The sequence below is a fragment of the Xenopus tropicalis genome, chromosome 2, assembly GCF_000004195.4.
Source record: "Xenopus tropicalis strain Nigerian chromosome 2, UCB_Xtro_10.0, whole genome shotgun sequence".
In the NCBI taxonomy this organism is placed as follows: Eukaryota; Metazoa; Chordata; class Amphibia; order Anura; family Pipidae; genus Xenopus; species Xenopus tropicalis.
In genome coordinates, this window is record NC_030678.2 from 63,296,887 (window position 1) to 63,414,411 (window position 117,525).

The window sequence follows — 117,525 nt, forward strand, 5'->3', positions numbered from 1 at the left end:
TAGCACCTTAGCTGACCTTGAAAGTTCTAGCCGCATATTTCATGATAATTCAGTAGTTCGCTCTTTAAAAATAGCGGCAATAAAAATCTTTAGCAAGTGACTACAAAATTTTACAGTGCCACCTACGCGAACTGATAATAGTGCCCCTTGGCACTATGGCTGGATAGGTTTTTTTTTACTTTTTTTGTTGTTGTTTTAACGAAGCTTGCGATAGAAATAAAGACGTCATTGGTGGGAGGCGGTCCAAACATGAGACTGAGGGGTGGAACGCAATTACGTAACGTGTGCTTCCGTGTCTACGTAACTTGCCGCGGGTTGAATCAAAGATGTCTGGAATTCCACACGATACATGGCAGCCACCGCACGTGTTATTAGAGACAAGGTGAGTTGATAAGTCGGTGTGTCCTAGTTTTCTTTGAAAATGCATGTGTTGGTTGGGAGAGGAAGGCTAGTTCCTCCATTTGTTTCTGTGCCGCACAGCATCATCCCGCCTTTCCGGGAGAGCTGTATTCATAAATTGCCAGAGTGCCACAGGTAAGATTAGCACTGTATAACCTTCGTTGTTCTCGTGTTTTCTAGCATGGGTACTATTACTGTGGAGCTATATTGGCTGCACGCTCCTATGACGTGTAAAAACTTCGCAGAGCTTGCTCGGAGAGGGTATTATAATGGAACGAAATTTCACCGAATCATCAAAGACTTCATGGTACAGGGAGGAGACCCAACTGGAACAGGTAATTTGTATCATATGTGGGGGTTTCAGGTTGTTGACGACTTGTATATTATGAAATCATACTAGCCACATCATCACCACAAGGTACTTTGATATCACTGCCAAAGCTACGGTACATTGTCAATAAGAACCTAATATACCGACATTTAAACAAAGCAAGACTGTAATTGGTACGGGGATCCCTTATCCGGAAACCTGTTATCCAGAAAGTTACAATTAAGGAAAGGCCATCTCCCATAGACTCCATTATAAGCAAATAATTTAAATTTTTAAAAATGATTTCCTTTTTCTCTGTAATAATTAAACAATACCTTGTACTTGATTCTAACTAAGGTATCATTGATCCTTATTGGAGAAAAACAAGCCTGTTGGGTTTATTCAATGTTTAAATGATTTTTAGCAGACTTAAATTATGGAAAGATCCCTTATCCGGAAAACCCCAGGTCCCAAGCATTCTGGATAACCGGTCCCATACCTGTATTACTAATTATGCATTTCTCTGGACTGTCGTGTTTCAGATGGTATAAAAGAAGTTTAATATGCTAGCTTAGCAGTTAAACTAACAATGCCCCTGTATCTGGGTACATTATGGGTGGCAAACATGGTTGTTGTTGTTTATAATCTACAGTCAGGGTCAGACAACTCGACAATTGTTAGTGCCTTCTTAGTATTATAGTAAGATTTACTTGGTCCTCTGTTGCTCATCCTAGACCCTAATTGGTTGCCAGGTGTACAGGAGAGGTTTTAGTTAAAGGAGAATTAAACCCTAAAAATGAATATTGCTAGACATGCCATATTTTATATAGTGAATTTACTGGACCAGCCTAAATGTTCAACTTCTCTATAGTAGTAATAATCCAGTCCTTTAAAGTTGTCACAGGGGGTCAGGGAGTGGACATACTGGACACTTTTTTGTTAGATAATTTTTATTGCTTGTTGGTGTCAGTGCTTGTCAGCCTGAAAACCTAGTACTGGCACCAGACCAGCAGAACCTTTGCATATAAAGTACCCCAAAAAGTCTCATGACCCTTTGCCCATAGCAGGGAACCCCACAATATATTGGTAGAGCCAATATATATAACCCCTCCTCTCTCAAATGTGCTATTGTATTGGTGGTACAACTGTAGCATGTACAAATTCCTATTTTATCCTAATTTTCTTGTAATATGCATGTCAAAACGGTTGTTTTGATTTAATTTAAATCACCTTTTTTCATGATTTCTTTTAAGATTTAAAGCTTCTATGTGCACCCTTGAACTGCTTAAATTGATCAATATATCATCCTTATTTTATTTTGGTTGTTAGGAAGGGGAGGAGCCTCTATATATGGGAAACAATTTGAAGATGAAATCCATCCAGACCTAAAATTTACAGGTTTGACATTAAAGCGCTTTTTAAAATCCTCTGTTTCTGTGTATGACTTGCACTATTCTACAGGTCTTGATTTCTGCTCTTTCTTTTCATAGGTGCAGGCATTCTAGCAATGGCAAATGCTGGTCCAGATAGTAATGGGAGCCAATTTTTCTTAACTCTGGCACCTACACAGTGGCTGGATGGGAAACACAGTATTTTTGGACGTGTGAGTCATGGACTAGGGACACTAAACAGACTTGGAATGGTGGAAACAGATTCTCAGGACCGGTCACTTGATGATGTTCGAATATTGCGGGCTTATCCATCTGGCTAAATGGAAGCAGATAAAAGTAGTATTTTCTAATCTGTAGTGACGTGTAAGCCTGCACAACTCTGGCCTGCTATTCCTTTGTAATAGATGATGGGTGTGCTTTATCTGATCTAGAAACTTAAAATGTGCTAATCTTTTAACTGACTGCATCCAGTCAGTTTAGTTACAATACAATTTTTCTATGTATTTAGCTAAAAGCCACTCCCTTTTTTTACCTGTATATTTGATGTATACGTTTCCATCTAGTTAAAGCTTTTTCCAAGTGAAGCCTGCCTAACTTCAAGTTGAGCTAGAGGTAGGCAATCAATTGGAAGATAGGCAGGATTTGCATATTTTGTGTTATTAGCTATGTTGCTTGATATTTTGCATGCACAGGTAGGGGATCTATTATCTGGAAATGCATTATCCAGAAAGTTCTCCGCATAGTAAATCATAATAAACCAAAACATTTTACTTGACAATAAGTAAGACAGCATAAATCTAAGTTGGTGACAATAAAGTAAAGTAAAGCCTAAACGAATGGTGGTCCAAATTAGAGACCTTGTTTTTGGAACTTCATGTCCCAATGTATTGCAGAAAATAATTCCAGTTCCTATAGGTAATGTGTAAATGCAGAGTACTATAGATAAAATCTAGCTGCTGGTGCCAAATAAAAATGGGCAGCCGTATAAGAAATGTGTGTGTTATATAATATGCTGAAGTCTGTTCTATTGGTTAATATGTTCAATGTTGATATGTTTTAAAAATCTATTAGTATTTATGTAGTTTAACGTGTCAAGGCAAGGTTTTTTGCTTTTCTTGTGTTTTTTTTTTTAATTGTAGCAGTCTGTTTTGCTTTGACAAGTTTAGAATTTTAGATATACTTTCATGGTCAGTCCTTAAGGCTCATTAAGAGCTCCAATGTTGCAGTGTCTTAAAAAATGGTTTTGAGTGCATTTAACAGTTTTCCTGCAACAGATTGAGATTTGACATTTTAGTTCAGCATGCTACAATGTGCCACAGTGGCAGAGTGGATTTCTGCAGCAACTTGATTTTAGGGGGCAGTGCTTCCCCTGGGCTGGAGGTCTAATGGATAAATGCTGTCTGAAGCTGACATTTACCCCTCCCCCCTTCCCTCTGTAGGCTTAAATTTGTTTTTTGAGATATTTAACTTTTAGTGCAGCAGCTCTCAGGTTTGGTATTTCAGCAGATATCTGGTTTCTAGGGTCTTTATCCTAGGAAGTGGGTTGTGAACTCTCTTCCCCTTTGATAAATAGTTTACCAAAAGAACTGGAACTGCTAGGGTTTACAAAGGACAAGTTTTGAAAACGATTTATTATCCATTATGGTTTGGGGGATTATTGATCACAGTGAGTCTTCCACCTCATGAGGGCCAGTTAATACAAAAAACTAAAATGACCCAAATGGTTTTTAACATAAGGTGTGTTTTTGCATCATTGCTGGAAAGTGTCACATTATTATATTATACCTGGGCTTTTGGAAAAGGCCACAAATAGTATAATCTATGAATTTTTTCCATACAGTGGACTGTCTTTGCTTAGATTGGGTTTATGAATGAAAAGGTTCGACCTTTTACTACAGGTCTAATCATATATATCATTGATATAGCTGCTATAAGTTACTGGGAAAATTGCTGTTTATTACATATGGGGTTACAAGTTCTAAATCTAGAAGCACTTGCCAGATGTGCCAGAGCCCTTTGATTAATGGTGTACATAGCATTTTTCTTCTGTGCCTCATCATTAAAATGCATGTAAGCCACGTTACTGCTCAAGACAGGCCTATATTATCTGTCTTCTATTTCTCTTTTACAAAAGGCACAAGGGAAGGGGGTGTAGTAATGGGCATTTCTTTTCCACCTTGAATATGCCATTTGACAAGTACAGGTTTACTGGTGTAGTATGAAAAGCGCACTGATGATTTTAAACAATTTATTTTTATTTATTTTTACACTTAATACAGGCTGCTTTCCAGTACCAGCAGCCCTATGCCTCACACACTGGCCCCTTGTATTCACCAGTGTGGCCCTCTTCCAAGGATTAGGTTTTGGCACTATCCACACAGGCATCTTACTTGAATCTGCCATGCAGGGGACCATACAGCAACACTGTAGAGTTGCAATTACATTGTCAAGTCATTTTAAACCATTTAATTGTTTTAATTACTATGTGTTGAAAAAGCAGTATAAGTAGAGATCCCCTTTAATGGCTCACGGCATTCTATTCCTGCATTTGGTAAGGAATCGTTAATTAACATAGGTCAAAGATTGCAAAAGGGGATTTGTACTCACTGGAGATGCAGGAAAAGGTGATGTACCTGGTAAATCCTTTTCTAAGAGTCCAGTCACGCCAATACAGGGCAGCATGTGTTAATGCATACTTTCCTCCAGCAGGCAGGATTGCTTCAAGAACTTAAAAGGTGGTGTGGTCCTTACCCTCAGTCATCCTAATCCCTGCATCAGTTTTTTTTTTTTTTTTGTTTTTTTTTTGAGAAAGCCATGCTAGTGCTAAAACACCTCAGGTTCCTCTCCCAATTTCTTTTTATGTGGAAGCTCCTTGCTAAATTCACATAGCACTGTGACAATTTCTCTCCCGAGGAGGCCATGTATTGAGCGTTACTAGGTGAACGAATGCAGAGTAGTGGGAGCAAGCAGTCCAGTGGAGACTAAGTATACTCATAAATTGTTGTACTACAGATGACTGTTGGAGTTTTTCACTGTCCCCATGTGTAGGGCCTTCTTGTTATTTGATTAAGTGGTTAAATAAAGACCAAAGTTCAACCCTTCCAAATGAACCCCAGTGCAAAAAAAAAAAAAAGGACACACACTCTTACCAACCTATCAATATGCTCGCATATATAGACTATATATATATACCAATATCAATACTACCTGTATATTTTAGTATCATAATAGCCTTGTATGCTCACAGAATCATTCCAGCCCCTCTTAAAGGAACAGTAACACCAAATAATGAAAGAGCTTTAAAGTAATAAAAATATAATGCACTGGTAAAACTGGTGTGTTTGCTACAGTAACACTACTATAATTTATATAATGAGCTGCTGTGTAGCCCTGGGGGCAGCCATTCAAGCTGGAAAAAAGGAGAAAAGGCACAGGTTACATAGCAGATAACAGATAAGTTCTGTAGAATACAATAGTGTTTTATCTGTTATCTGCTATGTGCCTGTGCCTTTTCTCCTTTGAATGGCTGCCCCCATGGCTACACAGCAGCTTATTTATATAAATTATAGCAGACTTTCTGAAGTAAACACACAACTTTTACCAGTGCAGGGCAGCAGCACATATTTTAGTTTCTTTTATACACTTTCATTTTTTGGTGTTACTGTTCCTTTAAAGGCATTAACAGAAACTGCCATCACAACATCACCTGGCAAGGCATTTCACAACCTCACTGCCCTCACCACCCTTACTATGAATAACCACCTACACTGCTTCAAATGAAAGTTGATTCGCAATCTGTCTATGATGGTTAGAATTATGTGCTGCTTTTTGCCCTCAAACTGTCTTAAAGGTATTGGCAGCCAAGACTAACTGCTTATAAGTGCTATGATAAAAAGGGGGACCACCTGATATGGTAAGATTTTTCAACGATTATGCCACACTTGGGTTGGACGCTAATACGTGTTGCTGGCAATGAGGAGTATCTGTCTTTATTTTTTACATCTCTCCGTTTGGAAAAATCATCACAGCCCCAGAATAAGTATTGGGTACATTTGCACTTGAGTCCTGTATGCTATTTGTTGGGTGCATTTTGCCCGTATTTCAGCACATGCAACAAGATTTGGCAAGTGTTTACATTACAAAGTATGATTCCATGCAACCAGGAGTTACCATTCTACTGTGCTTGAACTTTATAACAACAAAGTGACCCTTGGGTTATATATAAGACTCTTCTAACTAAAATCATAATATTGGGTATGATATACTAAATATGGTTTGGCATGTTTTGTACTCTCTAAGGTCTGAATGCAAGAGAGGGGCCCCTCATACTACCCCACCATTTGATTTTTACCGTGGGGAGTACTTTAATAGGGGGTATAATAAACATGTTGGATTTTAATATTGAGGTAGAGTGTGTTTAGTATTATACTAATTGAAACATTGTCAGTCAATTTTCTGGTGAATAGCATTGTAGGTTACTATTTATAGTAATACTAATAGTTCACAGCAGGTTTTTTATTTTTAAATACAATATTAGTGAATCTATACAATATATACATACACACTAAACTGGCAGTTTAAAAGGAAAAACTCTCTTTTTGCTATAAAAGTTGGGCTTTTGGTTAAAAAAAAAAAAAAAAGATGCCTGAACTGCATGTAGCACAAATGAGGCTAATTATCCAATGCCTTAAAAATAATAAGGCAATATTTATTTATTTTATATGCCACTGAAATAAATACTGTTGCAGGTTTTTAACAATCTCCATATACAAGAAGCGCGTTACAACTGCACATCGAGCCTAGCAGGATCCAGTTGCTAGGCCAGAAGGTAACTTGTTGCTGCCCATGTGGCTACACAATGCCTATAGACCAGCAGACCAGGGGCAGGGGCCAAGCATTTATAAACTTACAAACTATTTTTCACTTGTTTTTTCTGTGTGGCCTATTTTTTTTGGCCTAGTTACAGAAAACCTGTGACAGTGAATAAGGGGAACTTTATTAGCTGCGTCACGTTGAGCAAGTTGTTATGATAGGGAGAATGTTTATTTTTACGGAAAGGTCAGGCGCTTGTTTTGATGGACTAAATTATTTAGAGTCATTATTTGATTCACTGGTGATAAATGTAGCAGTCACATGGGTGTATCCAGGGGCCACTCACACAAGAACTAGTTGTTGATTATGGTGAATGTTCTAGGTGTTATATAGTTCTATGGCTAAAATAACAAAAGGCTAATGGGAAGTGTCCTAGGCAGAGCCCCATTGGGTCATCCTCTAGTAGGCCAGTCTTGCTGTGATCAGTGGTTGGAACATGGAGGGTTAATCCACTCCTGGGTAGTCTTTTACACACTGCAATGCTTGTGTATGGGGAAATGAGGGCAGCAACTATAAAACTAAAGCTGTAAATATTTTTAACCTGTCTGTTTGCTCTTTACAATACAGACTCCTGGGCAGTACAAAACAGACCAGAACGGGCCAGTTCACCTTAAAATTAAAACTTTAAGTATGGTGTAACAGTGGTATTTTAAAACTAATTGCTGCTCCATGCTGACTCTGGCGCAATGTGCAGATGTAACGCACTTCTTACGCACTTCCCCCCCCCCCCCGTGGGCGGACTATGACACAATTGCCAATTTATTTAATTACAAAAAAACAGTACTAATGATAGGGTGGGTTAAATGCCTACAGTGTATCTGCACAATGAGCCAGAATCAGTAAGTAGTCAAATAACTTGTTATTTAAAAAAATTTAATTTGTACTAAGTCCAGCATCAAGAATTATTTTGCCCTAGTAACTACTATTGTAGTACTGTGGTGGGACTTGTACACTGGGGTCCACTGAGGACACCCCCCTCACGTGAACTGATACTGGTACTTGATAATTAGTATGGCAGCTTCCTTAGCCTTCCCAAACTTACTTTTGTCTGCTGCTGTAGCATTTTTCTTTCCCTAAAGTTATCTATTATTTATTTATCTGTTATTTATTTGAGTATTGAAACTTAGCAGTAGCGGCTGCTTTTCCCACCCTAGGCTTATACTCGAGTCAATAAGTTTTTCCAGTTCCAGTAAAATTAGGCTTATACTCGAGTATATACAGTAAATGAAAATATTTTTAGCCAAGCATATCTTTAACATGTCTAGCAGGAGGTACAGACAAAAATGAAATTAGATTAAAATAAATACAACAGAACCCTGAATTCACACTAACTTTTTAGATGGCCTACTTATAAGCACTTGTTATAACAGAATTGGTAACATGAAATTATTGACTACACCTTTTTGGAAGACAAGCCGTTCTTGATGGACATAGTAATTGAGGTTAAAAAAAAAAAAACATGTGACCATCAAGTCCAACCCTTTGCCCAATTAAATTCTCCCTACATGCTGGTAAGAACACTACAGAAATTATAGATTTAAAGCATGAACTCACATACACGTGCACAGGCAAAATAACACAAACTTTTTTGCCAGTGCTTCCATGCTGCTTGTTTCTATCTCTCTCTTCTTGGTGGAAACTCCTGTAAAAAAATCAAAGATGGCTGTCCAATTCACAGCTCAACACCTGTCTGTGAAGGCCTAGAGGTCAGCAACCCTGTCTATGCACTCCCTGGATTGATTTAACCCTAAGACAGAATCAGTTGAACCAAAAGCCTGGTATTAGAAACTTAATCATGCAATTATTTCAGAATCTACTAAAAATGGTATCAGTACTGAGATTAACTGGCATTGTGCATTGTTCACGCCTCAGATTCAGGCTGTAAATCCCTGTATTGTTTACACCTGTAAGCCCCACATTGTTCACACCTCAGATTGTAAGGCCCCAAATTGTTCACAATTTGGCACATACACGCAGCATAGAGCAGGCAGAGTATGGCACATACAGGCAGCATAGTGCAGGCAGAGTACTGTCTGAGTCTAAAGCAGAAGAGGGCACTTAGGAGTGCTTTATTGAACTGTATTTGACCTGGGACACGAGGTATCTGAAGTGAGGAGCATACACTGAAAATTGCACCTATTTATATTTGTAATACTGTCTGTGTGTGTCATACTCTGTCTGCCCTATTCTGCTTGTGTATGCCATACAGTGCCTGCCCTACCCTGCCTGTGTGTGCCATACTCTGCCTGCCCTATGCTGCCTGTGTTTGCCATACTCTTTGTAGCATTTGGAAATAGTCATTATATGGTCCCTAAGGTGTGTAATTATATGCTAGGGGTTGCTGTGCTGCCCACAGAGGAGGAGGCATGTGTATTTAAGGGTATGTCTTAATATGACATAATATAATATAATTCTTTCACATATGAATGAAGGGTGATATCCATACCTTGAGTCTACTAAAAATAATTTAAACATTAAATAAACCTAATAGGATTGGTTTTCCTCCAATAAGGATTAATTATAACTTAGTTGGGAGGGTCAAGTACAAAGTACTGTTCTATTACTACAGAGAAAAAGGGATTTTTTAAAAAAATGTGAGTTATTTGCATATAATGGGGTCAATGGGAGATGGCCTTTCTGTTATTTGGAGCTTTCTGCATAACGGGTTTCCGAATAACGCGTCCTTAACCTGTAGTTATTATATTTATTTAGCTCCGACATATTGTTCAGCTAATTATTAATACAGTATGGAGCTGTTTGCCCATACATTTTTTGTGATTAAAACAAAAAGCAAAAAGTATGTTTAGTGCAAGTCATGTTCGCTGAACTCATTATCAGCATGGACAAATATGTTCAAGGTCAAGATAAAACAAACTTTAATTCCAAAGGATGACACAAGTAATTAGAAACTAAATTTTTTGTCATCAGCATATGATGTAAGGGCAGTCAAGTTATCGTATAAAGTTAATTGTTTACCAACAAAGTGGTGAAACATGCAAGAAGGCATTCAACCACCATTGTGAAATAAGAAGGGATTTATTAGGGTTCATTTGTTTTCCCTGGAGTGCACCCCTTAGTGCTAATAAGCACTTGTGCCCTGGGGAAGGCTGCCCTGTGCTCCTCATGCCAGAGGCTGAATTCCACTTAAGGAGTCTGTACTCCGTGTACGAAGCAGAGCACAGAGCTTATTCAGATACATAAGTGTATACAGTACATACACATTTATAGTTCGATGTAAATTATATAGGGCAGGCAGTGAGAACAGGGCCTGGAGGGATCCGCTTCCCCAGGGGAAGAGGACTTGCCTGACTAACTAACACGCCAGTTAAGGGATATGTAGGGGGCATATATGTGTCTTCCCCCTCCATTCCCTCTTGGAGAGGGTGCTGCCTGTAAAAAGGCAGTGTAGGTTTTGTGTATGTATATTTATTGAAGCCATGTAAACATTTTAAATGCAAACTCACCACAGGTGTTGGTGGGTTCAGGTGCACATGCCCTGACTAGCTTAGGGAGTAATCATTGAGCCTCCAGAAATGACAGGCTGCTACAAACTGGACCACAGTCAAAACAATGCTGCTCAAAACTTCTATTCTAAATTGTTCACATCCTTACACAGTGTAGAAAAAAATCTTGTGTATTGTGCCACTAGGGGGAATTTAAAAAAGGATTAATTAGGCTAATAAAACATATAACACAAACTATTTCAATTAATCTTGTCCAGTCACATATACATGTAAAGATATTTATAACTGTTACAATACATGCATATCTTATAATGATGTGCAACAAGATGCATTCAATTCCAAATGTTTACCAAATCAATTCCAAATGTCCCTGCTAAGGCCTCACCTTGAGTATGCAGTGCAGTTTTGGGCTCCAGTCCTTAAGAAGGATATTAATGAGCTGGAGAGAGTGCAGAGACGTGCAACTAAACTGGTAAAGGGGATAGAAGATTTAAGATATGAGGTTAGACTGTCGAGGTTGGGGTTGTTTTATCTGGAAAAGAGGCGCTTGCGAGGGGACATGATTACTCTGTACAAGTACATTAGAGGGGATTATAGGCAGATAGGGGATGTTCTTTTTTCCCATAAAAACAATCAACGCACCAGAGGCCACCCCTTTAGATTATAGGAATGGAGTTTCCATTTGAAGCAGCGTAGGTGGTTTTTCACAGTGAGGGCAGTGAGGCTGTGGAATGCCCTTCCTAGTGATGTTACTATGGCAGATTCTGTTAATGCCTTTAAGAGGGGCCTGGATGAGTTCTTAAACAAGCATAGTATCCAAGGCTACTGTGATACTAATATCTACAGTTAGTATTAATGTTTGTATATATCATTTATGTATGTGAGTGTATAGATTGGTAAGTATAGGTTGTGTGTGCTGGGTTTACTTGGAAGGGTGGTACTTGATGTTCTGTTTCCATCCCTATGTAACTATATATACCAGGGGTGGCCAATACGTCGATCACGGTTCACCAGTCGATCCCCAGTGTATTTCTGGTGGACCGCGATCAAGCTGGGGATGCGGAAGTGCTGCATGTTTACGTACATAGGCTGCATCAAGTAGGTACACATTCATGCCGCACTTCCGCATCGGTCTGGTCGATCGCGAGCAAAAAAAGTCTGGCCACCCCTGATATATACCATTAGGTTGTCTAGTACATAAGTAAAAAAAAAAAAAATCCCTTCATTTCCCTTCTTAGTAATTAAGAAGCTATTTCGTCCTGTATGGGGCTTGGGACTAACTTTTCTTATACCGATAGTAAAGATCTATTTACACTGCAAAGTGCCTTGCAACTGCTGTTTGTTTTTTATGTATGAATCATTTGTCCACTATATTGTGAACACTTCAGAATAAATAAATGTTTAAAGTAGTATCTTTTCCACTCTGGTCCAGTAGGTGCCAGCCTGTTCAGAGAAACATATTTTCCTTTCATGTCAAAACTCAAGGGGCATGGCTCCTTCCTCTCTTTAATCATAAACCCACCCACTAAATAAAAAAATTAGCAGGTACCACATTTCCCAGGCTTCTAGTAACAAGTTCTTACTCCCAACACTCCTGGGTGGGAACCCTGACATGGAGAGGACCAGGAAAAGTCACAAGCATGACTCAATGTTCTCTTTTTCTGGCTGTCTCCATGTCAAAACTCATTGGGACTCAGTAATCTCTCTGTCCCTGTGGGTGGGCAATAATCACAACACAATTTTATGCCAAGATAACTTCTTTAATGACCTCAGTAAGCCTTAGAGCAGTGATCCCCAACCAGTGGCTCATGAGCAACATGGTGCTCTCAGTGCCTCCAAACCAGGTAGTTATTCCTGACTTGGTGGCAAGTTTTGGATAAAAACAAGATTTACTACCAAATAAAGCCTCATGTGAGCTGATAGTGTGCATAAAGGCTATCTAATAGCCAATCTTAGCCCTTATTTGGCACCTCCAACTTTTATGATGCTTGTGTTGCTCTCCAAGTCATTTTACATTTGACCGGGGGGTCACAAGTAAGAAAGGTTGGGGACCCCTGCCTTAGAGGCTGACTTTAAAACCTTAGAACCAAACTGAGAACACTTGCAGATCTTACATCTAGTTTATAATGCGAGATGAATATTAGGCTGAGACCAAGAAGCTCCCCTGCAGATGACTTCAGTTGTACGTCCGATTTAGCTGCTCATGATGCCGCTTGACTTCTGGTTGAGCACACTTTAGCTGATGTTCTGGAACCTGAAAAGCTAAAATAGCAGGTTTTGAGGGTGCTGACAGACCCCTATCGAGGGCTGTCTGTAAAAAATCCAGTACTCTTGAAATAAAAATAGCAGACTATGGTTCTGTGCCCCATGGTATTCCTGTGTCTACTGAAATAGAGTTTCCACCTCCCAGAGAATAGAGCTGCTTCTTGTCCTTCCTTGTCTTCTGATATAGGATACTGCTGTGATGTTGTCAGATCTGATCTTTAACCTCACTCCTTTCAACTGATTCTGAAAAAGTGGCACGTCTGAACTGCCCTTAGCCCTCCAAGACATTTGACAGTATGTCTGATTAGACACAAATTCACAAACCTTGAGCTATTTGCTAGCCTAGCTCTGCTCCCAATGAGCCCAAGGCAACAACCCAATTGCCAAAAGTCATCTTTACAATCATTCTCAGAAAAAGCCTGACTGGACCACTGGTGGCCACAGACACTTACCTTGCAACACTCGACAGGGCCTCCTGCCCTCTCCTGGACAAATCAATCTTCCCTGCTTGGGGATCTATAAGGGCTTCCAAATACTTTATCTTCTGGGATGAAACACATTGACTTCTGAAAATTCATCACTCAGACATGAGACTGGAGGAAGTTTAATGTCAAATGCCTGTGTTCAATGGCCTGAGTCAGTATTTAAAAACAAAAACTTGGTGCTGTAGACAGGCTGAATGGCACACACCTGAACTAAAAAAGAAACTTTTGATCCTAAAGAAACACTGGGATATGATCTTTGATGTCTAATGAACACATCCAGTCTCCCGGCCTATTGCTGACTTTATTGCTTCCAGCAATTCCATCCTGAAATGACAAACCTGAGGGAACTTGGAAAAACACCAATTAAATCTCCATTTTTTGTCTTGAATGGATGATTCTCAGATGGTTCAAAACAGAAGCAATCTTCATCCTGTTGCAGGCCCTTGGGGACTAACAACTTCACAACTGTTTTCATGAACTGTCAAAGATCTTCCCTTGGACTGGCATAAAATAACCTGACTGATCTCCTTTCCAACTATCAGATCTGTCTGATTCATCTCTGCCTCTTGCCATCTGATGCCTTCAATACTAACTCCACCAGCTTTTTGCCAAAAAGAACATGACCTTGAAAAGGCAGGGAGCAGAGGGCAAACTTGTATGCTGAGTGACAAAGACCTAAAGGCCAATTGTATTTGACCCACTGCAGAGTTGACCAGAAAGGCTAACCCAAGCTTCAACTCTTTCAGGCCTTCTAAGATATCAACCCTATCACTGTCATTTCTCGGAGCTAAATCCACTTTAGACAACTTTATCCACTGACAATGATTCATGAAAGCTTTCTTGAGATCAGAATCAAGTCTTCTGTCAATCAGCTGCTTTAATGTTGCCTGGTCCTCAATCAGAAGCAAGGTGCTCTTAGATAAATTCAACACCAGTGCATCCACCTTGGGGAGATTCCCCTTTCTCTTCCTTAAAAGCATATAATCTGTTAAATCATGACTGCATGGAATTAAGCTTGGAAACAACCTCCCATTCCAACTTAACAAGATCTGCTACATTCTGGTGAAGAGGAAAAAAGGATGTGTTGGACTTGAAAAGGAATGAAGAAGACGTGGATGGACTGGCCTCCTTCTGCAACACTAAAGAGGGTCTCATTGCCTTAATTAAAGTCAGGACCAAGGCAAAATCAAAGGAAGAATGAAGATCTTCCTCTCCCTCCTCTGAATCTGAAGAAGCCAAATCCGAATATCCTATACCTGAAACATCTTCGTCTGGAGGCCTGCACTGCCCCTTTAATCCAGGCTTAGATGCCTGAGTTTGAGCATGCAGGTGAACCAACCACAGCTGAAAGGCAGGACTGGCACCATTTTTTATCTGGCCGGGGTGAATCCAAACAACCCATGCATACAACCCCTTTAGATGGGGTAGACTCCCTAGACTCAGGAACATCCTCTTCTTTGATCTAGAAAATCTCATGACACTAGAAAAGAAGACTTAAAAGAATCCCTGAACCAGCAGGAAGCAGCTCAAATGGATCCATTTTTCCCAACGGACAGACTTCTAGGACCCACAGGCAGGGCCGCCATCAGAAATGCTGGGCCCCGCACAGGTTATTTATATGGGGCCCCCCCATTAACACAAGCGCATTTTGGCCTTGCCCCTTTGTGTGCAATATAAACAGCTGATGTTACTCTATAACAGTGGTTCTCAACCTTCCTAATGCCATGACCCTTTAATACAGTTCCTCATGATGTGGTGACCCCCAACCATAAAATTTTTCCTAAGACCATCGGAAATATGTATTTTCTGATGGTCTTAGGCGGCCCCTGTGAAAGGGTTGTTTGACCCCCCCAAGAATACGCTCCATACGCTTAAAACTCCCCCCTACCTGTGCCTGCATAGACGATATCCGGCTAAAAACGTGAGACTCTGCATTTTCTTGCTTTTTTAGGTGGATATCAGCTACATGTACCTGCACCTGAGCATATTCAATTCATTCAGGTGCAGGCACAGGTAGGGGGAGTTTTAAGCGTGTGGAGCGTATTCTTGGCAAGCATTTTTCGGCTTGCCGAAAATATGCACTATACGCTACGTGTGGCATTAGCCTAAAGAGTTCCATTAATTAATGTGCCAATAAGTCATTCAGTTTATTGGGGTTCAGTGGAGTTTGCCCTAAGTTTAACCCCTTCCCACCTACCTGCCCCTGCTCTGTGCTGTCATTGCTTGATATGGAGGTTACGTTTTCGCATAAGTTGCGTAAACTGCGTAAGTTTAGGGGCCCAATGATCTTGCTGTGGGGCCCAATAACTAGTCAGTAGTAGTTAATAAAAACAGTAATAATAATGAACGTGCTAATAAGTCAGTATTTTAATTGGGGGGGGGGGGTCAGAGATTAGTTGCCTAGGGTGCCCGGTCGGCTTGGCCTGCCCCTGATCTTTTCTATATACATGTCTGTCCCTTTCTGTTTCTCTTCACTCTCCCCATTCACACTATTATTCTCCCCAACACTTTTTCTTACCTGTGCCTTGTTTTTTCATCCTGTTCTCTATTAGGGAGCTGGGCCAATCCAGGTTGGGGGCAGGCTGGGCCAATCCAGACTGGAGGAAGCATGCAGGCCAATCTGGGCTAGGGACAATCTAGACCAGTGCTGTCCAACTTCTGTGGTACAGAGGGCCGGAATTTTTCCGACCTACATGGTGGAGGGCCGATAATGGAAGCCAGTTTTGACCACTCCCCTTTTTGAAACTGCACCCACTTGAAACCTCACCCGTGTTATCACATGACCATACCCATATTAATGGTTGTAGTCCAGCAAAAACCTGCCATACTCTGCCTTCCCTACCCTGCCTGTGTGTGCCATACTCTGCCTTCCCTACCCTGCCTGTGTGTGCCATACTCTGCCTGCCCTACCCTGCCTGTGTGTGCCATACTCTGCCTTCCCTACCCTGCCTGCGTGTGCCATACTTTGACTGTGTGTGCAATTCTTGGCTGGTTTGTGCCATACTTGGCTTGTGTGTGCCATACTCTGCCTGCCCTACCCTGTCTGTGTGTGCCATACTCTGCCTGCCCTACCCTGTCTGTGTGTGCCATACTCTGCCTGCCCTACCCTGCCTGTGTGTGCCATACTCTGCCTGCCCTACCCTGCCTGTGTGTGCCATACTCTGCTTGCCCTACCCTGCCTGTGTGTGCCATATTTTGCTTGCCCTATGCTGTATGGCACACACAGGCAAGCATACAGTGACACAATGCTGGCATTGCTCCTACAGTCTGCACATTAACTATATATTAAAAAAACTTTTTAATTGCAGTACCACCTAAGTATATCTTCTTTTTGTAGGGTGAAGGGATTATTTGTGGGTTTCTACTGCTCCTGAGGTGTGAACAGGGGAACAGTGTGGGTGATTACAGCCTGAGCCTGAGGTGTGAACACTGCAGGGGGGGAACAATGCAGAGATTAAAAGGTGTGAACAGTACAGGGGGATTACATTTTTAAACAATACAGAGGGTTTACAGCCTGAATCTGAGGCGAGAACCATGCAGGGGGCAGTTAATCACAGTACTGATACCATTTAAAGCTTACACAAGAGTAAGCCATCAAAGCAGCCAGACAGGTGGGGGGCAACACAGAGGGGGGTTGCGGGCCGCCAGTTGGACAGCACTGATCTAGACCAATCAGGTTTGGGGAAGGCTGGGCCAATCCGGGTGGGGGAAGCATGCAGGCCAATCTGGCCTGGGGCTGGGCCAATCAGGTTGGGGGAGGACTGGACCAATCCAGGCTGGGGGTGGGCTGGCCATTTCAGGCTGGGCCAATCTGGGCTGGCTGGGCCAATCGGGTTGGAGGTGGGCTGGGCCACTCGGGAATGGGGCAGCAGCACAGAGTGAGTAATGTTAAAGCGCTCCGCTTTAGGCGCTGACAGTAGGGACAAAAATCACCGGGCCCGGGACAATTGTCCCCCCTGTAACCCCTGATGGCGGCCCTGCCCACAGGACTGCCCCATGACTGCCCCATGGCCGCAAATGTAATCCGATCGTTTGGCCCCAGGGCCCCGTAGGTGGGGATATTGGGTGAAGATCCGCTCGCTTGGCGACATCGCCAAGCGAGCGGATCTGCCCGTGTATGGCCAGCTTTAGATCTCACTATTTGACAGACAGCCAAGAAGATTCATCCTAATCCACAGCTAAGCAGGAACTTTCTATATCGTGATCCCCACGTTGGTAATGCTGTGCTAGATGGCCCCACAAAGATGGTGCTGATTCACATTTGTCCACTGCAGAGTGACGCAAAGCAACACTCCCCCTCTGACCTATGTATGCACCCGAACTGCATTCCATCTGCAACTTTGCTACCACTATCCCCGCCTGTCCCCAAAAAAATGGAGGAAACTCCCTCAGAAGCTCAGATCGCTGGATCAGGGGACAGGGTGACCACGGGCAGATTTCACATATCTAAAAATATGATGTAGGCCACGGTACACCCTCTGCAAGCCTCTGTTATTATCCTAGTCAACAACAAAACCAGCTCCTACAAAGAAACTGGAGAAAGAAAAGATCCCAAAAAATATGCCTGGGGAAGGTGGTACCTGCTAATTTATTGACTTAGTGGGTGGGCTCTTGATTGGAGAGAGGGGGGAGCCATACCCAATGCATTTTGGCATGGAGAGGGCGGGGGGAAATTGTTACTTTTTCAACATTTGATCTACAGGTTAATTTGGACACATCTAAAACATTTAAACTAAAAACTAATGCACTAGAAATAATATATTAAGTGGAACTAAAAATCTGAGAGGGTGAGATTCACCAACAAACTTCCTGAATGTCGGGTTGACCTGTAATTACATCAGGGGGCCGTGCTTGAAAAAGTACACTGCTTTCAATCCAATAAACAAATAAAACATAATGGGCAGCTATCTAACCACATAACTGTTCAGTTAGTTTGTAATCAAGCTGGTCAAAAGCAAACTAACTGAACAGTTATTTCAAATATGCCCTCCCTCAAGTCACTGATTGGTTACTGACTGCTAACAGCATAGAGAGCTGTAAAGGAGGAAGTATTGTTCTGGCAATTATGTTAGACATCTGCTCACTCCAGCCTTTATAGAATAAATTTTTGGCTAATTATTTTTAAAACATTTATTATTATTATAATTTTGCTCAGTCTATCTATTTTACCCAATTTATTTTTTTACACTGAACTATTCCTTTAAGGGGAGCTCTTTAGAGCTAGCCATATATATGTCTATAAGGCTGATGCCACACGTGGCGTTTTTACGCTGCGTATTTTCTAATTCTCTCGGCGGCTGAAAAACGCCTGATATCATCATCCATAGAAATAACTTGAAAAGACGCGAAGCAAACCACACAAAGCGTAAATACGCTAGAAAACGCCTTAGCACGGATTTTTCAAGCGTAGGCTGAAATACGCCAGTACTTGCAAAGCAAGCTATTCCTATGTATACGCAAAGGCAGCTGCCAGACCTAGCAGAAATACGCAGCGTTTTTTGCTATTTCACACAATTAGCACCATGGCAACGGGATTTGCTTACGTCACCAGTTCTAGGCTGAAAAACGCCATGTGTGGCTTGTGCGGCGTTTTTAGGCTGAGAAAAAACGCAGCGTAAAAACGCCACGTGTGGCATCAGCCTAAGGGAGGACACTGAAACAGATTTACTGGGTACATAAAAATTATTTGATTGTCTTCCATTTACTGTTTACATCTCTTGACATTCTCTTTAATAAAACAACTAAAAGTTGCAAATATAAAAACATATGGTACATGTTTTCCATAAGCAGTTCATAAAACAGAGAAAAATTGGTTGCAATGTAACTTACAAGTACTGTGTTTTATAGTGCATTTCTTACTGTAGTGTAGTCAGGTTTAATGCTGAGGTCCCATTATGGCTATAGACAGTTTAGTCATGGTTTAAAAAGAAACAGGCAAAATCATTTTAATAAAAACACAAAAAATACATTTTTATTGTATTTCCATACAAACACCTTCATATTTACAACTTGGTGCAAAAACTATGTAGAATGAGCTTTTTCTCTTCTACAGTCACATATGTCCAGCAGTAATAAAAAATAAAGTCATTAACAACATGGCTTCAAATCTGACATTCAGTAATTCTTTCATTGCTTAGTTCAGATGGATGTCTCGTCGCTCCTAAAATAAAGGGATTTGGGAAAAGTGATGGAGAGAGGTAAAAAGATAATAAGCAATATGATTCAGATATTTAATACATTCTCAATTCTTCTCTGCATGCCCTTCAACTCAACTCACCTAATATATCTACTACCCACATCACATTACACATAATATTCAATCAGTTTATTTCAGTTGTTTTTTCAGTATTTCACTTCTTATCTTTTTTTTATAGGGGCAGTTTAGCTTTACAAAATTTAATACAATTAAAATAGCATATCACAATGCATTTTATTTTTTTGTGTGCAGATTTTCTAATATTTAAACATATACATGAATTACTTTCCTGGCCAACACCCTTGTAGCATCTAAACACTTGGGTAGCATTCCACCCAGCGATACTTACAAAAGGAAGTTCTGCCCGTCCCTCCGATAAAGGTCTGCTCCACCCCTCACCTGTGTCTTTTTTAACTTCTGTCAGTGATTGGATTACTGGGCGGGGAGTTCGTCTCTCTCTCTCTCTCCCTCCCCGCTCGATGCCGCGCTGCTCAGCCTCCAGAGGACTGTCTCGCTACAGGTCCCTTGTGTGGCAGGGAAGGTAGAGCTGATGCGCCCAGGGACGGTTAGCGTTTTTTCCGCCCTTTTGCATGTTCCTAGGGCAAACTGTATTTTGCGGCGCTTAGTGTGACGTCACTCCCTATGTTTTAAGGAGGCGTCTGTGGTTGTGTCAGTGCCACGCTGAGTTGCAGGAGCCGCGTTCCGCTTGTGCCGGAGTGTTGTAAGCCCCTTCCTCAGGTAAATAATGAAAAGAGAGAGGGAGAGAGAGAGACAGAAGGATATGTGGTGATACTTACTTGCCTTTGTACTTCCATTTAGAATGTCTCAAAGTATGGAGGATTCTGAATCCAGTTCGTTAAGAGCCTGTCTGACCTGCTTTGAGCCAGCTATTCAAGATAAGAAATTTTGCAAGGACTGTATTTTAAGCCTGATTCTCCTTGTCCTGAGATCATACCCAGTAAAGCTCCTTCCATTGCATCTGAGGCTGGGGACTCGACTAAGGGAGAAACCGCATCTAAAGAGGTCCTCCTGTGGATCAAAGAGGCAGTCGCAGAGGGTATTAAGCAGGCTTCTACCTCTAAAAGAGTGAGACCATCAACTAGCAAGGAGGAGGAGGATTATAGTTCTGCCTCATCCACGAAGGATGAATTTGAACCCATTTAATTATCTGAGGATGAGAATTCTTATGGGTTTGACTACAAGCTAGTCTCCCCTCTTATTAAAGCTGTCAGGCAGACCTTATATTTGCATTATACTAAGGATTCTGAGACTTCTTCCGCTCTCTTCAACAAAAAGAAGAAATCATGTTTTCCTGTTCATAAAGAGATTGAGTCTATGATAGAGGCGGAGTGGCAAAAGACTACTAAAAAAGCACCTACTGAAAGTAAATTTGCCAAGTTGTATCCCTTTTCCAAAGAGGATTCGAGTAAGTGGGAAGGTCTTCCTGTTGTAGATGCTCCAGTAGCGTGTCTTTCAGGGAAGACGGCCTTGCCCATTGACGACGCGTCAGCTTTGAAGCATCCCATGGATAGGAGCATGGAGACTGACCTCAGAAGGTTGTTTTGGCATCTGGGGCTTTGTACAGGTCTTCAGTGGCTTTGGTATCTGTATCCAAGGCAATGTCTATCTGGATAGAGAATATGGAACAGGCCTTAGATTCACATGCGTCACGCCAGACTTTGAGGGATACTCTAGCTGATCTTAAGCTTGCAGCTGGATTCTCTTTGGAGGCAGCAGTGGATGCTACTAAGTTGGTCGTCCGCTCCACAGCCCTATCTATTTCTACCAGACATGCATTGTGGCTTAAAAATTAGTACGCTGATAATGCGTTGAAGAATACCTTATGCAGACTGCCATATGAAGGTGGTAGGCTATTTGGTAAATGGTTAGATGATATCATCTCCAAGTCCACAGGGGGTAAATCTTCCTTTTTGCCTCAAAATAAGCGGTTTAAGGAAACGTATAGAAGGTCTTAATCGGAGAGATTCTTCAGCAGACAGAGAGAAGAAAGTAGACCGTCTGGACAAAGAAAGGACACCTTTTGTTACTCAAATTGGAGATCGGGCCAGTCATGTCTGTTTAGAGGCCGGAAGATTAAGGGAGGTAGATCTCCCAAGTCCCAGCCTAAGTCAGCATGAGATGCAGCCTGTCCAGGCTCTCAAAGTGGGAGCAAGACTTTCTCAATTCCGGGAGGCCTGGGCAGGTATAACGCAAGCTGCTTGGGTTTTGGAGGTTATCCCCAGGGGCTACAAGATAGAGTTTTTCACAAAGTCCCTCCATCATGTATTTGTGCAAAAAGCTGTTCCTCAGTCCCTGGAGGGTCAACAAGTTATGGAGGAGTATGTTCACTAGCTCCTAGTGAAGAGGGCAGTCATGCCTGTGCCTAGGCAGCAGAGATATCAAGCTTTTATTCTCCACTATTATTAGTCACCAAAAGTTCAAGGGAGTTATGCCCCATCTTGGATCTGAGACGCTTAAACAAGCATATAAAAGTTCAACCTTTCAAGATGGAATCACTGAGCACCATCAAATCAGTTGTCAATCATGGCGACTGGTTAGTCGACAGTCAACCTGAAAGACGCATACCTGCATGTCCCGGTAGCTCCAGAACATCAGCGGTTTCTAAGGTTCGCTTGGAGAGATCAGCACCTTCAGTTTACCTGCCTCCCCTTTGGCCTCTCAACCTCTCCGAGAACATTCTCCAAGGTTCTGGTCATAGTTATAGCATTGCTGAGGCAGGAGGGGCTGGAGATTTCACACTATCTAGACGATTTACTCATAGTTACACGTTCTCAGACCCAGAGCTGTGCGTACCGGGATCTAGCTTTAACCAAGCTTGCAGAAGTAGGTTGGATAATAAATTATTCCAAGAGCCAGCTCAATCCAACACAAGCCTTGGCCTACCTGGGGGCTTGGATAGATACCAGGAACAACAAGATCTCCTTGACTCAGGACAGAGTAGTAAAGATCAGGAGGGAAATGTTTCGGGTGTCTCACCAAAAGGAGGTGACAGGGAGGGTCATGATGAGGTTGTTGGGTCTGATGACCTCTTACATAGGCCTGGTCAAATGGGCCAGGTGGAGGATAAGAGCTGCCCAACACCATTTTCTATGTCATTGGGACAAGAGCAGGGGTCTGGACTCTAAGAGAATTTTCCTGCCAAAAGCCATAAGGGAAAGCCTGAACTGGTGGCAAGAAGAAGAAAAGTTACCAAATGGGTTTTCTTTGCCACACTGGGAAGAAATTCATACCAATGCTTCAGCCTTAGGATGGGGAACTCACTGTTCAGGGTTCTCAGTACAAGGTCATTGGGGTTTTTCTCCAGGAGATATACCCTCAAATGTCTTGGAGATAAGGGCAGTCATCGAAACCCTAAGGGCTTTTTCAGATATTATAGACTCATCTTATGTCAAAATAAGATCCGACAACGTTTCTTCTGTGGCCTACATAAGAAAGCAAGGTGGGACCAGAAGTAGAGCCAATTATGGAATTTGCAGAAGCACATCTGGCAGAACTTTACCACAGTGCATATACCTGGAAAAGACAATGTTACAGCCGATTTCCTGTCTCGGAGACCCCTGGATTACACAGAATGGGAGCTGGAGCAGGAAGTGTTTTATCGGATAATTTAGATTTGGGGGGTTCCCAAGATAGATCTTAAGGCCACCTCAAGAAACCAGAAAGTCTCATGATTTTATTCCAGGAATCCGTCTCCTCAGGTGGAAGCAGTGGACGCCTTATCCCAAGATTGGGGGGAAGACCTGACCTATGTATTTCTCCAACTTCCGCTTATCTTCCTGGTCCTACGGAAAATACAGAAATCCAGAGCGAATGTGATTGCGATTCTTTCCGACTGGCCTTACCGACCATGGTAACCTCTCCTCAGGAGAATGGCTCTGGAAGTACCCCTAGTCCTGCCTGTGAGGGAGAATTTGTTGAAGCAGGGTCCAGTAGTCTACCCTTACCCTCAAGGCCTGAACCTCAAGGCCTGGAGGTTGAGAGGCGAAGACTTCTAGCTCTAGGGGTTTCAGATGAGGTACTCCTGAGATGTAGGAAGGCGACCACTTCAAACCAGTATTATAAGATCTGGGATCGTTTTCAAGAATATGCTAAAGTCTCTAAGTTTGATCCATCTGCTCCTTCGACAGTCCAGGTCTTGGATTTCTTACAGTTGGGGTTAAATAAGGGTCTTTCTCTGAGTTCCCTCAAGGGGTAGATTTCAGCCTTGTCTGTGGTCCTTAGTAGAAGATGGGCAGAAGAGCCTCTCATAATACGCTTTCTAGCAGCAGTGAAGAGAATACGTCCTCCTATTAAATCACGGGCCCCACATTGGGACCTTCCTCTAGTTCTCAGAGCCCTGTCCAAAAGACCCTTCAGTCCGGTGGAGGAGATATCTCTGTGGTATCTGACCCTCAAGGTGGTTCTGTTGGTGGCACTTACATCAGCTAGAAGAGTTAGCGAGTTAGATTAAGGCGCATTCAACGAGAGGAATATCGGCTTCCTGGGCAGTGGAGGCGCAAGCGGCTCCGGATTCGATTTGTAAGGCGGCAACCTGGTCTTCCATTAATACCTTTGTGAAACATTATAAAATGGACATTGCAGCTTATTAAGATGCTAGTTTTGGCCTCAAGGTTCTGCATGCCACAAACAGCTAGTTATTAATGTTCAGTTAAGCATTATTTTGTGTGGTCCTCCTTTACTATTGCTCGGGTACAGACCCAAGTGTTTAAATGCTACAAGGGCAATGGCCAGGAAATAAGAAAATTGTTGCCATACTTACCGTAATTTTCTTTTCCTGGCCATCACCCGTAGTAGCATCTCCCACCCTACTCATTGTTGTGATCTATGTTGCAGAAGATATTTACGTAGACACAGGTGAGGGGTGGAGCAGACCTTTATCGGAGGGACAGGCAGAACTTCCTTTTGTAAGTATCGCTGGGGGGAATGCTACCTAAGTGTTTAGATGCTAATACGGGTGATGGCCAGGAAAAGAAAATTACTGTAAGTATGGCAACAATTTTGCTTCCCACACCATCATCTAGACTAAACAATATTGTAAACTGTCTTTCTAACCTATCAGGTTTTTGACATCCCACCCAATCTAAACTCCTGTTACAAACAGGTTGCTGGAAAAGAGATTTTATTTACCTAGATATTTGATGCAGTTGCAGTGCTGCTTAAAGATATAATAGAAGCTTCAAAATCATAAGATTTTTTAATCTACTGCCCATTTAGAAATTGTGAAGTATTGAAAGTAGTGATCACTAAATACAATAGTTCCCATAATATTATCACATTGAATTTATGTTACAAAAATGCAGCAAACACATTGTCAACAAAAATGTGTAAAAAAAATGTATCAGAGTTTAGAGCTTAATACATAAATACTTACCCTAGGGGCCGATTTATCAAAATGTGAGTTTAGAGCTTAATACATAAAAACTTATCCAGGTTCTATTCATTCCTATGGGATTTTTCTATAAAATCCACTAGGCATGAATAGAACATGGGTAAGTATTTATGTATTAAGCTCTAAACTCGCAATCTGATGCATCTGCCCTTAAGCTACAAGACACCAAAGGGGGGATTTATTAGCCTTCAGATTTTCGTGATTTATCAAAAAATCCGAAATGAAAGCGCATGAACCAAAAAAAAGTTGCAGGGAGAAAACACCGTGACGTGGCGTATTGTCACACAAAAGCCAGCATCAAAAGAACTCGAGAACCTTGAAAACCATGAAGCAAAGAAAGATCATCCAATCCAACAAAAATAGTTTTTCAAAATATTAAGTAATTACTGTTCAAATTTGTTCCCTTAAGAAATGTAAAACCACTAGCACAACCTATGTACCTAGGTAACTGAGTGTAAGGAAATTAATGTAAAGGAAGAAAATCTTTTAAATCAAATGAAATTATTATTATTATTATTATTTTTTTTTTTTAAAGTACTTAACTTTAAGTAACAAATGTGTGTAGGTACATCAACAATAAGGGTATGTGTGGGTTCATTAAAATAAATATTATGTATTTATTCTAGTATTAAAGTTATGGTTTTAGCCTGGTAATTTAAAGCCTATAAGATTGGCATATATACTGCCCTTCTGAAGTCAGAATAGAACCCACCCCCTAGTGACAATGTAAAAATCTGATGGGTTCCTTTATAGCCTTCATATAAAATCTATATCAATGCCTTTTCTGAGAAAAAATGGATTTGAGCAGAATTAGTGACTAATTTATAAATTAGAATCTGAATTCCAGTCTGGGTTCACTTTCCCAGGGCTTACATTTAATATGAAAATAAGGCAATGAAAGGATTATAATGATAACTCACTCAGATTCGGTGGATTCTTTGTCTGCAGTTCCTGTTTTGATGTTCATAGGAGCAGTCCCATTATGCTGATCCTGAAGGCTGGGTGCGGTCCTGACAGGGGAGCACTGTGGTAATGTGATGGGCCCTAGCTCATTATAGATCCGATTTATAGCAGCCTGCTGCTTCCTTTTTAAGATCCCTGTGGTAAAGAAATACATACAATTAGGCATCTGATGTACTCATTCCAGTATGACCATTTCTGCTCTCTGCAGTCTACTGTTGAAAACCACAGAGATCAAAGCACACTTCCCTGCTAAAAGCAACTTAATAATCTAATGAATGGAAAATGAGTTAACACATTGCCTTGTATTGCTTGGGAACACTGATCTTTGCAATCTTAAGCAATGGAATGTACCACATGCCATGCTTCCCCCATTCAGCAGGAAAAGAAGCAGATGTTGACAGGGAAGGGTGTTTGATAGTGTTTGATAGTAGATTACTAGTATGAAAAACACCAGCGAGCCACAATCACAATTTAGCAGTCTAGTGGAGAAGTTACATAAGAAAACTCCATTATTAAAATAAAATGGCAAATACATCTGTACGTATATACAGTACACTTTCCCAAGTGAAAAAAAAAATTTTGAATGTGAACTGGCTAATATTTGTAGGAAAGTATGTTAGTGGTTTTCAGCCTCCTTACAGTATGTAGTTATTAGACAGTTGATGAGAGCATTTCGGTTTGGTACGGATTAGGTCTGTTTCGAGGAAATTCATTTAGGGAATTGCAAATATGTCAACAGCAAAGATACACCAAGATAAAAGACTTTAGTATCACAATTATCTTGGATATTATGCTTGTTCAAGAACTCATCCAAGGCATTCCTAAAGGAAAACTATACCCCCAGAATGAATACTTAACCAACAGATAGTTTTAAAGTATTAAAGAATCTCGCTAAACTGGAATATATATATATATCAGTAAATATTGTCCTTTTACATCCTTTCCCTTGATCCAAAATGTAGTGATGGGGTGTGTGCTCCCTAAGATATCGCATGACCAGAAATAATGCAGCTCCAGCTATGAGAAATGTGGAAGGAAAATGCAGAACTCTGTCCATGAATTGCTAATGTGACCTAGCATGTATGTGTGCCTTGGCTTGTTTGTGAGCACTGTGAATCCTATGATCCCAGGAGGTAGCCCTCCTTAAAATGACAAGTTTCTATTTACAAAAAATATGAAGCAGGGCTTTACATTCAAGCTTGTTTATGCAATATATTTTTATGGAGACCTACATTGTTTGGGAGTATAGTTTTTCTTTAAAGGCATTAACAGAATCTGCTATCACAACATTAGTCGGAAGGGCATTCAACAAGCTCAGTGCCATCACCGTAAAAAAACACCTACGCTGCTTCAAATAAAAGTTCTGTTACTCTAATTTAAAGGGACTCTGGTGCACTGATCATTTTTATGGGAAAAATGAACACCCCTATCTTTCTATAATCCCCTCTAATGTACTTGTACAGAATAATCATGGCTTTTTGCAAGTGCCTTTCTTACAGAGAAAACAACCCCAACCATGACAGTCTAACCTCATAGTTTAAATCTTCTATCCCCTTTACCATGACCAGAACTAGGGGTAGGCAGCAGAGGCACTTGCCTAGGGCGCAGCAGTAGGGGACTTTTTCTACTTCGTGCCCTTGTCTCCCCAATGCCTGGAGCGCATCACGCTCCCCCCCTCTCACTACCACCACACATGCACACCCACAGCAGCGAAGGCATGTATGTGTGCTGACAGTAAGAGGGGAGTGTGATGGGAGCGTATGGCGTAAATTTTCGAAGTCTCGTGGTTTTTAGCGGATATTGGCTACATGTGCCTGCAGCCGAGCGTATTTCATTCAGTCGGGTGCAGGCACAAGTTAGGGTAAATCTAGCACAGCAGGGCGTATTCTCAGGAAGCATTTTTCAACTTGCTGAGAATACGCCTGTGTGGCGTTCCATTTACTACAAGTCTCTAATCTATCCTTCAGCCATTTCTCTATTCAATTACAAATACTATGTTCAAGGCCAAAATCCCTCTATTTTATGATTAACTTTTTGTGCCATACTTTATCAAATGCATTAGCAAAGTCCAAATAGATGACATCCATTGCCATCCCAGAGTCAAGGTTCCTGCTCACCTCCTCATAAAAGGCAATTAAATTAGTGTTGCTATTTTCTGTCAGGTATAATTGTGCATCCAATTAAACTATTATGAAAAAATTATGAAAAAACTACCGCCATCATTCAGCAGGAAGGGGATGACTCTTTTATCTTTATTTCATGGGCTGGGATGATTTCTTGCCAGTTGACCTAGACAGTTTATCCACATTTAATGCATAATTCCATGACTCCATTATAAGCAAATAATTCTAATTTTTAAAAATGATTTCCTTTTACTCTGTAATAATAAAACAGTACCTTGTATTTGATCCCAACTAAGATATAATTAATCATTATTGGAAGCAAAACACTATTGGGTTTATTTAATGTTTAAAAAATCTTTTAGTAGACTTAAGGTGTGGAGATCCAAATTATAGAGAGAAGGGTACTTCCTTCCTGTTTTTACACAGATTTAGTTTAGAGATGATTGCTTAGCAACTTATTTCTTGACTTATATTATAAAAGTATTATGTCTATGTAACAATCACATACAAACATTTTAAAAAACATCCCTAATAAAAAAATACAACACACATTGTTGTGTGAACTGTATTCAATGAAATGTGAATATACAGTTGCTCATAGTCAATATTTACACATAAAGATATAAGAATGCATAAATAGGACATGTAACATGCCATGTGTCAACTGCTGACAACTTCTTTAGGTTAAGTCTATTCTGCTAGACTGTATATCCTCAAACACTGTCTCCTTTATTGTTTATAATAAGGAAAAGAAATTAGTAAGTGCATTAGTCTTTTACAAAGTCCCCTGTAAACCAAATATTGAGGCACTCGTGACTCCTCACATACTGAGTTTGACAAGTCCACGCTCTTTGTGAAGGTACTGTCCCACCATTCTTTCCTCAGTAAAAATGCTTTCAATCTTGCTCTTTGCCTAACCTCCACATCTACATAATTACACGATTGCTATCTTAATTTATTATTAATTTTTAGGCCAATGGGACATACTGGTACTGTCAGATGAGCAATGCCAGAGAACACTAAAGGAAAAAGAATGCAGGAAGGAAATTAGATTTTTAGTACTCAGTGTGCCATAAGCCTCTTTAATATATAGTCTGTTACCTTTTTGTGGATTTGGATTTGGATCATTTGTTGATGTTACTGCTGTATCCACAGGATGTGCCACTCCATTCATTAGGCTCCCTTAAGGCAAATAAAAAATGTCTTTAAAAGACAAAAACCAGAAAAAAAATTCAGCATTCAGCACAGAAATAAATAATACCTTTTGGGGAGGTTTTCATTTTCGTATTATTTAGACTGGTTAGCACTTCCCAACATGGAAGTTCAGGGCCTTCAAATTCTTCCTCACTATCTGAAGAATTGGTGGAAGCAAAAGAGCAGCTCTGATCATCATCCATGGATATGTCACTTTCTGAATCCGAGTCTGTGACAAAAGCAAGTAAAAGTGTGTATGAATTCAAATTGTACAGAATTTATTGTTGAAAGGTGTGTGTTTTCATAGGTGTCTGATCCTGTGCAGTTGCCTTGAACTGACTGCATTTCAAAGTGCAGAACTTCCCAGCACCACATGGGTTGGTAGTTCTGTTTGGTAGCATGGATCTGTACCCACTGATATAAACATATTTTTTCTGCATTTAATATAGACCTTTATTGCTTTATGGAGCATAGAATTAATTACCATAAAATAGCATGTGCAGGTTGCACTGCATCAGTTTTAAACTGAAATATGATGTGTCATGATTTATGTTTTGCCATGTCTCACTTATGCACAGAAGAATCATTTTGCAGATTTTACTCTACTTAAAAAGATGTGAGTCTGTACTAGTGATGCTGTAAAAAAATAAGAAACACTGCAGTGTGGCACTACTTTTTTTTCCAGGACCTGTGACACTTTTTCTAAAAGAGGCACAAGCCAGGAGGGAAAAAGAGCAATTTAATTCACAGCGGGTGCCTAGAATAATGGCACTGCCAGTGAATTGGGCTTTCCTTGTCCTTTAAATATATACTGTGGGTGTGTTTATAACAATGACATGTCCTTTTTAAGGCTGATGGCCCATGGAGCGAGTTGGTTATGCACAAAGGTCTCTGCTACTGCAGGCGACTAACCGTTCTGAAATGCCTTTACACCAGCAACAATAGGAGTTGCAGTGGAAAGGCCTAAGCATCCTCCTGCAGGCAACTTTGCGCGACTTTGAGAAGCTGAAGCGATGTGTAGGCCTTTTCACTGAAGACTCCTATGGTGGCATTTTGAAGTGGTTAGTCACACGTGGTAGTGAGATCTATCATGGGCGACTAAAGGTGGCCATACACGAGCAGATCCGCTCGCTTGGCGATGTCGCCAAGCAAGCGGATCTTCCCCCGATATCCCCACCTACGGGTGGGCGATATCGGGGAGCATTTAGGTAAAAAAAAAAATAATCCGATCGTTTGGCCCTGGGGCCAAACGATCGGATTATGTGGGCGGCAATGGGGCAGTCGGACCGGGGACCGCATCAACGAGCTGATGCGGTCCCCGATCCGACCAGATTTTCTAACCTGGCCGATCGAGATCTGGCCAATTTCAGGCCAGATATCGGTCGGCCAGGCCGCTCTGCTCTCCCCATACACGGGCCGATTAGCTGCCGAATCGGTCCAAGGGACCGATATCGCCAGCTATAGTCGGCCCGTGTATGGGGACCTTAACTCACTCCAGGGGCCATCAGCCAAAAACCATGAATTTTTAAGTGTTTGTTTTAACAGGCGGTGACCGAAACATTGGACTTTGAATAGAAGTTTTTTTGCTATATCTACAAATCCTGCTGAATGCTATACCTAAGTATACAGTATATTATACAGTATATACAGACACACACAAGTATAATAACTTGATTGGTTCCTGTGTGCATTTTGTGAAAGACTGTACAGGTACTCCTGTTATCCAAAAATCTGCAATTTACAGGAAGCCAATATTCCAGAGAGTCCTTTTAAAGCAAATAACTCTAATCTTTAAAAATTATTTCCTTTTTCTCTGTAATAATAAAACAGGACATTGTACCTGAGGTACAATTAAGCTAACTAAGCTGCATGTATCCATACTGGTGACAAAACAATTCTACTGGTTTTATTTAATGTTTAAAATAAGTTATGGTATGGTGATCCAAACTACCCAAGGATCCCTTATTTGGAACACATCCCAAGATTTCCAGATAATAAATCCAATACTACCCAGTACCAAGAAAGAATATGAAAAGATGGTAACTCATAAGATTTAACAACTATGAAGAGGATAAAGGTGAGGATGGATATGAGCCTTTGGTGGAAGTTATAGTAAGTAAATATGGGGCAGGGTATAATGAGTGTGTGAGAGTTATCAGATTGAGTCAGGAATAAAACAGTGAGGTATGAACCTGTGTGCATTAAGGTGTATAAAGTAGAAAAAAAATTACAAGATATCTGTAGATTTGCATTGTGTGGGATTTGTGATTTTATAACACCTATATACGTTTCATTTAAAGTATAAATGAATTATCACCTTCACTCTGTTCTTTTGGCCCTAGGAATACTCCATCTAGATCATGGAGTTCAGCAAGAGACTGGCAGTTAGTTTGCCCGGCTTCATCTCTAAAAACACAAAACATTGAAAACATAAATAACATAACATAACCTATGTAACCAAGAAGATTGCAAAGGATACACTTTTCTGTATCTTAAAAAAACATGCATTAAGTACGTTCAATTCCTTAGTGGTGTTACCTTCAATTTGTTACTGGTGCTTCTAAGTTTAATAAACCTGATCTGTGTTCTGATTGTGTTTGAAACACAAGCCAGACAGTGTTGTCAATTTAGAGCAACTAGTCAAAAGTCAAAAATCTGCTGGTATATTTAGATTTAAATGTAAAAACATTCTGATTGGATAAAAAGGTTAATCCATTCTGCCAATGATTGTGTTGACATGTGTACAATCATAAGCCAAACAGAGAACAGAATCTGTCTTCCTGAGCTGATTTTACAGATGACTTAGAAATACCTGAATCAGGAACTGTATTGACCAAATTGGTACATCATTGGGTTCATCTAACAACACTAGGCTATAACCCATAGCTACAATCGTTGAAATATTATAGTTATCTTTTCATTCTGAGGTCTCTCTTTCAATAAGGTTTGTCACAGAATGTCTATATGAAATAATAAAATATAAATAAAGGAATAAACATTTTTGGCAAAAGAGCAAAACATGACAGTTAATTATAAAATATGGATCACAAACTACTACAGTTTCAATTATTTGCTGCACTCCTTATCCGCTTACAGCCCAATATTCCTTTTACAAAAATTGTACCATTCCTTTAATTATCTTTACAACTACTCTCTAAGTATTTTCATGGGACAATTTGATAGTAGTAGAATTTATTTTGTTCTGGTACACTACATTTGATCTCCTGCACTGTTGTGATATTGTTTATTCCTTCTGCTAATTTTCTAAATTAAAATCTCTTGGTTTGTACTCTTTACTGTAGTAATGTGCAGAGTCCTAGTCACTCTGCTGTGTTTGGTGTTGCATTTCCACCTTTGAACTCATTACCGAGAAGCCCAAAATCATTTGTGTTTCTGCCATTCACAGCAATGGCTTATCTATAAAATCTCCTATTGAATTAAAAATCTATATATTATAGTCTTTGATCTGTTTTATTTCTAGCTACAAATAAAGCCTTGAATGAAAGGAAAGACACATGTAATATAATTAAAACAATAAGATTTTTTAAAAATGAAAATGTAATTTTAAAGTGGCAGTATATCTCATTAAAAATATGGCTTGTGCTAAATATGATTTTTGCCTATTGTTTTAGATCTAATAAGAATTAGATTACCAGTATGCAGGTAACCTCCTGTATGATAAACATTTCAAAGTTTTTGAAAATAACATACCAGAATGGTTAACGTATTTACTACATTGTTACGGTAATCATGTAAGGGGTTGAAGTGTATTTTTTCATAGTGAACAGTTATGTGTCATTTCTAGTTAGTTGCTGGGTGGCAGCAACCTTTAAGGTTGGGCCTTTTTAAGGAATTTTCCCAGGAAACATCTAGAAAGGCTAAGAGCCTGTATAAGGAGCACTGCACAGAGAAAGACATTCTTTAGACTATGTACCACTCCATGATATACTGTATTTCTGCAGGGCTATGCAGTGAAAGTATAGAATGAAGCATAACTCACTCTAGGAGTAAGAGTCAGTAGACTAGGCCCCAACAAGGAATTTAGTGGAGTTAGAGACGCCATGGCAAAGACAGTTATCATTATTATTAACATCTTATAAAACAACCTCTTAAGACACTGATATATTGCTCAGTCAAATTTTATTTTTTGAATGATCTGAAGGATGTGCTTGTAGGAACCAAAAGGTGTAATAAATATCTTACCTGAGCACAAAGGGAAGGTAGCTGTGACTTCTTCCTGAATTGTGCAAAGAGCCATGAGAGGAGCCAAATGGCATGTGATAGAGTTGGTTATCAAGACAATTGGTCCCAGGATGTGACTGCAAGGTAGACATTTTATTACAAGATATTTTTGTACAATCAAAGATATTCAATATACAGTAATATTAATACTTGATAAAAAATTAAAATGTCAAAAACACACTGGCTTTTACATTCATCTGCTAAGAAAAAATAAATAAATAAATATATATATATATATATATATATATATATATATATATATATATATGTATCTATCCATATATGCAGATAAATATATATATTGTAAATACACAAACGCAACAGAGAGGTTGGAAAATAGAATCATAAGGAAAAAATAAGACACACACAAGAATTACACAATTAAAAATTAACAAAATGAAATGCTTACTGAAGTAAATGTAGATTTTGTTGTGACACTGGAGTCACGTTTTTTGCTCAAACTCATCTTCAGTGCCCTATGTACATCTCTGTTCAGTGCAACACTTATCAGGAAAACCAGAGGTCCCTAACAAAATACATGTGTTACTTAAAAAAACAGTAAAATTCATGGTAGATTAATTTCGGATGAATCATGTTTAATAACTTTTACCTGTGCACAGATGACTCCTGCATACAAATAGTGGAGGAGAAGCAGATCACTGTTAACTGAAAGAAGAGCAAGAAGCCAGGATATGCTGACTATCAGAAGCAAGGTCACGCTGCAATGAAGCCCTGAGCTAGGAAAGGGTATGAGATTGAAGAAATTTAGGTATTGAATGAGGACAGAAGGTAAAGAAATGTTTATCTAAATGTACAGTACACACAGCCTTTTTAATCAAAAACCATTTAACTTGTGTTTGAAGATCACAACTCTTACCATATTTTTAATATAAAATGTGTGCTTTTTATCACAAGCCCCAAAAACTTGCATTTATTTTTTTCTTTTTCGTTTATATCTTTTGTAGTGTCTTTCTTATTCTCTTCAGTCACAGTCAGGTGTGCATAAGCAGTATTATGAAAAGATAACGGTAAGAACCAAAATCCAGATTTCCACTGTATTGCACATGCACACTAGCCCAAGGCCGAAGAGAAGAACATTATACATCAATATAAAGTGTATAAGGTACAAAGATGGAAAGTCCACCCAAATATGCCTTTGAAGGAAGTGAATATAAGTGATACTGATATAACTAGTTATACAAATATAACTGTAAAACAATTCCAACTACCAAAAAAAAAATGGGAACAATTTTTTAGACAAAGATTTAAAAGGACCCTACAACCTTGAACATTGGAGGTTGCTATAAAAATATATTTAAAACACCCTTTTAATAAAGAGCATTTAATCTATTTTACACTGAGTTATCTCAAAATGAAGAAAAAAAAAAGTTTTTAGCTCAACAATCATTTTGATGGATGAACCATTATGCTGACAAACCAATGGTTTCAGGCATCATGGGCCCTTTCTTAAGTGTGTACATGTACAATTGTGACCAAACATTTAAGGAACGCCACACAGAAAATCCCTCCCACTGACTGCCCAGTGCAACCTATTAACCCCTACAGCTATAATTACAACAATTATATTTTATATAATATAGTCAATTTAAACCATCCAAAATGGTTTCAAGTTAATTTCTGAAAACAATCTAATTATAAACCATGATTCGTGTGATTGATAGCCAGAGGCCATAGTCTATCCTTAGTATGAAATGTAAGTCCAGGTATAAACAATTTAGATGGACTGTTTTGTTTTATACACAAGATGGACAATTGCTATAATATACCTGCAAGAGTTAATGGGTTTTGCTGGGCAGTTGATGCAGAGTGGGAGGGGCCTCCTGTGTGATGTTCCTCAGGAACATGTATGTATGTATACCTTTATTTATAAAGCGCTACTTATGTACGCAGCGCTGTACAGTAGAATACATTAATACAAACAGGGGGTATTAAAATAGATAAATACAAAGTATTACAATAAGCACAAATAAATAAAAGATACAATTGTAATAAGATAAGAGTCAAAGACACAAGAGGATGGAGGTCCCTGCCCAGTAGAGCTTACAATCTATATGGGAGGGTAACTTACAGACACAAATAGGCAAATATAAGTGCTGTAAGATACAGTGGGTGACATTACAATATAAGTGCCAGTTCCCAGATCAGGTGCTGGGTGAGTGCTCCAAAAGGTAGTCTTTTAGTTTGGTTTTAAAAAGACTGAGGGAGGATTCTCTCCGGAGGAAATCACACAGAAAGCCCCTCCTGGCCAAGTTTAGGAGATGATAATTAAAAGTTCACTTTAAGTTAACCTTTAGGGACACATATATGATTGTTTGAGCCCATGTGGGGTTTCACTCACGTGGTGTTTCAGGCAAATATACCTTAGTTAAGGATTTTTCCCTGAGCAGGCTTTCTTAAATAAAGAAAAAAGTTTGGCACCTAAAAGCTGGCTCAAGCATTCATAAATGTGCCCCTTAGTATGTTTTAGATTAATCTATCCTAAGCAACATTTCAGTTGCTCTTAATTATTCTTCACTATTATTGTTTTTTTTTTTTCAAACCAGTAACATTTTTATTATGTGACATAATCTAATTCGGAGGAGGGGGTGTAGCTATGCAATACACTGAACGGCACCCAGGCCTATTTAATAAACTTGAGTGCTTATCATGAAGTAGGTCATATATACATAAATAAAAGTTTTATATATTTATATATTCCACCAAGCTTTACAAAAATAGTTTTAAAAGTGATAATGAGATGACAAGTCAATACACTTACACCGTCCCTTTCTTATGGAATCCCTCCCTCTGTGCTGTACAGGATACTCGGCCTAAGAGGACGCACAAGAATAAGCCGGCCTAAGACAAACAAAAGAATTAAAAGTGGCAATGTAAACTGATAAGTGCTAGCCCTACCCCCTTACACCTGAGAACACTACAGAGATAAGCCAAAAGCACATAAATCAGCATCAAGTTAATGTTTGTATTTGTTTTCTACTTCCACCCACCACTATTACAGACACTCAATATCTGAAACTAATGCACAAGAGCTGATTGGTCAAACATTTTAAATCTGTTTTGCTGATGAGCCTCATTGGTGTTTACATTGGTTCATGCATGTGTGACTGAATACCATTAAGGCCAGGACATACCATTAAGGCCTTTCCCCCTTCCCCAGCTCTGTTGACCTGCACTTAAAAGTACAGCTTTCACACACACAGGGAAGCAGAGGTCAGCCCAAAAATGCAAAAGCAGGCATTATCAGGCTGACCTCCACTCTGCGTGCCCTCAGCCTTACAACAAGAACATAAAATTAAGAAATCCAAGACCTCATTTACTAACACAAATGATAAACCACACAAGTACAGTTGTCTGCACTCTGTTTGATCTACTGCCAGTTAGAAAATGAAAGCAAAGATTTGCCTGGTTTCTACAGGCATCTCCACTGATACATATTAGCCATTATATGGTATTTTTCTATTAGCATTTTAATTTACTGTATAGGGTGGAATTGTATTTATTCGGCTTCAATGCTTTTTTCAGTGCTTGCTGTATTGGTTAATTCTTGTTCTCTTAGTCTATGGCCTGTAACACCTTTATGCACTGTAATGGCTGAGGTGTCACAAAGGGACCTTTAAAGCCCATCTGTCATCTGAGTAAATATGCGTACTTGGGAGATTTGTTGTTGAAGTAGCAATAAGGACGAACAATAATACAATTTTTCCCATGTTAAGATGAGCTTTTTTCCTAGTTGCATTTGATGCCTAGACTTTGATTTATTTTTCTGAGAGGCAATAGCTATAAGCTAAGCACTCCTTAGTGAGCCTCCCAGGCCTTAGCAATATTGTCAGCTGTACACTTATTGTTAGTATTAGGATCAGCTAAGGGTTCTGAATGTTTATTGTTTTTTCACCTTCTAAGCAGTGGCGTAACTTCCTATACAGCAGACCCTGTTCTGGCTCGATGACAGGGGGGGCATAGCACGGTCTTCTGTATCAGTGTACCCCATCCCCAGCCCTTCTCCTACCTTTAACGCAACAGCTTGGTGTGGGCCAGGAGGTGCGGCAAGAAAAGGCTGGGAGAGGGGCTTGGAGGAGGGACTGTTCAAGTTACCAGAAAAATAGAACATTCTGTTTCTAAATAGAGTTTAACATTGCCGAGTTTGCTGCCAGTTCTGTTTATACCATGAGGCAAGGTGAGAACTTTTCTTGCCAGGGGTGATGAACATTTTAATAAATTATTTTAATTAAATTATAAAATTAATTTTAATTTAACCAGCATTTTAACAATTTTAGGCACAAAACACTCATGTCACTCCTCAGGACAAGTAAAAAAAAAAATAAAACAAAAACATATTTACACACACACATATTTCATGCAACATTATTGAAGTTCTCTACCAAAAATTTTTTTTTTGTTTGATTTTCTTTTGCTAGCAACATTTTGTTTGCAACTTTCCAATATACGGTTACCAAAAATTTTCATTGGTTGTAAAGTTATATGTAAATGTAAGAACAGATGAAAGCAGTTATTAATCCATTTCTGGTCTCTGGATCTCACTTTTAAACAAAGCAACAGCAGACAGGCCTTCAGATCTGGAAATCAGCTGGACTCCTGGGGGCTGATTTACTTACCCACGAACGGGTCGAAATGAGTCCGATTGCGTTTTTTTTCGTAATGATCGGTATTTTGCGATTTTTTCGGATTCTTTACGAATTTTTCGTTACCAATACGATTTTTGCGTAAAAACGCGAGTTTTTCGTAGCCATTACGAAAGTTGCGTAAAATCTGGCGATTTTTCGTAGCGTTAAAACTTGCGCAAAAAGTTGCGCTTTTTTTCGTAGCGTTAAAACTTACGCAAAACTTTGCACCTTTTAAGTTTTAACGCTACGAAAAATGCGCAACTTTTCGCGTAAGTTTTAACGCTACGAAAAATGCGCAACTTTTTACGCAACTTTCGTAATGGATACGAAAAACTCGCGTTTTTACGCAAAAATCGTATTGGTAACGAAAAATTCGTAAAGAATCCGAAAAAATCGCAAAACATACGAAAAAATCGCAAAATACCGATCAAAACATACGAAAAAGTCGCAAAATGTTCGTTTTCAAGGATTCGTGGGTTAGTAAATCAGCCCCCTGGACACTGTTTCAGGAGTTAGAGCCAGATGGGCAAGACATGTAAGCAACCAGACAGATACTGAATGTACGCAACCAGACAGATACTTCAGTGTCCTGGACATTGTTTTAGGAGTTAGAGCCAGACAGCAAGGAATGTAAGCAACCAGACACATACTGCTTTTAATCACAGTTACATTTACAAATAACTTTAAAACCTCTGAAAATATTTATTTAATATATAATGGAAAGTTGTTTAGAATTACATTTTCTTACACAATGTAATAAATGGTGGAGTGGAGGACACCTTTAAACACAAAATTAAAAAGAACAATTTGTAGATTGTGATCCAGTCTTTATTAAAAATTATTTGAATTGATTGGTGGGCCTGGTCTTCTCCCCCAATAAGTATTTTTTGAGTAACACTTGACTCACTTGCTTGAGAAAGCACAGTCGACTTTGTGTAAAGCAGAAAGCCGGCTGTAATTTTTGTTTTTTAAAGTAAACCTACATGCCACTGCTATAGATAAGTGGGACCAAGTGTTACTGTCAGTCTATAAAAATGAAAAACCCTTTTCAAAATAAATAAACAAAAGTATTTACATTAGTTACTTACAGAAACAACAAAAGCAACTGGTCCAGCAAAACTCCAAATCAGAGTATCAGACACCGAGAGCCAGCAGAAATCTGGGTTTCCATAACCTTCCGGATCCAGTCCTACAGCTAGCCCTGTTAAGAGTATAGAAAAATAAATAGTTGTTCTATAAATTAATCAGAATAATTCCAGCATTGTTCCTGCCTTTTTGCCAATAGGGGCAAAAGTGAAAGCCTGCATTAACAAAAGTATGTACATTTAGCACTTTCTTTTCCCAGTGTAGCAGATTTATCATTAATAGAGTGAGATCTGTAAAGCAAGATATACTCATCACTGTCCTGTAAAACTATATATACTATATATAGAGATAGATATCCAGGAGGCATTATTTCATGTTTAAATATTTTTTCAGTAGACAAAGCATGAAGATCCAAATTAAGGAAAGACTCCTTATATGGAAAACATAGGTCCCAAACATTCTTTATAACAGGTCCCATGCCTGTATTAGTGTGATTGAGGTACAATAAAGCCCTGTTATCACACCAGGAACTCACCAGGCTTCAAGTACAACGCTCAATTATACTAGGATTTTAGGCTAAAAATATTAGTATTACATTAGTAAATTTAGTATTTACATTTTGAAGCCTGCACTTATACAAGCATTATGCATTATACAAATATATGATTATTACTGCTGATTTATTGGGCATTCATAAGTATAAGAAACAGAGCAAGCACACATACCAGTTATGAAGGCTGGGACCCCCCATCCAAGTGCATAGTAGAATCTCATTGGCCCAGAGTTAACATCACGAACTTCAGTAAGTCTTCTGTAAAGGTGCAAAACCTCGAGGAAAACCCAAGAGAAGCAACAGAGAGAAAGAAAATGCAGTAGGATAGCAATGAAAGTACAGGCAAACTGAAAGGTACACACACCAGTAGGGATAAGTGTGGGAAAACAAAAAATAACATATGAAGTAAAAGAATAATAGAAGAAAAAAGTGAGAAGATTGGAGAGAAAAGGTAATTTAGAAAGTTAGATAAAACTGTGCAGGGTATTAAATTGCTTTGTAAACAAAAAATAAAGTAGAACATTTCAAACTGCAGAAAATATGAAACTATGCTTGACTGATAACATTTTTACACACCCTTGATCTTTTTAAACAAACGCTCAGTTAAATGACCATATTTTAAAATGGTATTTGTCAGAGAGGTTATAATTATTTCTAATTAATATTTCTATTGTCTTTTTCCCTCTAGCTGCAATGAAAGCATTAATGATTTAACTTTAGCTTACGCTACCTCTGCTACCGCGGGTGAATACTCTACCTTTTAAAATGTAAGCTCTTGCGAGCAGGGCCCTCCCCCTAGTGTCTCCGATCCTCATCCAATGTAACTGCAAACCATTTTTGTGAATTGTTCATATGTACATGTTAACTGTCTTTTGTACCCCTCTCTTCTGGAAAGCGTTGCGTAAACTGATGGCGCTATATAAATAATAATAATAATAAATGGCTTTCCACCGACTATCTTTTGTTTTTCTGAAGTTCCTGCAAGGAACTTCCTATTTTTACCCCCCTTCTAACCCCTCAAATAGGGTAATTTGTTCAAATGAAGATAAAAAACAAACCCTTCCCTTCACCAAGCTAGAGCATTTGTAATAAGGAGTGTCTCATTTTATAGAGGATTCATCTGTAGACTGCTAATTAGTTTTATAAGCTTCTACTTATATAACTAAGTGCTAAAGTGAAACTAGTTTCTTATTTAGTGAAAAAATAACAAAAAACAGCAGCATTTCTTCACTAAACCCCTGTGCTTCCTTAATTAATGTCTCCTTTTAATTAACTTTTGCCTCTGTGTGTGCACGTAAAGTTTCATTTTCATTTGCATTTCATGTTAAATTCTCAGTTTTCTCACAGTAGAGTTTAGGCTGCAAGTCATATATATTATTGGCTAAAGTATTGTGTAAGCTATGTACTTTTTAACTTTGAAGCAGGTTCCTTACATATGTCCTAAAACATATGAATAAAAAAAAGAAACCTTGGTGGAAAATCTAAAGCATGGATGGACTGGAAGAAAGTTTCCATTGGAGTGTATTTATATACATGTAGCTTACATAATACTTTAGCCAATAATATATATGACTTGCAGCCTAAATTTTAAGTTTAATTCTAGAAATGACTGTGAAACATGTTATGCAAGCCTCTTTAAAGGAACTTTAAAAATAATCACATATTTCCTATATAAAGAGAATAAAATTCATTCATTCAGATTTAAATCATTACACATCTTTGTGTCTCTTTAATCAATCACTTAACAATATTGGTTAAATAACTACAGAGAAGGAAAGAGAGGCTGAGAATATCTGTGTACTTATAACTAACTTTCTGTAAATAAAAACACAAATGACCAGAAAACACCATATTCAGTAATGCACTATAAACTCACAAAGAAAAAAAGTTAAGGTATTCCTGGAAGTTTTAGTCAGAACTGTATCTGTGAGTTGCAGGTTTGTCTTTGGAATCTGCATCTCTGCTCTAAATTGCATCCCATGAAATAAACTATGCACGCTTTTATTTCCTGTAAACTACAGATAAAATTCTGATTTTGTGCCTTAGGAAACCCTGTAAATACCAAAGAAGTTGTATGGGCAAATACAACTTTTACCTGCATATCAGCCTGGTTGACACCCAGCATAAAACTCAGCTGAGAAAGGAGTAGTGCAAGTATTAGATTGCGGTGGATACTGTGTTTGTTGCAGTGTAGAGAACTCAGAATAAACAGGAAGAGCAGGGACAGAAGCAGAAATCCCAAAGTCAGCCCTAGGCACGGGTATGTGATAGCACGCAAAGGAAGAACTTCACCATTCTGAGCAGTCATGGAATAAAGAGACAAAAAAAACCAATTGTGACAATTGCATACAATTAAAAGCAAGATATGATAACATAAATAATGCTCATTTGCTCACCTGCAAGTGTTTGTATTTTTCCAACTGTACCATTTATTTGCACCAATGCAATAATTTACATCTATGGAGAAGGATCTACTAAGTATATGACTATTGAAACTAGTGCTCTGCAAGAGTGATCCCTAGGGAGATGGAGAGGGGGCAGGGAATGAGGTGGCCTCTGGGGGCTTTTGCAAGAAATATGGTGCTGGTGGGACCCTTATTATCACAGGGGGGTCAGTTGGTTGATGAGAACAGGGAAAAAGCAGCAATTCTGATTTTTCATCTGTCTACACAAATGAGGAGCCAGTTAATCAAGGTTTTCATTTTAATAGACCCAATTCTAGTAATATAACTACTGATGCATGGGTCATTCAGGAGGAAATTCAGAAGAGACTTGTACACGTAAAGGTTAACAGTACTGCATGGGCTTCATCTCAGGGTATTAAATAAGCTTAGCTCTGTTGTTGCCAAATCTTTTTCACTTAGTTTTTCAGGATTTAATGAGGTCTGACATGGTGCCAAGGGACTGGCAAATTGCTAATGTGGTTCTGTTATTCAAAAAGGGATCCCATTCTCAGCTTGAAAACTATAGGCCTGTTAGTCTGACATCAGTGACGGGGAAGATTTTGAAAGGGGTAACAAGGTTTGCAATGAATACATTGCAAATCACAATACTATAGGTTTGTGCTAACAGATCTTGCCAGACTAATTTAATTGCCTTCTATGAGGAGGTGAGCAGGAAACTCAATGCTGGAATGGCAGTGAATGTCATCTACTTGGACTTTGCTAAAGCATTTCATACAGTACCACAGTACCACAGTGTTGATAAATGGAACATTTTCTAATTGGGCCAGTGTGGTTAGTGGAGTACTGCATGTGTTTGTCCTTGGTCCTTTGCTTTTTAACTTGTTTATTAATGACCTTGACCGGAAGGCAAAGACAGAAAATGAGCAGGGCATTGCGGCAGAGGCTAAAGCTAACCCCCAAAAGTTTTTTAAGTATATTAATATTAAAAAGATGCAGGTTGAGAGTGTGGCCCCATTGAATTATGGTAACAATATGGTTACAGCAGATACAAAAAGGCAAATGTGCTAAACCAATTATTTTCTTTAGTGTATACAGTAGAGGAGCCAGAGTGTCAACACCCACCCAATAGCTGCAATGTTCGCTCAGCTCATTCTAGTCAGTGGTTGACGCAGGATATGGTGCATAAAGGTTTACTCAAACTTAATGTGAACAAGGTACCAGGGCCAGATGGAATACACCCTCGGGTACTGAGAGAGCTAGGTTCAGTTTTACAATGGCCTCTGTTTCTGATATTCTCAGACTCACTTTCATTTAGTATGGTACCTAGGGATTGGAGAAAAGCTAATGTGATCCTAAGGGATCACATACAAAGTTATGTTCTGAAGAATGGCATTATGAGCAGTAATCAGCATGGCTTTATGAAGGACAGGTCATGTCAGGCAACTTTAATTGCTTATTATGATGAGGTTAGTAATAAACTGGACAGTGGGGTTGCAGTAGATATAATCTATTTGGATTTTGCCAAAGCATTTGATACCATGTCCCACAAATGACTGCTTTCTAAATTAAGTTCTATTGGTCTTAGTAAAGTCATTTGCACATGGATAGGAAACTTGCTACAGGATTGGGTGGTTGTTAATGGTACATTCTCTACTTGGAGTCAGGTTCTCAGTGGGGCCCTGTATTTGCTCCAATTTTGTCAGTTATTGCAGCTTTGTGGCAGTGTCTGTTACAGATTTCTGAAGAGGAATACTGAAGAGTAACTTGATTACCTAAGAAATGGTATATCACTTTTAACTGATAAGTTTCTTATTTGGTAATATGGAGGTCCAAATTACAGGAAGGCCATTTCCATAAAGCAGTACTTTCTACTTGACATGAATCTATATTGATAAAAAAAAACCTGCTACCTGGTTCATTTAATGTTTAGATGATTTTTAACAGACAGAGTTAATAGTATAATAGTATAACAGATCCTTTACTTGTATTATTATATTATAATAAAAAGTCATAAATAAAGAAATCTTTGTTTAAATAGGACGTGAATAAAAAATGAATTGCCCTTATGTCATAGACAATGGCTTTCTAACGGATTAACAAAAAAACCCTTCAGCCACCTACACCGCCCCCCCCCTCCCACCCATCCCTTGTCCTCCCTACCTAAAATGCTGATTATATCACACTGCTTTATTCCTGTTGGTCCCATGGAAGGACAGGCTCTGGTGCAGTGGAGTTCACTTTTTCTAAATTTAAATCTTGCAATTATACAAAAATAATTGAACATATGTATTTGCTTTTGTGCTGTTTAATTTGTTGCCTGTTAGACTGTTTCCCCAGTGCTTTTAAAAAAAATAGATATTCCAGGAAGTTATTTCCTTTACCTCTCGGTGGGACATATCCATTAAGACTGCAAAACTTGTCATATGATGGCACTGGCAGCTGATATGCGTTTCATTGCGAAAAACAAGCTCACAGCCACGAGCTGACCATCCACCACCAGGGAGCTGTATTCTTTATGGTTAGAAAGAGAAAAGTGTGAGAAGCAGAACAATTGTTTTAAAATTAAAACTGATACCAATATTCTCTGCAGAGAAAACTTAATCATTCAAACCAATTCCCGCTCCATCTTGCAAACTCATGTATATGCACTGCAATCAATAAATAACTTAAAAGAGTGATTTATCAAAAACTTTTTTCAGTTTGTTTTCAAAGAGTACATCAGAAATTTCTTTTTTCAACTGATTATTTTTTATTAAAGTTTTCATTCCTATAGCTTATATTTACTAAAATCAGCTCAGTTTAAAAAGGGATCATAACAGTTAAAATTTGATACATTACATGTTCCATTAATGCTGCCTGAACTTTATTGAAGTCAACTGTTACAATTTATACATGAATTGCTGGCATTTCTCTTGTTTGCTGAGAAATGTATCAGCTAATGTAACAAATTGTAACATTGTAGAGCAGCAGTTGTCAGATATTTTTGGTTCAAGTCCCCCTTGGAGGACCATTTGATCAGGGCCCTAGTAAGCTCATAACAAGTTTTCAAGTACACAAAACATTAGTGTATTAGCCATTTAACCATAGTTCTCATAATTTTAACTGGGCTATAAAGTATAGCTGGAAACCATATAAGCACTGCTCCTAAATCTCGACCTAACCGGCCTTCAGACTGAGACCCCTTACCAAGACTTTATGCCCCCAGGTGGGGCCAGTCCCCACTGTACCCCTCAGTTTGAGAATCACTGGTAGTGGGTAGCCCACCTTACTAAGAAAAACCAGAGTAGAAACAAATCCATCTTTAATTTAAAAAAAAAAAAAAAAAAAAAATAGAGAAATATGAAAATCAATATTTTGGTACACTCTTTGAAAGCAATTTAATGGAAAGTGAGTAGGGGCTATGGGTAAAAAAAATAATGCAAAAGTGAAAAAGTTAAAATGGGAAAAGCACAGAACATGAAGCAAAAGAAGATCATAGAAAAGAAATATACAGGAAAATAATCAAAATTTACACAGCAGGGCTAGAGAGAGGAAAAAGTTACTCACGGAAGCGAGTGGTTCCAGTGAACACATATTGGTTTGGAACGGTCCTGAGTATCAAGCAACCGAAACTGCACTGTTATTGGTTGATCGAAAGCTCCACCTTCAGCTTCATGGATATTAATACTGACCACAGGGGAATTTATTACAGGACGTTTAGGGACCCTAACAGCAAAACATATTATGAAAGTGGTTAGGCTCACACAAAAAATGCTAGCAAGATGGGAATTGAAAAACATAAAAAAAAAAGGGGGCAATGAAAAACAAGGGCTAATGAGACAGACAATATAAACTTTCTGTGGTTACCTGAGGCTCCTTTTGTCAGGATCAAATCTTTGGGGTATAAGTAAACCAAGACTATGGTATATTATGACAGTAACCACTGCCTGGTTGTCTCCTGGTATCACCTTTTCCCAGTGCTGCCTATCTCGCTTTTTTCTGCTATTATTTTTGTCTTCATGGTCTTTACTAGCAAATGGTGCTGCAAGAATGATACTGCAGTTTAGCATACAAAGTACAGAAACTTTAGATTTTAAAAAAAATATCATAAAAATCAGTTGTAAGACCCAGGTACACTCTGGTACACAAATATTTATATGTACATATAGTCTGAAGTTTCAAGGCAACATTTTACTAGTGCAACATTATATAACTTACATTTTCAAAACGTTTTAATCAGCTGTGTACTTGGCTGTGTGGCTGTTGCCTCAAGTGGTTCCCCACAAACAGTATTTTGATGGCTGTTTTTTTTTATTTCTAACTCAGACTCCAGAAACAATGCAAAAGACATTGTTTCTGGGGGGGGGTTGGTGTTCATGGTGCGATGACTCATTGACCCCACTGCATAATGACAAGCGGCAGGGGTAATGACTAAAGAGAGCAGACTAGGGGTTGGCAGGAGAGGCTCCTGCCTGGCGCCCCCCAATCGTTGCGCCCTAGGCAGTTGCCTCTTCTGCCTACCCCTAGTTCCGGCCCTGCTGTTTAGAACAATAAAGGCATACTTTTCCTGTACATAAAAGGGCCAGGGCCCTGATATAGATGTGGCTAGATCTTTAATACTAAGTAAAAATAATACATACCATAAGTAGTATGTGGTAAGAAATTTGCCCGTGGTAAGATCACTGTAGTTTCTTGATCACTTGGCTTTATTCCACGCAGGGTCTCATATCGTGGCAAAACAGTTCCAGCAAAGTTCAGTTTATCCAATTGTGTCACAGAGACAACTGAGATATATATAAAAAGATGGATAACAGCAGATGAGAGCAATAAAAGGGATACTATTGCAACAAAGGACTTATAAAACCTCAAAACATCTATAGGCAGAGAGCATGGTTCATATTTATATATGATTACATTTATATATGATACTTATATTAGATTACACTTAAGATATACTTGTATGATGTTGTATTTGAAAATGCAATGCTCTTTACCCATCTTGACCAGGCTAGTGTTGGGGCCCACCTGTCCCAGCTCTGAATTACACACCCATGCTTAAGCCAGAGAGGGATACTAGAGAGTGATCTAGACAGTAGCAGCCATTATACCATCTAAGCCCTAAGATCTCCAGAACAAAAGTTCTATTCTAGAAGGGCATACATTATCTATAAATCCCCTATATCCAATATGTAACATAGAAATGAACCTCATACCTGACTAAAAAGTTGCAGTAACTTTTGTGCTTGCAAAGGAAAATGTATGTTCATTTAATCAATTTATACCCCCTTTAACTGCTTAGCACTAATCTGAAGGCCATAAAAAAATAAATTTATTAAAATAAAAACAGAAATTTTTGGGTGATGGTATGAAGCACTTTTTACACTCACCAATATTTGGAGTATTGATTATGAATGGACTGAGGTAGGTTTGCTTCATATTTTGCGCAACTGTGCTTGCATAGGTTTCGAAATTCCTGAGCAATAGAGCTGTGCCAGCCTCAGATACCTGAATGTTATCCCACTGCTTTTTAGTGCCAAGATTAAGAAGCATGCTGCCAGCTTTTACCACATTCTGCAAAACCAAGTTGTACAGAAACTTAAAAAAGAATTTAGCATTAGAAATACCTCGGTTAAACTGAATTCATTATTACGTTATATAAACGTTTACAGCCCAATTGTGAACAATAGGCAACATGCATTATCTGGAAACTGTTGTTACCTCGGTGAAATGAACATCCTGAGTTGCTGCAAGACTGAAACCACTTTCTTGGCTCTGCTGTTGAAGAATGGCACTTAGCAGATGGTAAGATATGCGCACATCACTATCCAAAAGAGTTTTCACTGCTTGCATAGCACTCAAAAGATCCTGTGCTCCCTTTTGTGCATGGGCAGATCCCAGTAACGAGAGGTTCTTATTGACTGTGTCAAGCTATAATAATATTTAAAAGAGTAGTAACTTAATGGTTTATATTAACATAAGAAAACACAACAAAATTGTTTTGTTGCACATTTAGCAAGCAGTATAAAAGGGAATAAAAAGAACAGTGACATTAAAAAATAAAATTTAGCATAACTAAAAATCCCTTCAATCTTGTAGGCAATAATAAATAATATTTGGTGATGGTTTCACATTGGAATAAAAATTAATATTGTCATTAGAAATGGCCCCTTTATTTGAGCCCCTATAGATCTGCTATAGTTCCTGTCCATGTCCAATGAGGATTGGGTGTGTCCTAACGGTCCCTGCCAGAAGCACAGTAGGATGGAGGTAGCCTATCACAGCTGTACTTTAAAATTAGTGGTGCAACGATCCGAGCCATCTTTAGCAGAATTCATCAAAATCGAGTCATTTTTAGCAGGATTCAGCGATTCCAAGAGTCTGGCCAAACTGAATCCAAAACCTTTACAAAAAAAATGCCAAAATTCTGCATCTTTAGGAACATCCACTTCTGGGTTCCCTTAAGGGTTCAGGGGTTCGCCCGAATACCAAATTACCAGGTATTGGTGCATCCCTATTTAAAATACTTAAAATAAATACTAAAATATTTAAAATATTTCTTGTTATTACTACTCCTTTAGGGCAAGGGTACACAGGGCGGATTGTCACCCTGCGGATAAGTACAGACTTACAATCTACCCCTTTGCTTTAAAATCTTCTAGTTGTGCCTGAACCCACAAGCATTGAATCCAGGCACCCGCAGCTGATATCTGCCAACAAATGCCAAGTCTTGTGTTTGTTGGCAGATATCGTCTGTGTGTGCCTGCAGAAGGTTTTTTCTTAAGAGCTGAGTGAAAAGAGAAAAATGATTAGGTTTCCAGACCGTAGCAAAATAATTACAAAGAGTATAAGGAAAAGTACTGTCTCTGTCAAAGCAAAAAAAAAAAAAAAAATCCAGGTATCAGATCTATTTTCCAAAACAGCACCAGGCCTAGAAAAGGGTATGCCCAAAGCCATTGCTCCACCTTTTCACCCTGTGCATGCATATGCAAGGAAGGGTGATGGCGAGGGCAGGTGCAATTGCTGAAGTGCAGACCAATCGTCCAGGACCTAGGGTTAGGCAGACAAAAGAGGTATGTCCCTAGAAGCCCTTAAAAATTGAGCTTTCGGCACGTGTATCTTCTGCCTGCCCCCTAATTCCAGCCCTGACCCAAAATGTGTGGAAGATTTTCTGAAAATGTGTTTTTTCCATAATTTAGATCACCATACATTGGGTCTACTATATAACATATGTAGGGATCTCCAAGATTTGGGGCCCCTAGGATGGGTTCTCCTTTGACAGGCACTAGAGGGTGGCCTTAGGGAATTGGACACCTAAAGGTGGTCCTAGTTGTTTTTGTGTTAAGAAAGGGAGTATCCCTGCAGTTCAAGGTTATGTGCAGCCATGTGCTGACAGGTCTTCCTGCCTGGGACCCCTCTTGGTATAGAGGTTAATAACAGGCCAGGGTATAGTTAGAGAGCTAACTGGTTATAGACCACTCTAGGAGTGGTAGATAGGTTATTTAGCTGGGCAGCTTGGTCCCTACAGGAGATTATATGAGATTTAGATCTCCCAGCACTCATTGCTGGAGTCAGGGAACTAAGTGGAAGGAATAGGAGGTTTGCCTAATCCAAGGGATAGCCGGTGGATATTACCGGGGTGAGGTCTCAAGGGGGTGTCCGCTTGGCGGGAGTACCGGGAAGTGCCCTAGAGAGGGGCTTCTGGCGAGAAGTACCGGAGGGAACCCCAAGGAGGGTCGCCTGGCAGGGGTATTGCTGGTATCTCAAGGAGAGAGGGCCTCTTAAGGAAAGAAAGTTTTCCCTGATTGTACTGTGACTTCTGCAAAGCCTGTCTGTCAAGCTACAATAAAAGATATCACTTGGTTCATCATAACATCTGAGTGCAGTGTCTTGCTATCAGGAGGATCCACTCTGCCTGGTAAGAATCTACCCCAGGGAGGGGGCAAGGTGCCAGGAGAGCTGGGAGTCCCCAAACAGAAGTATAATATCAAGTTCTCAGGAGGGGAGTTACAGTTCAGTCTGTCCCTATCCTGGGTGGAGGCACGCCAAATAACACAGCAACATCTGTTCCCCAAAGTAAGCGGGGCTCAGGATCCTGTTAGCGCCATTAGATCTCAGCAGGTAGCAGCACATTCTCTAAAGTGGGCTACCCATATATTATGCATTTATGAAGCCTAGCTATCCTCTAGTACAAGGATTTTATAACTGCAAAGAAAATAATTACAATTTATCATTAAAATCATTTAAAAAAAAATGAAAATTATTGCAAAGAACATCGCGTCTTCATTATGACACCTGTCCTTTTTTGCGAATCGTGCGTTAAGTTTAAAAAAATAAGAAGCGATAAAATTTTTAACGCATGCTATAAATAGCGCTCGTTTTATCGACCTTTAGTGAATCGGCCCCATAGAGTTAAAGGCAGAGGTAAAAAAAGATGCATTACAGCATGTTACGTACCAGTCCCTTAAGAGTTATAAATGCACTGGAGGTGCAGTTGGAGAGATCTGCAGGTAACCATCCCCGGTGCTCATCACAGTGACGAACTGCAGTTCCTATACAGAAGCGACAAAGTAGAGGGAGAGAGAAAATAAATTAGACATAACTCTTGCCTATAAAACTATGACAAAAGGCAGTAGAAAACATAAATACAATAAAAAGAGATGGTTACCTACAGAGCCTCTAGGGCATGATACTGCAGCTGGTAGCCCAAAGCGTGTTCTTGGCCACCAAATTTCAGATTCCACAGCTCGAGGGCAACTGTCATAGTTAACTAATAGAACAAGGAACAGTAAATACCAAATATAACTGAAAATGTTCAACTCTACTTAGCTGCCTAATATTCAGTCCCTACATAAGACAACCAGCATTTTAGATTCCCTCACCTTCACAACCACTCATTGTAACTTCAGCAAAGGGGTTGTCACAGAGATCACAATGCTGCCCAATAACTCCAGGTTTACAAGGACACTGCCCGGTAACAGGATGACAAGTTCTACTTATTGATCCAATGGCATAGCAATCACAAAGTAAACAAAATGAAGCCCCGACGGGACGGTAATGATTATCCTAAAGAGAAAAAAACATAGCATAAAGCAAACAGGTCTTTAAAACATGGTAACATAAAATAGTGTTATAAAAAGGCAAAATCCAAAGCAATGATTTTTATAATTCATTCTAGTTTTGCTATATATGTGATATACTTTGTCTTTCTATGTTCCAACAGGATTTGCAATTGTGTAATTTTCCTTCTTCTTTGATCTAAGCTCCATGTTTGCAGGCAGTTTTTTTCCATTTTTTAAACAATGGTCTCACCTTACAACGGCACTCGCCTGTTGTCTTATTACAGTCTGTGTCAAAGCCACTGTTAACATCACAGTTACATGGGCCACACACAGGATGACCCCACCAGCCACGTGCACAAGGTTGATCAAGCCTGTATTAAAACACAGGAACAAAGCTAATAAGACAGTGTATTAAGATATCCTGTAGCAAACAATATATTTTCCAGTTTTAGGTATTAAAATAAAATTAAAGAATTAAGCCATTTAAGTAATAACAGTTGTTATTAGGGGGGTGTCACAGTGGAGTCCTTATTTATAACAGGCATGTTAAGCATTACAAAGATCATTTGCATCAGTCCCTCCCTCACACAATAAACGTTCAATAAGGTTACTTTAATCAGAATCCAATTAACCTGCCCAATTCTTACAAAGAGTGGGAGGGAATCTGACCCAGAGGAAGCCCATACACACAATATGAAATTAATTTAATTAGTAAGCACGCTGTTTCTGCTTACCGATTTTCACAGTATGTTCCATAATAACCTGAGGCACAATCACACATGTAGCCATGTGGGTAACTCGTACGTTTGACACATGTAGACTGGTGCTGGCAAGGATTTAACTCACAGGCATCTGTACAGTTATCTCCATAGAATCCTGTCAAAGAGAATGAAAGGAGGCACGAAAATGTCATTCAAATTCCCCTGCACTAACTTATACTACTTTCAAATTTGGCATTACCACTTTTAAACTAACAACTTCACACTTTAACGTACCCTACTATGCCCACCTGTATAGTATTACAGATCTGTAATAACACTGTCACCTGCGCTTATACCCAACTCTGCTCTGTGTGTCTGCACCCAAGCCAACACAGTGACGCTGAGTGCAGACACAACACAGAGCAGAGGTCTATTTTCTTAGCCTGCTGGCAGAGAAACTGCTCCATGTGGCAGCAGCCTTATACTTTCTCTCCTTGCTGCACAGAAAATTTTAATAAATGAACAATGCTAATAAACAAGCATAAAAGACAGCTTTGGTGCATGGGCTATGAAAATATTTTTTTTTTATTTTTGGTCTTGTATTTAATGTCATCTATCATGTCTAGTATTTAGAAAATTCAAGATGAAGATGTTTAATTACCATGGCGGCAAGCACATGAGTAGCTGTCCCAATCATCCCTGCAGTAGCTGTGTTTAGGGCATGGGCTTGAGTCACAAGGGTCAGGAAAACTGCAGCCTTTTTCTGCATTCAAACTTTCTGCATTAAGTAGAGACAGTAGAGAGCCTCCTACTCGCACTCCCTAATAGATGTGTTTACAAAAAAGGACAAAGAGAAAATATTGATGTATTATAAGAGGGCTCAAATACAGTAGATAGCATTAGTCTATATACTATAGCACAATACTGAGAGATAGAAAACACAACATGCAACTAACCATTCTAGCCATTACACATATTTGGCATCCTCACCTGTATACATCCACGAAATCCCAGTTGAACACCGCTACCATCACTGATTACACCTCCAATATTGAGACTGGAGACAGTTGTCTCTAAGAGGTCATTTGGAAAATAACTTTTCACCTTTAGGAAATATACTGGGTTATTTGCCTTGTAAACATGGCATCAGGTCATTTTATTCTTTAGTATAGGTGAAAGCTATTATAACTTTAAGCTAAGTAAAAAAAGCTATAGTATACCTGTTCTTGTCCATAGTCAGCATCAAGAATGACTAGCTGAGTGCCAGGCATTGCAGGGTCATTCTTAGCCTCTACTGTAATATGGTGCCAAATTCCATCATTCAGCTTTACATGATGAAGAGATAATGAAAAAAGGGAACCCGCAGAGCCATGCAGAGATAAGAGGAGCCCCCCCTTGCTCAACTAGAAAAGATTGATAAAGATATATATGATTCAAAACATGAGCATAGTCTGGAAAACAAGAGGACTTTATGTTAGCTGAGGCACCAAAGAGCAGTCTAACGTAAAAACATGAATTTACTGAGATTTTAGTTAAACTACAGAAGAAATCTAGATGATAGAAATATTTGGAATAGAAATTATTGTACAATTAAACCAGCCAGCAGCACATATATTTAACAAGAAATATTTATTCCACCCTTCCCACACTATAATAGGGCACCCCGATGTTCCACATGCTGTATCTGGCTGGCAGGTACATCTTCTGTGGTCTTCAGTAATATGCACCTGCCCAACTCTACAACTCCCAACGCTAGTTGTAGCCATAACCACTATTGTAGCAAGTACCTAAAGCACTGTTGATGGACAGCAAACAAGGGAGCTGTACAAGAGACTGACACAGTTGTCAGTTGTAACCATTTCCCAAGTGGCTCCTTAGTGTGCTGTTAAATAACTTAATTTTAAAATCTGCCTGTATTAGAGGGCCTGGCCAATAAAAGGAAACAGGAATAAACAGATATGTGATGAAAATCTACAGCTAAAGCATGAGCACTGGACAATGGCTTTCAGTAGTAATGCTCTTAGTAACTGTTCACCACCTTGGAACCTGGTAATAGAACTTATTCAGTTGCACATGACAGCAGGCAAACCCACCCACAGGTCTGCAGTTTGGGCACAAGTATGTGAAATAAGTTCACTTCATGGCAGTGAGGACAGTGCACTGCGGGTGACAATTAAAAATTAATAAGGTTAGTTCTCCTTTGATGCAACTATAAATAATGCAGTATAATATGAGGTGAGGTGATACTGACCAGCGAAACCACCAAGTAAGGACTTATACACAAGAGGATGTGTGTGTATCAAAATAAATGTATTCTAATTCCAGCATTTATAGCAATACCCTATACAGGCCACACAATGCCTTTTCTCCACCAGCTGAGGATACACAGATGCCACCCCCATTTATGTAGTCAGTCTTTGTGACACTCAAGATTGTCACCTGCTTAGCTTTAGAGGTAAGAGTCCCGTATACAACCCCTCACACAATTGCAGAAAAAGAGACATCAGTCAGTGTGGATATTTATTTAGCTATTGATTCCCTTTCCATTTAAAAGCAAAAAAGTGGTCCTAGTTGGGGACTCAGGTAGTATTTATTTTTGTACGAACTCCTCCACCCCACTAACAAAAGAGTGAAAGGTGTAGCAAGCTTGACTGCACCAACAAGCTGATCTTGCTAGGTTGAATATTGCAAATTCAATTCAGCAGATATTCATAGTCAAAAGTATCTTAAGGTGGCCATACACGTGGCGATCCGACGATGTTTCGTACGACCATCGGTCGCACGAAACATCGTAAGATCCGCCACACACCATTCAGGGCTGAATCGGCAGGTAAGGAGGTAGAAACAATAGGATTTCTACCTCCTTCTGCCGATTCAGCTCTGAAGGGAGAATTTTGGTCAGGCGCCTTCTATGGCGCCCGATCAAAATTTTCAAACTTGTCCGATCGGCGAGTCGTCCGATATCGGCAGCTTCCTGCGATATCGGTCGACTCGCCGACATGCCATACACGCACCAATTATCGTACGAAACGAGGTTTCGTACGATAATATCGGTGCGTGTATGGCCACCTTTAACTGTAAGTTCTTGTTAGTACTCTGATTGCAACTCTTTGGGGAAACCAATGGGCTGCAATTGTAATCCTATGATTTTTTTTTTATTGGAAGCAAATCAGACTTTTGACAGTAACAGCCAACAACTGAAAATGTAATAATGGGACTTGTAGGAGTAGGTGACCTTCATAAAACCAAATGTTGGCAAACTAAGTTTAGCACAACCTGACAGACTAGGGATTGAAACCCCTTCAGTAACTATTTCCACATCATTCTTACAAAAAATAAATAAACCTGAAGTCAGGTTTGTAGTACAGTACAAGCATTTCCCTCCCAACTAACCAGGATATCAGGATGTGCAGTAATAAGTAATATCACTTTATTGGTATAAAGTATTATTTTATAAAGGAGCATTATGCTTTTGCAGTACTTGACCTTTAAGGCTAGTGCCACACTGGGTGGATTCTGGGCATGCTGATGAATGCAGGCCAAAAAATCCACCCCTACACTTGAAAGATGTAAGATCGGTGCAACCACAACCACATCCTACAAAAGTTGGGTGCTGTACTAAAAAAAGTTAATTTTACTTTATTAGTTTAGTTGGCTAGTATAGTAGGCAAGACGTGTCTATAATGATGAGTGTTTTTTAGTATTTGATTGGGCATGGTTTAAAAAAGGGCAAAAAGTGGGTGTAGCCCACAAGAATTTTTATAGCAACAAATATAATTTATGCTTATAATTTCCTATGCAAGATTTTAACATTTTATGTAAGCAAATCCATTATTTGTTCAAAATTTCTCTAACTTGCTAAGCACAAAACACCCCAAAACAGACTGATGAAGCATCCATTACCTGTAGAGTGACAGTACAATTGCGCTTATCATGTGCTTTCAATAAAAGGGCATCTGTCTGGCGTGTGCGAAACATAAGACTGAGGTTCCAAGGTATAGAGAGGGGCAATACCAATCCTTCCCATGATAAAATACCGTTGCCAAGGAAGCGTAATGGAAACAGCATCTCTGTAGTATACATTATTGGGACAAAGAATTGTGTGTAAGTCTTTATATACTAAACACGAAGAGAAAAATGCAAACACTTAAAGGAGAATGCAAGTCAAAATTTAAAAAGCATACTGCCCAATAGTCCTCCTATTGTTTAGTAAAAACGCCACACTTTTGGCTCACCTAATCATATATTTACTCAGTCACACTTACTTCACATTTTCTAGAACAGGCAGCCATCTCTAAAAAGGTATTCTCCCTTCCTTTCCCTCCTTGCTTCATACTGCACATGTGTTTCATTCCATCCCCCCCTCCCCTCTGCCAGATCCGCTTCTGATTGGCTGGTGGGCGTGTGTAGCTCAGAACAGGAGACAGGATCAAGTTACACACATGCTCAGAGAATAGGAAGGCTGCCGCTGGCAGCCTACAGGAAGGACAGAGATATTGCAGTGATGTCACTGTAGTCTTCACACTGCTGTAGGCTGCCAGCACCATATCTCAGAGAAGCAAGCAGGGATCTGGGAATTTAGATATGCAGTAAGTATTTAAAAAGAGTGCGCCTAGACTTACTTTTAAGTTATATTAACCTTTCATTGTCCTTTAAGTATGTAGCCACATGCATAATATTAACAAATGGTTGCGTTGTGTATTGTTCACTTAAAGTAGCACAATGATTTGAGTTACCTTGTTCACAGTTCTTGCCTCCATACCCCAAAGAGCATTCACAAGAGTAACCATCCCAGCGGTTAACGCATGTACCCCCATTTTGACAACTGTTTCCATCACACTGGTTTTTCTTAGCCAGACAGCCTGCAGGGTAAAGAAGTCATGTATTTCAATATATATGCTACATATTTTTTCCACTCCAAACTATTTTATCTGCTACTTCTTATTTAAGGAGACATCTGGGGCATCTAGGCCATTTACTAACCGTAAATTAGCTTTTTAGCACTAGAAGTCACAGAAAAAAGTTGTGACATTTTTTACATTTACTAAGCGTCTAAATGGCTAAAAATCCAAATCCGTCAATTCACCAGCTTAAAGTTGGCAAGATCATGTAGAAGTCAATGGCAGTCAATTTTTGTGTGACAATTCAAAAAATTTGTATTTCAGGGCAACCTTTTCGGTTTGGATTTTCTTTGAAAATGTCAGAAATTTATGAAAATTAGTTTATTTGAATTTTTAAAAATAAAAATATGAGAAATGTTAAGAGTTCCAGTAAATCTGCCCCCTATTGTTCACTGAAGGGAAAGTTCAGAGGTATATAAATGCTGATCACTTTTATGGTCCTCCTGTGCAGAATATGTTCATATTTACAATGATAAACCAGCTCTAGTTTCTACACTTTCTGCCAAGAATGGTTTGTCTGGGCCATAACCCCCAGAGCTGGCGAATACCAAATATACATAGTTTCAAGAGATTCCTGGCCTGTATAGATCAAAAAACTACACATGTCGCGGCGGGGCGATTTCAGGAAATCGCCGAAAAAGTCGCGCCGTCGCGTCTGCCATCCCGCTGGCGACTTACATGTTTGCCGGTGGGATGGCAGGGGTAGGCAATTCGGGGAGATTAGTCGCCCGCGAACAGGGAGTTTTGCCGCGGGCGACTAATCTCCCTGTGTGCCAGAGCCCTTAGGTGGTCTTACCGCCTATTGCCACGTTAAGTGTCAACCAAATCAGAGCATCTTTAATGATCCCATGAATACTTTTCTTTTTTACAATAAAAAAGCAGCCCATGTTTCCAGGCAACTATCACCTGACAGATAGTAGCAGAAGGACTTTTAGATGATTACAGTGCACATTGGGGGTTGGCAATTCCTGTTGCCACAATTTAAGGCTGCTGAAGGAAACTATGCTCAAAAGACCCAAAAGAGCCCCATGGGCCATTACAAAATAACAGCATTCTGACTACCTACGTATTAAAACAAACAAATACTGGCACAACAAGGTTATCCCAAGCAAACCATGTAATGTTTCAGGGCAGCCCTTTCATCAGTACCTATGTATTCCTCTATGATTTTGTTTGCATCTAATTATTTTCCACACAATGTGCACGTTTATTTCTCTTTTGATGCAGCCCTAAAGTTTGCTTTTCTCTCATTTTCCACTGCTTTTTCCTAAGGCTTATTAATGTTTTATTGGCTTAACATATCTTTTTATATACTATACCTGGTGTTGTTCCATTGTTTGCTATATAATCTTCAAGATCGATGGCCTTATTGTTAATCACCAGATCCTTCATGCAACCAACAAAATGCCGATGTGTTACAGGATATCCCTCAGGGAGTGTGGGAATACCTCCTAGCAAAAAAGGACCAGTCAGATCCAGGGACCTATAAAAGAAATCATGAAACTTATATCCTACACCACATTATGTTCAGTATCTGTCTGACTGTTTACATTCTCTACACTTCCTGGCTCTCACTACTGAAACAAGCCACCTGATTAAAATCCTGGAGGAGACCTGACTACAAACACTGCTTTCAACTGCAAATACATTTAGGGCTCTGGTACTTGGGGAGTTTTGTCGCCCGCAACAAATCTCCCTTGTTGCGGGTGACTAATCTCCCCGATATGACATCCCACCAGCGCAATTTGTGGAAATCGGCGAACTTGCGCCGGTGGGATGTCATATTGGGGAGATTAGTCGCCCGCAACAACGGGAATTTATTGCGGGCGACTAATCTCCCCATGTGCCAGAGCCCTTCCAAGTATGGTTTACAACCATACACAATTTGTAATTAATACATACCAGATAGTTAAAATGCTGTTTACAATATAAATACATTTTTGGCTGGAAGATCCCATTTAATATTTACAGTTAGAAAGGAACATTAAAAAGGCATCTCAAATGCATAAAAAGTGCAGCTGAGGCCCTGTGATTTTTTGGTTTTGAAAATACCAATATATATTATTATTTTAGTGAGTATTATCTGTTGTACTTACTTTTTTGTGCCAGACTGCATTCCCTTTGCAGCACATGAGTAGTTCCCTAGCATATCTCCAAACTGCAAAGACATTTCAGTGTCACAATCATCTATAGCCACCACAGCTACTTTCTGATCTGAAGGACCTAGCAGCTCTCCAGATTGTCCCACAACAGGCTGAAACAAAAAAAAAATTTAAAATAAAAAAACGTGTTTTTGGGACTTGCACAAGTGAAAGCATATTAGGAAAACAATGCTTCCGGAGTGGGAAATATTTAGCAAACTTTACAGGCATAAAACAAAAATATGGCATAAACACTAGTAGCAGCTTCAATAAATACCATACAGGTACATGCCTTCAGAAACAAAACCTCCTATAAACCTAGTCAAACTACATTTTCTCTTCCATATGGACTGGCTTCAGGCCTCAATTAACGAAGAAAAACTCATGAATAAATGTATTAATACTTGGTCATACATAAATATACTACCCTCTTACAGTAAACAACTGACTATCCAAGTATTTCACAACACATCCTGGAACGACAGTGAATCCCTATTAGGTAATACCACAACATTTCTACTCCTAAGTGCAACTGAGCAGCAAAGCTATTTAAAAGTTTTGATGTAATTTTTGAAAATTTCTTGAAACCTTGCACTACATCTTATTACCTACATGCTCTTAGGAACAGAGTTTAAACACATTAATATGAATCTCAGTGGTCTTCTGAACTAATGCCCAATATGCATAGGATAACAAAACTATATTGCATAAAAAGACCCCAGAATATCACTACAAATCCAATAAAGCCGTTAAATAATTATCGCACAAGACAGGTGGGCAAAATCTGGTTCCATTGTATGGGCACAAACAATCGACATGAAACAGCAATGTGAAACTTAAAATGCAATAACATCACCAAAGTGAAATTTAAAAAAAAATAATTACACTGTGTGATGAAGTATCACACTAGTCTTTTTATGTCTGTGTTATTTATTCTATCAGCTTTGTGACGCCTTGTACCACCCCGCCCCACCCCTATAATGGGGGATATAAACAGGTCTTGTGTTATATGAATTTCAGCCCAAGGAGGGGGGGGGGGTAGGGAATGAAACACATGTGCAGTATGAAGCAAGGAGGGAAAGGAAGGGAGAATACCCTTTTAGAGATGGCTGCCTGTTCTAGAAAATGTGAAGTAAGTGTGACTGAGTAAATATTTGATTAGGTGAGCCAAAAGTGTGGCGTTTTTACTAAACAATAGGAGGACTATTGGGCAGTAATGCTTTTTAAATTTTGACTTGCATTCTCCTTTAAGAGGTGACATGATAACTATGTATAAATATATAAGGGGATCATATAATAACCTCTCTAATGCTTTATTTACCAGTAGGTCCTTCTAACAGACATGAGGGCACCCACTCCGTTTAGAAGAAGGGAGGTTCCGTTTAAATATTTGGAAAGGATTTTTTACAGTGAGAGCTGTGAAGTTGTGGAATTCCCTCCCCGAATCAATCATCCTGGCTGATACATTATATAGCTTTAAGAAGGGGCTGGATGGCTTTTTAGCAAGTGAGGGAATACAGGGTTATGGGAGATAGCTCTCAGTACAAGTGAGGGAATACAGGGTTATGGGAGATAGCTCTCAGTACAAGTGAGGGAATACAGGGTTATGGGAGATAACTCTTGGTACAAGTTGATCCAGGGACTGGTCTGATTGCCATCTTGGAGTCAGGAAGGATTTTTTTCCCCTCTGTGGTAAATTAGAGAGACTTCAGATGGGGTTTTTTGCCTTCCTCTAGAAGTTTGACAGGTTACATATAGGCATTATGGTTGAACGTGATGGACGTACGTCTTTTTTCAACCTAACTTACTATGTTACAGTGTTACTATGTTACTTCAAATCGCATATCACTTCAAATCGCTATGAGACCCTTTTTCGAGCGATTTTACAAAGAAAGCATTCCAATTTAAAACTATTGGAATCGCTGAAAGTAAAACCCACTGAGCGGGAAGTCGCTGCAATTTCCCCATTGCACTGAATGTAATTTCTAATTGTGGGCGGGGAATATGACACCTGGATTTGTGGGAAATAGAATCTCTCTGTTGTTGGAAGTCGCTTTTTAAAAATCGAAGCATGTAAGGCGTATAGGGCAGGGGAGGGGGGAGTAGGGTGGTGTATTAGCCAATAGTTCATCAAATCGACATATCGCAATAATTTTGCAAATCCAGTCTTTAACTGAAGGGGTAAGGACTGATTTCCAATGGAGAAGGATCAATATTTTTGCTGCATTGAGTAGATGGGGTTCCAAGCTAGCTACAAAACAGGAAACCAATTGGAATAACAGAACATATGCAGGATCTTTATGGATATCAGAACTAGAATTTGGCTTAATACTGTGCAAAGCTTTTCCCAGAAAGGTTGCAGAGTAGTGAAAGACCAAAATATATGGAACATAGTTCCTCTCTCACTTTTAAATTGCCAGCATCTATCATTAGTATTTTTATACAAATGCTGGAGTTTGGAAGGTGTATAGTACAATTTAAATAGTATCTTATAATTTCATTCTTGTAATCAGCAACATCTAAAACTTCTAAAGGAGTTTTGGCACAATGTTGCCCACAAGTTCCTCTTCCAGTTGAGTGTTAAGCTATTTGGACAGTTTATATAGATGTGAAAATTCATGTCTTGGAGGGTCTTGGGCCATATATATGGATTCAAACTATGTTATTTTTATTAACACATATTTACTTTATAAAGTGGCAATATTCTGCAACACTATAGCAGAAACATGCACACATCAAAAATACAATGACATACAAATACTGTGGCAAACTATTCGCCAGGGTAATTCAAACAGGGTAATTTCTCATCCCAGAGTTTGTGTTCCTCCCAGACTATGATAGAGGGGTGCTATTTACATGTATTTTAAATGATTCATTTGTTGTTATTTGTCTTTAGGTATAAGTGACTTATTGTCCATGAAATGAGTTAAAGGTTCCCCTATATTAGCCAGTCCTGTTCGGAATGTATCAATGTAGTTAATGAGTTTTGTATTCAATTGGAATGTATCTTTGCTAATAATCTTATATCTATATTAATTAAGAAAATGGGTTGGTAATTACCTTGGTCTGTGGCTCCTATTATGGTTTTCAAGAGTAGGGTTATATGGACTTCTAAAGAGCATTTTTAAAAAGTGGAACCTAGTGAAATTCTATTAAATGCTGTGCACATATGGGGAACAAATTTCTTTTTAAAAAATGTTATAATAAGAAATGGTGAATACGTTGAGTCTCAGGCTTCTAGCTGTAGGGGTATACTTAAGGTCTGTTTCTATTTCGTCCATATCCCTATCTAGTGACTTGGAAATGTCACTGGAAAGGTGCTGTAAATATGCTGCAGTGAGGTAGTTTTTGATCTGTTCCTGGAAAGAATGTGCTTTGGATTAAGCAGCAGGATCTGGTAATAGGAAAAGTGACCTGTAAAAATCTTTATGTCTTTTTGGGGGAATACATTTCTGCGTTGTGTTGATATCAGGACCCTGGCAAATAGTTTGCCACAGTATTTGTATGTCATTTGTATTTTTGATGTGTGCATGTTTCTGCTATAGTGCTGCAGAATATTGCCACTTTATAAAGTAAATATGTGTTAATAAAAATTACATGTTATAACATAGTAACAAGTATATGTAGCCCATCATTAAAGGAGAAGGAGTCATTTTGGCACTTTACTGCCAATAAATTTGCCACATTAGTGCCACCTAGAACAATATATTAATCTGCAGAAACCATTACCATACCTGAGTAAACAGCTTTAGAAACTTTCTCTGTTTGCTTAAGACAGCAGCTGCCATTTTAAATCGCTTTCTGCCTGCAGTCTATCCATTATAGATATATTCAAGGGGCCGCCAAAAGCCAATCACACTTCTTTCATTGTTTTTAGTGGGGAAATTTTAACTGCTTCCATTTGCATATGTTTAATGTCAAGGTCCCCAAACTTTGCACAGTTTGTCACTGGGTGACTATGTTCCAAGTTTAGAAAAGTGGGCGGAGACAACAACAGTCAATCAGATTTCACCTATAGACTTTCACTGGTTTAAATTTAAACTGCTGCTATTCTTTAAATATTAATACTAAGGTCCCCAAACTTTGCAGAGTTAGTCAACAGGTAACTGTGGTTCAAGGTTAGAAAAAGTGGGCAGAGTCACCAACAGCAAATCAGATTTCACAAATTGAATTGTATTGGCTTATATTTAAACTGCTGTCTTTCTCACAGCATTTAAAATGGTGCCATTCTTATACACCAACAGCCAAACTGTTTCCACCCAATATTTCATTTCATTGGTTTATATTTGAACTGATGCCATTATTAAAGTATTAATTTCAGGATTGTTAAACTTTTCAAAGTTAATCACTGGGTATTTGCGGTTCAAATGTACAAAGTGGACCAATCACATTTCACCTCTTTACTTTCAACAGTGAAATTTTAAATTCTGTCAGTCCCACAATTTTTTAGCCACATTAGTGCCACCTAGAACACTATATTCTGCAGAAATAATTGCCATACCTGAGTAAAGAGCCCTAGAACCATTCTCTGTTTGAGACAGCAGCTTCCTTTTTAAATAGCTTCCTGCTTGCAGTCTAGCCGTTATAGCTCAGATCACACATTCCTAAGGGAGGGGGGAGGAAGTCCATAGCATTCTTATGGGAGGAGGGGGCAGGAGAGGGGACAGAGGAGAGAACTGCGCAGACTCTGGCCACAGGAATTAAGGATTTTTCTGTGAGGGGAAGTCAGATACCCGAACAACAAGTTTACAAAAAAAGGAGAAAAGAAATTCTGTGTTTTTGTGAGTGCTTATGGCTGTATTTACTTTACCTTTCTGATAAAGCTTACTAGTTTTTACCTTTCCTTCTCCTTTAAAACCAGGGTTCCCAAACTTTGCACAGTGGTTTTTACTATATAACTGTTGTCCAAGGTTAAAAAAACTGGGTGGAGCCAACAAAAGCCAATCAGATTTCATTTAGTAACTTCATGTTTTTTAAACCACCATGAAGTTTGTTCTGAAACTTCCCTTTCTAGTTACATCTCTTCATCAGGCATGATATAATATTCATGATGTTATCAGTAAGGTAATGCAATAAACATTTTTACTAGCTCTTTAAAGATCTGTACTTTTTAGGCTCTTTAAGTGTAACAACATGTAAATTCTATGCATATACAAAATCAAACTTTGTGACCAGAAATTCTAAATGTGGGTGATTCTGAATTTTTAGGCTCTGATACAATATTTACAGTAGTCCTTCAACACGAAAGACACCCCATTCCACCACACACAGCTTTGTTACAGTACATTCCACTGCAAAAATGTCAATCCGATTAGTTTAATTTATCTGTGTGAGTTGACATGACTGATAAAACTTTTATTTTACCTTATTAAAGTAATGAAGATGGACAGTGTGCCACTGGCCATCACTAACTCCTCCTGGCACAAAAGGAGACACCACTGTTGTGAATTCACCTAAAAGACAAAAAAATACTTTTATTCTTCTTAGAGTTACTGTCAGACAATGCTGGTGCAGGCAGCATCAGTATTAAAAATACTCTAATGCAGCGCTATCCAATTTGGGTCCCTTTTGCAGCAAACACCTGGCTCTTAAGGTCTATTAAAGCTCCAAACTACAGTAGCTTAATGGCACCTGCATTCACACATCAGATTCAGACTGTAGGAGGGTGCCCACATAGATTCCCGCTTCAAACCTCATATTTAGACTGCTGAAAACAGCCCACGTTGATTCACTCTTCACACCTTAGATGCAGACTGTAGAAAGGCACCCACAGTGTGTCCCTTTTTTTGTGAAGTGCACTAAACAGATTTCAAAGAATAAATCAATATTAAGCTAAACAAGACACACAATAGATTGGTGCCTTACTAATTAAAGGACAAGGAACGTCTTATACAATGGGGAGTTGCACACATATGTGTTGTATCAATTTAGTGAAGCAGTTCAAAGTTGCCTTGTGAGGAAACTTCAGGCTACTTTGCAAAACCGAAGTGACACATATGTTTTCTCATTGGTAATTTACATTATTTCTAGGAGATTATGCCCTTCTCTATATCATTAATAAATTAAATATAAAAGTGGGTCTAGTACATAATATTGAGACACAAAACCTAAATCCTAACCAGTTAGAGCAGTGATCCCCAACCAGTGACTCAGGAGCAACATGTTGCTCACCACCCCCTTTGATGTTACTCCCAGTGGCCTTGAAGTTTTTTCATTTTTTTCTCTGGCTTGGAGAAAAGTTTTGGAAGTACAGAGACAAAGTTTTACTCCAAGCAGAGCCTCCTACAGGCCAGCAGATTGTCTGCCTTATAGGGCAGACAATCACAGTCCTTATTTGGCATTCTCAAGGAACTTTTTCATGCCTGTGTGGCTCATCAGCACTTTTAAAGGAACAGTAACACCAAAAAATGAAATTGTATAAAAGTAATAACAATATAATGTACTGTTGCCCTGCATTGCTACAACTGGTGTGTTTGCCTCAGAAAGACTACTATAGTTTATATAAGTTAGCTGCTGTTTAGCCATGGGGGCAGCCATTCAAAGGAGAAAAGGCACAGGTTACTTAGCAGATAACAGATAAACCCCCATTATATGGGGCTTATCTACTAGTTATCTGCTATGTAACCTGTGCCTTTTCTCCTTTTTTCCAGCTTGAATGGCTGCCCCCATGGCTACACAGCAGCTTATTTATATAGTAGCTTTTCTGTAGCAAAAACACCTGTTTTTTGCAGAGCAACAGCACATTATAAATATAATGTGCTGTTGCTCTGCAAAAAACTGGTGTTTTTGCTACAGAAAAGCTACTATATAAATAAGCTTTAAAGCACTTTAATTTTTTGATGTTACTGTTCCTTTAACATCTGAGTGTGGCTCACAAGATAAAAGGGAATCCTTGAGTTAGAGGATATGCAGTATATTGGCATCCACACATATATGCAAATGAAATTGTTTGACTTAATTTATACTTATACTATGTCAATTTAAATTTTTTTCAAAAAATAGATTTATTCATACCAAGGGACACATGTAAAGGACGATAAAATAGAACTATAGGTTTTTATATTAATGCCTCTGACATCCTAATTTTTCAAATACAGTACCATAATACTATATTTTCTATTTTTATTTCCTTATACACCAAAATCTAAGCACTGTAATGCATAGAGTGAAAAAGTTGATTATTAATGTGACCTACCTGCAGAGAAAGTTAACTGGATCTGTTCATTAGTTATCTCCAAGACAATAAAGTCATGTTTTCCATTAAATCTACCGTTATACAATAGCAGGCCATTCCGCTCCCGAGTAGCAAAACTGAAGGAAAAAAAGGATATAAAAATGTGAACTTTTTTTTTACAAAAAAAAAACTTAACAAAGATTACTACATTTTAAACATTATTTCTGACATTCTAAGACGACTGCAAAAATTATAACACATCATCATTTGTAGAAAAAAACATAGCACCTCTCCTGAATGAATACAGCAGTTTACCTCCTACCTCCCAAATAAACAAATCCGCCCTGTACTTCTTAATAGGATTACACAGGGAGAGCAAAAAAAAAAAATGGTAGGGGGCATTAAAAGCAAGTGAAAAAGAGTAAACACATAATTACATAGAAAATACAGAAAGTAAAAGCTCCTACTCACCTAAGTGATATTGTGAAGTGGAACCTCTGTCTTAGACCCCGGAATGTAAGAAATGATCCCCCATGAAAGGAGCGTGTGGAGACAGCACAATATGGAGCATCATAACCCCCTGGTGGGCACTCACAGTAAAAACCCCCTACCAGCAGGTTCACACACATTCCTCCATTCTTACAAAGGCCAGTTGAACAGCGTGCAGAACGGAGAGAGATTTCACAGTGGGTCCCTGTGGATAAGGACAAAGACAAAAAAGGAAATAAATGAAGGTAGAGACCAAGAAAAAGTGAAATACAGAAAGACAAACGTATAAATGAGGATACTAAATCAGAAGCTGCAGTTAGCACAGGGGCATTTATTAAGGCAATTTTCAAACAACTGCCAATTCAGTTTACACTAATTACTTTTTTGTCTTACAATGAAGCATAGTAACATTTTTAAACAGATGACAGTATTAATTTGTATAACTAAAATAACAGATTATGCTAAGTTTGAGAAGATTACTTTCTACAGTTTCTAAATATTGATGTTATTAGTATTATAATTGAGTCAAGTGGTAATTAAAGTTATAATGCAAGTCTTAAAAGCCCATAATTTACATTATGTGTATGCTTTAATCGTGACAAACATAAGAGAACTCAAACAGTATTTATGCTGCTCTGGACAATGCTTTGCCAAATATACATTTCTGCAAAATATGTTAGAACTAAAGGCCTTTACAAAATTGGAGGGCATCACTTTACGAAAAACAAAGAAGAAGCTGAAGATTATAACATGGTGCTCCTACAGAAGTACCCCTGGCCGGTGAACAGCGAACAGAAGCACTAAACTGGGGTCTCAGGTAAGCAATTATAATTACTGATGGGTGAGAAATGTTAGGTAATTATGTTAGTGATTATACCATTCCTTCTTCTTTAAAAGCATTATCCCCTGGTAATTTTACAATCTGTCACAGGAATATTTTTCATTTTGTATCAGGGCCAAATGGAATACACCCTTGGTTATTGAGAGAGCTAGGTTTAGTTTTACAATGGCCTCTGTTTCTGATATTCTCAGACTCGCTTTCATCTGGTATGGTACCTATGTTTTGAAGAAAAGCTAATGTAATTCCTATATTTAAAAAGGGATTACAATCTCAGTCTGGCAATTATAGGCCAGTAAGACTGACATCCCTGGTGTGCAAGTTATTTGGAGGGTTGTTAAGGGATTACATACAAAATTATGTTCTAAAGAATGGCGTTATGAGCAGTAATCAGCATGGCTTTATGAAGAACAGGTCATCTCAGACAAATTGAATTGCTTTTTATGATGAGGTTAATAAGAAGCTGGACAATGGAGTTTCAGTAGATGTGATTTTGCCAAAGCATTTGATACAGTGCCCCACAAACAACTGCTTTCTAAACCAAGGACTGTTGGTCTTAAAGAAGTAGTTTGCACATGGATAGAGAACTGGCTACAGAATTGGGTACAGAGGGTGGTTGTTAATGCATAGTTTGCTTACTTCCTTATTAAAGAAATTAGTATTATAGCTGTAGCCATGTTCTTATGTAAGTGTTACATTCTACCTCTTAAAAATCCAGGGCTCCTCTCACCTGTGTAAGCCTCCTCACATTGACAAGTATAGCCTCCTTCATGGCTCTGGCAAATTCCATGCTCTCCACAAGGGCGAGTGTAACACAAGTCTATCTCTGTCTCACAGTAGTCTCCGGCAAACCCAATGGGACATCGACAGCGCAACCCACCCACTGGCAAAATGGGCCGAAATAGCAAGGTGTCAGAAGCCAAAAATGGAGCAGAACTGTCAAAACGAAGGGCAGATACACACAGCATATAATTAGGACATGGCTCCCGAAGACACACGTTGTCATCAAAAGGCAATACCCTCTGCTGTGCCAAGGCACCCAAAAGCGTTCGGTTAAGGTACAGCAGCTCACGCAATTTCTCTGATGGTAGAAATTCCTCAGCGCCTTGGACCTTGAAATAGGAAGGAGATAAGTTTATACATTACAGATATGCAGTGTTGTAAGGATTATTACATGGTGTCTCTCTCTCCTATAACAAAACCAGTGGAAAAATTTCCACCAGTTTTTAGACACTGTTTATAACCCTTGCTGCACGCATTCTATTCTTACTCTTGCTAGTGGCAAATACATTTCACCAGCTACCAATTAATAACTGAGAGTAAAACATCTCATTAACTCATTAAATTATTTCCGTTTGCATCTATAATGTGTTTTCTCATTCTTTGTTTTGGTCAAAACAAAGAATCACTAATTGCCAACTCTTTGGCAATGAAATTCATAACGTAACTATTCTATGGTCTACAGCACATGGTACTCGGTTACTCCCAAATACTCCCATCTAGTCTACCATTTATTTCAATGAAATCTGCTTGTCATTAGTGGTGACAAGAGAACTACATAACAAAAGGCTTCAGGGGCACTTTTTTTAACAAATACACTTAGAGTGTCTTACGCCTTAAGGTTAACAGGACACAAGTGTTACAGACTTATCTCAGTGAGGGGAAAAAAATCAAGTCTGTCACCATAGCTATAGCTGTCTAGTCAAAATGCAGACAAAAACAATAATTTCAAGTGTGCCATAATCACAGCACTGTTACCGACTTTTCTCAGAGACCATTCTCATTATTTTACCTTGGCAATTTTTCTATGTATGCCAATAAGATAATGCTACTGCAACTAAACTACAACTTAACTACAAAAGTTCAATATAGGGAAACTGTGCTCTGTATAAGTGACCATTTAACATATTGTGGCAATCATATTTTGACTAGGACCTTGCTTCTGGTAAATTTCAGGTGTCAAATCAACCTGTGCAAAGAATATAAAGGGACAGAGAGACTTGCTTTCATTAGCAACTACAAAAATAACTTTTACACTACAAACTGAACCATTAAACATTTTTATTAAATCTATAAGCATGGCATGACAAATAGAAGCTGCTCTCCAGAAAAAGTGGTACCCTAGAGTCATGATCAACCTGTAGAAATATACATAAAGTCAATTTAAAAATGTGTTTTAAAAACTTTTTCTTTGACGGCAGGTGTATTGAATTGATCTGTATATTTCAACTATAAGGGAACACTCTTCATTGAAAAGGAAACAATTATAAAAAAACGGATATTACTGTTTGCTAAGCCGGGGTGCTAAATAAGACTAAGCAATAGTCTTATTTTTGTCACAGAATTTTTTGGATGTTTGGAATGCTTGTAATCAAATCCATAGTTATGTTTTGTGTGTTCATTTAAAAATAAATTACATATATAAGAACAGTATGATTGTAATGTTATTAAAGTCTGTGTAAAGATAACTTACCAAAAGGCTGACATTAAGAATCTGCCTATCTGACTGTACTGTTGTTGGCTCCTCAGCATCATCTTTTATACTGAAGACTACCACACTCTGAGGAGATATAGAAAGTACTTGGGCCACAGCCTGAGTGAAGAGTGGGAGAAGAGGTGAGAGAAACTGGTGTTGGGAGATTCCACCTAGACGCAATGTGATACTGTGTGATAGCAGCTCATCTGTAATTATAGACACCTGCAAGGTACACTGTGCAGTTACTCTGTGTTTACCATCTATAAAGAAAAGAAGAAGAAGAGAAGAAAGGTAATTGCATAAATGGTAAAAATAAAGAAAGAAATGTACATAATTATGCAGTAAAAACTTTTATTTAGAACATAAACATTGGCAAGGAAAGAAAATGAATGTTGAAAATAGTCTATCCACCTTACCCCTTTCAATGTTACCTGCAAGTTAACGCAATTAAAAGCATATAACACACACTCCCCTGGCAGATACACAAAAATTGAGTTAAAGGTAAAATATCCAATTATATTTTCTTATACTGTAACGATTACACCAAAACGAAAGTATACCTATTTCCTTCCCATCTATTTCTACTGCCCACAACAACTTCAGCTTCAGATTCAATTTAAAAAAAGGTATAAAAACAAATTCCATAAAGCAAATTAAAATACTAATAAACATAACTGCAAATGAATGTGTTTTATGACCAGTAAAAAATCTTTTACGCGTGACGGGTTTTATCTTAGAATGCAACCTGATACATAGTTACATAAAGGTGAAAAAAAGACCATCAGAGTCAATCAAGTTTAACCCTTCCAAATAAAACCCAGCACATACAAACCTATACTAACCTACTGTATACATACACTCACATACATAAACCCTATATACCAACATCAATACTAACTGTAGATTTTAGCATCACAATAGCCTTGATACTGTTCTTGTTCAAGAACAAATGCATTAACATAATCTGCCATCACAACATCACTTAGGGGAGGGTATTATAATCTAGTTATCAGTGTTTGCAGATGACACAAAACTCTGCAGACCAGTCAATTCTATCCAGGATGTGGCATCCTTGCAGCAGGATCTTGACCAACTGGCAATCTGGGCGGCTAAGTGGCAGATGAGAATTAATGTGGATAAATGTAAGGTCATGCACCTGGGATGTAAAAATATACAAGCCACTTATACCCTTAATAGGACCGCACTAGGCAAATCCTTAATGGAGAAGGACCTTGGAGTCCTTGTAGATAATAAACTTGGATGTAGCAAGCAATGCCAGGCAGCAGCTGCAAGGGCAAACAAGGTTTTGAGCTGTATTAAAAGCGGTATAGATTCACGGGAGGAGGGTGTTATTATTCCCCTTTACAGAGCGCTGGTAAAGCCCCATCTAGAATATGCTGTTCAGTTTTGGTCTCCAGTGCTCAAACGGGACATTATTGAATTAGAGAGGTTCCAGAGAAGGGCAACTAAGCTGATAAAGGGTATGCAAAGTCTCAGTTATGAAGAAAGACTGGCCAAGTTGGGTCTGTTTACACTGGAGAAGAGGCTCTTAAGAGGTGACATGATAACTATGTATAAATATACAAGGGGATCATATAATAACCTTTCTAATGTTTTATTTACCAGTAGGTCCTTCCAACGGACACGAGGGCACCCACTCCGTTTAGAAGAAGGGAGGTTCCGTTTAAATATTCTGAAAGGATTTTTTACTGTGAAGCTGTGGAATTCCCTCCCCGAATCAGTGGTGCTGGCTGATACATTATATAACTTTAAGAAGGGGCTGGATGGCTTCTTAGCAAGTGAGGGAATACAGGGTTATGGGAGATAGCTCTTAGTTCAAGTTGATCCAGGGACTGGTCCGATTGCCATCTTGGACTCAGGAAGGAATTTTTTCCCATCTGCGGCAAATTAGAAAGGCTTCAGATGGTTTTTTTTACCTTCCTCTGGATCAACTAGCAGTTAGGCAGGTTATATATAGGCATTATGGTTGAACGTGATGGACTTATGTCTTTTTTCAACCTAACTTACTATGTTACTATTTTGGTTTATTTAATATTTAAATGCTTTAGCACACGTAACCCAAAGGATCACATTCAGTGAAAGGAAAATTGCACTAAAGCAGCCAAACCATAAGGGAAATAGGAAAAAGAAGGACAGGTTCACAACAGAACTAAGCAAGAATAATGGGAAAGCTACAAAAGCACATGGTAAAATTCAATGCCATGTGAATTTTGGACACAATCCAGAACAGCATGTTAATCTAAGACCTGGGTGTGAAACCAGAGAACAGTGCCAGGATGTATGTTTCGCCTATAATGTGAAATATACTTTGAGCACAAACTCCATTGTAGGCTATGATGTGATAAAATCACAGCACCAGATTGGTGGGAAAGCATGAAAATAGTAACCTATTAAAACATTTAGAAATTCTAGAGACTGGTATTTTTAAAAACATCTGTTACATTTGCACAATGAATATCATGTAATATTCATGTGAGCAAATATCACATGATTTTAAGGGTCTAATTAAGTCATGCAAAAGAGGGCTACATCTGTAAGGTTTGAGACATATGTGCCATTTTTTTTAGTGGACAAACTTTCGGACCTCAAACCCCCTGTGTTCTGTGAGTATTAAACTGCATCTGCTTGTCAGTGCTTACAAGGGGGATATTTAGGCAACTTGTGCAGCTGAGCATTTTCACAATGAAATCTGTCCCACATGAGCTCTGACAGGTGGATGCAGTTGCCGTCAGTGTTCAAAACACAGGGTGGTTGGTGTCAGATTGGCAATTCCTTAAGAGAAATGTGACGTGCAAAATAGCAGAAGAAAGAAGAGTTAAATAATGTGAAAATACAGGAGCAAACAAAAATGAGAACTAAATGGAAAAGGATAAAGACAGCTGAAAGGGAGACTAGGAAAAATGGAAAGACTAAAGAAAATAGAATTGAAAAGACGATAACAGAAAGGTAATGGAGGAGAACAAAACAAAGGCAGACAGAAAGGGAAAGAAAACAGCTAAACAAAAGGTAAATAAAGAAGAGCTTGTAGAATGAATGTGAATAAAAGGGAAATATGGGAAACAAGACACAAAGAGAACAAAGGAGACAGAAACATAGCAGAATATATGAAAATAGAAACAAGCTACTTCATATTAAACCTGCTTTCTTATAATCTTAAATAATTTTCTCCAAAATAAATTATGTCTCTACATAACTAAAAATCATCATTATCTTTATTAGCTAAGCCACTCTTCTACAGGTACTCTAGTTTAATAATGTTTTCTGTGCATAGGAAACTAAAACGTGTCTTTTATGTTATCTATCTATCATCTGGCCTTGCCAGCTGCTTATACATCAAATGGGAATTACTTGCCGACTAATCTCCCCGAAAAGCCTTTCCACCAGCAATAATGGGAATTTCCTCCTGCAGGCAACTTCACACGACTAAAGAAAACCAATGCGATACATAGGCCTTTCCACCAGCTATTCCCTTAATTGCCGGTGAAAAGGCTTTTTGGGCAGATTAGTCACCCGCAGTAGCAGAGATTTATCAGGGGCAACTCATTTCCTCGTAGGATAGTACCCTTAATGTTATTCTTGCTTATCTTTCTTTTTTGGCCTTCCACTAATGATCTTGCAGTATGACTTTTCAAATGTCTAAGTAGTTGCTTTGGTAATTAAGCCTTTTGTTTTTTAAAACACACAAAATAAAAAAAATTATGGGTAGTATACCCCCCCATTGAATAGAAGTTCAATTAACAGGACTCGAACAATTAGTTCAAGTGCACAAATAGTCCTTCCTGTATAATTAGCTTCTGTTCATCTGGTAATCAATCTACCAAACAAGGACCAAACATGGAGTAGCTTCAATTTCACTACTTGTTCTGTTAAGCTTAAGAAATAACAAAAGCCATAGATTTTTTATAATTAAAGCAACAACTAAAAAATATGTTACTCACAAGTCCTATTATTAATCTCATGATGAAATGGGGGTATATTGCCACTCACATGCACTCATATATACATATATCTGTGTAACAGTTGCAGGAGAATCCAGGACAGCAGGCATACACCCAAAACTGTGCCCTGCCATCAACTGCTTTATGCTCCCCCTGGGTTGGGGAGGCTGTCACCTACCTATAGGCCTCCAGCTGGGATCTGTGCTGAACCAGGATAATGAAACTTTAAGGTGGCCACACATGTGGCGATTTTCAATGTTGCACGAAAGGTCATTCCCACCCTCCAAAGACATTCAAGGGCTGAATCGTCAGATATGGAGGTAGAAACAATAGGATTTCTACCTCCTTCTGCCGATTCTGGCCCAGGGGCGGGCCAAGCTGTCCGGGCGCCCTAGGCAACCCGGTCGGCCACCTCGCCTGCCCCGCCCCCTCCGTTGGCGCGCATGCGCAGTTCGGGGGGGGGGTGCGATACCGTGGGTCATTGCCCCCGCCGCTTGTCATTAGCGGCGGGGGCAATGGCAAAGTAGGGGAACTAGTGGTAGGCAGCAGAGGCTTCTGCCTGGCGCCCCCTAATCATTGCGCCCTAGGCAGCTGCCTCTTCTGCCTACCCCTAGTTCCGGCCCTGTTTTGGCCTGAAGGTAGATTTTGCACAGGCGCTTCAATGGCGCCCGGTCAAAATCTTTTAACCCGCCCGATTGGCCATACACGCACCGAATATAGTACGAAACAAGGTTTTGTGTGATATCATCGGTGTGTGTATGGCCAGCTTTAGGCAAGTGATACACTAGGTAATTCTTTTGTAAGTGTAGAACTGTACAGTTCTACACACTGAGAACACACTAATCTGCTCCTGTCCAGATTTTGGTAAATGCAAAAGTATGATTTTAGTGACAAAATTTATGTTGGAAGAGAAAACATCTAGTGTGTCACTGGCCTTATCACAAAAAAAGTGCATAAGACTGATATCTCAGTGAATGTTTATCATTCATTTTTCTGAAGCATCTCAAATTAAAGCAGCTATATATTATCTGGGTTCAACATGAATAGAATAACCAAGGCTTGTGCAGGACATATGTTCTGACTACAGTTTCAAATACAAAGAATATTTGTGGTTTTTATTATTTCTTCAACTAATCAGTTCAGAACAGTGAAACACTAAAATACTTTAACTTACTAAATTCCATCTTTCGTCACAGCAAAAACCCCACCCACCATATAATAGACTTCTCCTTATCTGTAATGCTGGGACACAGACAACAATTGTATGTAGGGAGGTGCTCCATTATACAAAGCATAATATCTCTGTTTATACAAACCCTTTTAAATTCTAAGGGTAGGGTGGGAAAAGTTGCTTGGGTAAAAACAAAACAATCCACTACAGGTTTATAATAAACAAAAAAAAGTAACAAAATATGGATTTTTTTAATCAAAACTAAGAATAACATTTTCAAGATCTATTGCTCCTATATTGGGTATGCAATCCATTGTGTCCTTGATAAAAGTTAAACATAAAAGGTATAATGCCCCTGTAAAGCTCTTCTAAACCAGTGTTTTACCAGACATTTACTATGCAACTTTTTAATATATGATGGGTGCTCAGCAAAGGGACTGTTGACAGAGGATTTCATAATTTGATTTACTGCCCCATAGAAGTCCAAATTCTGATCTACTCTCACTGCCTATTTTGCCCCTACTAACACCAGTAAACTATAAAAGGTAGCAGTGTAATTAAGGTGACACTACTATAGTTCAATGAGTAACCTGAACAGCAAATTAGCCTACACCCTTAATCACACCATCAAATTGTCCCCTAGACCACAAAATACAAAAAGTGTACTTCATATATTATACTATACACTGACCTTGTAAGCATAATATATTGTTATCCTACACATTGTACTTGTAAAAACTTCCCATCAGCAAAGAATAGTAGGTCTACTAAAATGTATAGAGCCACCCACAGTTTGCCAAGTGGAAAGTGGAAAGGACATAATACCAAGCCTGCTAAACACAGGAAGCGATCTAGCCCTGCTTAGTTATGGCTGCTGCAGGGGAAAACCGACAAGTGCAAAATTTACAGAGCAGCAGGCGAGAGATATGTTATTAATGAAAGCATGCAAAGGTAATTAAGCCTACTGTGCAACTGTAACATTTAACTAAATAAATGTAACCAAACATTACACAAAGAATGTTTCCCCCGATTTACCATTATAGACTGAATGGCCCTTCCCCAATTGCTTATTACTGGGCCAAAAGATGTGCAAACTAGTTCTTCAGCAATATCTAAGAACCTAAAATAAACACATACACTGGCTTTATATCAGACTAAAATAAATCACTGTCCAGTCATGATAAACATTTGGATAAGTGCTTGTTTATAAATAACTCTGCTGAGAAACAAAAATATTGCTTACCTGTAACCTCTATGTTCATAGTTGCTTCAAATGGACGATTGTTGTCAAGATCATGGCTTAACTGTAGCTCCCCACTGCTTGTATTGAGCCGAAGTAATGCTAACTCATTTCCATGGAGAAAGTTAAAAGTTAATACATCACTGACATCGGGATCTCGAGCTGGCACCCTCCCAATTACTCCATCAGGGAAACTGCCCCCTCCACCAACATAATGATTGAAGACCACCCTGAAGTCACTCAAAGTTGGGGCATTGTCATTGACATCTACCAAACAAACTCGAACAATTGCCCTACTTACAAGAGGTGCTGATGTAGCTTGCACCACAATTGTGTATTCTGATCGTTCTTCATAGTCTAATTCAACAAGTGCTGTAAGCTCCCCGGAAAATATATCCAACTGGAACACTTCTGGAATGTTGCCCTCCACAATCTGATACATTATCTGTGCATTTGGTCCTTCATCTGGATCTGTGGCTGTAATTCTGGCCAGTGGTGGTCCAAGAGGACTGTTCTCAAACACTTTCACTTCCAGCTCTTCTCTAGCAAACACAGGTGCATTATCATTGACATCCAAAACAGTGACCAGCACTTCAGCAGGGGTACGATGTGGGAGTGGATGTCCCTTGTCTACAGCATATACAGTAAGTCTGTATTCAACCACATTCTCCCTGTCTAGTTGCCTCAGTGTTCGCACAATCCCTGAAGTATATTCCACAGTAAAGTCTCCATCTCCATCATCCCCACCTGCAAAGGTGTAAAAGATTCTTCCATTGAGACCAGAGTCACGATCAGTGGCAGATACCTGCAGTACACTTGTATAAGGAGGAGAATCCTCAGGCACACTTCCTTTATAGGATGCACGCTGAAACACAGGAGGATTGTCATTAACATCAATTACTAAGATTTCCAAATAGGTGGTGTCTGATTTCTGAGGAATGCCATGGTCATGTGCTGTTACTGCCAATGTGTAAGAGACCTGATCCTCATAATCTAGTTCCATTGTAGTTGTCACAGCTCCAGTTTCTGGATCTATGGCAAACTGTGGTAGGCCCTCCTCTGCTAAGTAAGCAATGCGTGCATTTTCTCCAGTGTCTTCATCAGTAGCACTAATAACCACAACAGTGGTGCCTGCAGGTTGGTCTTCTTTCACACTGACTGTGTAGTGGGAACTTTGGAAAACAGGGCGATGTGTATTAGCATCAGTTACGTTTACAATAGCTCTTGCAGTATCTGACCGCATTCCATCTGATGCAGTAATGGTAAGAACAAACTGCCGTTCTAGTTTGTAATCAAGAGGAAGCGCCAGTGTAAGAAGCCCTTGACTGTCTGAAAGACTTGAAATGGAAAAGCGATGGCGAGTGTTTCCAGCAGTTATCTGATAAGTGATAGTAGCATAAGCATCCCTGTCCGCTGCCCACACCGTCAAAACACTTGAACCTACTGCTGCATCCTCATTCAGCCGTGCATGATATTCACTTTGGGTAAACTCTGGAGCATTGTCATTAACATCTAAAACTTGAACACTTACAGAAGCTGAAGAGGACAATGAAGGCTGACCTCGATCCCATACTTCTACTATGAAGTTGTAAAATTCAATTTCCTCCCTGTCCAGCTCTGTCTGAATCATAATCCAACCTGTACTATTGTTTATAGAAAATGGCCCAGTCGTACCACTGAGGCAGTAATCCAGACGAGCATTGTCACCGGAGTCTGCATCCAATGCTTGAACTTGTAGTACAGAGTAACCTATGGGAGCATTCTCCAACACTGAAGCCTGGAAAGGACCACTTACGAAATTAGGTGCATTATCGTTAACATCCAGTACCTGGATAATAACTAAACCAGTGACATTGGAAAGAGGGGGGCGTCCACCATCTTGTGCCCGCACTCTTAAGGTGTACTCTCGCCCTGTCTCAAAATCAAGTGTACCAGCCAGAAATATAGCACCAGTTAATGGGTCAATAGAGAAAAGTCCACGAGAATTTCCACTTAGGATGCTATAATGCACTGCAGCGTTGGCACCTTGGTCACAATCTGTAGCAGTCACCACTAAAAGCTGTGATTCTATAGAACTGTCTTCTGACACACGAGCCACATAACGCTTCTCACTAAACTGTGGCGCATTATCATTTTCATCCTGTATGGTTATGTGCACAGTAGCTGTGGAACTGCGGGGCCCAGGGTCATGTCCTTGATCATTAGCTTCAACTACTAGCTGGTAGGATGCTATCTCCTCACGATCTACAGGGCCCAGTATCCTGATAACCCCAGAACGGGGATCTATCTCAAAGACCTCTCTGCCTCCAGATATTAATCTATAAGCAATGTTAGCATTCCCAAGGGAGTCTCCATCTGTTGCACGGACTGTCATTACCTCATAGCCAACTTCCATGTTCTCACGTACAGTTTCCCTATATTCTTGTTGTTCAAAATTTGGATCATGATCATTGGTGTCACTAACTGTGACAGTCAAGGTGGCCATTGCTGTCCTACTGGGAATGCCTCCATCACGGACAGTCACTCTGAAAACATGGGTGCTCTTAGTCTCTCTGTCCAGTTCACCTGATGTGGTGACCACACCTGTGTTTGAGTCTAGTGAAAAGTAACTTGCTGAGCGGCTATCAAAAAGTGCATCCATAGAATATTCTAATTTACCAGATTCTCCCTCATCTGGGTCACTAGCTCTAAGTTGAACAACAAAGGTTCCTGCTGGTTTGTTTTCAGGCACTGACACTTGGTAAGTAGGTGAATGGAACTGCGGGCTTAAATTTACATTCCTTTTGTATCTTGCAGCCCCTAAGCCACTGCCTGTATGTATATCAGATTGTGACAATACTATGTCCCAGATCAACATAAGTTTTTGTTCCTTACTCCTACCATGCAGCTGGCATTGCAAGCTCCAGTTTAAATGTTGCTGATTGCTAAGGCAGATATGACGTGAAGCAATCAATATCCCATGTAAAAAACTTGCACCAGCAACACCAACAGTCTTACAATGGATTTTGGAGGTACCCCATGGAGAGGGCTTGAAGTTGGGAAACTGTAGCATTACCATTCCAGGGCTGAAACAGAGCTGGACTTGTTCCCCAGAAGGCACAGATTTCCAGAACAAATAAGAATGTATATGTACATGAGCAATGAGGCATTTTTGGAGCCTGGCTTTTACAAGGCTGCTGATTCCTAGAACTGGCTGTGTTTTGGAAGGCAAAGGATAAACGCATGTCCAAGAAAGAAGCTGTAAAGGGGCAGGTTGGCAGTGTGAAAGCATAGAATCTTCCCTCACTAGTGAAATATTGCAGTTATCCTGAGATGAATGATTTGGATGCCCCCATAACATGGGTAGGAAAAGCAGGAAACAGAGATAGGGAGCAGGTGTAACCAGAGTGAAATGCCTCTCAATGGGTACTGGATGGTAGAAGCATGCCATGGGCGTCTGGGGTACCTGATCAAAGACAGATGAGTGTGGGTCAGAGGTAACGCACATATTTCGTACACGCTAAATGTTCTCCTGAACACATGTTGCAGTAAATACTGCAAATAACAGAGATGCGGAAACCAGGATTTTGCTTGACTGGGATCACAGCAACATACAGTCCTCGATCCTCCCAGTACGGAATCACACAGAGTCCATAATAGCTGCACAGGTGCCAGGGCCCAGCCTCAGCACTTTCCTCCTCTTCAGATTTGCAAATTTACGGAAGCAGCCACAGTGTATGTCTCCATATGTTCTGCTGATATTCTGGTTTTAAATCTATTTAGGTTGTAAATCCCGAAAGCTTTCCAGTTACAGAGGTGACGCCAGGTGGGTACCCAGAGCAATAACAGCCAGGTTTTCACACACGACCGGAACGGATAGTGGTGACGCCCTGAAACAAGATTCCTTTTCCTTGCACTGTAAATGTGACCGCAAAATCCACCTCAATGCCTGCAGGAGTGCAGGCTGTCTATCTGATCCACAGAATGAATGGGGAATGGTATGGGGAGGGGTGAGAAAAAGAAAAGCAAAGGGGGAGGGGGAACCAAGGCAGGCTATTTAAATAGATTAACTGTTTAGTGCTTGAGAAAAAATCTGACCCCAGTACTCACAATCTGCGACATCAAGAACCAAACTCTTGTGAATCAGTCACCTTCTGAACCTTTGGTATAAGTGCGTCACTTTTGCCTGTTGCCCTTGTGGATATGTACTGTATTTTATACATTAAGCCAATTGCAAATAATGTTCATTTATTTTAATTCCAGAATATTTTTACAGTTTAGCTTAAGAGTCCAACAGCTGAATTGCTATTGCATAACAAAGCTTAACAAACCCTTACTACAACTTATATTACAAGGTTCTGAAGGCATCATTGAATGCTTTGAAAAGGAGGGCTATTTAAAAAGGGAAATACAGTTGCCCCCCTTTTTTTTTTTTTTTTTTCTAAATCACCCTCTTTTTCAAAGCATTCAGTGATGCCTGCAGAAACTGTGAGATGCAAGGTTTAGTATTAATAATTGGAATCATTGGAAGTGAAAAAGCATTGCTACTTCAGTGCCTGCCCAACCAAGAGAGGGGGAAGGTTTAGCACACAGCTTCTGTCTTGGGTTTTTTTGTGTTAGGATGTTAGCATTTGAAAGAATAGAAGCAGAAGGGCGAAGCTGCTTAATTCAGTTTTTCCCCCAAAGGGTGTTTAAAGCTATTAACTGTTTCTGTAAACTGTTTTTAGACTGCTAAGGGCAGCTGACTGTAGAGCAGGGCAGCTGACTGTAAAAATTTACAAAATACTGGTAAGTAGTTATCACATAAAAGGCATTTGAACCTTGTTTTCATTATTGGACTGGAGTCCAATTTTGCTGGATGTAAATACTGAACATGCTGATGGCAGATTGGCTATAAACTTTTATTATATGTAAGATTAGTTAAGTTTTTTCACTTATTTAAGGCATCTGCTCAGGCTTTTACAGATTTGGAAACCAAATCCTCCTCTTCAGATTTGCAAATTTACAGGAGACAGCCACGGTGTATGTCTCCATACGTTCTGCCAATATTCTGGTTTTAAATCTATTTAGGTTGTAAATCCCAAAATCTTTCCAGTTACAGAGGTGACGCCAGGTGGGTACCCAGAGCAATAACAGCCAGGTTTTCACACACGACCGACCGGAACGGGTAGTGGGGATGCCCTGAAACTAAATTCCTTTTTCTTGCACTGTAAATGTGACAGCAAAATCCACCTCAATGCCTGCAGGAGTGCAGGCTGTCTATCTGATCCACAGAATGAATGGGGAATGGCATGGGGAGGGGTGAGAAAAAGAAAAGCAAAGGGGGAGGGGGTACCAAGGCAGGCTATTTAAATAGATTAACTGTTTAGTGCTTGAGAAAAAATAATTGTTTAAATGAGTCTGGGTTTTATTTAATAGAAGCATTTTAAAAAAAAAAAGAAAAAAAAAAAAGCTGTGTATAGATGCAGAGTTACCTGAAGGTTCCCGCCCACTTCCTTACTAACACAGTTGCGTTTTAACACTGCAGTCATCTCATATATTTTCACTTTGCTGGAAGGTTTTTTAAAATCATTAATCGTCAACTAATGTTATGAAACTGTTCTACCTATACAGTTAGTGAACATATACCTTTAGCTAGAAATCTGACCCCAGTACTCACAATCTGCGACATCAAGAACCATACTCTTTTGAATCAGTCACCTTCTGAACCTTTGGTATTAGTGCGTCACATTCGCCTGTTGCCCTTGTCGATATGTACTGTATTTTATACATTAAGCCAATTGCAATAATGTTCATTTACTTTAATTCCAGAATATTTTTACAGTTTAGCTTAGGAGTCCAACAGCTGAATTGCTATTGCATAACAAAGCTTAACAAACCCTTACTACAACTTATATCACAAGGTTCTGAAGGCATCGCTGAATGCTTTGAAAAGGAGGGCTATTTAAAAAGGGAAATACAGTTGCCCCCCCATTTTTTTTTATTTTTTTTTAAATCACCCTCCTTTTCAAAGCATTCAGTGATGCCTGCAGAAACTGTGAGATGCAAGGTTTAGTATTAATAATGCTTTGTTATTGGAAGTGAAAAAGCATTGCCACTTCAGTGCCTTCCAAACCAAGAGAGGGGGAAGGTTTAGCACACAGCTTCTGTCTTGGGTTTTTTTGTGTTTGGATGTTAGCATTTGAAAGAATAGAAGCAGAAGGGTGAAGCTGATTAATTCAGTTTTTTCCCCAAAGGGTGTTGAAAGCTATTAACTGTTTCTGTAAACTCTTTTTAGACTGCTGACTATATAGCATATTTGTCATTATTTTACATTTTAGTTAAGTAAAAATTTACAAAATACTGGTAAGTAGTTATCACATAAAAGGCATTTGAACCTTGGTTTCATTACTGGACTGGAGTCCGATTTTGCTGGATGTAAAGACTGATCATGCTGATGGCAGATTGGCTATAAACTTTTATTAAATGTAAGATCACTTAAGTTTTTCACTTATTGAAGGCTTCTGCTCAGGCTTTTACAGATTTGGAAACCAAGGAAACACACACACACAGTGACTATAAATGAGACATTCTCTAAAGTATTTTTTTCTCTTTTGTTAAAGGAGACCTGTTGCCAACCAAAACTACTGCCTACCAAAACCCAGTAAAACATTATTTTAATGTATACATTTTAACAGCAATGTACAGTTTTTAAGTTATAACGTGATTGTGTTTACCAACAACTATTTTTATTATGAAATGGGGGGTGGTGCGGAAAAGCAGCATGACCCAGCCTAAAAATCAGAGCAATTACTGTGTGCACCATGCTCTCATTGGGCAGTATGTTAACATTTAAGTTGATCCAACCACCCCAGTGGTCTAACCAGTGGCTTGCATGCAACCTGTTGTTTGCCACTACATTTGATGTTGCTTCCAACAGTTTCACAGCATATGCTGATGTTTAAGTGCATATTTCTAATGGCAAAGAAGGAATTCTAACTACTAGAGTACACACACATACAACAAATTAAAGACTGCTATAAACAGACTGTCATGGAAATCCTTCATGGCACCACTGCAATGTGGAGGACTTGGTCTCTCCAATTTATGGTTTTACTACTTAGCCGCACAATTGGCACATATACATGAATAATTTGTCCCCAGTCTACTAGAAGATCCTAATACACTACTACACGTGCTTTTCTTGGGTTCCATCCTTCAGTTTGCCCCATGCGCAAACTGAAGGACTCCAATCCACTACTACCTGTACTGAGAGCTCCATACACAGCTTGGCAAACACCATTACACATAATGTCCCTTTACAACAAAATGTCCCTTTATCTGATATCAAAGCACACACCACTATGGGGAAACTCACACTTCGCTCATTTTCGCTACCTTCTAGACGTTATTAATTAAGAAAATGGACCTGCTAGAACAGGGGACCATCCTAACTCTACCTCAGCTACAACTCAAAATCCAAATCAATTCAAATAGACTCCAGCTAAAACATGCATTTAAATCTCAATTTAATACTTGCAATATTACTAACCATAACTTTGAAATTCAGATCATACTTAGAATCGTTGACCCCTCCAAAACCAGCCTCACAACTATATGGGACCCTCAAGGGCACTAAACCCTCCCCATTTGACCATGCATACCGCAAGTAGCAAGCCATCGATCAAAGGGGACATCTGGGAAGAAGCCTCAGAATTTGTTTACAACTTCCTCATTTTAACATGGAACAGGCTAACAATCTTTAAAATCCTACATCTCTGCTATTACTTCCCTGGCAAACTACTTAGGGTGTTTCCAAATAAATCCCCCGCCTGTCCCTGCTGCCAAAATCCCCTTGCTGTTTTCCTACATGTTATATGAACTTGTCCAGTAATTGTAAAATTCTGGTGCAAAGTGGTTCAATGCCTTAGTGACTCTCTAGACATACCTCAAGTCATCTCTCCTGAAGCGTGCTTACTGGGTGTACTAGATCAGTGCTGTCCAACTGGCGGCCCGCGACCCCCCTCTGTGTGGCCCCCCACCTGTCTGGCTACTTTGATGGCTTACCTTTGAGTAAGCATTAAATGGTATCAGTACTGAGATTAACTGGCCCCCTGCATGGTTCTCACCTCAGATTCAGGCTGAAATCCCTCTGTATTGTTTAAGAATGTAATCCCCTGTGTTTTTCACACCTTTTAATACCTGCATTGTTCACCCCCTGCAGTGTTCACACCTCAGGCTCAGACTGTAATCACTCCCATTGTTCACTACTTCACACCTCAGACATAGGTACTGTAGGCAGAGTATGGCACATACAGCCAGCATAGGGTAGGTAGAGTATGGCACACACAGGCAGCATAGGTCAGGGAGGGTATGGCACACACAGGCAGGGTAGGCCAGGCAGAGTATGGCACACACAGGAAGGGTAGGGTAGGCAGAGTATGGCACACACAGTCAGGGTAGGGCAGGCAGAGTATGGCACACACAGGCAGGGTAGGCAGAGTATGGCACACAGAGGCAGCATAGAGAAGGCAGAGTATGGCACACACAGGCAGGGTAGGACAGGCAGAGTATGGCACACACAGACAGCATAGGACAGGCAGAGTGCTGCCTGTGTGTGCCATACTCTGCTTGCCCTATGCTGCTTGTGGGAGGTGAACCTGGCAGGGGTTTGTTGTGGGAGTTTGTTAGCAGTTGGAAATAGCCATTAAATGGTCCCTAAGGTGTGTAATTATGTACTGGGGGTTGCTATGCTATCCACAGGGGAGGAGGAGGCATATGGAATTTAAGGGTATATCTTAATATGACATAATTCTTTCACATATGAATGATGGTTGATATCCCCACAGTAAGGACCAAGCATTTGGGATTTTGCTGTGCTACCACCATTGTGATAAAATAGGTGTGGTTTGAAGTGGGTGTGGTTTCAAAAGGGGGAGTGGTCAAAACTGGCTTCCATTAGCGGCCCTCCACCATGTATGCTAGAGAAATTCCGGCCCTCGGCACCGTAGAAGTTGGAAAGCACTGTACTAGATGATCTAGTTCCCCATATAAACATACCAGAATACTTTAGCATACCCTATTATTTTATGTGAAAAAAAGTTATTATACTTATATTTTATACTATTTACAATCTAAGCCCTCCGCCTTCTCCTACTGGCTAAACTTAGCCGTATGCTTCCATTAATTAAACTTACATATGAGACATGGGCCTCACCAGATAAATTTGAAAAAGTGTGGGAGAGCTGGCTTGATGTCTACACGCTAATGACAGATCTGTAAAGGCAACCATGTAAATCTCTGTATTTTGCTCTAACGCTGTATTCGTAAATTGTGACTTATGTATGTATTCATAAGTTGTGACCTTGATGAATACTGCTGATCTGTAATGTGACATTTACTGAAATGCCAACTGTTAAATGAGTGATGATTTATTAGATCTATTATTATTTGTGTGGCCTCCCAAATCTTCTGGATACAATCTAGACCAGCACTCCTTCATTTAAAGACCAGGGGAGACCTGATGTTGCTGTTTCTGATCTGAGCCTGTATACAATTAATGTCTTTTTAAGTTTGTAATTTCTATGGAGTGCTATCAAAACTGTGTCCTGGGTCTCGTTTCAGCATGCCCCAGCATGGGTGCATACCCTGCACCCGCGTCCGGGAAGTATAGTTCCGTTATTGGTGAGCATTAAAGGAAAGTTCCCTATTGATTGACCAAAGGAGTGGCAACTACTAGTTTGTATTTGAAACTCCCTAAACCTTTTACATTTGAATGTTGCTTTCAAGTGACAGAAGGCTGGGGGTCCCAACCCCCATTGGCCCACATTGACCATCCACCCTTGTCCTGCTGGCAGCCTGCACAAAAGAAAGGATGCAGCATCTGTTGTACACTAGAAAGTGTAATGCATCTTGGAGACCCATGGACTACCCAATAGCAGCACAATGCTATCAGTCAGAAAGGAAGAGTCCCACACCATTTTGTAAAGCAGATAACCATGGAGTCAGAGTACAAACTAAGAAATAAAGATTTTATGTGTGATATGGGTGAACTGCCCTATAACCCTTTGTAGACAGTACAAGCAGGTGAGTGCTGGCAACAAAGACAATGGTTGATCATAATCCAAATTGTTTGTTCTTATTGACTGACAGTTAAAAATATGTAGAAATGCAAAATATATGTTTGTTGCATCACATGAACTAACACTAGCACATACAACCCACCTCTTACCTTGCTTGCGGTCTGCGCAAAAGGAGGAATGCAACCTCTCTTGTACAATTAAAAAGAGTACTACAAGCCTAATGTATTATAAACATTTTTTTCTGGGAATGGAAGAAGGTCTGCATTTAAGGCTTACAGAAAACAAATATAAGATAAAACATCTCACAACTGAGATTTTATTAAATGACCATGCTATAAAATATAAAACATAATACCATAATAATCAATAAAACTAGTACAAAAAAAATGGTTTTGATTGTGGCCAATCTGTACCCTTTAGGTCAAAGTGGGGGGAGTGTGGGGTGGAATACGTGCATTTGAAATCAGTTTTTTCACAGGGAGTGTAAAAATGTGAGTTTCTTGTATATGTTTAGGATTTTAGAGAACCATCCAGTGGAGAAAGGGGTTGATGTTCACCCTTAGTGAGGTATTTACTGCAGCTGAATGCTGCTCCTAAAAGGAATGGTGACATAAAGGGGGTGCTCACGTCTGTATACTTTCCTGGAGCTGACACAGAGGAGTGTCTTCTTTTTGTGTGGCAAACTGAAGGTTAGTGGTTAGAATGTTAGTGTGAACCATGGTTTTCTTTTCAACTGAGAGTACAAGACATCTTCCCTATTGTGACAAGTAAAGCTGGCCATACACGTGGCGATCTGACGATGTTTCGTGCGACCATCAGTCAAACGAAACATCATCAGATCCGCCACACACCATTCAGGGCTGAGGTAGGATTTCTACCTCCTTCTGCCGATTTAGCCATGAAGGGAGATTTTGGTCAGGCGCCTTTTGTGGCGCCCGATCAAAATTTTCAAACTGGTCCGATCGGCGAGTCGGCCGATATCAGCAGCTTCCTGCGATATAGGTCGACTCGCCGACATACCATACACGCACCAAATATCGTACGAAACGAGGTTTCGTACGATATTATCGGTGCGTGTATGGCCACCTTAAGACTGAGAAGAGAATGATTTGAGTGTGAACTGTGATTCAAATTGAAGGCATGAAGTGAGTTCTGAAGGCTCCTAGAAGCCTTCGCGAGAATCCAACGCTCATGTGAGAGATAATTTTCCCTTGAAAGTTGGTTAGGCTGGAATAGTTTGCCACACTTGGAAGATTAATTTTTTTAGGTTTGAGCTAAAACTTTAGGACTCATGGAAGCTGCTAAGCGAGTGTTGCATGTGATCTAAGTGTGTATGTGAATTAAGTCTTAAGCAGGTGTTAAAAACCAAAAGGTGTTATACTTGAGAGGCTGTAAGTACCCTGTGTAAGAATGAGTTCCAGTGGGTTTGCTGATGTCTCTCAGTCTGTATCTTGTCACATGTAGTGATCTTGTAGTAGCAGTTCCCTGCAATATTTACTTGAGAGAGGTGCAGATGGGTTTTCCTCTTGGAATTTGAATTGCAGAAACTTGCAACACTAAGGTCAGCAGCAAACTTGGGGGAGGATAGGAGGCTTAATAGCAGCCACTGGCAGGGGCCAATGTAGTGGGGGGGGGTGGAAAAGGGACAGTGGAGGCTAATGAGGGAGATAGGTTTATTGCAGTCAAGAGGAGAAAGTAGGGGGGCGGAAGGGTAGGGGAGGTCCACAGCTTGTCCAAACCAACAGATTTGCTATTTTGGGTAAAGATGCTGGGGAGGAGAGCTCTGAACTGGCACGTTTGGATAATAGGGGATTCAGTTATCAGAATGGTGGATCGTAATTTGTTAAAAGGACCCTAACATGCTGAACTGTATGTTGCTTGCCTGGTGCTAGGGTTAAGCATGTAGTGGAATGAGTAGACAGATTATTGGGAGGGGTTGAGGAAGATCCAGCAGTTTGGAACACAGAGGTATCAATAACAAAGTTAGAGGAGGGGGTGTGGTCCTCAAGAATGAGTTTAAAACTAGGCAAAAATGTTAAGAGCAAGGACTTCCAAGGTAATTTTCTTAGAGATATTAGCTGATACCAGTATTAAATGTTTGCTTACAAATGTAAGAAGTCTGACTGGTTAAATCGGAGAGCTGGAGGTTCTGGTGCTGGAGAGGACATATGATGTAATTGGTGTTGCTGAAACATGGCTTAATAAGTCACATGACTGGAGAGTTATATATAAGGCTATACTTTGTTTTGGAGGGACTAAGTCAATAAAAAAGGAGGAGGGGTATGTCTGTTTGTTAAGCAAGATTTAAAAGCAAATTTAAAGGACGAAGTAATGATGGTAAATGAGGGAGCTGAAGCCTTATGGGTGGAGCTGTTCACAGTTTGCAAAGAGTCCAGCAAATGTATTGTAGGAATATGCTATAGACCCCCTAATGTAAGTGAAGAGGAAGAAACTCACCTCCTGTTGCAAATAGAAAAGGCTGCTAGTTTGGGGCAAGTAATGATAGTGGGGGATTATAAATACTCAGATATTGACTGGACCAACAGCACTTGCCAGGCTAATGGGAACAAGTTTATAAACTTCTTACATGACAATTTTATGTCACAGGTTGTTGAGGAGCGAACCAAAAATCTTGCTATACTGAATCTAGAGATCTCTAAGGACCCAGAAAGTATAGAAAACGTGGTTGAACCCAGGGTAATAGTGACCATAAAATTATCTCATTTAATGTTTGGTGCAAAAAATATATATGCATTGTGATAACAAAGACCCTGAATTTCAGAAAAAACACATTTTAACTCCTTAAGGCCACAGAACAGAAATGGTTGTCAATTAAAATTATATTAAATTGTTACTATTCTCAATTTATATCCTTAAGAAGTACATTTTTTTTACTGTGAGAGCTGTGAAGTTGTGGAATTCCCTCCCCGAATCAAGTCGTACTGACTGATACATTATATAGCTTTAAGAAGGGGCTTGATGGATTCTTAGCAAGTGAGGGAATACAGGGTTATGGGAGATAGCTGTAGTACTAGTTGATCCAGGGGCTGGTCCAATTGCCATCTTGGAGTCAGGAAGGAATTTCTTCCCCTCTGCGGCAAATTAGAGAGACTTTAGATGGGGTTTTTTGCCTTCCTCTAAATCAACTAGCAGTTAGGTAGGTTATATATAGGCATTATGGTTGAACGTGATGGACGTACGTCTTTTTTCAACCTAACTTACTTTGTTATTATGTATGTAAATGTAGAAGAAGCATTAAGAACCACCCTTCTTAATTTGAAAGTAAAGAAGTTAACAGGGAAAGAAAGAAAGGCATTTAAAAGTGGCAATCAGAGGGGACAGACGCTAAATTTGAATATAAAGACAAACACAACAAATGTTGTAAATCAGCAATCAGGAAGGCACAGATAGAAAATGAGGAGCAGCTGAGGCTAAGACTAACCCCAAAAAAGTATATTAATAGTAAAAAGGTGTGGGTTGAGAGTGTGGCTCCTTTAAGTTATATGGTTATAACAGTACAGAAAATGTGCTAAATAAGTTATTTTCTTCAGTGTATACTGAGGAAGAAGAGTTTCAAGATCCTTTCTATACTTGCACTGTTGGTTTAGCTCAATCTAGTCAGTGGTTGACACAGCACATGGTACAATAAAGGTTTACTCAAAATTAATGTGAACAAGGCACCAGGGCCAGATGGAATACATCCTGAGACCTTAGTTCAGTTTTAGCGAGGATTCTATTTCTGATATTCTCAGACAAAAATTATTGGTGCCCTTACGTTTGCTTTGGAGATATGTCATAATGCAATACTTTTTACCAGTTCGCAAGGTCACCGATCCGATCTAGTTGGCAGAAGGCATAGGAATAGAAGTAAGGAACTGGGTCACTTTTAAAAACCAATTGTTTAACCCCTTAAACAACTTTTTACATAGCATAACCTTAATTGTGGATCAAAAAATCAATACCTATAGAAAATTGTTTATATTCATAACAGCATTGAACATCACGAACAGAGTAGATGGGCTTCTTGAAAGATTTATACACTGTAGAACTACATCATTGCTGCGGGTCCTAAACTTTGCAGGGATGGTCTTAGTTAAACTGGTTGCCATAAACCTGCCAAACAGAATCTCATGAGAAGACAAGAAATGCTTTGCTAGGAAAATTAATGGTGGAAACAATGGGTGCCATGGGTAAACTCTACCCAAATGCATCATATTTTTTTTTCTGTCTTAATTTTATCTTTCTGGTATGCCCAAGGCTTATGGTCTGGATGGGGTATGCAGTTGCTGCTGGATTCCTAAAAGTTTATATTAAGTGTATTATACAGTAAAGGTTTATTGTTGCATGAATTGATATTAAAAATTCTGAAGTTAATATAGCCTGTAACTGGAATATACTGAAATGGTCAATGAGAGGGAAATATGTTTAGGCAGGTAGTTAAGCGTGAATAATAGTAGTAGTAATAATAATAATAATGTACTACCTTGGACTGCATTTGCTGGCCATTTCAGTTACATTCCAGTTACAGACTATGGCTCCACCTATAGCATTGGCCCAATACTAATTGTACACAACTTTTCACTGCACTCCAGCGCAATTCCATTGAGCATATAGCCCCTTTGCAACCACGATGGAAAAGCACTGCATTATGGGGAATACGATTGTACTCGCAATTGCACTGTACACACTGCACTTTAAACGTAAATGAGCCCTGATGTGTGTTTTGTTTGCAGAAGCTGAATTGCTAGTCAAAAATGTATGTTTTCTATCGGGGTCCCTTCATGACAGATACTTTGGTAATTCTATGCATGTTGGGTACCAGACTGTTCAGTAGACCCCTGGTGTTCATATTTAGAAATTTGTATCTTTTTCAGTAATAAAATATGTGAGATAAATGTGGCAAATTGTTATATTTTAGGCTATGTTTAGAATCTATATTTAGCCTATTTTTAGAATGTCATAAAAACTGCTGTGTTTAGTTTAGTTTGGAGCAGAAAGACATCTGTATTCACCTTAAATGCAACAGAATGTGAGTTTGGTTTTTAGGAATTAGCATGCTTTTTTTGCAGCTTTTAACACACATAAAACAGGCACTGTGTTTTTAAATTAGTTGAACCATGATCCATGAAATTAGTATGCACAAGGTATCATTTGGGGTCTTTTCATGCCATTTAGTAAACTATGTACATTAAGCCTAAAACTGTTTAGTAGACCTACAAAAACCCAGTGAATGTATTGATTTTGCATTAGATAAAATTATGTGATATAGCTTATGGGGAATTTTGATTTTGGGGTCCCTACATGCCATATTCTTTGGTAAACCTATACACAGTGGGCATCAAACTGTTGAGAGCAACCCTGGCATTCATATCTAGGATGTTTTATGTTGATACCTAATGACGCGGGCTTTGAGGGAATGTTTCCAAAATATACATTTTTATACAAACTGCTAACTTTAGCAAACATAAACACATATTAAATATGTTTGAATATGTTCTTTCCAAAAATGTATGGTTTCCTGGGGTAAACTTAATGTCAGTGGAATGCTTGGTCTTGTAGATACTGATTTCAATAGTGGTGCTTTAAAAATGTGGCAGTGTACAGCTGAGAGTTTTTGTCTTATACAAGTAAGCAATCTCAATAAAATGATATATATTTAATATTGGCATGCTCAGGAGACATGGGGCTTTCCAAATTAGTTGTATTCATTTTGTGTTTTTCATGTGTCTTTTTTAAAAAAAATATTTAATCTTTTTATTTTTTATATATTTAGAATAATACATCTTGTTACAGAAGTGAAATTAGACAAAATATTTGCCATATTTTGAAAGCTTAGGTTATCATAAAAAAACACAATTTTTTTTTAGCTAAACTAAAGGTTGCCCCCAGGAAATGCCCCTAAAGTGAAAGTGAAAATTGGCTGCAATACTCTTAACTGAAGTTCAAAATTCAGAGAAAAGCTTAAAACAACAACAAAACAAAATCTACTTTGTGTGCATTAATAGGCTGATCCCATGCCCACCAGCAGACACAGAAGATTTTGGTGAGAAAATGCCAAAGTATGCATTTTAGTGGTAAAAGCTGCTCTGTGTGTGTTTACAGGATAAGCCCATGCCTTTCAGCACACATACATTCAGGAATGGATGTCAGCTAAGAAAATCACCCGTCTGCTAAAAGCATTAATCATTTAAAAAAAAAAAAAACCACAGATGCAAAATAAAATTAAAAAAAAAATTCCTGCTGAGTAAAGGAGACTTCAATAGTGGGGAAAAAAGTAAATGCTGCAATAAACCAGCAAGCTTATTATAAGAGACTACAATGTATTGTTTATTTTACTTGGAATTGGGATGAATATATAAATATTTATTCAAATACTGGCACCTATATGATGTGTAATAATATTCCTATAACATTTGCTGTTATACCAGGTGTTTTATTTTACATGCAAATAATTTATAATTGAACAGATCGAAGTGCACAGCACTTGCAAATCCTTTCTTTCTCTTGGTCTCCGTGGTTCCTTCTGCTGTGTGCTGTAGAATGGACTTCTCTCTCCCTATTGTCCTTTTATCCTTCTCTGTTTTGTAATCATGCTGCTTGGGGTTAAAGGAGATGGGGGGGGGGGATTCCAGTTAGTAATTCTGCAACAAAACTTGATTTGATTCTATCCCTGCCTCACCCACCAAAAAAAAGAGGGCTGAGAAAAAAAAGAAAATAAAAAACTTACTCACTGATACATTGGAATGGTAATGAAAAGTAAACACTAATACTGAAGCAAAACTATAATTATGAACATAAATTTTTCAGAAGTGTTTTAAGTATCCATATTAGAACAGCAAAAGTGCAATGAAATTGTTATGGAAAAGTCTGATACCAAAGGTCATTTGAGGTAAAAAGGTAAGGGTTACTAGACACTGTGATGACCAGGTACATGGGTGAAGCAGAACTAGAAAAACCCACATGGAGATCTTAGATAGCAGGGTAGAACTCAGCTTTATTCATGGATGCTCTCTCCACACAGTGTGTTCCTCCCCTCCACTTCTGCTTCCTGTATTACAACCTTTCTCATTACTCCACCCAGTGCTAAGCTGCTAATGCATATTAAAATAAACAGTTAACATTCGTGCAGGGTTGGATGGAACATACATGTACGTGGATTCTGAGCAAAAGACAGTCAGAACAACAGAACAAAGACAGCACTGGGTTTTTATAGACTTTTGACATGGTAGCATACAACATAATTACATATGAGTAAGGGTGTTACCAATTTGAACAAAGAACTGTTCTTATGCCACAACAGGTGGCACAGCCCTCAAGGCCAAACCAAGGCTAGCTTGAGAACAACATCCATCCAAGTTAGGGGGACGGTGCCTGCAGCTTAGCTCTAAACAATAAGATAGTACATAGGTGATAAGACCCGCTTTAGGGCACTAACTCAATTGGTACTGGAATGATGGGTAACATAAATTGCTTCACGACATCCTTTATGGACCCCAAAAGGGATGGGGCATAGGAAATCTGGCTACACAAAATCTATTCGTTATGAAAATGGATGCTTAATGCATTTTTATATGGTCATTTAAATATATATGTAAGCTCTACGGGGCAGGGACCTCCATCCTCTTGTGTCTTTGACTCTTAACTTATTGCAACTGTATCTTGTATTTATTTGTGCTTATTGTAATACTTTGTATTTATCTATTTTAATACCCCTGTTTATATTAATGTATTCTACTGTACAGCGCTGCGTACATAAGTAGCGCTTTATAAATAAAGTTATACATACATACATACTATCATAACTAACTATTGGATAGACATGGTTATATGTAAAACTGATACATATAACTATGCTTCAATTAATTCTAATGAATCTAGTGCTATATGTAGTCAGCACAAAAGTGGTAAATACAAAAATATGAGAATATGTGAAACTACACAAAATATTATGGTTATCTTGCCAAAATTTTCTAACTTGTTCGATCAACTACTGTAAACAACCAATCACCATGGTACAAAAGTTATCGGGACGATAGTTTAGAGCTCACACATGGTCCAAAAATCGGACGAAACTACATTTCATATGATTATATTAGTGTGTGTATGGCCAGCTGGTACTGCCACACTTTTTTGAAGTGTCTACAAAAAAAGTTGCAAGGAAAAGTACTGTACATTTTAGTATCACAATAGCCTTGGATATTATGCTTCTTCAAGCCCCTCTTAAAGGCATTAACAGAATCTGCCATCACAACATCATTTGGAAGGGCATTCCATAACCTCACTGCCCTCACCGTTAAAAACCACCTACGCTGCTTCAAATGAAAGGGGCGGCCTCTGGTGCACTGACCATTTTTATGGGAAAAAATAACATCCCCTATCTGCCTATAATCCCCTCTAATGTACTTGTACAGAGTAATCATGTCCCCTCACAAGCGCCTTTTTTCCAGAACAAAACAACCCCAAGCTTGACAGTCTAACCTCATAGTTTATATCTCCCATCCCCCTACCAGTTTAGTTTCACGTGTCTGCACTTCACTCTTTATCTGATTAAAGGGATACTGTTGTGATTTTTATGGTGTAATTTTTATATCTTAATTACACTGTTTACATAGCAAATAATTCACTCTACCAATTTTATTCTTGAACCAACTGATGTATTATTTGTTTGTGTTTTTTTGTGTTTAGGCAATCATTTCAGTGCACTGTGCCTGAGTCTGAGCCAGTGCTACACGTCAGAACTGCTTTCAGGTAACCTGTTTCTCCTACTCCCATGTAACTGGAGGAGTTGCAAGCCGGACTTGGATTTCTTACTATTGAGTGCTATTCTGATATCTACTGGGAGCTGCTATCTTGCTAACTTCCTATTTCTGCTGATTGGCTGCTGGGGGGGGGGGGGGGAAGGGAGGGCGGTAATATCACTCCAACTTGCAGCTCAGCAGTAAATTGTGACTGAAGTTTATCAGAGCACAGGTCACCAGGCTGTAGCCCCATGTAAAATTTTCAAAATTAAAGAAAAAAAAATCTTCAAATGTTTTTGAAAAATGGATTTCAATGCAGGATTCTGCTAGAGAAGCTCTATTAACGGATGCGAAAAAACCATGTTTTCCCATGACAATTATTGCCCATATTTTAGAACAGCACTATTTGCTTTAGTAGCTACTGATTGACATTGCCTAGAATTAGACAACTTGTTATCTACAACAATCCCCAGATCCTTCTCATTTAAGGATCCCCCAAAACACTACCATTTAGTGTATAATTTGCATTCAAATTTTTTCTACCAAAGTGCATAACTTTGTACTTTTCAACATTGAACCTCATTTTCCTGCCCAGTTTTTCAATTTTGCGCTAAGGTTGATGTTTCAGGTTTTATCACCTGAATGTGTTCCATGTAAGTGGGACAAAATCTAATGATATGGGCTTAGGAGAACTGAGCAGTTTTTATTGCCTATTGCACAAATCTCTGATGGCAGGCATGGGGAGTTAGAAAAAAAGTGTGTGTGTATATATATATATATATATATATATACTGTATATACACATATACACACACATTTTTACATTTTTCATGGGACAAGAAAAAAATGTTTAAAATCTGGGCAAATGACAAATGCATTATAAACAGTTTATAGGTGGGACAACAAAGAAAACTGTAAAATTAGAGAACTTAAAATCAAATTTCTATATATACACAAAAGGGCTGATTCACTAAAGTGGGATAACGCTTATCGCATGCTTTTTTGCGTTAAAATTGACGCGAAAAAAACTGCGTGATTCCCTAAAGTATTATCGCATGCACTAAGTCGCATATCGCATGCGTTAAATAGCGCGCAACCGAATGCGTTAATTTTACCGCATTGCGTGATTCACAAACACTTAGACGCGCTAAATATCGCATTAGTCTATGCGAAAATTAACACCTACTTGGGGCAGGCGTTAATTATAGAAAGGTACAGTTCAGGAGCTTTTGGCAACACAATATGGACTTTGCAGTGTGATTTATTCAAGTATGTGTTGGCCCTAGAGTGATGTAGCCTCCAGTTTGCAGGGAAATGGTCATTTTCAAAAAAAGTATTTTTACGAACGTAATGGTGTGTATGGCTAATATGGCGTGCGCGCGATAAGTAGTGTGCGTTAATTAGCACGCGCGACAAATAGCGCGCTGCATTAATCAGTGCGCGTTACGTCAAATACCACACAAAAATAGTCTTTGCTACTAAAATAACGCAAACAGCATCACATCTAAATTAACGCAAATATCCTTTTAGTGAATCGTGCGTTAAGACGCAATAAAATTTTTAACGCATGCTATAAATAACGCTCGTTTTATGCCACTTTAGTGAATCAACCCTACAGTATTATAGCAGCAACTTAGGGGAAAGATTAGATAGGGACTTAAGCATAGTAAGTAAAATAGGGTGGTAGAGAAATGGATGGGGTTAGCTCACAAGATGAGATAGACCAGAAGTCAGGGTCCAACACAAAAGGATTGAAATATATAAATAATGTACAAAACAGAAGCAAAATGTATGTTTACTCATGAAGAAACATGACTAGTTAAATGAACAAGTTTGAGTTAATGGTACTGGATAAACAATATGATGAATCGCATGACTGAATGGCAAATATAGAAAACTTGCTCTTACGTATACTCTGTCTTTTACAAGATCAGAATGGATTTTGAACTATATAAACACCCATCTCCCTTGATTCCCATTATAAATAACACTGCCTTTTCAACAGATATTGGAAAACAGTTTATTAAATGGTGGATTTATGATAATTCGTTTTCGTGACAAAGTTGGCTTCATTGTATTTCATGCATTTCTCTCTGCTTTCCCTAGCAGTTCATGTTAAATTGTAAGTCCAACACTACTGTTATTATTATTATTAACATTTATTTATAAGGCGCCAACATATTTCGCAGCGCTGTACTGTTATACTGTATTTAAGGAGGACCTAGAGCCTTTAGTCACCTCTTATTCCCTTTCCAGTTTGCCTGTTCCGTAGGACAACCCTCTACACAAACCTTGTCTGGCATTTATAAGGGTCATTTACAATGCCTCATGCAGTGTGCAAAGTGCAAAAAAATCCAGAGATCAGCCATAAACATGCATACACTGGAGGTCAGTTGAAGGGGTTGAACTTGATGGACTTATGTTTTTTTTAACCCAAGTTAACTATGAAAACTCTAGGGGTTGTGAGAAATGCAATGAACAAGATCATTGTTTGGTGTATTTTTCACCAGTGTTAAAGGTGGGATACAAGTAGCACCATGGAAAATGCCTGGTTTTGCAGCAGGTAATGCTGTTTTGAAGTTACTGGCTTAGGAAAAGCCAAATTAATAGGTCATTGGAGACAATGGAGGGAGAAAAGACAAGACCTTTCATTTTGAACTCAAGTTAATGTTTTCAGCTGCTCAGTTGTAGGTGGCTGCAGGTGAAGCAGCAAATAAAAGGGCCGTGGCCTTAGCAAGGGGTTGGTTCTTGACTCAGAGTAAGTCACACTCAGAGCAGGGCACAGGGCAGGAAGGGTGCCTGCCTGTGTTAGGGACTCCCAGAGGGGTGGGGGCTGCTGTCTGCCTGTGTTAGGAGCTCCCAGAGGGGCTGGGGGTGCCTCCTGCAATGACCAGGTGTGTGAGAGCTGAGAGGAGTCAACAGGGCTTAAGGTGAAGCCAGAAGGTCAAGGCTTAGCGAGAAGCCAGCGTGAAAATGAGTTTAAGAGTCACTGTGGATGTGTGAAAGTCATGGGGGATGATGAGAAATCCTGAAATGGTTTCAGAGTGTAGAAATTACCCTAGAAGGCGAGAGTCCCAGAGAGGGAACACGTTTTGAATACGTTTGCTGAATTGTTTGTTGATGAACTGTGTTCCTGTGAGCTTTAAGTTGTGAAGACTTTGCCCTAAATAAACCTGTGTTTTTGCCAGAAGAAGTGGTGTCCCTGTCTCTATGCTCCATATACTCTGCTTAACTGCCTACCATAGCTATTTTCCCCCACAACTATGTGTACAGGCAGATGGCATGTCACAGGGTATACTACAAGCACCCTTACATGAACTGGGCATGTATGCTTCTTGTCTAGTGCAAGATATCCATGAAACTCTGCAACATGGCAGGAGTCCTGTGGCAATGCTATTTCCAAGCATACATTAGTCCATACACCTACATTGCAAAGTGCATGGTATTGCACCCTTCAGCCTTTTCTGATGAACTGAGCACAGTAGCACACATAGATGACTTTCACCAAATGTATCAAAGGTTAGAGGTGTTATCAATCCTGCATTCCGAAAATGATGCCATTCACACACATTTGCAGTAAGAAAAACATGCAATACAACATGTGCATAAGTTGCCAAGACGGACGCTAATTTGCTTCCATATTGGCGCATAGGGCACAATAAGTGGGCACCCGGTATTATGCTACAATTCTGTGAAATGCACTGCATTATGGGTAAAAAATAGAGATTTCCTTATGAATTTTTCAGCTTGTATTGCATTGGTTCCTAAATGAGACCTGTGGTGTGATATTCCAATGTTTAAAGGGCCAATCGACAGCAGTGCACTTGCCCAATGGCTGATCTCAATTCTGTTCTTGAAGATTTTTTGTGGGGGCCTTGCGTGTAGTTGTTATACAACTGCTGTGAGCTAGTTAGATTTATTGGTCACAGCAAAGTCATTTTGGGCAGTTTATGGAAAACCTTTTTGCTTGCCTACCAATTCTTAAATTACTTGCTTATTTTTCAGCACCTATGCCAGCATTACCAAGAGTCTTGCACCGCTCCTCCTCTTTGACATGGTAGAGATTGTTAAAGTAGAAGGAAAGGCTAATAAAGAGTTAATCTCAAGCTGCAGGCATACCTTCAGTTCTCTCAATAGTGCCCTTAAGTCTCCCGATATTTTTCCCATTCAGATGATCAGAAGTCTCATAGGAAAAAACGCTGAGCTCTGTAAAGAAAATTCCCATAATGCCACTGTTGTGTACCACTAGAGGGAGCTGGATGCCTAAATGTTAGCTCAGCTACAATGTGTTATCTAGCTTGGCTTCTGTTTGCTCTCTATGGTCAGATATACTTCCTACTTGAAATGTCTGTATATAGTTTGCCATGTTGGAGCTCTAATAAACAAGTTGTTTAAGCATTACCATTGAGTCCTGCACAACTCCACTGTGAACCCAACACTTTTTGTGGCGACGAGGATTAGAACTCTGCTGTCTGGACAGAGCAGCAGAATAGGAAAAGTGCAGAAAAGAGAACTCACAGGACAAACTTCAGATCCACTGCAGACATGGCCGCCCTAGGACACATGGAGGAATTTGATTTAAGTGACCCTTCTTCTTGGGACTCATATGCAGAGAGACTTTCTTACTTCCTAGAAGCAAACACTATAGCTAACCCTGAGCAAAAGAGGGCAGTGCTACTGACTGTCTGTGGGCCTAAAACATTTGAGTCATCCGCTCACTCACTGCCCCGGCCTCTCCAAAAACAAAGTCTTATGAGGAGTTACTAGCAATGTTAAAGGCACATTTTTCTCCAACACCATCTGTCATTATACAGAGATTTCACTTCCACAAAAGAAACCAAAGAGCAGATGAAACAATTTCTACCTATATTGCAGAATTACGGCACATAGCAGAGCATTGCCAGTTTGGAGAGTTCCTAAATGATATGCTGAGAGATCAATTAGTCTGTGGTATTCAGAATAAGGCCTTGCAGCGCGGGCTTCTCGCTGAGCCTAACCTGACACTTGCAGCTGCGCAGGAGAAGGCCTTGGCTGCAGAAACTGCACTTTTACACACTAAGGCAATTCATCATACAGCAACCAGTGTGCATACCATATCCTCCAAACAGGGAGATGACATTCAATTTCAAAACAACAAACCAAAAGACTATCTTGCAACAAATGCATCACCATTTACACCATGTATTGGATGTGGTAGTCAGCACAGACGCTCTGTATGCCCTTTTAAGAATGCTGTCTGTCATTACTGCAAAAAGAAAGGCCATGTAATACGTGTTTGCAAAGCAAGGGTTAATCAGGAAAAACAAAGCGATAATGCAAAGTTTTCACATAAAAATTTACCAACAAATAAAGGGGCAGCCACTGGAACAGAGGTCAACCAGCTGTATCATATTCAACATGTCAACAGTAAGAGCCCTGTAAACTCTGAAATTACTGCAAATGTTTTTATACATGGCTATCGGTGTGAAATGGAGATTGACTCAGGAGCCGCATTTACCATAATAAGCTCTGAATTATTTGATAAACTGTTCCCTCACAATCCTCCCACATTATCAAAGCCAGGGTGCACACTCCGTGACTATAATGGACAGTCTGTTGAGCTTCTTGGAAGTTGTGATGTGAGTGTTCAGTACAACACATTCAGCGGAATGTTACCCTTGATTGTTGCTCTCTACTCCTACATGTCCAGTTAGTAAGACTATGAGGAAGCTTCCTGCTGATTGGCTCAGATCACACATTCCTAAGGGGGGGGGGGGGATTTGGCACAGGAAAACAAAGAGACAAGAAATCTTGTTTCTTTTAAAAGAGAACTCAGTGCAACGTTTCTGTGAGTGCTTATGGCTGTAGTTACATAGATCTTTCTGATAAAGCTTACTTAGTTTTTACCTTTCCTTCTCCTTTAAACTTGTAGAAATGTTAATACAATTATCAGAACTTTTGTAAACCACAAAACATAAGAGGTTACAAATTAGGTGAGGTTGTTAACTGACAGTAAGAAACATCTGTAAAACATGACAGTTTGTTGTAAACCAGTGCATTAGACAAAAGGCATTTCAGCTACTTGTCTGTGACTCTGTAACAATTAAAAAGATTCTGGTTTTATAATTTATCAAAATTGTAAATTTTCTCTTCCTCTCCCTACATTGCACACTAGAGGGAGCTAATTTTCTCTGTTAACTTGTCCGTTCTTTGTCTACTGCTATACTGAGAGCTCTTTTTCTGCATGCTGTCTTGTCTTTTCCCTCTTCGTTTTTGGAAAACACTAATAATCATACAATAACATAAATACATTTACTCCTTTTTAGATGGCACATTAATCTTGTGCACTGTAGTAGGAGATCTGGCTATAAAGGCAAGACCATAGAAGTATATAACCATATATAATATCATAATTATAGTATAAATAATATATATATATATATGCATACCTCCCAACATTTCATTAAGAGAAAGAGGGACAAAAATATATGACGCTGGTAGTGCGGCAAAAATGTTTTGGCCACGCCTGCTTTGTGACCACGCCCCCACATGCCACACCCACTTTACATGCCCCAGATGTGCCTGTATAATCACTAAATAAAAGAATAAAGGACATATTAACTTCAAAGGTGCCAGTATGACTACATTAAATTGATAAAGGGCATATTAACCCCAGACATGCCAGTAAAATTACTAAATGAAACTGATAAAGGGCATATCAACTTCACACATGCCAACAGTTCTGTGCATTTTCCAAAGTTATAAACAGGGCCAATTCCAAAGGTACATAAATCTATGTTATTTCCTTCCATTCTTAATCAGTTGAAAGCAAAACAATATTAATGTACCACTAGAATTTCTTGCCATATTAACAAGGCCTAAGGTTCCCAGACTTATAAGGGCCCCTTTTAAATGTCTGCTATATTTTATGAACAAGCGATACTTCTGTCTTCCCCTGCATGCTGTGCTCTGCCAGAGATTCCCAGGAGTGAGAGATATATGTTAGGGGTGGAAAGGTGAAACTGCCCAGCACACAAATAAAGGCAGCAGCCTCTTCTGCCTGATAAAAGACAGAGGCACCCTCAGCCCCTGACCCACTGAGCAGGAGAGGGATGCGGAGCTAATGCAGATAGCTGACCCTTGCCTGTCACAAATGCTCCTCCCAGGACAATTAAACATCAAGGTAAACCTGTGAGCTTGAGGTAGCAGGGGAGATTCAAGAGTTAAGGGGGCGGGCTTTATTCCTGGAGCAGAGCAGGCACAGCAATCAATTAAATGGCAATGCTGAGAAGCGGGACATCTAACAGTGAATCCCGGACAGCGGGAAGTGCCGCAAAAGGAGCAGAGCCGCAGAAGAAGGAGCGGCTGTGTACGGCTACTGTTTATGGGGCTACTGTCTATGGGGGCAATTGGAGGCACTTCCTAGGGGGGCATTGTCTATGGGGGCTATTGGGGGCACTTACTATGGGGGTATTGTCTATGGGGGCTATTGGGGGCACTGTGTGTGGGGCCCCTATAGTAGGTGTTTTTTTTTATTATTTAATTTTTACTTCCATAATATTTGGGGGAGGGGGCACAAAAGTACATTTCAGCTTAGGTCACCCATTTGGCCAGCAGCGGCCCTGCAAAAAAGTCACCCTCCACCTATGGTATCACTCACTTTGAAAAGCAGGACTGCATAACTGTCCATGGTTGATCCCTCATCTGCTATCAGATGTGCACACTCCAAATGTCTGTATTTAAACAGGATCTCAGGAAACATTTCCAGTGTTTCAGGCGGTACACGATCAATGGCAAATGCATGGTCTAGGTTTACCTTTTCCTTCAGGGCCCATGCATAGACGTGGGCTGGTGTTATTAATGGCATATCTGCAGTGATTTCTGCTTCAATCTCAGCAGTGCCTCCAAATGTAGCCCTCTTTTGCTACTGCATGAGATCTAGCACTACAGAAGTCCTGTGTCTCTGCTATCTGAAAGAGCAGGTACACTGATAAATGGCATGCCTCCACCAAGGATCAGGACAGGTTGGGCTGCAGTACCCCTCCCTGGTAAACTCCTCTGATCCACAAAACACACACACAGGAAAGGTTGATGGATTTATTGGCAGAATGTTATACCTTTAAATTTGCAGAGATAGATACAGCCTGCCAGCCAGGGGCAACTTCACTCACATAACATAGCTGGTACTTTCTGAACTGCTGAGGGGAATCCCCACTTATGTGGCAAGTACTTTAGAGCCTTAAGAAGAACTCCCTTTGGCTTTCCGTGCCCTGAAGAGCACGCTTTGCTATATATAAAAACAAAACATCAGTTCAATAAATGTATCTTTTGCTTTTCACTAAAGACCTGTGAGTGTGGTGTTACATGTTGATCTATAACTTACTGACTCCTGCACCCAGACATGTAACCTTATTAAATGGAGTGCATACTTTTTGCTGTCTTATATATATATATATATATATATATATATATATATAATATAAGCCCATAAAATAATAAGGCCATAGAAGAATGCACCACTGCTCTTGGTCTGCCTATATTATAGTTAAAAAATTATTTCTAGAGCTGACGTTCTCATGAAGTTCTGTGCTGGAACAAGCAAGCTTTGCATGTAATATACACATGTGCTTTTCAAGAGCAAATGCAATGAAAGTGAAACAAAGGGCTGGGGATGCTCCTTCTGTGTGGGGAGGAGGTGCAAAACTGTTCTGCGTTCACAGCAAATAGTAGATATTTGCTGTGAAGGATATTCTGTTTATTCTGCTGAGGAAAAAATAAAATAATTCATACTGCAGAAAAACATAAGGAAAAAAACAGGTCTACTTCCATACATGTAAAAATAACTTTAAATGAAAAGTCTTTTTACTATAAGATTTTAAATGCATTACAGAAATTCATAAAATTAAATATTAACCCTCGTAGAATTGTTTTTCCACCAATATAGATTCAAGTAGCTTAGTTAGGATCAAGTACAAGGTCCTGTTTTATTATTACAGAGAAAAAGGCAATGATTTAAAATAAACTTTGAACTATTTACATAGTAACATAGTAAGTTGGGTTGAAAAAAGACATACGTCCATCACGTTCAACCATAATGCCTATATATAACCTGCCTAACTTCTAGTTGATCCAGAGGAAGGCAAACAACCCCATCTGAAGCCTCTCTAATTTGCCGCAGAGGGGAAAAAATTCCTTCCTGACTCCAAGATGGCAATCGGAGCAGTCCCTGGATCAACTTGTACTAAGAGCTATCTCCCATAGCCCTGTATTCCCTCACTTGTACTAAGAGCTATCTCCCATAACCCTGTATTCCCTCACTTGCTAAGAAGCCATCCAGCCCCATCTTAAAGTTATATAATGTATCAGCCAGCACGGGGAGGGAATTCCACAACTTCACAGCTCTCACAGTAAAAAATCCTTTCCGAATATTTAAACGGAACCTCCCTTCTTCTAAACGGAGTGGGTGCCCTTGTGTCCGTTGGAAGGACCTACTGGTAAATTAAACATTAGAAAGGTTATTATATGATCCCCTTATATATTTATACATAGTTATCATGTCACCTCTTAAGCGCCTCTTCTCCAGTGTAAACAGACCCAATCTGGCCAGTCTTTCTTCATAACTGAGACTTTCCATACCCTTTACCAGCTTAGTTGCCCTTCTCTGGACCCTCTCTAACTCAATCATGTCCCGTTTGAGCACTGGAGACCAGAACTGAACAGCATATTCTAGATGGGGTCTCACCAGCGCTCTGTAAAGGGGAAGAATAACCCCCTCCTCCCGTGAATCTATACCCCTTTTAAAGAGGACCTGTCACTTTTTTAAAAACGCATTTGTGTGTTTGCACTTAAGCTGAACAACATTATAGTTGCAATAAAAGGTTGAAGTTACCAATAAAACATGCCTTTGACAACTTTCATAAATAGCATGTCAGGAAAGTGCCATTTTGAAAAATTACTGTTTCTCCCTTCTGCCCTGGCACTGTGCACATCTAAAATCTCGCACATGCGCAGTGACAGATGCAGGAAGAAGATTCCATTCCTTTCTGTTGTTTACTCCCCCCTCGGCCCCCTCTCTCTACCTTCTAATTGGGTCTGTAATAAATTATGTTCAATGCTCCATACTTCACTCCCCCCTGCCCCCCTCTACCTCCTGATCGGTTCTGTAATAAATTATGCTCAAAGCTCCGTACTTCACTCCCCCTCTGCGCCTTCTGAACTGAATTGAACAGCGTGATGTGAAAGGTGCAGAAAACTTTTTCACATCACGCTGTACAATTCAGTTCGAAGGCGCAGGGAGGGAGTGAAGTACGGAGCTTTGAGCATAATTTATTACAGAACCGATCAGGAGGTAGAGGGAGGGGGCGGAGTGAAGTACGGAGCATTGAGTATAATTTATTAAAGACTCAATCAGAAGGTAGAGAGACAGAGAAAACTGCAGAAACCACTACCTGGGCCACAGCTATGATCCCCTTGCTCCTCTGTCCGGCACTTTAAAAAAAAAAAAAAATGGCTGACGTGTAATCTCACGAGATTTTGCCTGCATTTTAGTATTTCCCATGGGCCTTTGCGCAGCGACTTTCAGAAAGTCGGGTCTTGTGGGGCTCGTGCACATTTTAAAAGCTGCTGTATAGTTACAGCCATACAAAAAAGATCAAGGTATGTAATTAATATTAACAATTAAATTACATTCCTTGTGTAAACTAAAAAGTGACAGGTTCCCTTTAATACAGCTCAAAACCCTGTTTGCCCTTGCAGCTGCTGCCGCCTGGCATTGCTTGCTACAGCCAAGTTTATTATCTACAAGTACTCCAAGGTCCTTCTCCATTATGGATTTGCCTAGTGCAGCCCCATTAAGGGTATAAGTGGCTTGCATATTTTTACATCTCAGGTGCATGACCTTACATTTATCCACATTAAATCTCATCTGCCACTTAGCCGCCCAGATTGCCAGTTGGTCAAGATCCTGCTGCAAGGATGCCACATCCTGGATAGAATTGACTGGTCTGCAGAGTTTTGTGTCATCTGCAAACACTGATACATTACTGATAATACCCTCCCCCAAGTCATTTATGAACAAATTAAACAAAAGTGGACCCAGTACAGAACCCTGAGGGACCCCACTGAGAACCTTATTCCAAGTAGAGAATGTACCATTAACAACCATCCTCTGTACCGATCCTGTAGCCACTTTTCTATCCATGTGCAAATGACTTCACTAAGACCAATAGACCTTAGTTTAGAAAGCAGTCGTTTGTGGGGAACGGTATCAAATGCTTTGGCAAAATCCAAATAGATTATATCTACTGCATCCCCACAGTCCAGCTTCTTACTTACCTCATCATAAAAAGCAATTAAATTGGTCTGACATGACCTGTCCTTCATAAAGCCATGCTGATTACTGCTCATAATGCCATTCTCCACTACATAATTTTGTATGTGATCCCTTAACAAGCCTTCAAATAACTTGCCCACCACGGATGTCAAACTTACAGGCCTATAATTGCCAGGCTGAGATCTTACTCCCTTTTTAAATATAGGAATGACATTCGCCTTCTTCCAATCCCTAGGTACCATACCTGATGAAAGCGAGTCTGAGAATATCAGAAACAAGGGCCACTGCAATTCTGCCCCTAGCTCTCTCAGTACCCGAGGGTGTATTCCATCTGACCCAGGTGCCTTGTTTACATTTATCTTGTGTAACCCTTTAAGCACCATATCCTGTGTCAACCACTGTGTAGTTGGAGCTGAGGCAACAGTGCAGCTATTGGGTGGGACTTGGCCCACTGGCTCCTCTACTGTATACACAGAAGAAAAGAACTGGTTAAGCACATCTGCCTTTTCTGTATCCGCTGTAACCATATTGTTACTATAACTCAATGGGGCCACACCCTCAACCTGCATCTATTATGTTTAAAATTATTTGTTTAAAATTAACTGTATAGGAGATGGCCTTCCCGTGATTTGGAGCTTTCTGGATAATAAGTTTCTAGATAAGGGATCCCATACCTGTATATATTAGGTAAACTAATTAAACAAAAATCACAGTAAGTGATGAATTGACAGATTTAATAAAAATCTATCACAACAAAGCAAATTTTGGTGATTCCCGCTAAAAAGATGACATAGCAGTCAATGGGAAATATATTTTCAGAATTTTGGCAGCGGATTAAGAATACAATCCGCATTCCATTATCCTAACACTAACATACAATTACAGTCCCTCACTTCAATGCCATACACACCCTCTTATTTAAACACACACTTTCACATGCAATCTTCTCACAAAAAAGACACATAAAATTACACATTCGGTGTGAAGCAGGAACCTGAGCACTGGCGGGGTAGGTACCAGAAAACAGGAATACACATAATTTAGGCACAGAAAGGTTAGTAAACACTGACAATGTAGTTATAGGAAACAGATAAGACAGGCTAAGATCAAGGTACCATTAGGGTTAAACAAGGTCATGGAAGGCAGAGTTCAACAAGATAAGTAAAAGAGGATTATTTATATAGGTGCCTATGAAAGCTATGGAAATCCATCAGTGGAGCTCTGGGGTGATGTGTGTACAGAGTGAGGGAAGACAGGCAAGTACATGTGATGTTACTTAAGCAAACTGAGGAGGCGCATTTAGGTCCACTGCCTAGGGTTTCGCGCCAGAACTAAATACAGCCCTGAAAACAGGCCAAAGTCAAATACCAGTGTAGGGATCCATAGGGTTAAATGGCCCCTATGGCATTAAATTCCTACAGGTTCAGTTCCCTTAGTTGGTATGTTGACCACATCCTGCCTCACTTTGGTATAGTGCTGGGAGAGGAGTAGCACCTTCCTGTTTGTTTCCACCTGAAGAACAGGGCGGATGTGTGCTGTGTGCCCAGGGCATGGGACCAGGCCCAGTGAAGTCAGGGAACAGGGCCCCGTGAATGAGGCATTAGATAGTGGCAGGTGTAGCTCCCATAATAGAACACTCTAGGAGTGTAAGGCAGTTAGGGTTGAGCAGCTCTGAGCTCCTACATATGACTTGCAGTTCTGAGGTATTCCTCCCAGGCCATATTGCCTGTAATGTAGGGATTCAAGTGAATGGTGAATCAGGATAGAGAATTCCCTGAGGGGATCCACTAGGGTGTGTTGCAGAGGTGAAGTGAGGTTCCTGCCAAGTCTGTCCGCAGGGGAGTGTCAGTCTGTATGTGGTGTTGCCTGTACCACTGGCCTCTGAGAGGGACCTGCATGCAAAAATAAGTAATAAAAAATGATGATAATAATAATAAAATTGTAGCAATAATTTTTGGCCTCCATTTGAAATCTGAGGCAGAAGAGAAAGGCAAATTATTCAAGAACTATAAAAAACATTAATTAGGAAGACCAATTGCAAAGTTGCTAGGAATAGGCCATTTTATAACATACTAAAAGTTAACTTAAATGTGAACCACCCCTTTAGATGTGTTTACGTTAGTATTATAGCAAAAAAGGCAGTGGGTACTGACACCCCAGGCACATTATATACAGTGAGACGCAGTCTGTATTTACAAAACCAGCACTTTATATACAGTGAGAAGCAGTGGCTACAGATGGCAGATATTCAGGCCCTGGCACTATTACACTGGCACTGATCTGCAAAGTTAAGAGTAAGTTCTTAGGTAAAGTTTACAGTCTGCAGATTCATCTTTTCAGTCTTCATTTCTGCACTGCCTTCAGTTTGTAATATCTCCCGAGCCCAGTCCGCATCTGTGCTTTGATTGGTCAGTTGTACTGTCTGTCAAGAAAGCTGTGCTCTGATTTGAGAATCCACAAGAAGAAAGATCCAATCAGAGCACAGTAGAACCGTCTTGCAGGAACAGAAGATTTCCAGGACAGTGCAGAAACGGAGTGAGGTTTTTTTTTTGTTTTGTTTTGGTTTTTTTAATGTGCCAAGCAGGTTTGGGGGGCTTTTTTGAAAATCCGCCTATGTTGGCATCGGTGGACTTAAAGTATTTGAATTTAACACCACCTGCAGCACATTTCTAACTGCTCCCAAGCCTGCACTTCACTCATGGGTGTAATGATGTCAACATGTCTGTGCCAGTGTGTTGTTTTTATTCTTGACAATAGTCCGTTGACTTGAATTATTAAAATTTAAAGCATAGGTGGAGGGTGATATTTTTATTTGGGGAATGCTTAAAGGTGGCTTTTTTAGTACAAAATGTTAACTTTTCCAGTGAAAAAAAGCATTTTTTTCAATTAACTTTGCAGCTAGGGTGGCATATTTTTTGGAAAAAAAATACAGGCCTACCTATATATTTATTATGGGAATCTTCTCTACCTAGCTCAGCGTATTTTCTTCCTGTTTGGCTTCAGATTTTCTGAATAGGTGAAATATGGGGAGACTTAAGGGCACTATTGAGACAACTAAAGGTATGCCTGCATTTTGAGATTAACTCTTTACTAGCCTTTCCTTATCCTTTAAATGTATGGCTGATCATCACTTAGAATGCAAATAGCTTACATACCAGGACACTGAGTTTTTGACAAATAGAAGGGGACAGGATCAGCTGCTCCTTCTATGTAAAGCTTGGTCCCACTAGCAAAAGGTCAGGGATAGATATGTGGGTGTGGTGCCCCAAATTGCATACAAACATCTTTATTTGTATATTTCCCCACAGAGGTTGCAATATAACAGTAACACAACCAACAATTTCTAAAGTATGTGTCATAATGGCTATTCAGTAATATGCCAACATCAGTATAGTAGTATAAATGCAGTGCTGCTTCATTTTAATGACCTATTACAGTAAGTATGAATGCAGAGCAAACTTTATTTGGCATGTACATTGAACTTGCCACATAATCAATTCGTTGTTCGGATCAATTTTAATTAATGCCCCTAATTAATGTGATGAGGACTGCATCAATGTGCAGATTTTTAAAGCTGCCTAAATGACATCTGGCCAATTTTTCGGCCAGATATCAGTTGGGTAGAGCCATCTGAGGGCCCCATACACGAGCCAACAAAACTGCCAACTCAGACTGTCAGAAGCTTTAATTGACCCATATATGGCCACCTTTACATTCCTAGAGTGTATTATAACATCAGCACACCTACAACTAGGGTTGACACCTTCGAACTGCTGCTACTCACAGGACACTGTGACATCACAGTGCGGAACGAGTGATGTTAGGGGCGGGGTTGCGACATCCAGGGTGGGACTATGATGTGGCAATTGGCCGGTTGGTGTGTCAATCAAGTCCAATTAAAGCAAATAATTAACATTTTTAAACATGATTTCCTTTTTCTCTAGTATAATAAAACAGTACCTTGTACTTTATACTAATTACGCTGTTGGGTTTATTTATTGTTTACATTATTTTCAGCAGACTTAATGTATAGAAAAGATCCCTTATCTTCAAAACAAATGTTCCATATATTTTTGCACCCCCCTTAGGGCCCACCCAACCCTCCAAGCGTGCGTACATTATACTTTTCTTTGGCACGATCGGTGAGCAGGGGGCACTGGCGGGGATCGGCTCTGGGTTTCACTCTGGTCCCACCTGACAGCCTGCTGATCCAGTTCTGCAGCAAGAAAAATAGCTGCATCTGTAAACCACACAGCATTTGTCAGTGTAACGACCAGTTAACAAAGGACCCTGCGAGACAGCTTGTATAGTGAAACTCTTCGGTGAAACAGATGATCCCTGCTAACCCCGGTTTTTATCAACGCCCTTTTAGGGCCCCAGAACTTTCTGCAGCAGAGTCAGCAGGGAAACAATCAGAAGTACCAATTGTGAATGACAGGGGCAATAGCCAATGAAACTCTTAAATAATGCTTTGTTATTTCATTTGATCTTTAGTACAAAAAATAAATATATGCTGGGGCAACAAAGACCCTGAATTTTAGAAAAGCTAATTAAGTTCCTTAGGGCATAAATTGGGGTATTATGTTTTGTGCTAAAAACACAGAAATGGTTGTCATTTAAAATCATATTAAATCATTACTGTTCTCAATTTATTCCATTAAGAAGTAAATGTAGAAGTGTTAAGAACCACCCTATGTGGCTTAATTCAGAGGGAAAAAAAGTTAATAGTGAAAAAAAGGAAAGCGTTTAAGAATTATAAGTCAGTTATAAGAGTACAGAAGCTGCATTTAATGTACACTATAACAAGTGTTGTAAAACAGCAATCCGGACAGAGGCTAAAACTAACCCCAAAACATTTTTTAAGTATATTAATAGTAAAAAGATGCAGGTTGAGGGTGTGGCCCCATTGAGTTATAGTAACAATATGGTTACAACGGATACAGAAAAGGCAGATGTGCTTAACCAGTTCTTTTCCTTAGTGTATACAGTAGAGGAGCCAGAGTGCCAAGGCGCACCCAATAGCTGCAATGTTGGCTTAGCTCAATCTAGCCACTGGTTGACGCAGGATATGATGCATAAAGATTGTGGGGATATAGCTGGTAGCAGCAGGTAGCGGATTGGAATCTAGACTTCACAGATGAGACGGACCAACAAAATGATCAGGCTCCTGCCTGTGCTTTATTTTTCACAGGAAATTACACAGCTTTGTGTTTAAAAGGGAAAAAAGTTCAACAAAATAGAGTCTCACCAAAGTGTAGTTTCAACGAACAACATAACAAAAAGTCCATACTGGCAATGCCAGGCAGTCTTTCTCTGGAGTCCCAGAATTTGCTTTCAGCCCAAACTTCCCCTCAGAGCCTCTCTCATTTACTGAACTCCTGCTGCACAACCAGGCTCCCCTTAAGTACTTTATGTGTTGCCTAATTGTCTTCAGTGGTCTCTAGCCATGCTCCAGGGCACTAGCCTATCTTGCCCTGGAGATTTAAAGGAGCCAGTACCTCAGCCTGGGTGCTATACATCAGCCACCAAACAGAAAATTTCCACTGAGACAACCCTTTTTGCCACAAGATTTACTCAAGATTAATGTGAACAAGGCACCAGGGCCAGATGGAATATACCCTCGGGTACTGAGAGAGCTAGGTTTTACAATGGCCTCTGTTTCTGATATTCACAGACCTGCTTTCATCTGGTATGGTACCTGTGGATTGGAGGAAAGCTAATGTAATTCCTATATTTAAATAGGGATTAAGATCTCATACAAAATTATTTTTTAGAGAGTGGCATTATGAGCAGTAATCAGCATGGCTTTATGAAGGACAGGTTATGTTATAGTTACATAGTTACTAGGGATGCACAAAACCCACTTTTTTGGGTTCGGCCGAACCCCCGAATCCACCCCGATGGATTTGGCCGTATACCGAACCGAATCCTAATTAGCATGTGCTAATGAGTATGAGGATATGGATCACAGCGAATCCCCCCCCTAACATTGAAACCATCGGACTGCTAATTAGCATATGCTAATTTACGCTATTTAGAATTTGGACTCAGTTTGGCTAGGACCGTGGATTCGGCTGAAACCAAACCCTGCCCAAAAAGGCAGAATCGTGGCTAATAGTTACATAGGATTGAAAAGAAGTTCAACCCTTCCAAGTAAACCCAGCACACACAAACCTATACTGACCTATCTATACACTTACATACATAAACTATATATGAAGACCCCTGGAGGAGATACGCCAGCCAGTGCAACAACAGGTAAGATGACGTGGCTGACCAGCAAGAACTATTATAGTCAGGAGGCATATCTTTCCCATGCTGGTCTTTTGAATTCCCCCACCAGGTACAGATTCTGGCCTGTGCAGTTACCAACAGCTACTTTTCTTGGTAGTCAGAGAAATCTAGTGAGCTACCCCTGCTGGCCAACTATTATTGTAAGCCTCACCAAACTTGATTCAAAGGCTTTATTCTTTTAACATCAATATATATGGTAAAGTGCCTCTTTTGCAAAGTTCTTCTACTTTGCAAATTGTACACATCCTCTTTCATATTGCATTATATAGCATTTGTCTGTGTAATACATAAAACCCTTAGGAATGATAAAAGATGCCTGTTTTACTGACTTTAAACAAAGTGCAGCTGAAATTTCCCCTTTAAGGTAAAAGTCCTTCACAATCAAATCTTTCCATGTCATAGAGCCAGGAATCCTAATAAGGTAAGGTATGCCCCCTGGTAGAGAATTCTCTTTTAACTGGAGGCCCTGACAGTACTGAGAAAGAATTAAAAGAGACGAGAAGGTGTCTGTACAGAAAAAAAGCTAAAAAAGATTTGCTGTTCTTTAAAAAGCATTTTTAATAGCCTGCTTCATTATAGCACAGCATAAATAGTTTAAAAAATGTAATTATAAATTTATATTTTCCTGTGGAAATGTATTAGTGCTATGTAAAGAAAGGGGAAATAACAATGGTTTTATATAAATATGGCTATACTGTATATAAACAGAGGTAAATAAACAGAGCTAAACAGATCTCCTGCTAATGCTAATGCTAACATTATTAAAAAAAGGTACTTGTGCCCACACATGCTCCTTGCAGTTTTCAGATACCAGCAATAAGCAACCAGCTTATTGCTGGTATCTGAAAACTGCAAGGAGCATGTGTGGGCACAAGTACCTTGCTCTAAACTGCACACAGCTGGGCACAAGGGTTTAAAAGCACAGGGCACACAGATGCAATGGAACCCTGAAATGAACACCTAAACAGCTAATTTGACTCTTGTGAGTGACATACTGTAAGCATTAGTGCCCATATGTTGCATTCACTAATGTTGGGATTATAGGGGGAAATGCTACACCGTGGATAAAAAGCATAGGGATTTATTTCCAATTTTGTGCATTGCATTTTTACATTGCATTAAAAAAAAGAGCTTTTCCATTTTGGTTTGTGATGATCAATGTACCGACCAGGTCCTAAGGTTCATATAGTTACATAGTTACATAGGGTTGAAAAAAGACCAGTGTCCATCAAGTTCAACCCATCCAAGTAAACCCAGCACACACAACCCACACCTACCAATCTATACACTCACATACATATAATTCACTGAGTGCAAAACAGCAGCAGCAAAAATGCCCCTCTCTGCCAGTCTTTACTTCCCCTATTAATTCATGGTGAATGCTGTTCCTTAAGCACACAAAGTGGTGGACGGTGGGGTAACTACCAAGCCAGACCCCGTGGCTATGTGGGGGCTGTTGGTGAGTTGGTGCACATATGATCATGCTTGTGTCATGGGTCACGCGTGATATTTTTATATTTGTAAATATACCCAGTTGGGATTTTACTTTCTATTAAAAAGACATACTTCATTTTATGTATTATGTTTGCTGCATATACCTCCTATATCTGGTAATCTCTCCAGAGTGGCTGTGGTTTACACATGGTATATGGTTATATGCACTGAAATAAGAGATTCACTGCTCCAGAAATTCTGCGCCAGGAAAATTGTTTTGCGCTTTCCCACAGAGATTGTGGGAAAAGGTAAGCGATAACAATTACTGGTGGTGTCTAACATGCATGGACAAATTTTTTACAATGAGAATTTTAAACCTGCCCGATTGATTTTGTGACTGATGTCAGATAAAAGATTGCTAGATGTATGATCGTTTGGTGCACATTAACCTTACAATAACTGTCAGATCGCACTGAAATTGGTAGATAAATAAAAAAAAATTGTTATGTGTATGGTCAGCTTTAAAGTATGGTTATCCAAATTACAGAAAGAGCCCTTATCTGGAAAACCCCAGGCCCCGAGCATTCTGGATAGCTGGTCCTATACCTGTATAATTGTAGCTTAACCAAAATGTATCAGTGCTCTCCCATATAAAAACACTTGGCATGGTCATGGAACTCCTCAATAACCTATAATATCCTTATATTTTTAAATGAGGACTGAAACATTGGATGCTGTACAAAAAAAGGCAGGTGTGACATGTGGACCTATAGAGAGAATCTGCAGTGGTAAAAAAACCAGACCATAACTTTTTTTTGCACATTCCCTTTAACCAGGCCCAGGGCCAGAAATAGGGGTGCAACAATACCTTGTGGTCTAGTGGGGCGTTGGGGACACCTGCCACCTCCTCCGGTGCGGGGACGCCCGCCGTTGTCTTCTAAGTGCGCGCGCGCCTCACTCTGCCGTTTATGCGCATGCGCGCTCCTGATGCGCGCACATGCGCACTCGCGTCGTTGTTGCCGGCGCACGCGTGACATTTTCGGTGCCAAATTCAAATATTTAAAGCGCTCATTGAATGATATTTGTTGCCCAACGTAGGTTTTCCTTTGGTTACTTCCTGGGTGTGATTATCTGCTGTTCTGCCGTGTTCCTGACCTTGCCTGTATCTGACCTCTCTTGCTTGCTGCCTGAACCGACCTCTGCCTGCCTGACTATTCTCTTGGATTCTGATTCTGTGCTGCGCTGCCTGACTGTTGCTGACTCCGGCCTGTCCTGACCACTCCGAAGTGTTCCCCATCTGCCTGCCTGTCTCACAATAAGACCTGGCGGCATCCGAGTAGCGAAGGGCTCCTCCCGACGTGAAAGGCGGCGGTTATTGGCAGAAGAGTGAGCCGAGACCGGACCCTTGGAGCCTGTTCTGAGTTTAGGGATACCAACCGTGACAAGGGGTAGCCAGAAGAGGCACCTGCCTAGGGCGCAACAGTGAAGGGGCGCTAAGCAGGTACCACTGTTGCCATCCCTAGTCCGAGATCTCTTACCTGGCGTCCCTCCACTACTGGTGTCCCCGTGTGTGTGCGCTTGCGTGCATGTGCACGGGAGGGTGGGGTGGGGGCAAAGTGGCCCGCCTCTGACCAGGCCCCTGCAAATTTAGAGTTACGTGTATTTATTATCTTACTTTACAATTATCAGTTTGTACCTCTTGGCCAAGTCTGACCAGCAAAAAAATCCCAAAAGGATTTCATAATGCCACTAAAAGGCCGATAACACACAGCAACAGAATTTTATTAATTAAACAGGCCACTATTAGAGTCCAGTAGGTTGTATACATGAAAACAGGGTAGTAATCAAACTGACTTTTAATAAACATGGTACAATGGACAAGGCTGCCCGCACAGGAAGGGAGCTCCCATTGTGGGCAGCCATGTTGCAGCACACGCATAATGAGCAAGTACCGCAGCTCGCTTATTATGTGCATGTGTGTGATGTAGGTGAGTCACATCCACCTTGCCTACATCACACGCATGCTCATGATAGGTGCCCTTTATGCTCCTTAGTTACCATCATGTAATAATTACTGTTTAATCATAGAAAAAAAAAATATTTTTAAAAATGAAAATGATTTGCTCCAATTAGACTCTATGGCAAATGACCTCTTCATAATTTAGAGCTTTTTGGATAAAGAGTTTCCAGACATGTGGATCCAAGCAAAATCCAAGCAGAAACTGTTATACTTTATTTATTTTAGTATTTTTACTCTAACTGCAAATTGTGTTGAATCACTAATTTTAGGACGCATACTAAAACAGAGCCCACAGTGTCATATGAATATATCATGGTAGTACATATGTAAAGCTCATTGTAGTTCACCACAACAAATGCACTGCCCCCCAGTTTCCTCAGTGCTTTACCAGTACAAATGTAGTTTCCGTTGTGTCTTAGTTCTCATTAGTGTTCTACCAATGCTACATCAGACCATATAATATCCCAGCAGTACAAATGTACTTAGCATTAGTGGGGAACATAACTGTATATAACCCTAATTTAATAATTACGTCTATAGGTATCTGCAGGTGCACTTATCTTGTATAAGTGTATATAACTCTCATTTAAGAATTATGTCTATAAGTGTTTGCAGGTGCACTTATCTTAAGGAATATAACTGCACAATTAATAGCCACTAAGTGGTAACCTGTATAAACAATATTATTGCATGTTTTTAATTGGAGACTGTTTTAACTCGTGAGGGTGTACGAGGGATTTGCTTTTTACACATGGTGTGTTTATAAATGTATTCTATATAAACTTATAGTCATTTTTATCGATCACATTGTATTTGTATCATTAATTTTTTCTAGTATGGAGTAAATAAAAATTGAATTTTTATTAAACACATACACTGGTGTTTGGAGTTATATAAGAAGAGCACCAACTCTGTTGACATATACATCATTGGCGCGGGTTTAGTAGATTCAGCACTTAGCATTAGTACCAGTTTCTTAGCTTTACAAATGCTTAGCCATGCAGTGTCCACAGTTATATAGTAATAAATATCTAAAGACCATTGTGCTAGGAAGCCAGATGCATAGTTGTGTATATACTGTACTAGCATTCACTTCCATTATCTGTATATGAATGGGCTTTATGATCCCATGTCTATGCAGCATATTAATATTAATTTTTAACAGGGGTAGGGGACTTGCAGTGTCTTGTTTCCCTCCCTCAGAGTATAAATTACTGGTTAGGGGTAGGGTTGCCAAGTGAATGTCCAGGTCAGAAACCCAGGTGAAAACCAGGCAGAAAACCTCAGAATTGCGTCCTGCGGATGCAATAACCCCACCCCTGATGTCATCACTCTACCAGAAAACTTAATGTGATGACATTGATGGTCTGCATGGTGATGTCAGCGACGCACGGTGCCAACGTCAACGTCCAGGTTTAAAACCCGTAGGTACAAAATGCCCTTCATGTGTGCCATTACCATAATACTTTTCACTTGTGCCCCCCATTTATATTTTTCAGTTGTCCTTCTGCATGTTTCATGTGACACAGGGTCTAGGGTCAAGATCAGTTAGGCATACT

General features: G+C 39.6%; 2 protein-coding genes across 2 annotated transcripts; one reads left to right on the plus strand and one right to left on the minus strand.

Moving 5' to 3' along the window:
• The first annotated feature begins 268 nt into the window (after positions 1-268).
• On the plus strand, positions 269-3,181 carry ppil1 (peptidylprolyl isomerase like 1). Its single transcript, NM_001005007.1, is given in 4 exon segments — positions 269-382; positions 580-734; positions 2,039-2,107; positions 2,200-3,181. Coding segments are annotated over 4 exon segments (501 nt in total). The 5' UTR covers positions 269-326; the 3' UTR covers positions 2,421-3,181.
• Positions 3,182-19,126: 15,945 nt separating this feature from the next.
• Positions 19,127-80,456, minus strand: celsr2 (cadherin EGF LAG seven-pass G-type receptor 2). The gene is made up of 36 exons (XM_002932136.5): positions 76,133-80,456; positions 69,757-70,019; positions 68,014-68,395; positions 66,428-66,650; positions 65,978-66,093; positions 64,147-64,235; positions 58,738-58,895; positions 57,961-58,124; positions 56,477-56,602; positions 55,644-55,810; positions 52,961-53,143; positions 52,731-52,844; positions 52,402-52,561; positions 51,774-51,915; positions 51,290-51,410; positions 50,860-51,043; positions 50,646-50,747; positions 50,435-50,529; positions 47,699-47,908; positions 47,368-47,551; positions 46,621-46,764; positions 45,848-46,022; positions 45,548-45,706; positions 44,383-44,512; positions 41,692-41,892; positions 39,769-39,943; positions 39,046-39,158; positions 36,094-36,173; positions 33,925-34,051; positions 33,724-33,840; positions 33,276-33,391; positions 31,390-31,478; positions 29,140-29,301; positions 28,980-29,060; positions 25,713-25,890; positions 19,127-19,346 (listed from the first exon to the last, which is right to left on the minus strand). Exons 1-36 carry the CDS (start codon positions 79,614-79,616, stop codon positions 19,325-19,327), a joined length of 8,736 nt encoding a protein of 2,911 aa, XP_002932182.2. The 5' UTR covers positions 79,617-80,456; the 3' UTR covers positions 19,127-19,324.
• Positions 80,457-117,525: the final 37,069 nt, after the last annotated feature.

What these genes read in the sequence shown, in the direction of transcription:
- celsr2 (XM_002932136.5), bottom strand. Translation starts at nt 79,616, where the DNA reads ATGTGCGTTACCTCTGACCCACACTCATCTGTCTTTGATCAGGTACCC. An exon ending in AGGATGTTCATTTCACCGAG is followed by an intron (nt 47,552 to 47,698) that starts GTAACAACAGTT and finishes TTGGTTTTGCAG; the next exon opens with AATGTGGTAAAAGCTGGCAG. An exon ending in GGTCCCAGCCTTCATAACTG is followed by an intron (nt 39,159 to 39,768) that starts GTATGTGTGCTT and finishes TACTCTTAACAG; the next exon opens with GGCTAGCTGTAGGACTGGAT.